The 144179-nt window shown below is 43.0% G+C and overlaps 1 protein-coding gene across 1 annotated transcript; it reads left to right on the top strand.

The window, feature by feature from the left end:
• Nucleotides 1–33973: 33973 nt before the first annotated feature.
• Nucleotides 33974–140487, top strand: MLIP (muscular LMNA interacting protein). The gene is made up of 13 exons (XM_083174968.1): nt 33974–34045; nt 43089–43235; nt 45530–45820; nt 60779–62194; nt 68042–68113; nt 71390–71458; nt 71545–71604; nt 74278–74340; nt 78974–79018; nt 89139–89183; nt 109457–109582; nt 134303–134363; nt 137789–140487. The coding sequence occupies exons 1-12, from the start codon at nt 33974–33976 to the stop codon at nt 134327–134329; spliced, it is 2433 nt and encodes an 810-aa protein (XP_083031094.1). The 3' UTR covers nt 134330–134363; nt 137789–140487.
• The last annotated feature ends 3692 nt before the right edge of the window (nt 140488–144179 follow it).

Raw genomic sequence — 144179 nt, 5'->3', positions numbered from 1 at the left:
TTTAGAGTGGTATTCAATGCCCCTGATGGCGAGATATACTGCGAGCAGTGTTGATAGGTCACCGTAAGAGTATTCAACGCCCTTTCCTCCACTCGCCATTTCTACCTTGCTAGTTCCTTTCAGTGAGGTGGAAACGGCAAGTGTGGCCATCAAAACGTCAGGGCTTGCCCCAAAATGCAGTGGACTCGCTGCATTTGTGATGAACCTCACCGTTTAAGGAGATCCTTACTGTCCTCTGATGGCTACCAGGCAAATATTGAATACGAAAAAAGCCATTCTCGCCCTACAAAACACCCTCGCCATGGCATGGAATACAAATCTTAGTGGACACAAATAATGTAGAACTAGTCTTAATATGCACAAATAGGAAAGATTTGAACTGTTCCCAAACTGCACTATGGCACCCTGGACTTTGTCCATAACCCACCAATTAAGCATACCGTTTCCTGTTCATCTTTCACTTCTTGCCTCTTTGTGCATTTTCTTCCTTCCGCTTAATGTAATGGGCAAAACCAGAGTTGGTGGCTGCCTATCAAGGTGACGAGGGCAAACAGAAGTACAACTTTGTGCAATGAAATCAAATTAAATGTCAAGTTAAACTGGATGCACACTATAAGATTATCTCCTTCAATCTGGCTGGTTGGAACAAAAATCTGGTAATTTCTGGGAAAAATGTACACACAGTAATTTGCATAAATTGATTAACCAATTTGTCAGAATTACCATTTTAATGTGTTCTCCAGCAGAGCCGGCCCTAGGCATAAGCATACTAGGCAATTGCCCAGGGCAGCAGCCTATGCCTAGGGGCGGCAGCTCCCGGGGCCAAATCTAAGTGGCCGTCATTAGTGGGTGCCTGTGCACGCCTATGCCCCCCTAATGACCGGCTCCCCCTAATCCAGCTCCCTCCTACACAAGCAGCAGTGGGGAGCTATCTGTCCTCGTCTCTGTCCGCGGCGGCCACTCCAAAGATGGCCGCCACCTTGAAGAAGACAGACACCAGAGGTAGGCTTGACCTCTAGTGTTTTGAGATGAGCGCAGTGCGCCCAGCGATACCCGGCTGGAGCAGGACCTGCCCTGTCTCCTCAGCAGCACCATGGGGGAAGCTACACCTCCCTCCCCCCGCAGCAGCGCCATGGAGGAACTGCAAGCAAATCTGTTCCTCCAAATCCTCCTGCACAGGGCTTACATGTACCTTCCTCAAGCCAGAGCCTCTCGGGGTGCAAAGCCTGGATTCCTCCTGCAGCAGGCCTGTCCCTGGATCACCCTGACACCCTGCAGCTCTCCCCCACAGACTGGTGCGTGCCCAGGGATCGATGTACCCATCAACTCTTCTGTGTGTGTGACCCCCTTCTTTTCTATGTGTGACCTTCTGTACACTGCTTTCCCTGTGTTTGTGACCCCCCTTTTACCCCCCCACCCCTCATCCCTGGTGTTTGACCCCCCCCCCCCCTGTACCCCCTTCACCTGTGTTTGACGGGATGCAGTTTCCCGGCGTTCAGAATCCCAACGCTGGAATCCCGACCGCCGAAATCCCGACACTTTCTCCCTCCGTGGGTGTCCACGACACCCCTGGAGGGAGAATAAATTAGCGTGCCGAGCGTAGCGAGGCACCGGGCCTGCTGCGTGGCAAGCACAGCGAGCCCGCAAGAGGGGCGATCCATGTCCCCCCCTTGTCAGGATTTCGGCGGTCGGGATTCCAGCGTCGGGATTTTGAACGCCGGGATCACGACCGCCGGGATTTCATACTGAATCCGTGTTTGACACCTTGTCCCCTGTTACTCCCTTCCTTTGTGTCTGTGACCCTATCTACCCCAATTTCCCTGGTATCTGATCCCCTCTTACCCTTATGTGTGTGTGACACCTTGTACCCAAATAAAAATGTGTAATAGGCATTACGGTGTGTAATATTATGTGTAATGGGCATTAAGGTGTGTCGCATTATGTGTAATGGGCATTATGGCATGTGATATTATGTGTAATGGGCATTACAGCATGTGCTATTATGTGTAATAGGCATTACGTTCGTGTAATATTATGTGTAATGGGCATTACTGCATTTGATATTATGGGGGAAATTTACTAAAGGAAATTTGTAAAAAATAGGTGTATTTGTATTCAGAAATACACTTATTTTTGACATTATGTGTAATGGGTATTACGACGTGTGATATTATGTGTAATAGGCAATACATTGTGTGGCATTATGTGTAATGAGCATTACGGTGTGTAATACTGTATTATGTGTAATGGGCATTACGATGTGTGATATTATGTGCAATGGGCATTAAAGTGTGTAATATTTTGTGTAATGGGCATTATGGTGTGTAATATGTGTAATGGGCATTACGGTGTGTAATATTATGTGTAATGGGCATTACGGCATGTGGCATTATGTGTAATGGGCATTACGGCGTGTGATATTATGTTTAACAGGCATTACAGTGTGTAATATTATGTTTAACAGGCATTACGGTGTGTAATATTATGTGTAATGGGCATTAAGGTGTGTGGCATTATGTGTAATGGGCATTATGGCATGTGATATTATGTGTAATGGGCATTACAGCATGTGCTATTATGTGTAATAGGCATTACGTTCATGTAATATTATGTGTAATGGGCATTACTGCATTTGATATTATGTGTAATGGGTATTACGGCGTGTGATATTATGTGTAATAGGCATTACATTGTGTGGCATTATGTGTAATGAGCATTACGGTGTGTAATACTGTATTATGTGTAATGGGCATTATGATGTTTAATATTATGTGTAATGAGCATTATGATGTGTGATATTATGTGCAATGGGCATTAAAGTGTGTAATATTTTGTGTAATGGGCATCATGGTGTGTAATATTATGTGTAATGGGCATTACGGTGTGTAATATTATGTGTAATGGGCATTACGGCATGTGGCATTATGTGTAATGGGCATTACGGCATGTGATATTATGTGTAACAGGCATTACGGTGTGTAATATTATGTGTAATGGGCATTACGGTGTGTGGCATAATATGTAATGAGCATTATGGTTTGTGTCACTATGTATAATGGGCATTACGGTGTGTGTCATTATGTATAATGGGCATTACAGTGTTTGGTATAATGTGTAATGGGCATTATGGTGTGTGGCATAATTTTTAATGAGCATTACGGCGTGTGGCATAATATGTAATGAGCATTATGGTGTGTGTCATTATGAATAATCACAATGTTTGGTGTAATGTGTAATGGGCATTACGGTGTGTGATATTTTGTGTAAAAGGCATTACGGTATGTGATATGTTTTCACGGCCCCACTCACCGTTTCCACCTCATTGTGGAAACGGCGAGTGTGGGGGTCAGTTGAATATTTGGTGGTGGTATAATTTGCTAGGGGGCGCCACCAAAAATCTTGCCTAGGGCATCAAATTGCATAAGGCCAGCTCTGTCTCCCAGAATTTACAAGATTTTCATTCGAACTAGTTAGATAATCTTATAGTGTGTATCCAGCTTAAATGCAATTTTCTGATTTTTCAAAAGGATACTTTTGGAGGACTGTGCAGATAATTGCAAATAGTCAGCTGGGCAGGAAGTTTCCTACCAGGTGACCCAAATTGTCATTTGTTTATTTCCCTTGACCTTGGGTTGTTGCAAAAGTGGTGTGTGTCTAAGTTTGGAGGAGGTGGCTATAGTAAATTAGAAGTATAAAGTAGTAACTGAATAGAGGTTGGGGAATGTCTAGGGAAAGTAATTGGAGAAAGTGAAATAGGCATATGTAGGGTAATGCAAAACTGAAAGGTATAAAGAGGAGAAGTCATGTACCAGAGAGAGGAGTGTGATGGGTAATACATTATGAAGAGATAGGGTTTAAAAAAGGAACAGAGTTGGTGGTGTAGATGACTGGAGAGAGGGCATTGCAGTGTGGTAAGAAAAGGAAGAGCAAATTTACAGCGTAGTTTTGGCAAAAGTAAATGTCCATACACAGAAATGTAAATATTTAGCAAAAGAAAAGAGAAATAAGAGGGTGAATCAGTAGATGAGATAATTAGTGGAGTGGAACTAAGATAAATTATAACCCAGCAAAATGCATGTTGGTGTCTAGAGATGTGACAGTGCCACTTATGAGAGATTATTCCCTGCATATTGTGCTTTGAAGAGCTGAGGAGAAAACAGCATTTTCAAACACAAATTATTGTTTCCCTGTGAAATGACTTAGACATGCCAAAAAACATGAAGGATGCATTTTCTAATTCGTCGATCCAAAGCAAAGATCTCTGCCACAATATCCTAATATTGAGCAATGTGTAGATGCTCAATACCCTGCCCATATCTTCTGTTTCTGTCACTATGTCATCCTCCTTGTGGGTGGACATATGCAGATGACGTGATGTGGCAGAAAATCTGTAACTTTAAAAAAAAAAATCTTTTAGCTGTGTAGCTCAGATATGCCTACAATTTCTCAAAACATTTGTGCGATTGTTGAGCTGGCCAAAAGTATCTGCTAGTGTGTACTTAGCTTAAGCTCTTTCTTCTATTACTGTATTATTGCCTTTTGTGGTGTAATCTCCCTCCTTTATTTACTTTGATTGGAATACTGTATGTTGCCATCATATGAGTTTGACCCAGCATTACACCCTGTCGAATATATATATATAGATATAGATCTATATATCTCTGTATGTCAGCCCGGCACTCTCCTCTTAATGGACAGCTGCCCCCGGTGCCCTCAATGGGTTGAAGTGTAGCTTGTAAAGAAGACAGCGGCACTGAAGCTCTTAGCCCCGTTTTCAAAGTGAAATAGGTGAGACAGTGTACATAGAATACATCTTACCTTAAATAGGGTGTCCTTCTTCCCGCGCTGAACTCCGGTCCCCGCCCGCCGTGCACGCTGTGATGCGGAAGTCAAACTGACTTACCCAGATGTGACGCATGGGGAGCGCTCCGTCGGGCTTGCTTGGACCGCAAGCTCCTGATCACCATGGTGATCTCCCTCATGTAACGGACGGCGTCTCGGCTGGCTGGGGACCTGCAAGTAACAGAGCAGGATTAAGGAACACTGTACATGGTGCATAGCTGTGGTGAATACATAAACATGTTTGTAAAGTGACGATGCTGGTATCATTAATATTGCATAAATATTATTACTATTAAAAATAAACATTAAATCAGGTGCATCGGTATTTAAAAGTCCAGCACATTCATATAACTGGTGATCAAAAACTGGTGAAAAAAAACAAAATGGGTGAAAAAACCTGTGAAATAAAACTTGAAAAAAATTGCTGGAAAAACATTATTATAAAAAACAGTAGGGGGCAGGGCCTGTCTTGGCTGCTTTATAGTGGTGAATCTATTTCTGGGATTTCATACTGTTTGGAAGTCCCAACATAATTCATATCTAACACCTGTGTCACTATAAAGTGACATCTATCCTTTTCAGGATGGTCCCTACTTGTGCAGTAACACGACTTCATGTCGGCTAGTTGATTCCAGTCTATAGCAGTGTTCCCAGTGGTAACCTTTCATTTAGACCATTGGGTTTGGTGGCATTCAATCTGAAGATCCATCTTGTTTCCAATTTCAATAGGATACCTCCTCTGTCCCCTCCTCGAATGGACTCCGGAACATGATCTATGGCCATGTGTCTCAGATCGCTCAGCTTGTGGTGGCAAGTCGCAAAGTGCTTGGCCACAGGTTGTTCCTGGTCCTTGCCCTCCAATGCTGATTTTATAGCAGATCTGTGCACGGCCATCCTTTCCCTCATTGATCTCACCGTTTTTCCCACATATATCTTTCGGCAGGGACATTTTATGACATACACTATGTGGGTCGACCTGCAGGATAATACATGGTTGATGTGGTAGACCTTATTGTTGCCGGGGTGTGTATATGATTTGCCCGTTAGCATGTTCTCGCAGGTAGTGCACTTCAGGCATTTATAACACCCGGGTGCCTTAGACAGGAAATGTGTTTTAGGCCTACTTTCTGCAAAACCTGTGATGTCACTATGGACAATGTAGTCCTTGATGCTCCTTCCCTTCTTGTAGCAGAGCATGGGTCTTTTATTAGTGAGTCCTGGAAGACTCCTGTCGGTCTTAATAATGGGCCATAAGGCGGGTGTTATAAATGCCCGAAGTGCACTACCTGCACACATTGAATGAAGCTGCATTGCGATCAGAGTGAGCATGAAGACAAATGGGAAACAAATATGCAACAAATGTAGTGGCATCAAAGACATAGATGTAGCAGCATCTAAGAAAATATAACCCGGGAAAACAACAAAGTGTCGACAGACGGTGAATGGTCTCGCGTCTGTGCAAGGGGAGCTGCAAGGCCATCTAACAACGTCGAGTGGCAACAGCCTCATAGCATCGAGAGTTTGCGGGAGTTTACAAAAAACAGTGAAGACCTGCGGATTCATTGAGAACCCGGGGCGCCAGTGTACCTGAGCGATTGATCCAACGTGCCTCTCTCTGCAGTACTCGTAGTGACCTATCACCCCTTCTCAGGTTGGCAGGCTCATGGTCAATAATGATATATATGAGCATTGCCAGAGTGTGTTTGTTGTTGGCAAAATGCCTGGCTACAGGTTGGTCACTGTGACCGGTGCTCAATGCAGTGCGGATGGTATGCTTGTGGCCAGCAATGCGTTCTCTTAATGTGCGGGTAATCGGGATATGTCTGCCTGATAGAGGATGGGGAAAGTCACTACCTATGATGAGGGAGCGACAGACTACGCAATTTAAACAACGGAAACAACCTTTCTGATTCTGCAGAAAGGAGCTCTGTTCTGATTGAGCGCTTCTCATCCCTGTAATGTCAGGTCCAACCACCCAATCTCGCACATTCTAGCCATGGCTGTAGCATGACATGATCTTAGTGTTGTGTAAATTGAGGTCAGGATCCGTACCCACGATGGGCCAGAGATCCTTGGTAATGTGATGTTTGTCGCCACTCAAATTGTTATAGTGATTAACCCAAGTTTCTTCACTCCTTGATAAAGAGACCAACAGGTCTTGAAACGTTGGGTTTATCCAGGTCTTCTGGTTATTCTGAGTGCCGCCGCTCCCACCACGCTACCTATTGAACCCCTTGGGGATCCACTGCGGGGGGCACCAGGTGTTCCGATTACCAACTGACCGGAGGAGTGCCGCAGCCATCCAATTGATATATATATATATGGAGAAAAATGCAATAGAGGTACGCTGTATTTAAATCACCAATACCTAATTTTTATAGATGTCTGTTAAAAAACAATGAACCAAATGATGCATAAAAACAAATATACATTTATTCAGGAATTTTCCAACATGTGTGATTTCTCATGTTCTCAAGTATGCCACATATAGACTCAATCCGCGCCCCAACGCGTTTCGTCCTTCAGGACTTCATCAGGGGCAACTGAATCAATCTAGAGGTAATAAATGTGATACCTGGGACTTCCCACTTAGAGGATACTTCAATACATTTGTGACAGGAAACATTTCCAGCCACCGTCTAATGAATAAAACCGAGTGGTGTCGACCCAATGCTTGCCGACCTAGTTGTTGTAGACCAAATGATCCCAACCCATGCAAGCATTAACAGATGAATTTTAATGTCATTTACACTATTGTTTAACGTACTGACTTTTGACTTTTAAATAATCTGAGGTATGTATTATCTCAATGTTATATCAAGGAGAGCTACAAAAAAAAAAAAAGACACTTGACACTTGGCACATGCAGATCCAACAATAACAGACATCCATGCGAGCAAAGCTCCAAACAAATGCTGGCTGACAAGTGTGAGCCCCGCTGTCAACACTGTCACTTTTAACAAGAAACGTGAAAATAAATAAGGTGATCTATCATGTACAGTAAATATATAAAACCTAAGAATTATAGTTCAAACATATGGTTTGAGTGTATACAGTAAGTGTAGAAACATATAATTCAACATATAAATCACGTCTGTGCTGTAGATACAGTATGCAAATAACTGATTACCCTGTGATAGAAAATGTAATTGTTAGCATTGAACTAAAAGAAAGGAGACTTTAGTTTATATGCTTATGTCACTAAATTACCATAGGCAAACACAGTGTGTGTTAGTGTGTGTGTGTGTGTGTGTGTGGGGGGGGGTCCAAATGCTTGGAAATTCCCCTTCCCTACAGACTTGTCAGCAGACACAACATGCAGTAAAAAGGGGGAATGGCAGTGGCAAACGCAGGATTTTCAGAAGGGGGTTTCCAGAGGGGCGGAGCAAAGCGCGGAAATGGACACTTAGGTGACCCAGTATATGCCGGGTCAGTTAAAGTATTATAGATAGACCAAATGTATATAAATAATAATAATAAAAACAAATATATATATATATATATATATATATATATATATATATATATATATATATACATACATACATACATACAGGGGCATCAACAGCAGTGCAGGCCCCTGGGCATAGCAATGTATTGGGGCCCCTACCGATCCTCCAGCGGTAGGGGTGGGGGAAGCTTTGATGTCCCACAGGTGGTAGGGGGTATTATATCAACTGCTCAGCATGTAGGGCCTGGATCAGTAATTTCCACTAATTACCCCTTTACTGCACAGATGGTGGGAGATGAAGGCATTGGGCTGAATGAAGGGGCCCTGATACATAACTTCCAGGGTGGTAGAGGATGTTTAATATGCAGAGGAGGGGTGTATAGTGGAGTGGGCTTATTATTCATAATTTTCTGGTGGGAAGACAGCTTGCTTGACTGCAGATATCTCCAGTTCCCAGAAATAGATTTCTTAGATTGTAATGGAATTAAAAACGAGAGAATCCCATCTACCAAATGGTATTGGGGACTAGGGGATGAGAGTTCAGGAGGCAGAGCAATCTGCCAATGAGCATATAAAACTACATACCAGGTGTGTGGAGCTGGAGCAGTAACCAGCTGCTGGAAGGCTGATATCTCTGGTTCTGGGAACAGTAGAGACAAGCTACTAATGTCCATCAAAGAAGCAGAGTCCCACCGTTTAGAATATACCCTCAGAAAAACTCTAAGTTAGACAGAACCTGAAAGATCTGACTGGGAAGAGCCATTAACAGGCTTGGATGGGGACCACTGCTTTGAAGTCAGATATCTCCGGTTCCCAAGGGCCGATTTTTAAAATTATTGTACCCATGGAAAGAGGGGACCCTCAGCTTTCAGGCTAGGGCCCTTAGACTTCTGGGGGGGTTTCTGGGTACTCGGAAACCCCCCCTGCGTGCGCTACTGAATGGAATGCTCAATCACATTTGAGAATAGAGAATTTGCTAAGTGGCTTGCTATGATCAAGGAGCATGCATATGTCTGAAGTACTGTATTACATAAACAAACTTTATATGGGGCAGACCAGTGGTCGAAGTGGAAATTTTGAAGTGGGGGTATGGAAATTTTGAAGTGGGGGTATGGAAAAGTAAAGAGTGAATATAGTGCGCACCTTCGGACACCCCCCTGTCCATCAACGTCCCCTGCCAGACTGCCCCGTTGTACAGGGGTATTACAAAAGCATAATATGTGCTGCTGAGTGATCAGAGAGCATCCTGAGGGGGAAAAAAAACTTTTTTTTTTTATCTTCAGATTAAAGTGGGGGTATGCCATACCCCCGTATACCGCCCCACTTCGACCACTGGGGCAGACTATAGCTTGTCACATGCTAATTATGCATCCTTCATGGGCTGGTGACAATCACTCTAAAATCAAACATTTGGAACCCTCCCTCTAGAAATCCTGCATTTGTTCCTGTAATGAACACTATATATACTTTGTTAGGGATGTAGTGTGTCGCAGTGGGGTCTAGAACCCCAACTCATTTTTTTGCTATAAAAGCACTTTTATAGCACAAATGCATTGGTGATTCTGGGCCCGATTGTAACTCACTACATCCCTAACAAAGCCGAGACCGCCATGTCACACTACATCGCCCCCCTGCAAAAGGGGTGGATGGAGCCAGACACTATACCGGAAGTGGTGGCCAGCCGTATTCCACACACAGGCTGAGTCCACTGGTAAGTGAGGAAGATCGGGAAAGGTCTTAAAGCATCGGGAATCCACTAAGCAAATACTCCAAAAGGAGTGTAAACATTGTATTATTAACCAATTTTATCTTCCAGGTGACCACTCTATATATCATAAGCACTCCTTTTTTTTATTTACCCAGTACCCTCTTTTGATCGGAGCAGCAATCATTAGTAGCGCAGTGCACACATATACCAAGTTATAAATATGATTGATGGTCTCAAATATTTGTGGCACACTCAGCACATTTGCAGTTTCAGCTACATTTAAACAGAATAAGAAATTTGACATTCAGTATTCTATGATCAACCTACACATACAAGGAATTCTTACGTAGAATGTTTTACACATCTGTCAAATGCACTTAGCAAACAATGAACATTTATTATAATGAATGTTACATTGATTCAATGAACAGACACATTTGACAATTTTTGAGCTGCCTTAAACCTGCTAATAGAGACTTGCACTGCTCAATCTTTTAACAATGTTTTACCAACAATATTTTGTTAACTATTAGGTAGATCTACTAAAATTATATGGGAAATTTATACCATTCCAATACAAATCTTTACAAATATTGATACATTCTTTATTCCCTTGGTCTGCATGATATTGTCCTCTGCTGGTTGTCCTTTTACCTCTCTGACATTCTCCTCTCAAGATTCCCCATCCTTTTTCTAACCGCAGGTGTCCCCCAAGGTCATAGGTGCCGATTTTGTGGGTGCTCAAGGCAAGGCCGGTGTAAGGCTTCTCAGCAACCTAGGCAAAACTTCAACCTACCGCCCCCCCCATACTGCCACCAATATCCATTTCCAACTACTTAAGGCAGGCATGTCCAAACTATGGCCCTCCAGCTGTTGTGAAACTACCAGTCCCATCATGCCTTGCACAGTTTTGCTATTAGGGAATTTTAAGACTATGGCAAGGCATGCTGGGAAGTGTAGTTTTACAACAGCTGGAGGGCCATAGTTTGGACATGCCTGCCTTAAGGCATAATTGCCTAACATTCCAGAATGGCAGGGAGGCTCCCAAAAATCGGGTGGTCCTTCCCATTCCAACCCCAGGCAGGTGGGCAAGTCCCCTGCTTTACTTGGAGCCCTCCCTTTGCCACCCACAACAGAGTACAAAAAGGAGGGGGCAGCAATGGTAGGGTAGTTTGCCTCAAGGGAAAGTATAGAGGTGAGGTCTTAGAAGTTCCCCAGCAGCCACCTTCATTAAGTACAAGGATCCTCATAGACATCCTTGATTTTTTTGATAGGCAGACTTAGTGCTGCCACCTGCCTAATGCTGCCTAATGGTAGAGCCGGCCCTGCGCTGCTGCAATTGAGCCACAATGACACAACGTATGCCTGTGTAAACACACTGTCCCATGGTGTATTGGCTTTTTGGTTATACCTGCCAACTTTGAAATCTTTCCTCTGGGAGAATACCTAACTCCAACTAACTCCAGTCCTCGTGAGCTACCAACAGTGCACATTTTCCAGGTCTCCTCACAGATTCAAAAGTGAAGTAATTAGCTGATTAGCTGCACCTGTGGATTTATAATTTGTCAGTGAGTAATGAATTCACCTGTGCCACAGCTAGGTGAACCAGAAAACATGAACTGTTGGTAGCTCTCGAGGACTGAAGTTGGCTACCACTGACCTAAAGGAAACATGCAACTGATCACTCACTGTCAAGGGCCCTTCTCATTACTCCTTACTGCATCATGTTCCAAATCACAGTAACCCATCATCACGCCCCCTGTTCTACCCATTCCACTAGGGAGTGGGTTATATGTGGGGGGTAAAGCTGCACTTCTCAGAGTCTGTGAGAATATCCAAAAATAGCCATTAGCGATATAAAGAATTATTGAGATGCAATACAAAACACACAAGAACAATTCAAAATGTTTTATAAAGGATATGCAAATAACTTGTGCTAAATACACAATTGATTTTCATTGAATCATGTGTTTGAGGCAGAGGAGAAGACCCAGATTAATAACACATCTGAACTGTGCAATGCAAATGTAATGGTAAAGACAAAAGTTCTTAGCGAGAAGCTGTGTCATGATGGAATATGATATCGAAGCCTCAGCAATGAAAACTAATATTCAGAATAAGAAGAGCCTCACTGGCTAGTAAAAAATATGAACCACTGCGTTTGTCCACAGTGTAAGCTTTATGAAAGTTCAAATATGGGATGGATGCAATTTATTAGCATTGGTTTCCTATTGATTTAAACACTTGATGCTCTGTTCCAATACATATAGCTCTGCCTGCATACAGTACATACTGCTCAGACTCCTAAACTGATTGTGTCATCAGTGACAATAGATCAGACTTTTATATGCTGGAAGCCTTGCTGTGGAAAATTGCATTAATTTTATCAAATGTAAAAGACACCCATACGACACATGTACACTGCAGTGAATTGCAAAGTCAAGTGTGGTAGCCCAGCAACTGAGCAGACAGTGCTCAGTACATTCATCTTCCATCATGCGTCCACTGCATGAACTAATACCTCTGGGGGGCAGCGGATTGCCACTGAGAAGCCGGGCGGGCGAGGGGTGGGGGTGGGGGGGTCGGCGGCGCTCTGCCACCCACCAGAGATTGACAGCGATTGCTGCGGTGTGTGTCCAGCACACCGGGAGTGGGAGTGGGGGGGGGGGATTGCTGCTGGCTGCTGACGACCAGCCAGGTATGGGGACAGGCAGCAAGTTTAACACGGGCGGGCTCCGGCGGGAGGGAGGGGAGGGGGGGTGTGGAGGAATCACTCACCGAATAGCTGTGACTGACAGTGAGTAAGACCTTGCTTGGCAGATCAATGCAGCTTCCTTCCTCCGGCTCTCCTCTGCGGTAGCTTGCCTGTTGCTGGCCTGCAGCTCACTACCACCCTCCAGTGGCTGGCGCCCTAGGCAAATGCCTAAACCTGGGGGAAGAGGGAAAGAGGACTCTTTTTGTGGGGCACTCTTGTATCTGGTTATATAGTAAAATTTAACTTTTAATGTTTATTAGTTAAGAATAGACGTACATCGTCAAAACAAACAAACGTACAGACAGACACATAACATGAAATTTGCAGTGAGCTTGTTAATTATATGCTGTGCAAAGTTAGGTTCTAAGTTAGAACCAGAGATTAGTATTGATGTGCCTAGCAAAGCTAATGGCTTGTATCAGCTAGGACTCGTGTGAAGGGAAATATGAACAGTATAGGGGATAATTCCCTGTTCAGACTGCAGCTGTGCAGTTTCCAAAACAAGTACAGTTTTTTTAAATAAATACAGTTTCAGTGTGATAAATAGTACAATTTCCAATAACTAGATCATGCAGTTTACAGTCAATTGAGTAATGCAGTTTCCAATCTATTATTGTCGTTTTGTGAACCTTCGGTTATTCTATCTCCAATTATATGTGCAACTTTACCTATTCAATGCTTTCTTACCAACCCAAGATGGTTGGATACGCGTTCAGCAGAGTGGAAAAAAGGGATACAAATTACACTTGATGTTATGCTTGAGAGAGACAGACAGCTCGTGGGAGTAATTCCCCCCAGATGAGCTGTATACCGATACAGTTGCTGGTATCCAGTACCACAGTTTGTAAATGATAGTGTAACCAGTAGGTTAGTATATCATTGGTTCAAATCAAATATAGCTTGAGATGACAAAAAAACATCGCATGCATGAGTTGTGGTAGTTGGCAGAATGTTGCAAAGGGTAAATTGTTTGAAAAAGATAGATTGTTGTAAAGGATTGTAATCAATCTCGGTGTGTAGTAACTCAGATGGAGATGTGACCTTCTAGCGAGTCAGATTTAGACCTACTGCTGTCGCTGAGTCTTACAGACGTGTATTGGGCTCAGGATGAGAGAGTCTTCTTCTGTGCTACAAGGTCAGAGGGATAGAGTAGTGACACTTCTACTGTTGGAGAAAATGGGGGTAGATTGCCTTGTTGTTATGTTAACATTGCAATGCAATAGATCCGCAGTTTAGCCAATGAGAGAGTGTCAGAAATATTGGAACTATAAAGTCATATATGACAGCCAAAAGTATGGAAAATAGCCCACATGGAGCAAATGCCCCCTTCTGCTTTTAAAAAAGTCGTGCTCCCGCAGAGGACTTTAGTAATGAGGAAAGCACCCGTTCACACTGTGGTATGGAAATCCCCTATACTGTTCATATTTCCCTTCACACGAGTCCTAGCTGATACAAGCCATTAGCTTTGCTAGGCACATCAATACTAATCTCTGGTTCTAACTTAGAACCTAACTTTGCACAGCATATAATTAACAAGCTCACTGCAAATTTCATGTTATGTGTCTGTCTGTACATTTGTTTGTTTTGACGATGTACGTCTATTCTTAACTAATAAACATTAAAAGTTAAATGTTACTATATAACCAGATACAAGAGTGCCCCACAAAAAGAGTCCTCTTTCCCTCTTCCCCCATTTTTGCATTTAACCGGACTCAGGGGAGCACCACCAACACACAAAGACCTTCAACCCGGACAGGGACATTACGTCTAGAAAAAGTTGGTACCAGGTCACTCAGGCCGAATCCCACCTAAAGGTGAAACGGGTCTCCCTTGACTCATTTCACAATAGGTGGGCTCAACCTTGTGCGGTTCCCAAAACCCCTCCTTCTCAAATGCCTAAACCTGCCTAGTGGTGGCGCCGGCCCTGGCTCAAGGGCCCGAGCACCCACGGAAATTGATGAGCACCCACGGGCCCAGTGGCGGATTCAGGGGGGGGCACCTGGGCACGTGCCCCCCTGTCATTTATTTTGTAGCTGAGGACCAGGGCTTTCCAACGAGCCCAGCCCCGTGTCTCTAGCCCCCCGGGAACCGGAGATATCACCTGGAAAACCTGTAACGTTTTTTCCCCATAGGATAATATGGGACCCGTCAATTCCGACCCCCACCCGGTTCCGACAGCTGCCAGTTCCCGCCCTGGAATCACAGAAGCTTGTGGTTGATTTCATTCAATTCGAAATCGCTGGGCCTTCAATATGATATCAGGCTGGTCCAAATCGGTCAATCGTTTCCAGAGATATTGCGTGTAAACTGATTTTTTTATTTTTGAAATGTAATTTCATGGCTGTTCATGTTCTTTGAGGGCAGATTACTCTGGAACCAAACTTTTCAGTTTCACTGGACCAAAATCATTCAAAGCCCACTCAAAAGTTCTTTAATATAATACTTGTCTCATGTAAATGGGTCAGTTGGTTCCGAAGATATAGCCAGTTAAATGAGAACTGGTTAAAGGGGGGAGGGGTGGTTTTCTCTCCCCCTCACACCAGAAAATGCAGGGACTAGGCTGGTGTAAAAGGGGCCAACCTGGGAATGCATTTTCTGGTGTGAAAGGGGTATTATTTCAAATAGCCGGGACATGCAGTGCTCTGAATACAGCCAGGCTCTGCCACTGTCAGTGGCTATCACTTCTGCCTGGCGCCAGCTGTCCCCCATTTACCACGAGCATGTATTCCCCCTTGGCAATGAGCATGTAATCCCACATGGCAACGAGCATGGAACCTCTGGCAATGAGCATGGAACCCTTGGCAATGAGCATGTAGAGAAGCAGCACTTATGTAGCATAATTTTTAATAGGCATTATGGTGTTTGGCATAACACATAATGGACATAATGGCGTGTAACTTAACGTGTAATGGATATTATGGTGTAAATGTTTAATGCGAGCCTTTGGTGGACAATGTCCCTGTTTATGAAGTGTATTGTGAATTTTGGCTTAATCGGTGTGGCATTATGTGAATTTTGGCTCAATCCATGTGGCATTATGGGAATTTTGGCTCAATCCGTGTGGCATTATGGGAATTTTTTCCCAATCCGTGTGGCACTATGTGAATTTTGGCTCAATCCGTGTGGCATTATGTGAATTTTGGCTCAATCCATGTGGCATATGTGAATTTTGGCTCAATCCGCATGGCATTTTATGCATTTGGCTCAATCCGTGTGGCATTATGTGAATTTTGACACAATCCATTTGGAATTATGTGAAATTTGGCTCAATCCGTGTGTGTTATTATGTAGATTTTGGCTCAATCCATGTGGCATTATGTGAATTTTTACACAATCCATGTGGCATTATGTAAATTTTGTCTCAATCCGTGTGTGTTATAATGTAAATTTTGACTCAATCCATGTGGCATTATGTGAAATTTGGCTCAATCCGTGTGTGTTACTATGTAAATTTTGACTCAATCCATGTGGCATTATTTGAATTTTGGCTCAATCCATGTGGCATTATGTGAATTTTGGCTCAATCCATGTGGCATTATGTCAATTTTGGCTCATTCCATTTGGCATCATGTGTAAGGGGCAAGTATAATGGGGTCTAGTATTTTGTTGCATAATGTGTAGAAGTTGTATATGGTGTTGACATGCCCCCTGTTGAGTGGCCACACACCCTTTTCCGGAGCGCGCCTTTGGCGCGCACACAACCACATCCTTCACTTGTCGCCATGGTGGGCCTGCGTACTTTAAATGCCAGGGCCTATTTTTAATTCCATTCCCACCCTCTCCTGCCGCTCCCTTAGCATGTACACTGGCACCACTTACACCGCACCTCCCCCACCCAAACCCTTTTTTATCATGTGCCCCCCCTGTCATTTTATCCTGGATCCGCCCCTGCACGGGCCTGAGTCCCCCTGCTGGGCCACAATATTAACTTGCTAATTTGTGGCTGCCGCACCCACATTGCCGGACCCGCCACCTGGGAAACATTATGCCAGGAAGAGTGTATTCTGTCTGCAGAGTACCTGCACTGTGGGCGAAATTTATGTACCTGCACTGTGGGACCATTTATGTACCTGCACTATGGGGGCATTTATGTACCTGCACTGTGGGGCCATTTATGTACCTGCACTGTGGAGGCATTTATGTATGTGGAACTCTGTTGCCGTAATTTGAATATTGGAGACAACTGTACTCCATAATATAAATTGGTATGATTTTGTGGTCACACCCCTTCCCCATGAAGCCACTCCTCTATAGTTTTGGCTTGAGCACCCACCAGCAAAAACAGAAATCGGCACGTATGCCCAAGGTTCTGCTCTTGGACCTCTCCTTTTCTCTCCTGTCTCCTTTAGGTGCTTTCATTCACTCTTTTTACTTCCGGTGTCAGTTCTATGCAGCTGATACTCAAATCTCCCTTTCCTCCCCTGACCTCTCCCACTCTCAAACAATGGGCCTTATTCTGGTTCATTAGATTTGAGTGGGGTTTTCTTCAAATTGAGATCCATATTGCAGTGTAAAAATAAATGTTTTCCCTGCACAGAAACAAAATAACTCACCCAAATCTAACTCTCTCTGCACATGTTACATCTGCGCCCGTTGCAGTGCACATGGCTTTGTCCATTTGAGAAGGAATTTGCCTCTTCATGTGAACCAGAATAATGGCCACTGAGTATAAAGCATCTGTTTATTTCCCTTTATTGCTCCTCTCTATGATGTCACTAATCTACACAATAGTGAAAACACAATCCAAACTCATCTAGTAGTTTTTGCCTGTTGCCAGAATGAACAGGCAAAGGCAGACAAATAATATATATATATATATATATATATATATATATATATATATATATACATACAGTATATATATTCCATCTCCATACTGAAGGAGCCGTTTTCATTCATCCCGACAGCGCTTCATTTTATTGCCTTGGCACAGCATTTACCGTGAATGGGACACGCGTGTGTGTGAGATGCTCATAAATCCCGTTTGTGGCAATTGGAAACGCGAGCATGTGAGATGATTATTCGTCCCCATCTCAGCAAATGGCACTCTGGCGCGCTAAGGGGATGAATGAAAATGGCTCCATCCAGAGCCGGCCCTAGGCATAGGCAAACTAGGCAAATGTCTAGGGCGTTTGGAATGCCTAGAGGCACCAGCAGCCTCTGCTGATTAAAATGATATGCAGCATGCCTACATTCTGTGTGTGAGTGAGGCTGTACCTGCATATGAAATAGTGTATTCATGGAAATCACTGTAACCTAGCATTCCGTATGCAGGTACAGCCACAGTCGCACACAGAATATAGGTATGCCTCATATCATTTTAATCATCGGAAGCTCCTTGTGTGTCCTGGTCACATAACAATGCAAAGACAAATTTTCAGCAATAAAAGGCACCCAACGTTAGCAGAACTGGCCATGAGCTGCATGGCCTATTGAGGCAAGATGTATGAGATCTGTATCCAAGCAGAGGCAAAGGTCACAGTGTTAGCGGCTGTGCGTGTGCTGTCTGCGGGTGGGTTGGTTGTGCAATAGTGTTCGGCATATGTGTAAGGGGCATTATGTGTGTCATGTATAAATGCATTTATAATGTGCGACATGTGTAACAGGCATTATGTGTGTCATGTGTATAAGGACATTAATAATGTGCAACATATGTTTAAGGGGCATTATGTGTATGAAGGGCATTAATAAAGGTTGGCATAATGTGTAAGGGGCATTATGTTTATAAGGACATTAATAATGTGTGTCATGTGTAAGGGGCATTACTGTGTGGTATTATCAGGGGTGCCGAGAGAAAGGGGTAGGGGGTACAAATTACCCAGGCCAAAGTCTGATGGAAGGGCCCAGTGGGGGCCACGGGCCCCCTCCCCTTAAGTGGCTTTGTGCTAGGTTGCAGTGTGGCCATGGAGGTGCTTAAAATACAATATTTTCTCATTATTTTTTTGTAAGGGTATAATGTGAGGCGTAATGTATATAAGGTAAAGGTGTACTACTGTGTGATGTAACGTGAATAAGGGACACCATCGCATGATATAATGTGAATAAAGTGGCACTACTGTGTGGCATAATTTGAATTGAGGGTACTATGGTGTGGCCATGCCCCTTCCCAGCAAGAACACACCCCTGTTTGGGCTGCGCACCAAATGTGTGCACTGTTTCTATTTAAAATATTGCGGGTAGGAGCACCAAAATGATGACTGCTATGATGAGGGTTGATGGTGCTGGGAAAGGGGAGCAGTGTCAGTGGCGGAACTAGTGGTGGTGCTAGGGGGCACCAGCCAAAATCTTGCCTAGGGCGTCATTTAGGCTAGGGCCATCTCTGGCTCCATCTGCAGCTCATATACAGTCCCTAGAAGTATATTTCTCAAAAATGATATGTACATTAACAACCCTTAACATTTTATTAAATGTAGAAAAGATGAAACACAGCACTAACTTCTAAATGAATAATATCCAAGATCCTTGGCTTGTGCTACAAGTCTGTGCCTTATCCATCTACAGCTGATTTCCAAAGTACCAGACACACCTCTCCCTGGGGAGCCAGGCATAACATCAGAGGACACATCCAGCCTGTGATACATCTGTTTACAGCGGCATGACAACCAGCCCACTAACAGTCCATGCCCTGTAGACTTGCAGCTGTTCTCACTGCAGGACACATTCTATCTTAAACTAAAGGTGCATTTCCTTTAGTTCTCAGTATCCGGTGGAACTTTGGATTCATAACATTGTGCTGAGTATATTTGTTTGTTTATATATATATATATATATATATATATATATTTGGAGAACAATATATTGCATCTATTACCACAGAACATGGACTATATAGAGAACTTTCTGCTGCATATTGAGATTAAAAGGTATCATTGATTTATTCATTGCTAGGAATACAGTACATGTTCTTTTTATGTAATGCTACTGTGACACCCACGGCTAGGGGCTCATTAGTCCAGGGGGTTGGTAGACAATAAACGAATGCAGGCTTGAGAGCGCAGATGCAATTGAACAGGAGTGATTTTATTCTTCACTTTCTAACAATAAGAAATATTACGACCTCTGGTGAACCAATCTCTCTACCCACCAGGTCAATGGTACAAGATACGGGAATAAACAGGCAATTCTCAACATACCATACATAATATATTAACAGTACTCACTTTAGGGCCAGTAAGTTCTAATTACTAACAATATCAGTGCAGTTACTGTGCGAAAACAAATCAATACTGGTTCTAACAGACTTTGCCCTACGTTAACTTGAGACTAACTTGTACCGGTACCCCATTATTATCCAAGACCCGAGGATTCGGCCTGTGTACAGGAACCAATGTACAGTTCCCGGGGGAGGTGTCCCTATGGGGCAACCCGGCCTACCTACGGATACAGTAAGTAGCCGGAGGGTCACTCTTAAACTCTGGCCTTCCTACAGATAAGTAGCCAGAAGGTCACTCTTGAACTCTGGCCGAGGTAGTGGTGAAATAATCCTTGTTGTGTAATACTGTAGAAGGCAAATGAACTGTCTTTGTAGCTCAACAAGAAATAATTAACTATACTCCAATGGTTTACACTACACAAAGCAATGAGAGCTGTATATCCAAGTCCATGCACTAGATGGGGCTATTCCCAGGCACTGTAATACAGACACTGTCCTGTAGATGGGGCTAACTGGGTCTTGTACTGCAGCCAGGAGGCCTACTGTAACTAGAGTCCTCCTTTGCATAGGCCCTGTTAACATGTGGGATGGGGACCAGTTACTCTCTTTCCCCACATGGCCTATTACATTAACTTGGTGTAGCTGAAATGTCACAGGCATCAGCACATCCCTAGGATACCTATTAATATAAGGCTCCTTTCTCCTCTCTTCTTGTCAGGAGTATTACCCTTAGGGCAAATGTTCTATGTATAATAGCCAGTCTGGAGTACTGTTGAATGTGAGTGTACAGGGCAACACATTACTCACAATGTCCTGGGTCAAAAGGCCCCTGAATGCTGAGCCCTTCTCACTGATATCTGTACAGCAGGGATTCCACTGCAGCTGCTGCTCCCACTCTTCTCTGTACTTCACAGTCTGTGCTGGTATGGTGCCAAACTCTGCTCCTCATGGTCTGTCGGTCTGTCCTGAATCACTGTGCACACTGCTGCTCCCAGCTGTAACACACTTGCTCTATCTCTCTGCATACTGCTGCTCATGGCCAGGGCCGGCTCTACCACTAGGCAGCTTTAGGCATCTGCCTAGGGCGCCGGGATCTGGGGGGGGGGGCGCCACCAAGTCTGCAAATCAAAAAATCAAGGATGTCTATGAGGATCCTTATTGTACTTAATGCAGGTGGCGGTTGTGGAACTTCTAAGACCTCACCTCTATACTTTCCCTTAAATCATACTTCCTACATTGCTGCCCCACCCTCCTTGTACTCTGTTGTGGGTGGCAAAGGGGAGGGTGCAGAGGGCCTCCAGGAAAAGCAGGGGACTTGGCCACCTTCCCGGGGGGGGGGGGGGGGCAGGGGTCACGGGGATTAGATGACCACATGATCTAAAAACACTTTGGAGGGGGTGGGGGGATTTAGGGGGGGCGGTAGGTTGAAGTTTTGCCTAGAGTGCTGAGAAGCCTTGCACCGGCCCTGCTCATGGCTGTAACTCGCTCTCTCACTTTCTCAGCACACTGCTGACTCTCCCTTTAGAGCTCCCCCAGCTCTTAGCTCTCACACCATGCTTCAAGTGCAGTCTCCTTTTTACTTCCACTTCCTGTCCCAGCAGCCTGCTCAAATGTGTTCTTCCCCTGCAGTCATCTCTGGGTCCTAAAGTCCTCCTCATTTCAGAGCTCATTGCAGACTCCTGCTATTCACAGTAAGTAGCCGGAGGGTCACTCTTGAACTCTGGCCTTCCTACAGATAAGTAGCCAGAAGGTCACTCTTGAACTCTGGCCGAGGTAGTGGTGAAATAATCCTTGTTGTGTAATACTGTAGAAGGCAAATGAACTGTCTTTGTAGCTCAACAAGAAATAATTAACTATACTCCAATGGTTTACACTACACAAAGCAATGAGAGCTGTATATCCAAGTCCATGCACTAGATGGGGCTATTCCCAGGCACTGTAATACAGACACTGTCCTGTAGATGGGGCTAACTGGGTCTTGTACTGCAGCCAGGAGGCCTACTGAAACTAGAGTCCTCCTTTGCATAGGCCCTGTTTACATGTGGGATGGGGACCAGTTACTCTCTTTCCCCACATGGCCTATTACATTAACTTGGTGTAGCTGAAATGTCACAGGCATCAGCACATCCCTAGGATACCTATTAATATAAGGCTCCTTTCTCCTCTCTTCTTGTCAGGAGTGTTACCCTTATGGCAAATGTTCTATGTATAATAGCCAGTCTGGAGTAGTGTTCAATGTGAGTGTACAGGGCAACACATACTCACAATGTCCTGGGTCAAAAGGCACCTGAATGCTGAGCCCTTCTCACTGATATCTGTACAGCAGGGATTACACTGCAGCTGCTGCTCCCACCCTTCTCTGTACTTCACAGTCTGTGCTGTTATGGTGCCAAACTCTGCTCCTCATGGTCCGTCTCTGCACACTGCTGCTCATGGCTGTAACACGCCTGCTCTGTATCTCAGCACACTGCTGCTCATGGCTGTAACACTCTCTCTCACTTTCTCAGCACACTGCTGACTCTCCCTTTAGCATACCTCCCAACTTCTGTGCTGATGAAATAGGGACACTCGCTCGGGGCGTATGCAAATGAGGGCGAGGCTTATGCTAATTAGCCACAACCTCATTTTCATACGAGAATAGACGCTGTGCGCATGCGCACAGCGTCTATTCTATTAGATTGGGGGGTCTCCCAACTGCCACCCCCCGCAGCGGAAATGCCTGCCGCGGGTGGGACAGCGGGACAGGACCTGAAAATCGGGACTGTCCCGCTGTAATCGTGACAGTTGGGAGGTATGCTTTAGATTTCCCCCAGCTCCTAGCTCTTATAGCATACTTCAAGTGCAGTCCCATTTTACTTCCACTTCCTGTCCCAGCAGCCTGCTCACCTGTGTTCTTCCCCTGCAGTTATCTCTGGGTCCTAAAGTCCTCCTCATTTCAGAGCTCATTGCAGACTCCTGCTGTTCACAGTACAGCAAAAGGGAGTTAACCCCTGCAGTCTCTTGGGAAGATTTACTATACCTTTTTGTGTGTCAAACAAGAGAGGGGCCTCAGGCTGTGGGCTGCATGCCTCAGCAACTGGCAATGCAGAAACAGGCTGGCACTTGTAGTTCCACAACAGTCCTGGGGTACTACACTACTCTATGATACAAATGGTGTAAAATCATCCCAGTTACCTGCCAGCAAGTTAAAATGTGGTGCCCCCCACCCCTTAACAAAAGGCGTGACAATGGCCTGTGGATAAGAGCCAGACTAATAATATTCAGCCATTTGCAGCATGAATCAGTGTTCAGCCGGAGGTAGGAGCCCCCATTGCCTCTAGGAGTTACGCCCCTGCTATTAAAGAATATTTATATAATGTCTATTTGTACAATAAATGTATGATTTTGTTATTACCTTCCTAATCACCATTCTTGCTTTTATTATGCTGCTGTGTATGGGTGTTTTTTTTGGGGGGGGGGGGGGTTTGGTTCTGATTTTTTATTCAGACTCTGATTAATTGCAGTTGCTTTAATGATAGTAATTTACTGTACTTAGTTTGATTGGTACTCTTTACCTAGCACGGCGCCCACGATCTTGATCGTGGGCATCGTGAGGTAAAAAATCGTGTCGGTCGCGTCGTATGCGGGCTAAACATGCCCGCACGCGACGCGATGCTCACGATTTCCCATTGAAACCCATGTTAAACATGGACATCGTGTCGGTCGCGTCGCGGCCGGCTATAAATGTGCACACGATGGCCGCGACGCGATGCCCACGATTTGCCATAGGAATTAATGTTAAAAGACCCGATGGACACGATTTTAATGTTAAATGGCTCAATGGACCCGATTTTAGCATAGGAAACAATGTTAAATGGGCCTTAGAGCCCAAATAATTACCCTGAACTCTGAAATGGCCCCCCCAATTTTGTACGCCACCCCACGATCAACGTGAACCCGAAGCGTGGCGAGCGCAGCGAGCCCGCGAGGGGCGGCGGTACGCGTCCTCCGACCTTTTCATACCCCCACTATCCACGTCGGCGTGGAGTTGAGAATAGAATAGTGTGGCGAGCGCAGCAAGCCACCGAGCCCGAAGCGTGGCGAGCGCAGCGAGCCCCGCGAGGGGACGCGGATACCTTCACAGGTAAACGCGTCCCCTCGCGGGCTTCACAGGTGTCCGCGTCGCCACGGACACCTGTGAAGCCCGCGAGGGGACGCGTCTAGCTGTGAAGGTATCCGCGTCCCCTCGCGGGGCTCGCCACGCTTCGGGCTCGGTGGCTCGCTACGCTCGCCACACTATTCTATTCTCAACTCCACGCCGACGTGGATAGTGGGGGTATGAAAAGGTCGGAGGACGCGTACCGCCGCCCCTCGCGGGCTCGCTGCGCTCGCCACGCTTCGGGTTCACGTTGATCGTGGGGTGGCGTAAAAAATTGGGGGGGCCATTTCTGAGTTCAGGGTAAGTATTTGGGCTCTAAGGCCCATTTAACATTGTTTCCTATGCTAAAATCGGGTCCATTGAGCCATTTAACATTAAAATCGTGTCCATCGGGTCTTTTAACATTAATTCCTATGGCAAATCGTGGGCATCGCGTCGCGGCCATCGTGTGCACATTTATGGCCGGCCGCGACGCGACCGACGCGATTTCCATGTTTAACATGCGTTTCAATGGGAAATCGTGAGCATCGCGTCGGTCGCGTCGCGGGCACACATAAATGTACCCGCGATGCCCGCGATGGGCGCCGTGCTAGGTAAAGAGTACCGTTTGATTTTATATACCCTCCTGTACAAGCACTTCAGGTGCTTTTTTGTTCATCTGTGTAGATTTAACGACCGTAGTTGTTTAAGAACAATTTTCAGCATCCCTACTGACAAGTGGGCCAGGGGCAGCCAAAATAGTATTTAGAAGACTAAAGAATAAACTTTATGGTACAAGTAATTTGTATTAGCTCATTTGTAATAATGACCATCATGCGTTCCTTCAGAAAAACTCATTTAAAATCTAACTTAGTTTCCAAGATGAACAGATGTAATATTGTTCTGGCCAAACAATCTACATGACTGGATTTGTGGTGTATATTAGGTGTGCATGGATTTGGCTGAGTAACTAGTTCACAATGTACTCTTGGCATTGCCTCTAGTCAGGTGACTAGCTGATGACCCCGCGCAACATCTCTGAAGGAAAAAACAAAGTCTACTTCATCAGATTTATTATATGTGTTATTATAATGTTACATAATCACCTATATCCGTCATTGTAATGCTTTTCAATTCTATTTCATTGTTCTAAAACAAATGTCTAGAATACAGTGCCATCTATTATTATTATGGTTACAGTAACTAGCAAAAGAATTTCAATGAAAAATAAATACTCTTTTCTTTCATTAATGTCTTATATAAAATATAAAAACTGAAATAAATGTTTTTTTTAACATGTGTTATAAAAATTTCAAAATACAATTGTTATATGCTGCCTTTAATTATATAATGTTCAGGGATCTGTGCTGTATATATAGTGACATACAGTAATCTATATGTTCCTTATTAAAGAGTCCCAATGAAACATGACAGTATTCTATTTGGACTATTTTTTTGTGACCACTCCATTTCTGTATTATTAGGTCTACTGGTTTGCTTATCAAAGCTTGGAGAGAGATAACATATTAAAAGTAGGAACTAATCAGCCAATCTATCTAAAATCTATCTACAGTGCTAACTAGAACTTTTTGGTAACATGTGCCAAAAAAGTAATGAATGCCCACCTTTACGCTAAACAGGGACAGTGCTCATGCTAACAATTTAAGGTTGTAGCTTAATGGCGAAAGGAAGTGGTTACATAATAGTACCAATAATAACTTAATGCCCATACACATTGTGCAACATCCCGTAAAGCCCCTTAGACATTATGCCACACCCCATATTGCCCCTTGCACATTATGCCACACACCGTAATAACCATATCACTTTATTCCACACATCATAATGCCCATGTTACATTAAGCCTCACACCATAAGGCCCATAACATACCCCACACACAGTAATGCCCATATCACATTATGCCACACACCACAATGCCCATTACACATTTTGCCCCACAGTAATGCCCATATCAAATTATGCCACACACCATAATGCCCATATCACAATATGCCACACTCTGTAATGCCTATATCACATTATCTCACACACCAGAATGCTCATATCACATTGTTCCACACCATGTAATGCCCATTGCACATTATGCCATGTACCTTAATGCCCATATCACATTATGTCACATAGGGGGAAATTTACTAATATGTAAATTTGTAATATGTACTCGTATTTTTGGCATTTACTATGCCAAAAAATACAAATATTCGTATTCATATTGATGGGACATTCGTATTTGTATTTACAAATACGAATGCATACACCATCGATAGAATACAACAGGAATCACCATTCAAAAGAATGGTAGCTCCTGATTTACTAAGCAGCCGTATTGAAAATATGGCTGCTAATTGGCGGGAAACAGCCACGAATGTACGGCAGGAAAATACACGTATTTGGCTTTAGCCTGCACGGATCAGTCAGATCCGTGCAGGCTTTAGTGATAAAATTTTTTTTAAAAAGTGGGGTCCCCCCCCCACAGCCGTAACCAGCACCAGGCTGAAGGCCGGTAATAAAAAAATCAGGAAACTCGACAAATAGGGGTTCCCAGATTTTTTTAAACCAGCCCCAGGCTCCAGGTCCGGGCTGGTTCCCAAAATACGGGGGACAAAATGACTAGGGGTCCCCCATATTTTAAGAACCAGCCGTACAGACTGCCTCCACTAATTCGTATTAGCGGCCGTATATACGGCCGGCTAATATGAATTAATACGACATCGGAGGGTTACAAAGCAGTCGTATATGACTGCTTTGTAAATTCCCCTCCGGAACACGACTTTGCATACGGCTGAAACAGTCGTAGTGAAAATACTAATATGAAATTTTAGGTTTTCCATTTTAGTAAATTTCCCCCATACTGTACCATAAAACTCCTTACAAATTATACCACACACCCTTTTGCACCTTACAGATTTGCCACACACTTTAATGCCCATTACACATTTTGCTGCATTTCTGCGCATGTGCATACGCCGGGTATGTGTGGCCACATTTAACAGACTGTTTGCCAGGTGCACATTGCTGATGGGCAGGGGATCCAGAGGGTTGGGGTACTCACCCATGGGAACTCCCAGTGTTTCAAGGGTGTTCCCACAAAAATGCTGGGCATTTCCATGGAAATTGCCCAGTGAAGTGGGTGCCGGGGGCGGGCAGCTGACATCACTGAATGTCAGCTGCCCACTCATGCACCCATATCGGAGTGACCGGATAGTCACTTTTGATATGCATCCACTCACCACATCTTTTGATGGTCGGCGACCATCAAAAGATGTGGGAGCTTCCCCCTGGCCTGCGAAGGGATGTTTATGTAAAACAGCCATTTGCATGACGGGTGAGGGAGCACGGTGTGAGAATGGGGGACGGCAGCCCCGGCATTCCCAGGGCGATGGTGGACTCGCAAGGCTGAGTATCCGCAGCCTTGTGAGTCGACCAGAATAAAGTTTGGTTTGTCCCACACTGTAATGCTGCTTACATATTATGCCACACACTGTAATTCCCATTACACGTTATGCCACACACCTTAATTCCCATATCACATTATACCAAACACCCTAATGGCCTATAACAATAACTTATTATACCATGCACCATAATGCCTATATCACATTATGCCTTACACTGTTATGTCCATATAACATTATGCCACACACCCTAATGCCCCTTACATATTATGCAACACACCATAATGCCCATATCACATGCCAGACACCATAATGCCCATATGCCAAAATGCCACACACCATAATGCTCCTTACATAATGCCATCAGTAGTGCCCCTTACACATTGTCCAAAGTAGTGCCCATTACACATACCATCAGTAGTGCCCCTTACATGATTGCCTTAAGTACTGCTGCTTACCCTATAACCCCGATGCTGCTGCTTTTGAAGCCAGGGAGGATAGAAAAGCCTGCAGAGTCACTGAGACCAGTGGATCTTTCAAATATAACTTGCAGTTTGGCAGTCAATCACTAACCGTGGCTGCCGGTCCATGAGGTCTAATAGGCTGGTGGCTGGCAACACATTTGAAATATTCATTGGTCTCAGCGTAGGATCGGCGTGTTAGTGATCAGCGGTGGGAATCAGCAGTGGTTAGACATGGGGGGGGGGGGTAGCAGCAGTGAGCGACCGTGCAGGTAGTGTTAACAGATGGTGTAACCACGTTGCTGATGCGCTGTGGGCAAGGCACCACTTAGACACACCTGGTCACAGACCTGTTAATCGCACACTAATTTGTCTCAATCTGAGCTTTGATAACTACACCCTATTGATTAATAGAAAGCTCCTATGTTTTACTAACTATAAATAGTGACAGAATGGGTTTACATATATCTTTCTACTTGCTGTGTTGAGATAAGCATGATGGTGCTGATTTTTATAATGTTGTATAAGATAACACACATATAACAACATTTTATATATGTGTGTTTTTAAGTTTATTAGTAACTACATTTTACTACTTCATTCCATTTGTTATATTGAGATATAGTATATCCTTTATATTTAGAGGTCTGTTTATGTATCAATCTTTTTAACTTCTGAAATACTCATATGTATTTATTATATATAAAGCCTATATTTTTTCTGAATTATTATTATTATTATTATTATTATTATTATTATTATTATTATTATTATTCTTTACTTATATTTATCTACCAAACAGTGAACTATACTAATAATTTTATAGAATCTGTATAGGTCAACGGGATTAATCTATCATCAAGTGATTCTATACTGTTCAGTGACATCAATATCCTTAAAGTATCTGCACTGTTGCATTTATATGCAGCTCTCAGTAGTAAGATTGAGAAGTCACACTCCAATGTCTCCTGCCAGAGAAGTATAATCACCACATACACATACCTAACTATTGATATTGTCTCCAGTCGTACATTTATTAAACATAATGTTATTCAGATTACTGAGATCAAGAGTACGATTTTAAAAGCCAATGCATATGTTTTGCAATGATGACTTGGGTGTGGTATAGCTCACAGACAATGTTTAGTCAGACAGTTAATAGGTAGACACCAAAAGTTAGACATGCATTAGTCAGACATTGACAAAAGTTAGACATGCATTAGTCAGACATTGACAAAAGTTAGACATACATTAGTCAGACATTGACAAAACTAACAACAAAGGTAAAATATTGACATGAAAAATCCATATATGTCCATGGACACCGTATAAGTGTGGTCTATTAGATCTATAATGTCTAGGCCTTCAGTCTTAAGTGTGTGCTGCTGCTGCACGGGAGGGACGGAGGTTGAAGGTATGGGGGTCAGACCAGGGCCACCGCCAGATCCCTCCAGCAATCCCGGGTCCAGTAATTAGTACCCTCCCCAGAGGCAACATCATTGTTTTTGTTACTTTAATTGAAGGAAGGCGAAGAAAGGGAAAGGGGATTCAGGATGCACTGATACAATTTGTATGAAGAAATGCATTGAGACACCATTTTTGAGGACAATGCAGCACCGAAGCCCTCTGTTTGCTGCTTGTATGTAGCTGTTGGTTATCTTTCCCATTCAATGTGAAAAACTGGAGGAATAACATATTCAGATAAGCCGGATATTTATAAATATAATGTACACACTAATATATTGCAACGTTCAATGATATACCAAAGTGGGTCCAGGGCCGGCGCCACCACTAGGCAAGGTTAGGCATTTGCCTAGGGCGCCGGCCACTGGAGGGCGGTAGTGAGCCGGCCAGCAGCAGAAGCAGAAGCAGGAAGCTACGTCGCTACCGCAGTCCGCAGAGGAGAGGATCAAGAAGCAAGCTGCCTGCAGGACTTCTACAGAAACAAGTGTGCAGCTATTATGTAAGTATTCCCCCACCCCGTCCCCCCCGCCGGAGCCTGCCCGTGTAGTGTAGTACCTTGCTGCGCTGCCGCCTCCCAGGCGCTGACAGACTAGTCAGTCAGTCGCAAGTCATCAGGCCTGGCCAGGCGGACCTACAGCTACAGCAGCCAGCGGGAAACTTCGGCGGTGGGCGGCGGCAGCAGCCCCTGCCCCCGCCGCCAAGTCAGCGGCACAGACAGTGAGTGAGCAATGCTCCTGTCTTGTAAATCTCCGGCGGGTGGAGGAGCCGCTGCCGCCCGCCACCATCCCCCAGCCCAGGTGAGACTGTCTGAGCCGAGCTGTTCATCCTCTCCCTCTTCATATGGTGGCAGTGATTTTTTTTTAACACGGTGGTGCTTGCTTCCCCCCTCTATGGGGAGGTTTCATCCTCCTCTGCATGGTAATTATTTTTACAAAGTGGTGCGGGGTGGGGGGGGGGGTCGGGTGTCAATGGCAGCTATTTCTTTTTTACACGGTGGTGCTTCCTGCCTCTATTGGGGGGGGGGGGGATCCACTGGCAGTCATTTTTTTACAAGGTTGTGCTTCCTTGTCACTGTCTGCAGTGCCAGACCAGGTAATTTTTAGTGATTTTTTTTTAACACAGTGGTGCTTGCTTCCCCCCTCTATGGGGGGTTCCATTCTCCTCTGCATGGTAATTATTTTTACAAAGTGTGTGTGTGTGTGTGTGTGGGGGGGGTGTCGGGTGTCAATGGCAGCTATTTCTTTTTTACACGGTGGTGCTTCCTGCCTCTATTGGGGGGGGGGGGCGGTATCCTGTAGGTTTGCCTAGGGCGCCTAGATGCCTTGCACCGGCCCTGAGTGGGGCACTGTGAGAGCTGCATTGTTCTTTATGTTTTATGAAATATCTGATCAAGAACTTTTATATTGTGCTGTGAAGTATAAACATTTGTTGGGTGAAATTTAATAGGATGAGAGATTCAGAAAGTGAGAGATTTGGTAAGAAATCTCCAGGTTTTTTAAAGGGGCAATCACTAACACTTCAAAATAAAACTCTCCCATAGTTTTCACCTGTTGTTATGTCTACTTTTGGCTTAAAAGATTGGAGCCTACCTTAAATAAAGATACTAGTTTTTATTTATCAGAACCGTTGTTTATATATTTTATGGAATAGATTGAGGACTTTTGTGGATTACTTTCAATAAATATACTGTATGTGCTGCTGAAACAGATTTGTTTGGCTCTAAATATATTTATATATTTTTTATGGTACTTGTGTAGTTTCACGGCGGACGGCTATGCTACGTTTTCAGCATAGCCGGCGCCGTGAAACTACAGGAGGCAGCACTGGGAGCAGGGTGGTGGGTGTTGTGGTTTATACTTACCTTCCTCCTAGTGGCGATCCCCGATCACTCCCCGGCAGCAGCGACGGTCACTCCCTGGTGGCAGAGTTCAGCCCCCTTTCTCCGGCCTTTTCGGCTGATGCTGTACACTACGTACAGCATCCGCCGAGAATGCCACTGATGGCGCATCACATGGTTTTCCTGCTCTCCCAGCGACACTACGCTAATTGTGTACAGCGTCCGCCACGAATTCTGGAGGAGGGGGACTGATCGCTGCCACCGGGGAGTGACCGTGGATCACAGTAGGATTCAGCGGAGATGCGGTGCCTGTGGATTACAGCCTGGACTCAGCGGGGATTGACGGAGATGTTTAAGTATAGACCTGACATTTCACCCCCAATACCCCCACTATCCACGTCATATCCCCACTATCCATGTCATACTCCCAGTATCCACGTCGGTGTGGAGTTGATTTTATAAAGTGTGGCGAGCGCAGCGAGCCCCCAAGCGACCGAGCCCGAAGCATGGCGAGCTCCCTGCTCCTCCTGCCCAGCTCACCTGTTCCCCTTGTGGTTCACCAGTGTCCCCCCGCCCACTACCTCTGTTTGCCACCCCTGCCCGCCTCTCCCCCTGCCCAGCTCTCCAGCGTCCTCCTCCTTCTGCCTATTTGTCAGCTGACCCTGCCCGGCTCTCCCCCTGCAGCTCCCCGGCATCCACCGCCCGCTGACCCTGCCTGGTTCTCCCCTTGCAGCTTCCCGGCATCCCCGCCCGCTGACCCTGCCCGGAGGCTGCACATGACATTTCCTAAGTCTTATGTGCAGCCGGCGCGACTGCCCGACTCCAAGCCAATGCGCATAGGACCATGCATCGGATTGGACGTGATGTCTAAACATGCAATTTTGGCCTATTTCACGACCCGATTTATCCAAATTGGGTGAAATCGGGCCCAAATCACAAAATGTATGGGGGCCTTTTGATATTATAAAAATTCTTTCCTGATGGCTTGATTATACAAATAATGCCTTCTCTCTTAAGCTGGCCATATACTTTTGAGCCCTTTTTACCTTAAGTGCTGCAATAAGGATATGTTGGATTCCACAGCACTTGCGGGATCAAGTATGATACATTGAATGCAAAATGACCGCATATGGGGCCTTATTCTAGTTCACTCTTTCTGACAAAATCCTTCTTAGATGGACAAAACCATGTGCACTGCAGGGGGGCAGATGTCAAATGTGCAGAGAGAATTAGATTTGTGTGAGTTATTTTGTTTCTGTGCAGTGTAAAATTCATTTCTACACTGCAATATAGATCTCACTTTGAAGTAAAACACCACCCAAATCTAATTATATCTGCACAAGTAACATCTGCCCCACCTGCAGTGCACATGGTTTTGTCCATCTAAGAAGGATTTTGTCAGAAAGAGTGAACTAGAATAAGGCCCATGGTGTATTGTATGTGATCCTGCTGCATCAGGAAGCTGTGGGGCGATTCAAGGGGGGTCCTGTGGGACTTCTCCCCTCAGAGAATTTGCCCAAGTGTATGGGGGCCTTTAGATATATGGATCATAATTACTACATTATTAGTAGAATAAATCCCCATTGGTATGTTGGTTTTAATGGTCCTGGGATTTAGGACCTCATGTTGCAACCTCATGTTTTGTAACCTCGTGTTATGCTAGGCCATATCCAGTTAAACTTCAGCTGAAACTTTTTTAAGACCTATGGTGCATTGCAGAGGAAATAGAATTCTAAAGGTAGAAGACAGTGGCATAACTATCGTGGATGTAGGGGATGTGGCTGATATGGGTCCGGATTGCCTGAATAGCCCGCAGCTCTCAGCTCCCCCTCAACTCAATCACACTGCACTGCATCTAGAAAAGAACCCTGCTGCACCCTGCCATGGGCTACAGCAGCCCAGCACATCCCTCTTCTTAGATGCCAGAGATCTGAGCCACCCACCCTCAGCAGCCCCAGCATGTGCTAATTGCAGTATATATATATATATATATTAATTACTTGAAAATATGAAATATTCCATGTACAGTCAAATTATGTACTTAAATTTTGATTACAATTTTGCCATACATTTTTCATTATTTTTTTGGCATCATCCTGAATTTTTGAGTTGTAATTACATAATGTCAGCACCAGGGTTTCTTGTGTTCACGGCTGTGACCGTGGTGGACCAGTGGAGGGCGCTGGAAAGCAGAAAGTAGGAGGCTTGATGTGTGACATGCATGGGTAACCAGGGCACAGCGAACCAGAGGGTTGGTGGAGACCAGAAGTAGGGGAGCGGAGTCTAACTTGCCAGCGGTATTCACCAGGGAGCCCCGCAAGGAACTATGGACTTAGCTGCGTCTGACAAGCAGGTCGCGGCCCCCTGCCCTGGTCCTCTGGACGCAGGCTGGGACTGAGGACACTGGAGGCTTGAGGGTATGTCTTGAGACGGCCTGGAAGCCGGGGATGACAGTGAGCAGCCTTGGAGCCGGGGATGACAGTGAGCAGCCTGGGAGCTGCGGGAGTTGACGGGACTCGTTAGTCGACGGCCTGGGAGCCGGAGGTGTAGATTTCGGTATCCAGAGACAAGTTTGGTAAAGTCTCTGGGAGCACGTCAGTGCAGAGTCGACCAGAGATGTCAGCAGTATGGATGGGATGCGACAAACACTGTGGCACAGCAACTGATGGTCGTCGGAGAGGACACAGGTGGTATTGGTCACTAGAAGACTTCAGTAGCTGAGAGTCGACCTGGATGTTGACAGTGCCTGTTGACAGATCAGGACTGAGATGGAAAAAGTCACTGATGATAAAAGCAATGTGGCCTGGGAGCCACTGGAGACTAGCCTGGAAGCTAGCGAGGTATTGCTAACCAGTGCCAGCGGTGTCCTCTGCTGGGGATAACTTACTCACTCAACCGCAGAAGTAGAATTAGCAGGAGTCTCTGGAAGATGTATGGAACCAGGTAAGTAGCAGCAGCAGCTGGGCACGTGGAGATGTTATCGCTGGTAAGACTGGATATCCAGGAGCCTTGGGAACTTCTCTGACACAGGAGTATACTCAGGGAACAGATAAGAGCAATTGTTCAAGGCAAGGAAGTTAGGCCCAAGGCCTGAACTATATCCCCCTTGCCTGTTCATGATTGGCTGCAAGCCGCAGCATCAATCAGAACCAGGAAGTGTCAGTGTACACTTTGATTCTGCTACAGGTGTACATGTCACAGTTCAGGCCAGCGGGCAGTGTGATTGGCCTAAACAGTCAGCTGACCACAGGTGTCATGGCGGCACCCATACTGCATGGGCCCAGTGTGAAACTGGCAAGGGGCATCGCCAACTGCCCACGGGGGCACAGGGGGCACAAGGGACATCACACCACGATCCACCACCTGAGGCGGCACAAGCATTGGACCTGCAGCGCAGGGCGGCTAGCGTGAAGGTAGGGCAGGTGGTCGCAAACGGGGCTGTGCACCGCGGTTTGTGACACATAATGCAAGCAAACACACACACACACACTGTGTCCATATGTCCATATGATCCATATGATCTGTATCCATATGTATCTTTATTCATATGTAGTGTTTATACCTCTTTCCTGCTCACATACAGTCACAGACTTGAGTACATGATTTTACATGTATACATTCTTGGTCTCTTATACTGGGCACATTTGAAAAATGTTGGTGCCTTTAAGGCTTTACATTACACATCTTGACAGGATAATTGTTGCCCCTGGGGAGTATTGTTATTTGTTACGGTCTGCCAGGCAGGTACGCTCTGACGCCCACACTTACCAATCTGTGCGCTCTGGTGAGGGACTTCTGTAGGTGGTATGGGATACTGGCGACTGACAGGAGTGGCTGTCAGGCTGTCAGGGGTCTCTGGAATCAGATGGGGGTCCATTTGAAAACCGGAAGTGCTGCATCCACCATCTTTGTTTTAAACAGATTACTTGTTTGTTCCCTTCTGCTGCCTCTAGCCAACCAGGGAGCATCAGGGGGTATTTCCTGACCGCTCCTCAGGTAGCAGGTGCTAGTGCATCGTCTTTCTAAGGTGCTAAGTTCTAGTGCTCTAGGTACTTTGTATCACAGCTTACCCAGCAGCTGATTCTCTGCCAGTGATCCAGTTTTCTGCTGCACCCGCTAAGAGTGTCCAGACCTACTAAAGACCTGCAGTCTAGCCTCTTACTGCATGATAGCTCGCTCCTTCCGGATCTCCATTCCAGACCGGACTTCCGGACTTGTGACCTCACGAGCACTCCATCCTTTCGACCTTCGGGAGTTGTGTCAGTCTTGCCTGATTACTGAATTATTGTTGATAAACCCATGAAAGGGACTTTGAAACGCCCGGCTCTGTTATTATTTGAAAGCAGCACCGAGCCCACAGCTCTCGACTCGGATTCACCGAACACACCAGTCCTGACATTATTTATATGTGATATAAATATTTCAATAAAGAATATATTATTCATTATGTTTGTGATCCTCTCCCTTTTAGGTTGTTTGGATACCATTAGGTAATCATGATAAATTGAAGACAGTTAACTTTACTTTTGATATTTGCATCCTAGTTATCAAAGCAAATACAGTGTATATGACATCTAGTCAGTGATGGCACTGATGTTGGTGACACAATGTTGGCCAAAAGACTCCCTGCATGTGCACGGAAAGGGGCATTGCTTTGCAAGTTGGGAGTTTGACTTTATAGAAGTTCCCTGCTGACATCACTGTTAGCATCACTACAGTGGCATAGCCAATGGGAATCCCCCAACTACCTCACTCTCTAAGCATGCTAGCATTCCTGGAAAAGCTGGGCTGTCCCTGGAGACTAGTGACTGCACTGACGCTCATTTAAGTGACAGTGCAGCAGGACAAGGTCACACTGCAGCACCCAGCTCCTCTCACTGCAGAGGAACTTGCATTTTGGTGTTACCCCCTGTAAGGGAGACCCCCAGGGCTGGATTAAAAGCCTAATGGGCCTTTAGCTGGAAATGTTCAAGGGCCTGTTATAAAAAGTGGAGGAAGTGATGCCAATGCCATTTCTGCATGTAGAACCCATTCACTATATGGCTCAATGTCTCCCATACCATATACAAGTACAAAAATTGCATAAAGGTGTAAAATAGGAATGCTAATTTAATACTTACAATTCATATCAAACGTGGCCAGCTGGTGTCTGTGTGGTGATCGTCATACTGTCATGATGATGAGCCTATTTTTATATGGAGGCCTGGAGCTGCAGCACCATCCGCCCCATACATAATCTGGCCCTGGAGACACCTAGGTACGACTTGCAAACTTCTTGTCACTTCTCTGATCATAGCACATTTAAAATAATTAATAATTTCCTTAAAAATGTTGCCTTTGTAATGCATAACATTTGAAAACACACACATTGAAATTATATAATCATGGTTAAAGCAGATAATCACTTGTGCAGGCCAGAAATATCATTGTCCTATGAAGTTAAAGATTTATAAAATTTGTTATTTTAAAGCTAAATATTCGAATTTCCTTTGCTAAATTTGATGTGAAAAGGATTTTAGTGCTAAAATGTAGGGATTCTATGGAACCTCAAGCTTACAGTACTTCAAAAGCAGCTGTTCTCCTCTCCTTTTGATCCGTATCTCATTCTACATACATTGCAGACGAAGGAAGCTTTTAAAATCAGCCATTTAACCAACAATGGTTATCTTCAAACTGCCTTAGATGCAGAAAGATACTCTGCCTTCATCTGTATTATAGTCCAATGACATGCAATTTACACATTCTCGCCTACTGTATCACATCCACATCTAACATTCTGCCTTTTTCATGGTGTATTTTTAAACCGGTTATTGTTCTCTATTCATTTTGCGGTTTCGGAATTCCAGCATTACTCTGTAGAAAATATAAAAGTTTAAACTTTTACAAAAAATTAGGTTTAGCAAAATTGTACCATTGTAAATCTCTCCGCAGGTTTTCTTGTAAAGTAGGATGGAAGTGCCTCTATTTACAGTATGGCTGCCATTTATAGCTCCTCATTCTCTACGTTATTAGCAATACTGGCTATGAGTTTGCTTCCAGGAATACTTTCCTTGGCAAGATGTTAAATACATATTACAGGATACTTAAAGGAAGGCAAAATAAAGCTAAAATAAAAAGAAAATATTGCTTGCAAGAGCAGCGTAGAAAAGCAGATCAACACAAGCATCTGCTCCCATGTAAACACACCATGGATGATATGCCAACCAGTATAAATATGTAAAAACAAATTCCTAGTACAGCATCAAGAAGTAATTGGATAAGTGCATGAAATGTGAATCAGAACCTAAACACAATGCTGTTCCAGGATATGCCAAGCATGCCTACAGACTAAAGCCTGTGCACAATATGATCCAAAACCTGTAGCACCACAGACATGAGAGAATTTATCATAGTTCATTAGTATACACATATACATATATGGCTTTAAACTTTTTTTTTGGTACTTATGTAGTATCTGGGCTGCCGATTTCTAAATCGGGTCGGATCGGGAGATCGCATCGCATCGCATGCGACCATGCGATTCGATGCGATGCGATGCGATGACCCGATTTTTCCATAGGAATCAATGTTAAAATGGACTGAGTCCATTTTAACATGGAATTCAATGGGAAAAATGGGTCCTTTTCATACCCCTACTATCCAAGTGGGCATGGAGTTGGATATAAACCTGTGGCGAGCGTAGCGAGCCACCGAGCCCGAAGCGTGGCGAGCGAAGCGAGCCCCGCGAGGGGACGAATACCGTCCCCTCGCGGGGTTTGCTTCGCTCGCCACGCTTCGGGCTCGGTGGCTCGCTACGCTCGCCACAGGTTTATATCCAACTCCATGCCCACTTGGATAGTAGGGGTATGAAAAGGACCCCTTTTTCCATAGGAATCATTTTAACATTGATTCCTATGGAAAAATCGGGTCATCGCATCCGATATCGGATGCGATGCGATGCGATGCGATGCGATATCGCATCGCATCGCATCTGATTGTATGCCTTAACTTAAGGCATACAATAAAAAAATCGGCAGCCCAGATACTACATAAGTACCTTTTTTTTACATTTTCTATAACTAAGTTAATGAGCAGTTCTAGAGGCAAAAACATTACAGAAGTCAATGTAATAAAAACAAACATCTCATTGTATCAATGAAAGACAGTTAACTGACCTTCGTAAACACATGTAAATAGTACAACATATCTCTGTAAAACCCCTATATAACACAGATCGGTGTTTTGCAATAATAGGTATATTTTCCGTTTTTTATCTTTAAACAATATTAAAAAAAAAATTTAATTAAATAATTTATTAAGTAAAAAAATAACATAAAAATAATGTTATAAGTAAATTACCTAAACCAGTCCCTTTCCGAAGCTGAATAGATCTCGTTAAGAAAAAAGATGTTCTTTGAAAAAATTATAAAAGGTAGTAGAGCATGACTAAATCGCATCATCACATTTTAAAAATCACTTTAGAGATTATTATTAACTAAAATTTCGTATGGACTTCATAATATTTCAGACTGGAACGGCATATACTGAGTCATACCATTTGTGCCAAACCTTCTCATATCTGGTCAACTTGCCCCTGGTCATATACAGTATATATATTTTTCATGTTGTATAGTTGAATTGACCAACAATCTCCAGTCTGAAAAAAAAGGTCCCGTCTGTGCCATCCAAGTGCGCGCAATACATAACTTTGCTAAAGCAGACATATTAGTTACATACAGGTCATCATCCCTTGAAAGTAATTCTTTCAAGTAAGAGTTGTAGGTTTAATATGATCTCTCTCTCTCTCTCTCTCTCTCTCTCTCTCTTTTTCCCTTTATTTACCCTGCCTTTCCCTAAGTTAAAACAAGACAATGGCCCTTATTCTGATTGAGTCAGATGGCTCTGTGTGCGGTTGGACGGACGATTTTTGGTGTTTGCGTATGTGCATAGGCGTATCTGTACATGTGCGAACGCCTCACACGTCCGAACACGGCGTGAGGTCCGTGCAGAAAACGATTGTATGGAACCATCCAAGCACTGGGTGGAGAGGGGCGTGAAGATCTGTTTAGGCACATTACCATATGCATACGCCCCACGTTTCATGGGCGTTCCCATGAAAATGCTGGGCATACGTATGGTAATGTGGCCATGACGCATGTGTGGGGGGTGGACAGCTGACATAGCCGGATGTCAGCTGCCCGCCCATATCCCTGCTTTCATATGGAAAAATGTCCGAGTGGTCTGGAGCACTCGGTGCTGCCTGACCGCTCAGTCCATCATTCGATGGTCAGCGACCATCGGAGGTTGGGGGAGGTTTCCTCAGATGGAGGAGATGTTCACATGAAACATCCACTCGCGGTCCATTTGCTCAGTGTCTCACCGCATTCAGACGGTGTGATCGATCCGTAGGTAGGCAGGGCAAAGAACACATGGTTCCTGTCCGAAATATGCATCCGTCAAATCAACTAGAATAAGGGCCAATGTGCTATCCAAGGTAGCTGATTGGGCGCTGGCGGGGGGGGGGGGGGGGGGGTGGTGGTCCATTATGCGGCTACTTAAGTGATGGAGTAAATCCCTGAAAACATATACTACAATAAGAAAGTGAAAAAAGTAGCGCTAGTATACAAATGAGGAGTTAAAAATGAATATATACATTTAATGGTGCACATGAACATACATCATTGGATCCCCTGTCACAAATACCGAATCTTTATTACCAAACAGCACTATTACTAATACTTACTGTTGTAAAACGAGACTGCTAAAACTGACAATAAATAAATGATTACTGATATAACATTATTTGATACAATTGATCATGATTAAATAAGAGGTTTTTGTCCCTGCAATTCCTGTGTGGAACAATCACACAAGAATCAGACATTCACTCTAAGCCACAGTTGACATTACCGGATCCAGAAAACAGAGTGAATCAATATAGTTTAGAGTCTGGGGACACATGAACCTCTAATATCTGTCCAATTAAGGACAAGAGCACTCTGAAATAAAGGGTGATCAGTCGGGAACCATTACAGATAGAACTACTTTTCCCGCATAGGGTTAACAGGTTAAAAGTGTCTGCAACACCGGTATCAATATTATCCTATATGTAAGAACTGGTGATATTGCATATGAGTGCATTCCAATAGCTATGTGAGATTCCATTTCCCGCATAGGTTTAACAGATCAAAAGTGTCTGCAATCCCTGTACCAATAATACCCTATATGTGGGAGTTGCTGTTACTTCATATCGTCTCAATTCTGTAGTGATATGAGACTTTAACTAAAGCTTTCTCAAACTGCAACATAGTAACACTCAAGTAGCACCTAAACATACTGTGTATCAACCATATCTCACTATGAAGAAGCCTTTCAGTCCTAAGATAATAGAATATTAAAGGGCAAAACAAATACAAACAATTGAAAAACATTGCATATATTAATTTCGCAACACACACAGCCCCCTCCACAGTATTTAATACTTTTTTATTAAGTCAAAATATTTTTTCACGTTTAATTATTTGGAAAAAAAATTGTAATTTTTTTCTATTATTTAAAAAAATTATAACATTAAAAGTTAATTTTTAATTAACAATAACAAACACTTAATTCTAGATACATCTTTTTCTTCTCTTTTTCCTGTTACATTTATTGTCTATGGTGGCAACCCCGATATTCAGAATGTGATACTAGTCGCAAAAACAAATGGGGTTTTTCCTTTGAGTACAAGAAGTACTAACCTGTGCAAGAGTATCCCCATCCCCCTCTTCCCTGTTTATATACAGATTATATCCAGGCCTGGTTCACTGTGACAGTCTGGAGCGACACTTAAGGTGCCCATACACTAGTAAGATTTATCTTCAGATCTGGCTGGTTGGAACAAAAACATGGTTATGGATGAGTGACAGTTTGTCAGTTTTCCAGCATTTCCAAGCAAATGGTCAACTGTCATTTGCTCTCATCCATAACCATGTTTTTGTTCCAACCAGCCAGATCTGAAGATAAATCTGCGTGTGTATGGCCACCCTTAGAGGTGAAAATAAGTATTTATTTACCAGGATCGTGACACGAACCCAGTGAAGTAGATACTGTAGAAGGGGAAATTGACAAAAATTTACAAATAAGGCTGATACCGGACACGACTGTATATGACCGGCATCGTATTCCAGGTAAAATAGAGCAGATTTACTAATTTACTAATCAAAAATTTACTAATCTGCCATATTTACGGGATTCGTATTTTCCGACGGTGTAGCTGGTCATATCCATACGTATTCAAATTTGGGAATCGGTACATCTGTCAGAATGAACTTAGGTCTACAGTCATTAGGTCGACCCCACTAGGTCGACTGGCAGGAAGGTCGACCTGACTTAAGGTCGACATGGGCCAAGGTCGACATGACTTAAGGTCGAATTTGCATAAAGGTCGACATGAGGAAGGTCGACTGGTCATAAGGTCGACATGGGTTTTTCACTGTTTTTTGATCCGAATGTGGACACAGTTGGCAATGAGAATCGGACCCTCGCATCGCTCGCTTCGCTCGCCATGCTTCGGGCACGGTGCCTCGCTGCGCTCGGCACACTATTTTATTCTCCCACCACGCCCTAGTGGATGGTAGGGCATGAAATACCGCCTGTCGGCACATGTCGGCTCAAAAAACAGTGAAAAACCCATGTCGACCTTAAAATGCATAGATTGAACTAATTTTAGCTCCATCTCTGTACATATTGCATTTTGGTGTAGCCTTTTTTTTGCTTTGCATGTTATAAGACCCAGAAGTACTTCTTTAAAGAAGAATAAGACTATATATCACTAATGCCATGCACCATTCAAAATGACAGTACATAGCTACTTTTTATTGCCAGGGCATGTGGTTTAGTCGTAATATCAATGAAGAAAGTTAAGACAATCGTTAAAATGCATTAGTTATTTGAGTAGGAGTTCAAGAAATACAAATATGCTGTAAATGGATATTGTCATTAAGGGTGAGATGTACTAAGCCTTGAAAAGTGATAACATGGAGAGTGAAAAACCACCCACCAATCAGCTGCTACCTATCATTTTTCAAACACAGCATGGAGTATGGCAGTTAAGAGATGATTGGCTGGTGGTTTATCACTTTTCATTTTATCACTTTTGAAGCTTAGTACATCTGGCCCTTTATGTTTAAGCGCTAGTTTTATGTGAAAAGCCATGTCAAAAATAATGATCATGAGTACACAAGTACTGTATGTAAGCACACTTTATCCTTAGCACTTGACTTTTAGTACAGTATATTGTTCAGTAGATTAAATTGTATTGACAAAGTATGTGCACTTGTTCCTAGCATTTTATAATTGAAGGTTTATTGAATCACAATGTCAAAAGTGCAAAGCAGCCTGCTAATAGGCAAATGTCAATATTGTACTTTGATTTTTTTTATTTGACATTTGTAACTAATTAGCCAAAGGAAATGTAGATATTTTTCTAAAAGCTATCATATACTGTTGGCAAACCACTTTGTTGTAAAACCTAAATATGGACAGCACGCTGAGGTCATGGGTTCAATACTAAACATGACCGGCGGAGTTTGTGTATTCTCCCCATGCTTACGTGGGTTTCCTCTGGGTACTCTGGTTTCTTCCCACATTCCAAAAATATCTGGATAGGTTAATTGGCTCCCAACCAAAAAAAACCTAGAATGTCTCTGTGGGCGTGTACATGTGGTAGGGAATATAGATTGTAAGCTCCACTGGGGCAGAGACTGATGTGAATGTTCAAATATTCTCAAACAAAGCACTGCAGAATATGTGTGCGCTATATAAAAAACTGTTAATAAAAAAATAAAAATAAAGATAAGAAATAAACCTAAATATAAGACCAAGTATGTCTATTTATTCAATTTTTTTGGTTCTCATTATTAGACTTCGCTCTATGAAGGGCGAACGAACCTCCTGAGTTTTACGTTTGTACCAGAAACAGGAAGACTTCCTTCTGAGGTGTCGCTTGAAAAGAATTCTAAACTTCTGCCTATAATTTTCGTGGAACACAAAGGAGGAATGACACAAAAGGTACCACTATGGACAAATATTACAGATGTTCTGTTTAACAATGTTTTAGTTTACATTGTTCAATAACATCAATGTTTACGATGAATAAAGTGAAACGTTATATATAGTACAGTCAGGGGCGAATTTAGGGGTCAGGCCACCCCTAGGCACAACATTTTTGCCCCCCCCCCCCCCTACATATGTATATAAATATATATACATACATTTATACAGTAATTGCCCAAACAGATTTATTTTTTTATTTTTTATTAAATCTACATCCCCTTACCTGGACCTAGCTTGTAGTTTGGTCGGGTAAGGAGCAGTTAATTTGTGCCATGGCTGACCCTGTTTTAACTGTGTGGACTGTGAAGCAGCACTTCCTGCACAGGGATGTGTGACCCAATAGCTCCGCCCCCAAAACACCGCTGGCTGGGAGCATTAACTTTGAAAGACCCTGACAGTCTCAATGGAACATGAGAGGAGGTGGGGGCTGAAAAACAAGAGTCACTGCTAGCGCTGTCCCCCGCTATTAGAGGCACGTTGCACCTGCCAGTCAAACAGGCAGCTGCTGAACGTCCGTTGTGCCACTGCATCCACGGAGGGGAGGAGATGTGCGGTACTTTACCTGACCGCACATCACTCCTCCGCTCCTCTCAAACAGTGCCTTTGTCATTGTGTGTGTGTGTGCATGGCAGAGCGGGAGGGTAGCGGCGGGTAACGAGCGACGCTGCTGCTGACATATGATGAATCATGTCAGCGGTAGCGCCGCTTTTAACTTCCTGCTTCCCACCCGCTCTGCCATGCTGCTATTTAAAAGAATGGCAGCCCGCTGTGCCGCCCTTGATTGGTGCCGCCCTGAGGCCCGTGCCTCACGGGCCTAGGCACAAATCCGGCCCTGCGTACAGTAGGATACATTTAAACAACTAGATATAAAGGTTCAGTTTCCCATATACAATTGCTTTGGATCAGATATATTTTGGATAATGGATCTTTCTGTATTTTGGAATATTTGCATATACTAATAATAAAGAGATCTTGGGAATGGGATCTGCGTCTAAACATAGAATGCATTTATCTGTCATATACACATTATAAATATAGCCTTAAGGTAATTTTACACATTAAACAAACTATGCATACATTGAACCATCAGAAAACAAAGATATCACTACTGTATCTGTGTCATGCTTTAAAAAAGCCATATTTTGGAATATTCAAAATTTTGAATTGAAGACGGGAGGTTGCCCATAGCAACCAAGATTAGTTGCTATGGTCAACTCACCATCTTCAATAGAACTCCCATCTTAGTAAATTTAACTCATAGTCTACGTTTTTATGCCGTTATTTATTTTTACAGCCCTTAAAATTATTATTATTTATTGATTTCAAAGGCGCCACAGCTTTCTACACATCAAGACAGTGAGAAACCAAAACATACATAAGACATAACACAAGCTAGGGGCGGGATGTATTAATATACATCGCCGCCCAACCGCCGCAATGCTACCGCATATGTACTAACATGCGGCTAGCATCGGGGTGCGGTGACGGAGACCCCCGCGATACCTGTAATGTGGTGTGTGGGGGGTCTCCATCACATCCCGGCGGCTGTCAGTGTCCCCGGCGTCTCCTCCTCCCCCCTGCAGCCGGATGTCCTCCCGGTTGTGACACCTGTTGGGGGTGGAGGAGATCGATGGAGGACGGGAAGGGGGGTCGCGCGGACAGCGGGCAGCCGGCGGGGATAGAAGCCCATAGGCCTCTATATGGTATCGCCACCCAGAGGTGGCGATACCCTGCCTGGCGGAGACGGGGCGGACGGGTAATGGTACATAGGAAAATGCAGTAAAACCCCCGTTTTACCCTATTTTCCCTTTAGTACATCCCGCCCTAGATGAGGTGGATAATGAGGTCATACACAATTATAATCACAGTTCAAGAGATTCAATAACAGTTTAACACATGCCTGAGAAAGTGGTAAGAACATATTTTATCCTGCAACCTGAGATTACCCTGCTGATATACAGCATAAGCACTTGTGCACTTATGTTTGCTGAAAAACACATTGTACAGTATAGGTGATTCAGTCTGGATATCAATGATATCCTAAGGTGCGCTATACAATATTTTTATCTTTAGTGAAAGTTAGGTGGTGACAATAACAATATTCTAGTTATTTGTTAAAAAGTAAATCAAATACAGTAATTTGTCACTTCCAGATAGTCTGATGTAGTTATTATTAGAAAATGTCAAAATATTTTTATCATTTTTACACTTTGCTAAATAGTTTTATGTACTATAAATCTGTATTCTAGCCTGAAAAGATTATGGGAAATGTATCACAAAAAAACAAGAAGGAATCTCCTGAACATATTGTGAACACATGCCACAAGCTGAGATCTGAGGAGAATATTCCGTGGAAAAACACTGCCTCAAATGAACCAGAGGCAATAAAAAATGATGACCTTTTCATAGCAGAATTTGTTGTAGTGATGGACTCTGACGACAGTGAAGATGAAATAATCATCAAAAAGACTCCACCTTTGCCTTGTGAAGAAAGGGGAATGCAGCAATCATCAGCAGTGCAGCCAAAAGCAACTCTAGGAGTAAGTATTAATGACATGTATGTCCCCGAATCACAACAAGATTTATAAATATATGTGGTCACTACCAACAAATTACACTGTAGTGTTGTTGGTTTGGTTATTTTGCCTAGTTAAAATCTTTGATTGATTTTTCTGCCTGCAAGAAAACTGTATGTGATCGTTACAGCTACAAGATTATGTAATTATACAACCATAAAAAGTATGTTTTATTCACTACCAAATAAAGGGCCTAATTTAACATGGATTGCTCATTAGAGAATTTGCAAATGGAGCAATTATTGAACAACTGCGTTTGCGTACCATACACAATGCTCATGTGTGAGGGCAATTAGCGACTGTATATATCAATGGATCTTAAACACAATGGAGCCGCAGTTTGACTGACAGGCTAACTTTTTCTGGGAGTGTTTGAAATAATGCAGACACTATTAAGGAGGGTCTGTGACATCAGCTCTGACCGCTTCATGCCTGCCTGAATTGCAGATCAGTGGATGCCACGGACATACTCACATTTGCACAGGTAGCAAAGTTACTTCAAATTCTAATGGATAGTGAGCCGTTCAGAATTCATTTGCAATTTTGCACAGGGCGTTTTCTCTTTCAAACTGGGCAGTGGCTTTCTCCTCGTAGTCTGCAGCCAATTCTCTGATTTGAGATTCATGCTGAATTACCAAATATATATGATACATGCTATGTTGATTATTATTATTATTATTATTATTAATAATAATAATAATAATAATATTAATACAATGCTGTACAGAGAATATTTGTCATTCCCATAAGTCTATCCTCAATGGAGATTATAGTGTGATTTCCATAACAAAGAAGAATGTAAGTAAGTAAGTAAGTTTTATTTATATAACGCACTTTCTCCAACAGGACTCAAGGCGCTTTACAGACATTAAAAATAACAATGCACATACTGTAATACAAAGGGTTATCAGTACAAGGCAGTAAAGATATACATCACACATACAGATATGCACAAGACGCATTCTAATAAGGGACACGAACATGGGGAACATATTTACCGAGCTGTGCAGTACCCAGGCAGCCATTCAGCGGCGCCACATGGTGATTGCACAGCCATTTAGGTAGCCAGTAAAGCCCCTTTCACATTGCAGTTTTAACACGGCATATTGCCGATTTTTAACTGCTTTAAAACGGTAACAGCTGCAATATGAAAGCTCCACTATCAATTTACCGGTTACAAAATACTGGTATTTTGAAACGTGTTAAAAGCAGGATCCTACATGTTTCAGAGCCGTTTTCCCTGCAGTCTGAACAGCTCAGAAACGGTATTTGCTATAAATGATAACCACACTTGTTCCCCGCCCACAAGAAGGAAAAAAAACTTTTAAAATGGCATTGTATGGCTTTTTATGGGTGAAATGGGTTGAATCTGAAGGTACAAAAACGGTATTGAAACTGCAATATACCTTTACAACATGCAATATGAAAGGGGATTAACTGACTTTGACCCGTTTTAAGACACGTTTACAAAAATAAGTTGAAAGAAGGTTTTTGCAATGTGAAACCAGCTTTACAGTACAGATATATATATATATATATATATATATACACTAGATGTACTCTAATGAGGGACACAGACATGGGGAACATATAATTACTGAGCTGTGCAGCACCCAGGCAGCCATTCAGCAGCGCCACATGGTGATTGCACCAGCCAGCACCGTACATATAGAACTAGAGATGTGCGGCGGCCACTTTTTCGGGTTTTGGTTTTGGATCTGGATCTCCCTACGTGTTTTGGATCTGGATTGGTTTTGGCAAAACCACCCTTGTGGGTTTTGGTTTTGGTTTAGGATCTGGATTTTTATGAAAAAATGCTAAAAATGGCTAAAATAACAGAATTTGGGCCTGTTTTTGCCCCTAAAGTATTATTAACCTCAATAACATTAGTTTCCACTAATTTCTAGTCAATTTTGATCACTTCACAGCTTACAAAATTGTTTTCATTTACTGTAGTTGGGCCAAAAGGGTATACCGAGGTAGCTGGATGACTAAGCTAAGCGACAGCAGTCGGCATCACATACATGTGGACCTTACACTTCCAACCTGGCAGAGCGGCACTGCAGGGGCAGACAGGGTGGCAGTTTAATAAACTATCCCAAAAAAAGAGAAATGCTCCAAAGAGCAAATACAAAGAGGTATCGGCCTTGTCATGACTGGTGGTAGAAGCTTCAGAACTTCTATCAGGTTGCTGATCTCCCACTATTTCCTCCTCCATCATCCTCCAAAGATGTGTTTTTATTTGATTTATTAATTTTATTTATTTTTCTTACTTTACACTGGACACAGCCTGTCACACTGGACACGGCCCCTTGGACACTGGACACTGCCCCTGGACACAGCCCCTGGACACTGGACACAGCCCGTCACCCTGGACACAGCCCCTGGACAATGGACACAGCCTCTGGATACAGCTCTTGTACACTGGACACAGCCCGTCACCCTGGACACAGCCCCTGGACAATGGACACAGCCTCTGGACACAGCTCTTGTACACTGGACACAGCCCCTGGACAATGGACACAGCCATCACACTGGACAAAGCGTCTGGACACAGCTCCTGCACACTGGACATAGCCTTCACACTGGACACTGGACACAGCCCGTCACCCTGGACACAGCCCCTGGACAATGGACACAGCCCGTTACCCTGGACACAGCCCCTGGACAATGGACACAGCCCGTTACCCTGGACACAGCCCCTGGACACGGCCCCTGGACAATGGACACAGCCTCTGGACACCACCCCGGGACACAGCTCCTGTACACTGGACACAGCCGTCACACTGGACACTGCCCCTGGACACAGCCCCTGGACACTGGACACAGCTACTGTACACAGCTCCTGTATACTGGACACAACCCCTGTACACTGGACACAACCCCTGTACACAGCCCCTGTATACTGGACACAACCCCTGTACACTGGACACAACCCCTGTACACAGCCCCTGTACACTGGACACAGCCCCTGTACACTGGACACAGCCCCTGTCACACTGGACACTGGATGAATGTAGTCACACTGGACAATGGATATATGTCACACTGGACACTGGATATATGTCGTCACACTGGACACAGGATATGTCGTCAGTCGTCACACAGGACAGGACACAGGATATATGTCGTGAGTGACTCGTGACACTGGACAATGGATAAGATATAGGCTGTCACACTGGACACAGCCCCTTGTATTAATGCTGCCCCTGTACACAGTGTACTACTCAGCAGCACTGCAGCCCCTGCGTGTGAGCACTGCAGCACTGAGTTAGTTAGTTAAATCACAAAAAAAACACAGGGTTCAGGGCTAAATAAAATAAATCACAACACAGGGCTTAGGGCTAAATAAATCACAACAGGGCACGGCCCACAGGACAGCCCCTGGACAGTGGACACTGCAGCCCCTGCGTGTGAGCACTGCAGCACCTAGTTAGTTAAATCACACTACAGGGCTCAGGCCTATAAACAGTCACTGACTCTCAAGTCTACAACACAGGGCAGTGAGGGCAGGTCACGGAGCACAGCACAGCACGGAGCACATGGCACGGAGCACAGGGCAGTGAGGGCAGGTCACGGAGCACAGCACAGCACGGAGCACATGGCATGGAGCACAGCACAGGGCAGTGAGGGCACAGGTCAGGTCACGGAGCACATGGCACAGAGCACAGCACGGAGCACACGGAGCTTCCCAACCACCCACTTCCCTCTCCAAGATTGGAGTGAAGATGGCGGGGCGCGCGTGCGTCTTTTATAACATCCTGCTCCCGTGAGAATCCGACAGCGCGACGATGACGTTCGGCCTCGTTATTGGTCCGGAATTCAGGCGGGAACACCCGAGCCGGCTCGGATCTGGCCCGGATCCCCGATATTCGGATCTGTCAGATCTCGGGGATCCGGACCCGCTCATCTCTATATAGAACACATTAGAACAGTACAGGGTACACAGAACTAGACATTACACAATTAAAGCATAATTCTTAGTACACAATACAGCTGAGATTTAAGGAAGTGAATGAGAATAGAGGCAGGTACAGATTGTAGAAGAGAAAGAGAGCTGTAGTTGAAATGCAAGAAGAGTGCTGTGAGAACAGGAGGGAAGAGAAGAGAGGGCCCTGCTCGTCAGAGCATACATTCTAGAATGGGAAAGTCATTGAAGATCTCAAGCAGTGATAGAGTGGGACATTGGGCCTTATTCTAGTTTACTCTTTCTGACAAAATTCTCCTAAAGCCCCTTTCACATTGCAGTTTTAACACGGCATATTGCCGATTTAAAACTGCTTTAAAACGGTACCAGCTGCAATAGGAAAGCTCCACAATCAATTTACCGGTTACAAAATACCGGTATTTTGAAACGTGTTAAAAGCAGGATATTACACGTTTCAGAGCCGTTTTTCCTGCAGTCTGAACAGCTCAGAAACAGTATTTGCTACAAATGATAACCACACATGATCCATAGAAACATAGAAACATAGAATTTGACGGCAGATAAGAACCATTTGGCCCATCTAGTCTGCCCCTTTTTTTACCCTTCAGGTAAACTCAACCCTTTTTAATCCTTATTTCTTTGTAAGGATATTCATATGCCTATCCCAAGCATGTTTAAATTGTTCTACTGTCTTAGCCTCTACCACCTCTGATGGGAGGCTATTCCACTTATCCACTACAGTGAAGTAATTCTTTCTAACATTTCCCCTGAACCTACCTCCCTCCAGTTTCAGTGCATGTCCTCGTGTTTTATTACTTGTTTTCCTTTGAAGAAAATTTCCCACCTGTACTATGTTAAAACCCTTGATATATTTGAAGATTTCTATCATGTCCCCCCTTTCCCTTCTCTGCTCCAAACTATACATGTTCAAATCTTTTAGTCTATCCAGGTAAGTTTTGTGATGTAGGCCATGAATCATTTTAGTTGCCCTTCTTTGTACACTCTCCAATGTATTTATATCCTTCTGAAGATATGGTCTCCAGAACTGGACACAGTATTCCAGATGAGGTCGTACCAATGACCTATAAAGTGGCATTATTACGTCTTTTTTTCTGCTACTGATTCCTCTCCCTATGCAACCAAGCATCTGACTAGCCTTCCTCATTGCTTTGTTACATTGCCTCCCTGCCTTTAAGTCACCTTAAATAGTGACTCCTAGATCTCTTTCCTCCTCAGTAGTTTCCATTATAGTACCCTTGATACTATATTGAGCCTTTGGGTTTTTGAGTCCCAAGTGCATAATTTTGCATTTTTTAGCATTAAACTGTAGTTGCCATTCTCTTGACCAATTCTCAAGTTTGCTTAGATCATCAGTCATTTGATTTACCCCTCCTGGTGTGTCTACTCTGTTGCATATCTTTGTATCATCTGCAAAAAGGCATACTTTCCCTTCAATACCATTTGCAATGTCACTAACAAAGATATTAAAGAGCACTGGTCCAAGTACAGATCCCTGGGGTACTCCACTGGTAACATGTCCCTCCATAAAATGCACTCCATTTACGACAACTGTCTGTTTCCTATCCTGCAACCAGGTTCTTATCCATTTAATTGTTTTATAATCCAATCCCACACTTTCAAGTTTATTTAGCAGCCTGCGATGTGGGACAGTGTCAAATGCCTTACTAAAGTCTAGATATGCCACATCTACAGCCCCCCCTTCATCTAGTATTTTGGTCACGGAGTCAAAAAAGTCAATGAGACTTGTTTGGCATGATCTCCCTGCAGTAAAACCATGCTGTTTTGGATCCTGTAAGTTGTTTAATTTAAGATATTCCACTATTCTTTCTTTTAATAGTGTTTCCATTATTTTCCCTACTACTGATGTAAGGCTCACTGGTCTGTAGTTACTTGCTTCTTCTTTGCTTCCGCTTTTGTGCAGTGGAACTACATTTGCTTTTCTCCAGTCCTCTGGAACTGCACCTGTATCTAGTGACTGGTTGAATAAATCTGTTAATGGCGCTACCAACACATCTTTTAGTTCTTTTAGTATCCTTGGATGCACTCCGTCTGGCCCCATTGATTTATCCACTTTCAGTCTTGAAAGTTCTGTTAGGACTTTCTCCCTAGTAAATGTACCTCCATCTACCTTATTTTTATGAATGTCCTTGCAACTTAACTGTGGTCCCTTCCCTTCTCCTTCTATAGTGAATACAGAGCAAAAGTAATTATTTAGATGATCTGCAATTGCCTTGTCTCCCTCCACCAAATTCTCAGTGTCTGTCCGCAGTCTTATTATTCCTCCATTTGATTTTCTCCTTTCACTTATATACTTAAAAAAAGTTTTGTTTCCTTTATCTACCGACTGAGCCATTTTCTCCTCAGCTTGTGCCTTGGCACGCCTGATCACTTTCTTAGCCTCTTTGCGTCTGGCAAGATACACTTCTTTGTCATTATTATTTTGAGTCTGCTTGTATGTCCTAAAGGCCATCTTTTTTGCTTTTACACTAGTTGATACCTCTTTTGTAAACCACACTGGCTTCCTTTTCCTGGTACTTTTCTTAACCCTTTTGATACAAAGGTCCGTTGCCTTTAGTATTGCACTTTTTAATTTTCTCCACCTCTCCTGCACTCCTTTCAAGTTCACCCAATCCGCTAATGAGTCGCTTAAACATCTCCCCATTTTTGCAAAGTCAGCCTTCCTAAAATCCAACACCTTAGTTTTTGTGTGACTGGAGTTGGATCCTTCCTTGATACTAAACCATACTGCTTGATAATCACTGGATCCTAGGTTCTCACTTACATATATGTCTGATATTCTGTCACCATTTGTGAGTATTAAATCTAATATTGAGTCTTTGAGAGTAGGCTCCCTCATCAATTGCTTGAGAGATGCTCCCTGTAGGGAATTTAGAAAATTGCCACTTGTAGTTAATCTTGCAAAAGACTCCTCCCAATTCACATCAGGTAGATTAAAGTCTCCCATGATTATGACTTCTCCCTTTAAAGCCCTTTTAGTGCCATCAAGCAATAGGCTCCTGTCCAAATCCTGCCCCTGGCCTGGTGGCCTATAGATGACCCCAGTACGAATAATCCATGCCCACAAGCAGGAAAAAATACATTTAAAATGACATTGTATGGCTTTCTATGGGTGAAATGGGTTGAATCTGAAGGTACAAAAAAAGTATTGAAACTGCAATATACCGTTTACAACATGCAATATGAAAGGGGTTTAACTGGCTTTGGACCCGTTTTCAGACACGTTTGCAAAAATGAAAGCAGGTTTTTGCAATGTGAAACCAGCTTTAGATGGACAAAACCATGTGCACTGCAGGTGGGACAGATGTTACTTGTGCAGAGAGAATTAGATTTGGGTGGGGTTTTACATCAAAGTAAGATCTATATTGCAGTGTAAAAATAAAGCAGCCAATATTTACCCTGCACAGAAACAAAATAACTCACCCAAATCTAATTCTCTCTGCACATTTTACATCTGCCACCCCCCCCCCCCCCACCCCTGCAGTGCACATGTTTTTTTCCATCTAAGAAGGATTTTGTCAGAAAGAGTGAACTAGAATAAGGCCCATTGGGCCTAGGCACAAAAATATTTTAGGTAAATATTGGAATATTTGCAGATATAAGAAACTAGGCAAAATGTGTGAACATAATGTAGTACAGTGCAAAAAAGCAGAAAAAGTAAAAGAGGCCTTAACTTGTAAATGTGTAGGATAGCAGCAGAAGCCTATCTAAAGGTCCATACACGCTGGGTGATTTTGAGCTAAAAAAAACGCTCAAAACACCAAGTTTGAGCAGCTTTCAGCTCAAGGCCAAGTGTTTATGGCCCAGCAATTAACGGTGATGCGCACTCCTACATCATTGCCAGTAAAGCTATTTGTATTACCAGCAGATGTGCAGCTTTTTGGACGGCTGTGCATAGCAATGCACTAGGCAAAGCCCTCTAGCCCCCGCTAACAGGGCCAGGCAGGGGGAAAGCAGTTCAGTGTGTAGGCACTGAGCGGCTTTCCCCCAGCGATGACAGCGGTCATCGCTGTCCATACATGCTGGGCATAATCACCCAGTGTGTATGGACCTTAAGCATCTAAATATCCCTGGCAAAAAGACTTTGTCTGCTACATCATATTGTACAGCACTTCTGGGCCACAACATCTTCGAGACTCTATGATGATCCCAGAAACAAAGAGCTCAGACCTGTATTTACCTAAGTCTATCCAATAGACAAAGTTCAAACAAAATTGAAATACATTCTTTCTATAGTCAATCAATCTTCTGACCACAGATGAAAATTACTGCAAACAGTTCTTTGACTGGATCACAAAGCCCTCTAAATACTTTCTACCACTGATATCTGATTGAATTAGTATACAATACTGTCTGCAGCATTTAACCTCATGTATAAACTTCCTATTTCTCTGACAAGCAGGGTCCTCTTACCTCTCCCTCTGTTTATACCCAGTATTGTATTTATTACTGTGTATCCAAAGTTATGTGTGTGTGTGTGTGTGTGTGTGTGTGTGTGTGTTTGTTCCATAGAATTTGGACCCAATTCACTTTCAAGAGTTTAAGATCTAATAGAACATAAATTATTAAAAGCACATTTGTTATGCAATTGGCCAGCCAAATATTAATGCACAGGAAGGCAAAAATCTAACATCCTTAGGCATTCATATTGTACCAGCACAGCTGGTCTCTGTCATGGCAAATAACTAATTAATATAAAAATAGCACTTTAGGATACATTACATTTTGGAATCAGTACATAAAATTTATTGGATAATATGGGCAGGTTAATAGTGTAGCTAGAATTATGAAGCTGCCTTGAAAAAATGAAAGTTTTCAAAGTGCCCTTAAAACTTTAAGGGTTCAATCTGAGAAAAAGTGAGGTTATTTCAGAAAGTAGGTGCAGTAATCAAGAAGTTTTGCAAGCAGGAATGGGAGGTCTCAATAATGAAAAAAAAATGAATGATGTATGCCAAGTCATAAATCTTTTGCACAATGTCCAAGATTAGGGAAACATACCGTAAGAGGTAAAGAAATGAGTAATAGCTTAGCAGAGGGCATGCTCAAACTACAGTATGACAGGGCATGCTGGAATGCATACTTCCCCAGCAGCTAGAGCATGTTGAATACCCCTGTTCCAGAGCAATGGCCATCATTTTGTAACAAAGAGGTAGTCTATTACATTTCTTAGATTCTGTAGCTATGTATGAAAGTAAATGTAGAAAATGAGATGGTGGTTTTTGTGGTGCACTGTTGTGTTTGTGCCGAATGATCCCTTTTATGTTCGGGTCCCTGCGACTTTGATTTTAGGCCATTTTGGGCAGTTTATACTGTACCTCTAGAATTACATAATACACTCACATCTGACATAGGTAAATGCATAATGTTAGACTAGCTATGTGAATGGATTCAGACGCAGTCACATCTGTTCTGCATCTTTTGCCCATGGCACATCTGACTTTATGCAAATGCCACTACAAAATGCTTCCCTGGTGTGCATTCGTGTGTACAGATGTGCAAGGACTGAGATGCCCACTGTCAGTGTCCATAGACACTGAAACTCTATCTGTAGTTTTTTCTCCAAACTCTATCTGTAGCAACTTGTATCATATTTGGGAGATTGATGGTCTCAAATTACGAGCTGCTTCAATTAACTCTATCTTTAGCGCCAGGTTATAAGTATCTGTACCGTGTAAATGATAAATACATTAGTGATGAGCGCTACCGAACACAGGGATCTGAACTGGGATCCGAGTGCCGGTCAGTATTTCCCACCAAGCTTGGATCACAGAACGAGGCAAAACTTCATTATCCTGGCATCCTATTTTTAAGAGATCCGAACTCAATAGACTACCCACCCCCATCTTCACTCCAGCATTGTAAAGGGTTGATTGAGGTTGTGTCTCTGTGTCTCTCTGGAAAGCTGGCGTAGGGTGGCGACCTGGTCGCAGCGGTAATGTCCTTTGGTGTATTGTGCTGTCCAGTCTTGTGGTTCTGTGCTGTCTGCTGCCAGTGCTGGCATCATGTGCTGTCTAGTGCTGGTGTCCTGTGCTGCTGTATAAGTCCATGCAGTGGTGCTGTGCTGTCTAGTGCTGCTGTTAAGTCCAGTGGTACTGCCATTAAGTCCAATACTACCGTTAAGTCCAGTGGTACTGCTGGTAAGTCCAATACTGCCTTTAAGTCTAGTGGTACTGCTGTTAAGTCCAGTACTGTCCTTAAGTCCAATTGCACTGCCATTAAGTCCAATGGTACTGTTGTTAAGTCCAGTACTGCCGTTAAATCCAGTGGTACCGCCGTTAATTCTAGTGGTACAGAAGACAGCTGTATAAATCCAGTGACAATCTAGTGGTAGTGCTATTAAGTCCTTTGGTACTTTCAGTAAATCCTGTGCTGCCATTAAGTCCAGTGGTACAGCCAACAGCCATATACTGTAAATCCTGTGACAGTCCAATGGTACTGCCTTTAAGTCCAGTAGTACTGCCATTAAGTCCAGTGGTGCAGAAGACAGCTGTATAAGTCCAGTGACAATCCAATGGTACTGCTGTTAAGTCCTGCTGTACTATTGTTAAGTCCTGTGGTACTGTCGGTAAGTCCTGTGCTGTCATTAAGTCCAGTGGTACTGCCGCTAAGTCCAGTGGTACTGCCACTAAGTCCAGTGGTACAGCCAACAGCCATATAAGTCCAGTGACAGTCAAATGGTACAGCCAACAGCCGTATAAGTCCAATGACAGTTCAGTGGTACTGCCGCTAAGTCCAGTAGTACAGCCGGCAGCCGTATACGTCGAATGACAGTCCAGTGTACATTTTTTTTTAAATAAAAGGGTTATTTTAATCTGTCTACTGTTTCCAGGGTTTGCCATGTGTGTGGTACACTCTCCTGTGCTGTATATAATAAATAACCTCAAAATAAAAGGGTTATTTTAATCTGTCAATTTTTTTCAGGCTTTGCTGTGTGTGTCTGGTTTAAGATACACTCTCCTGTGCCGCATAGTTTTATAACTACAGAAAGAAAATGGAGAACAAAAATTTGGAGAATAAATTAGTGAAAGAACAAGAACCATTTCCTCCTAGTGCTTAAGCTGCTGCCACTACTCATGACATAGTACATGAAATGCCATCAACGCCATCTGCCAAGGCCAATACCCAATGTCATCGTAGAGGGCATGTAAAATCCAAAATGGCAATGTTCAGTAACTTGTAGAAAAAAAAAAAATGTAAATCGTTTGAGGAGAAATGTAAGAGAAATGTAAGAGTGGCAGGGAACGGCTAAGGCCCTGGCATACTGTATGTTCATGACTATTGGTTTAGCTTCACACGATGATCTGAGCCTTCCTCCTCCCGCTAGAAAATTTAAGCGTGTTAAGCTGTCATCAAAAACACAGCAAACAAATGTGCCTTCTAAAGACATGGTATTACAAATCCCAAAGGAGAGTCCAAGGGTGTTGGTGGTTGCAATGCCTGACCTTCTTATCACAGTACAAGAAGAGGTGGCACAGTCCAGTTCCTGATTGTGAGATTGAAGGTGTCAATGTTGCACACCAGGAGGAGGATATTGATGTAGCTGGCGCTGAGGAGGAAGTTGATTAGGATGCTGTCGATGGTGGTTTGCTTAAATGAGGCAACAACTGTAGTTGTCTGTGGGATGCAAAATGCCGTTGCCATGCCTGGGTAGAAGACCAAAAATTACACTTCTTTGGTCTGGAATAATTTTTATCTGGACAAAAATGTTTGGTACTTGTGTAATATCACGGCGACCATCGCATCACATACCACTAAATAGGGTATGCGATGGTATGCAATGCGATTTTTGTATGAAAAAGGCAAAATGTACAATTAAATATCAGCAAATGGCATGCGATGTGATCGCATGCCATTTTTAATTGTACAAGCACCCTGATGGGTGCATACGATGTTAAATGCCCCCAGAAAGTTAAATGCCCCCCCATTGTCAATGCGACCCCCACTACGAAGGACAACCCGAAGCGTGGCGTGCGCCGTGAGCCCGCGAGGGGCGGCGGTACGTGTCCTCCGACCTTTTCATACCCCCACTATCCACGTCGGCGTGGTGCTGACTTTAGATAGTGTGGCGAGCGCAGCGAGCCATCGACCCCGAAGAACGGCGAGCTCAGTGAGCCCCGTCAGGGGAATTGTAATATGAGCCCGAAGCGTGGCGAGTGCAGCGAGCCCCATGAGGGGCCGTGGAATACATGTAAAGTCATCCGCGTCCGCTCGCCTTGCTGCGCTCGCCACACTATCTATAAATCAACTCCACACCGACGTGGATAGTGGGGGTATGAAAAAGTTGGAGGATGCGTACCGCCATGCTCACCACGTTTCGGGTTGGCGTTGATAGTGGGGGAGGCGTTGACAATGGGGGTGCATTTAACATTGTAATCACCCATCAGGGTGCTTGTACAATTAAAAATCGGATTGCATTGCATGCATCGCATGCCGCTATGTCGCATGCGATGCGATGCATGTGATGTACTAAGATCAACATCATGGGCGCCGTGATAATACACAAGTACCAAATGTTCTCACCATATGTAGTTTATCTAACGCTGCAATAAGCAGGGATAACACCATTGGTCACCTTGGGACATTCTCGCTTATGCATCACCTGAAATTCGTTCATAAGTCATGGTTTAGTTCAGAAACTGTGGCTAGGGCTGTAAGCAGTCCAGGGACACCTAAATCCCTTCATTCTGTTGTATCCAAGCACCTGAAAACCATACCTGCAAGTCACTCCTCGTCAATTTCCTCCACGATCCGGATCACAGGTAGTCCTGCAGGCCATGTCACTGGCATGACTGACTCCTCTTCTATCTGGAATTCCTCCGGAGGATCCTGCAGCACTACACTTACTGCTGCCACTACGGCTGTTGCTGCTGAGAGTCGTTCATCATCTCAGAGAGAAAGTAAGAGCACCAGTACATCTTTCACAATGCAATTGACCATCCAACAGCCGTTTGCGATGAGGACAAAGTATGACAGTGGTTATCATATGGCAAAGCGGATAACTGCGGCCTTGACAGTTATGTTGGTGTTAGACGTGCATCTGGCATCTGCCATCAGGGGAGTGGGATTTAGATGATAGATGGAGATATTGTGTCCCTGGTACCAAATCCCATCTACATTCCACTTCACTAGGCAGGGGATACCCAGTATGTACAGAGTTGTCTGAAAAAGTGTCCTCAGTGCCCTGAAAAATGCGGTTGTACCCACTGTCCACTTAACCATGGACATGTGGACAAGTGGTACAGGGAAAATTAAGGACTATATGACTGTGACAGCCCACTGGGTAAATGCATCACCTTCCGCAGCAGCAGCATCTCCGAAACGCCTTATCCTTCCAAGGTAGGCTACCTTGTGTATCTCCGGTTTCAGTAAAAGGCACAACCTCTTAGAGAAATGGAGGGAAATCATTGTGCAGTGGCTTACCGCACTTAGAATTTCCTGGGGATTTGTGGTATCGGACAATGCCAGAAACATTGTGCGGGCATTACATATGGGAAATATCCAACATGTGCCATGTTTTGCCCACACAATAAATGGTGTTGCAGCATTTCCTTTGCTGTTAAAGAGATGCTTGCGGTGGCCAGCAGAATTGCGGGACTTTTGCCATTCTGCTACTGCATGCTGAAGGATGGAGCAACATCAAAAACAGCTGAACCTGCCCTGCCATCACCTCAAACAAAAAAGTTATGAAGCGCTGGAACTCAACCCTCTATATGCTGAAGAGGAGCAGCAAAAGGCCACTCAAGCCTAAACACCACTTACAACATAAGGAGCAGGGATGCACCTGAATTAAGCGCAGTGGAGACTGATTTCCATGTTGCGCAATGTTCTCCAGCCATTTGAATGTGCCACACCTGAAGTCAGTTCCGACACTGCCATCTTGAGTCAGATCATTCCCCTGATCAGGCTGATGCAGAAGCAGCTGGAGAAAGTGTAGGAGGACCTAAAGCATTGCAATTGAACAAAGCTTGTAGCTCTTGTGGATGAAGACATTCATACACTTTGCCAGGTTATGAGGGTGGTGAGTCTATTAAAATCATACATTTTGGCCACCATGCTCGATCCTCTGTTTAAAGTGTATGTTGTGTCTCTGTTTCTGGTGGACACAAGTCTATAGCGGGGCAAAGACCTGCTGGTCAGGAGATTGTCATCTGAAACAGACTGTGACATGGCAACAGCTCCTTCTTCATTTTCTCCTACACCTGTGGCAGCGAGGAAAAAGATCAAATTTCCTTTTAATGGTAATCTATTCGCCCAAGGGTAATCCTACGCAGAGCGCCTAAAATAGCTGCCGCACCTGGTACCTTGTCAGGGTGGAGTACACAACCCCTGCATTAGGCTTACTGTTTGCTCAAGGGTTTCTTTTGTCTGTGACTTGTCTGTTACTGTAGCATCAACATCCTCTGTATTATGTGCATTGTTTTTTAATGTCTGTAAAGCACCTTGAGTCCTGTTGGAGAAAGTGCGCTATATAAATTAAACTTACTTACTCGACCCACTTGCAGTGATGCAGGGCAGGCAGGAGCGAGTTTGGACATTTGGTCCAGACTGAAGGACCTGCCAATGATTGCTGACATGTCCACTATCACTGCATACGATGCGGTCACCATTGAAAAATGCTGGAGTATTACTTCAGTGAAAGCATCCAAGTAGACATGTCAGAGAGTCTGTACCTGTACTGGCAGGAAAAAAGGGCAGTTCTGAGGCCCTGTACAAACTGGCTCTATTTTACCTCAGTTGTCCTGTCAACAAAATGAGAAAAATGGCAAAACTTGTATGTACAATTCATTTTATTCCCTACAGGCATATAAAACAAATGGTTACAGTAATTATTAGATGAATGAATAGCATTGCTAATTTCCTATTAAAATAATGATATAAATTAGAAATAAGGCAGTACACAAATTTTGGAATCATCTATTTCACATTTATTCTTGTATCTCTCTTCTTTATTGTAGCAATATTGTTCTGTGCCTACAGTTGGTCTGGACTCATACAATCTTCAAAGGACAAATCTATCATATCCAGCTAAAAGCACAACAGACTCTAAAGAAGATACCGCACGTTATGTGCCTCCAAATATACACGAAGACCATATTACATATAGAGACATATCTCATGCACATTTTTCATTGCAAAAATCAAATTCATCTAATATTGTGACTACAGAATCTCAAGGCAACACTTATTTAACAAAATCTTCAGGTTCCTCAAATATTTCAGAAACTCCAAGCTACAGTGCACCAAATATAAGTAAGTGTCCAAGGTCAAATGCATTGTCACCTCTACCTATACAGGTTATCAAGTATCCTCTTTGTCAAAGCCCCAGCCCTCTTCACTCTCCATTTTATGGTTCCTCCTCAACAATATGTAGCATGAATGTATGCACATCTCCAGTTCCAAGACCTGAATCTGCTTCACCTGTGTCATCACGACTTTCTTTTTTAACTGCTTTGCTAAAATCTAAGAAGTCAGATTATGAAAGAGGCCTTTCTCCAGATCTAAATCAGTATCAAATTGAGCCTAAGCCAACCTCCCCAACTGTAGCATTTCAGAAATCATCACTGCCACCTCGAAAATCGTTATCCTGTTTTTCTCTTGACTATGTAAAAGAATCTAAAATACCATCATTTCAAAAGAAAAATGAAATTCTTTCTTCAGTTTCAGATTCTAACATTTTACATGGTGACTCCTCATTCTATCAGAAGCCACTTAGAACATTTTCCCCAGACTCATTAAACTTTAAGTCATCTTCAGGAACACTCCTTTCTCAGAAAGGAGTTGTGTCTCCATATTCTCAATTGTATCGCAGGTCCATTACACCACCATACACCACCAGAGAGAATATTTCATTATTAAATGATAAACCTCCATTAAGCAAAAATATATGTTCACCAATAAAAAAAGATTGTGTATTTGGTAAATCGAGAAAGGTTACACTATTTCCACCTCCTTTACATTTCAATCCATCATATGTCAGGCAAAAAGAAAACGTGATGCCACATTTAAAAAGATGTAAAGCATCAAGAGATATTAGATCCCCCTCTTATGGTTCTAGTGTTTCTAGTGAGAGTTCAAACCAGAACTATAAAAAAACTTGCTCCTCAATGGACGTTCAACAAATTCATGGGTTTCCTCAACCCTGTTCAAACATACTGTACGATGAAAATATGGAATCAGACATGGACATATCGCCACCACTACATCCAAGCTACTCGTGTCATTCCTATAGTACTGAAGAATTATCAAGAAAACATACACCAAGAAATTTACCTACTGACAGTTTGACGCTACCAGAATCAGTCTTGTCAAGATCCTGTGAATTGCGGACTACAAGCTCTTTAGCTCAGAGATGTGATGAAGACAATAAAAAGGTACATCTATATATCTGATATGCATCCAATCAAATGTTACTCATTTCTAACTTTAATATTACCATAAACATGGTGTATATATAATGAAACACATGTATGGTGGAAAACAGCATGCTCCTCCTTCTGACAAATTTACAGTAGCTGCACTGGCAATTATGCTAATTAATTTTGCAATTGTATAAAATGTTGACCATACAAGTTTAATTGTAGCATGGCATGACATTCAAACTATTAATAGGATGTACAAGGAATACTTAAGATTGGATCACTTCATATAAAGTAAGATAAAATATATACTATATGTGGAACATTATAGTATATAATACACTGTAAATATAAATTCATTTCGATCTTCGGACTCTTCATATTGAGTAAGATATAGGGGAAATTTACTAACAAAAAATCGTGAAAAAAAATCGTATTTTCAATTTTTTCATACGAAAATACGAATTTTTTTTGGCGTATACGTATTTTTGGCATTTACTATGCCAAAAATACCAATTTTTGTATTCATATTGATGGGACATTCGTATTTGTATTTACAAATACGAATGAATACACCATCAATAGAATACGCCAGGAAACACAATTCAAAAGAATGGTGGTTCCTGATTTACTAAGCGGCCGTATTAAAAATACGGCCGCTAATTAGTGTAAAACAGCCGCGAATATATGGCAGGAAAATACACTTTATTTTCCTGTCGTATTTGGCAGAAGCCTGCACGGATCAGTCAGATCCATGCAGGCTTCAGTGTTAAAAAATAGAGAAATAAATAAATAAAAACAGCGTGGGGTCCCCCCCCCAGCCGTAACCAGCACCAGGCTGAAAGAGCCGGGGCCGGTAATAAAAAATCAGGAAACCCGACAAATAGGGGTTCCCCGATTTTTAAAAACCAGCCCCAGGCTCCAGGTCCAGACAAAATGACTAGGGGTCCCCCGTATTTTAAGAACCAGCCCCAGGCCAAACCAGCAAGCAGGGTAATGTCACAGCCGGGGGACACTTATTATATAATGTCCCGCGGCCAAAACATCACCCTACTGACCAGTCAGCCTGGCCAGGGGCCCTGGGGGAGTGTGGACCCCCCCAATAAAGGGGTCCCCCCTCCTCCAGGACTTACCTGACCAGGCTGAAGCCTGGTGCTGTCCCCGGTGACCCTGTGTGGCTGATGTAAAAGAATAGAATAAAAACTATTTTCTTTTACTGTGGAACTATGAGTCCCAGCAAGCCTTCCCCGCAAGCTGTGACTTGGAAAACCACAAGTCCCAGCATGCGGGGCATTAAAGGGCCCGCTGGCACTTGTAGTTCCACAGTAATAAAAATAGTCAAATAAACACACACTGACACACAACAGAAATAAAACTTTAATACATCCAAAGCCCACACATACTGGGGTATTGGAAGTATTGGAAGTATTTCCTTTTTTCCACAGCAAGACACTAAGGGGGTATTCAATCGCCGGCGACCATCTCCCCAAGGGGGAGATGGCCGCCGGGCCCTATTCAATGCTGTCTTCCCCGACAGCTTTGAGCAGGGTTTCTCGGCAGAACGAGCCCGACTTCACAAGCTGTCGGGCTCGTTCTGCCGAGAAAGATCGGGAAATGACGAGCTGCTGGCTGCAGCTCGCCTCTTCCCGGCCGCAACTCGTGGCCACGCCCCTTCTCATCCCACTGCAGGCGGGACATTGAATCCCTAGATGGGTGGTGCGCTATCAACAGCTGCTGGCACTGGGTTGTCAAGCCCAAAGGTTTTATAGTAAAAAAAGAAAAAAATGTGCCAGCGCTGGCTGAACAATTAGAAAGACCAGACGGTTTCACAAAAATTTAACAATTTATTTTATACATATAAAAACAATCAAGAAAATGATAAAAAACACATTAAATGAAATGAGCACAGGATGCTTTTGCTAATGAATTGCAGAGCTCCACAAGTGTGGAATTCTTGTGTAATGATATTAAAGTTATATTACCATCTGCTGTTGTCTGGTGTAAGGGCTGTAGGCACCAGAGGGGGAGTGATGATCAAGTCCCATGTAGTGGTTCCCTGGTTAGGGATACGGGCAATTCTCCCTATTGGGCGTCTTCTCCTTTAGGCTGGATACTTAGGAATTGGCTTGAATCCCATAACAAGATTTGTAATCCAAATGAAATTAGGAGAATGTAGACGTCTGTGGGAGAAGGGACATCACTTGTACCAGATGGGAGATGGTCTTTTTTTCAGGTGGATTCAATGTCCCATGCAGGTGGGACATTGAATCCCGCCTGCATGTTCTCGGTCCTACACATTGAAGACCCCCCTTAGAGATACATTTACTATGATAGGAGTTCTATTGAAGATGGGATGTGGCCCATAGCAAACAATCAGATTGTATCTAATATCCACTAGTAGTTTCTAAGAAATACATTGAATCTGACTGGTTGCTATGGGCAACATCCCGTCTTCAATAGAACTCCCATCTTAGGAAATTTACCCCTTGATGTGACAGATAGTTGTTAAAACCTGGCAAGTAGTTTACAGAGGCTCCAGATCCTCTGATGAAACCCTTTTTTGAACAGATACTGGAGCATTCAGTCCCTAAAGACCTCCACAGATTGCTCCCACTGTAACAATGTGTTAAGAGTATAACATTCTTTTTCAAGGTAGTCTGCATCTGGCTGTGAAAAAACTATGTTCACTGCCCTCTTTGGAGTTATACATCAGGAATTAAGGAAAGTAATTGGAAATTTTTTTTTTTTTGGTATACTGTATGTTCTTTTTTATTTCTTATTTTCTTTATTTTTCTTTGATTTGATGCATAACCTTTAAGTTGGTTATATTCATTCACTAGACTACAGTACTAATGTAGCATATGAATCTCCCTCTACTCATGGGTATGGGTCACAGGGTCAATTGTATTTAGGTCAACGTACATTGGGTCAATCACTGAAGGTCGACACGGCTTAAGTTGACACCTGAAATAGGTTGACCTAGCTAAGGTCGACAGGGTCGGAAGGTCAACACAAGCATTAGATCGACAATAGGAAGGTCGACAGTCAAAAGGTCGACATGAGTTTTTCATTTTTTTTGTCCCTAATGTCGACATAGTGGACATGGACAGCATCTAAGTGGCCAACATCACACAGTTTCCTGTTGGATTGGAAACAACAAAGAATACAACAACAATGGTGAGATGGCGCCCTGGGGGCAGGTCTTATTAATATATAGCCTTGATTGGCACTCAACAACAATAATAAAAAGTCCCAAAGTCCTTGAGTGTATTTATTTTCATAAAAACAGTAAACAGTTTTATGTTTACTGTGAAAATATTCCATCTACGCTCAAAAAGTTGCAAAAAAACTGAACATCTGCCATTATGTGAAATTTTATCAACTTTTATCAACTTTTTATGAAAATAAAAACACTCAAAGACTTTGAGATTTTTTATTATTATTGTTGAGTGCCAATCGAGGCTATATATTAATAAGACCTACCCCCGGGTGCCATCTCACCATTGTTGTTGTATTACTTGATATATATGTATATTAAAATGGTTTTGTCTATTTGTCTCAGTGGCTATTTACATTTTATGAGTACTTCTTAACAAATGTTTACATTTCGTAGTACATATTACAATGTACAGTAAGCCTTCATTTTACACTATGTGTAAATCTATTGGTAGACCCGTGTAGTATTATTAGTCGTTTAAGAGTATTGTAAGATTTCTTTAAAAATAATCTGATGGTACTTTATTAGAATCAATACATTTTATTAAAATAATGCACAAATCTTATGGCAAGTACTACTGAACATCTTGCATCGTCAATTGCAATAACTGTGTCTGGGAATTGAGGGAAACTAGCTGCTTTTTAATTTACCATTTCAATGATAAATACAGTCTACAAATATGTTGTGTGCTCTAATTGTATATACATCCCTGCAAGCTACTTTCAGTTCCCAATTAATCCTTTGAGTGCCAAGTGAATTTGTCAAAATAGGTGTGAAAATTGGCAAGCAAACTTTTTTTGTCATCATAATGACCTGTAGGGTGACATTCTATGCTTTGCGCTAAATGCGCATGTTTTATTCGCGCACCACATCGCCGCAAATTGCACTTTTACAAATCGCACTTTTCAGTCAAAATGCGCATATTTAATGTGATGCGCATTGGAGGCTGAAAAGTGCGAAGAGGGGCGATTTGCGGCGAAGTGGTGCGCTGTATTTAGTCCTGAAAATGTGCGATTTTCATGTCTGAAAATCTCACATTTGCAGGACAGCGCAAAGTTTAAAAAAAAAAACGAGCGCGGGGTCCCCCGCCCGAGTATAACCAGCCCCGGGCTCACTGAGCCGGTGCTGGTGACATAAAATCAGGGTCCCCGACAAATAGGGGTCCCCTTGATTTCATGAAACCAGCACCAGGCTCAAGGTCCGGCGCTGGTTCCCAAAATACGGGGGACAAAGTGACATGGGGTCCCCCGTATTTTAAGAACCAGCACCGGACACAACCAGCCAGCAGGGTAATGCCACAGCCGGGGAAAACTTATTATATAAGCTCCCGCGGCCAAAGCATTAACCCCCTGGCTGGTCAGCATGGGCAGGGGTCCTGGGGAAGTGGGGACCCCCCCAATGAAGGGGTCCCCCCCCTCCAGGACTTACCAGCCCATGCTGATAGTCCCAGGACCCCTGCCCATGCTGACCAGCCAGGGGGTTAATGCTTTGGCCGCGGGAGCTTATATAATAAGTTTCCCCCGGCTGTGGCATTGCCCTGCTGGCTGGTTGTGTCCGGTGCTGGTTCTTAAAATACGGGGGACCCCTAGTCACTCTGTCCCCCGTATTTTGGGAACCAGCGCCGGACCTTGAGCCTGGTGCTGGTTTCATGAAATCAAGGTGACCCCTATTTGTCGGGGACCCTGATTTTATGTCACCAGCACCGGCTCAGTGAGCCCGGGGCTGGTTATACTCGGGCGGGGGACCCCGCGCTCGGTTTTTTTTTAGTTTAACCCTTTCTTTTATTTTTTAAGCAGAACCCTGCACAGAACATTGCGATCTGTGCAGGGTTCTGGCTAATTCGCCAAACAGACCCTGGTCTGAAATAAGTGCGAAAATTAGGCACCTAAATAATGCGATGTGCAAATGCGCATTGCATTAAATAAGTGACTTGTATACTTTTCTATACGAAAACATCTGGATGCGATAAAAATGCAAATTAATCTCGCAATTTTACTCAGCATACCTTAACGCTTATAATATGCGATTTCAGTCCCTTAGCGCATCCCATTAAATTAACGATTTAATGGGAAAATGCGATATCGCCATTTTGTGGTCTAATTACCGCAAAAAAACGGAAATCGCAGAGCATAGAATGTCACCCGTAATGTTTTCCTTATATAGGAAATAGGGGGTGAGATTTAATAGGATGAGAGATTCAGAAAATGAGAGATTTGGTAAGAAGTCTCCAGTTTTTTTAAAGCGGCAATCATTTACACTGCAAAACTAGTTTGACCTTGCAGTGTAAATGATTGCCGTTTTAAAAAAAATGGAGGTTTCTTACCAAATCTCTCACTTATAATCTTTTTTCCCCAAAATTTTAATTTTAATTTATATAACAAATGTGAGCACCGCTGGAATTTTAGCAGAAATATCACAGAGATGTTGGCACTCAAAGGGTTAAAAGCTCATACCAACATACAATTTTCAGGTTAAATTACAATATCTAAATCATTTTGGAAAATGATATGGTACTGTATGTGTAAATCAACACAGCACATACAATAATGAAAATCTAAGCTAAGCAATATATAAAGCAAATCAATAAGCTATTGTTTTGATAAAATAAATAGATATTATTTGTGATAATTGTTTGTTCATTTTAGTTGTACAAAATCAAGTCACGCTACAAAGCATTTGCGGCAATTCCTACAAACACCTTGCTGTTGGATCAGAAGGTAAATTATGGTTTTATTATTTATATGAATGTTGCTAATTATTGATTCTTACAATAATAAGCTTTTTATGAGCTGTTCAAATTTAACAATTATGTCGTTTTCATTGCATGAGTAGGTTCTGAAATAAAGCATCGGGCAGGGGGAAAGCCACTCAGTGTGTATGCACTGAGCGGCTACCCCCCCCCCCCCCCCCCAGCGATAACAGTGGCCCATTGTGTATGGACCTTTAGGAACACAGGCAGATATGACTACAGGTAATCCTACAACAGGATAGAATTATTGCAATAAGAGATTATGTAAAAATAGGAAGAGTGATCACTTCCTCCATCTTCAACAATATTAATACATTATAGAACACTAAATTTGATCAAAATACAACAAAAAAGAAATACTGTAAAATAGATCAAAGCTCTAAAGCAAATATGCACCCTTCATGGTATCTGCATCTTAAATGGAACAGTCAGAAATCAATTTTTTTTTATTGCTGGTTGCTTAATGCATGGTGGACTTTTGGAAGCAGTCCACATGGAGGCAGCGTCTGTTGAGGGGGTGGGGTCTGTTGAAGGGGCCTGATTCTTAACTGGACACAGTTGCAGCTGTTCTGCAGTTGTGTTTGTGACTTTATGCTCTTTCCACTACAATGCTGTTGCATGATGTCATGGGCGGATTAGGAATTTAAAGTGGCCCTGGAATAATTTAAAAAAAATGGCCCCCTTAAACACTCACATCAACAGCCTGATACATTCTACCCCTTAAAACATATACTGTAAGCTTTGTGCACTAGACGCACGTGCGACACACCCCCTAACACTGTCCTGTTTGGGACGCTCGTGCGTATGAGATGCTCGTGCATTCAACTAACATGGAGCGCCTCTCTGCTGGCGTCTGCCAGGGTTGGGCATCTGTCAGTTCCCGGCGCTATTTGTGAAGCGCGTCCTCCGATGCTGTTACTGTATCTGCAGCACACTCAACCCTGTGGACTCCAGCAGCTTTACTCGTTACTTTACACTACGCTGACTACACTTGGTACGCTGCCTTACTACGACTATGCTGGATTACGCTGACTATGTAGCTCTGACTACGCTGACTATGTAGCTCTGACTACGTTGCATGCGCCGGCGCCATGATAATACACAAATACCAACTACATTATTGTTGCTGTTCAAGAGTGTACTGTACTGTATCAACAGGAGCTCAGGGAAATCCTGCAATACCAAATATTGCAGTGGTATGAATTTATTCATACGTGTATTATTGCGTTCTATAGCTTCATAGTCCCGAATTTCATAGCTATGTAGTTTCAAATTTGTGCACTAAATAGGAGCCCACAGTTCATGGATATGTAATATGGGACTATGAAGCTACAGCAGTGCTCCTGACCAACACAACCTCTTTGTCCTTCACACAACTACTAGTATAATACAGATTATCAATCCTGGCAACCGACCAGGGGTGGATTGGCAATAAAAGCCACATGGAAGATTACCAGTGGGCCAACATGCCTGTGGGACCACCTATGGCTGGGAAAGTTAAGAGGGAGACAGACTGGTGGTGTAGATGTTTTAAGGTGAAGAATGTATCAGGCTGTTGATGTGAGTGTTTAAGGGAGACATTTTTTTTAAATTATTCCTAATCCATCTATGACATCATGCAATAGCATTGTAGTGAAATGAGCATAAAGTCACAGACACAACTGCAGAACAGCTTACACTTCAAGTAATCCACGTCCCCACAAGTAATCCGCGTCCCTGTCTGGGGCTCGCTGCACTCCATGCCGATGAGGATAGTGGGGGTGTGAACAGGTCGGAAGGACGGGTACCATGTCCGATCGCCACGCTTCGGGCTGATGTGGATAGTGGGGTTGTTTCAGGAACACAATCCCACCTGTCATGTCAGGCAAGTTAAATGGTCAATGGTTCCCACACAATGTAATTAGCGCTGACTGACTACACTAACTACGTAACACTGACTGACTATACTAACGACGTAAGCTCCGGCTAGCAGCGAACATAATGACTATGCTGCCTGCGGGAATACGGCTGATACTGACAGGGACGCTAACTACGCTGGCTGCGGGAACACAACGCTGATACTGGCAGGGGCGCAGACTACGCTGGCTGCGGGAACACTACGCTGATTATGACAGGGACACTACACTAACTACGTAACGGGCGCCATGATAATACACAAGTACCATGCATTTATTTAGATACAAGAGTTAGACACTTCCTTTTCTTATTAAACACTTCATTTGTTTCAACTTTTAAACACAATATATGTATGTCATTGTCCAGTGTATCTTTCCTCTATATATCACTGTACGCTCATACTCTTTTTCAAAAGAATATATAAAAAATAACGTTTTCATATCATTTCCCTCAGTGCATCTGAGCAACACAACCTCTTTTTCTTTTACACAACTACTAGCATATATGTGCGGTTGTATAGGCTGCACCCATGCAACTAAAACTACAATAAATGTGAGATAGCTGATAAAGGGCTCGATTCAGACTGGTTCTCAGGACCAATTATCGATACACTGTGCATGGATGCGTATGGATCACAGTGCACATGCGCAAGGCCATCCTGTGTACAGATATGTACGGCTCTATATCCCTGATCTGTATTATAAATTGATCTGCAATGAGCAGATAGCATAGAAATGTTGGGTCACCTGCTGGGTCCTGTAAAAGTTAATTGTTGTTATTATTTTGCTCAGGTGAAAATGTATTTCTATGACACTTCTGTACATTTACAGTAATTCTATTATACAGTAATTCTATTGGGAAAATGTTGATGAACTCTCACTACAAATTGATATTCTGTACTCAATTCCCATTTATGCTCACAGCACATGGCACAGATGTTTAGCTATATTAGGGCAAAATGTGACAGTGTGTGGTTGAGAATAATAAATATAGTCAGGCTATTAACTTGTAGGTATTGGTATAAATAGTATATGTCCAAGCAAAAATGAAAGGAATTAAAGTAGATGCTGTGCTGCCAAAATCAATAGAGAGAAGTGGAATTGGGGGAGGGGATGTCTGGCTATTACCTACGGATAGTATATACTATACTATGTACACTGATGATTCATTTGAGCTTTTAGTTTAGATTCAATCTTGGTATAGTGATTCCTATGTGTTGTAAATATTTTCTGTCATTTTGTATTCAAATCAGCTTTTAAGTTAATTAGCCAAATGTATCAACAGTGAATAGAATTATATTGATTTATTGTATTTGGTTTAGGTTAACTATGAATTGTTTTTCCGTCAGGCAATTGATGATCCTGAAGTAAACAAAATGCATGCGGCAAATGAAGATAAAATGGAGTCACGTACTGAGGTACAATAACATTTTCATGGATCTCTTCTAAATTGTGCTTGAGGCTACATTTTTACTTTATTTGTACTTATACTTTTATTTTTTAGATGTGTTCTCCTGCATTACTGAGGCAACAGACGGAGGAAATTTGTGCCGAAATTGATGAGGTATAACGTGACCCCCTGCCTTTCGTAATTGTTATAATAACAGAACAACTGTTCTGTTTTTACATTTGTACTAAAATAAGCACTGCAAACTGTTTTTTTTTGTTAGTTTGTTTAAATTTGACCTACAGTACATAGAAAAAATTTAGTTTTGTGATTGTCCTCTACAGGGGTCATAAGTCTTTGAGTCAAATGTTGCAAAGCTGTACCTTTATAACTGCAGAGAAATTAGGGCCTGATTCACGGTCGATCTCTGTTGTGCGAATTCACGATCCATTTCATTATGAATTGACTATGCATGTGTACGTAGTATAGTACGCATGCTAATGACAAAAATAGTGAAGAATTCTAATCTCAATCCCCTCGCAATTTGATGAACAGGAAGTCAGGGTTTGGGGGTGGTGACTTTCAGATTTCATGGAATGTCAGAAAACAATGCAGCTGTTTTCAGGAATTTTAAGGGAGGGTGTATGACGTCAGCATTGGCTTCGATCAGCCTGTATCTGCTGCAGAGTTGTAAAGGGTCAGAGTTACTCACATTTGCACAGACTGGGAAAATCCTTTGATGGTGAGTGAATGGCGTTTTGATGTGTGACAGGATACCGGATTGCAATATTTACACAATTTACTCACAGACTTACACAGGTGGGTTTTTACTGGCTAACCGCTTACAATCATCTACAAATTTACAGATCAGCGATCAGGTCTGAATCAGGCCTGTAATCTCCTCTACAAACAGCTACAGCACTATAAAACACTCACTAGTCAAAACACAGCAAATGAGATGAGCCACAGAATCCACAATCAGCTTCTCCAACTCCCAGTCGTCACATTAGGGCAAAGTTAGATACCTTTTTTAAATAATTCTCAAGAAGCAGCTGCCTGAAAAATAGACCAAATAGGGCGAGAGAACCGGTGAGCGATTGCAGAGCTGCCAGGAGTGACTATACTAGATAGGTAGGAAAAAGGTTTCATGTAAGATCATAATTTATGGGAAGCAATGCTAAGGTCCAACAGGTAAGTATAACATGCCCGCTAATATGATCCATTCCATTAGGTACTGTGACAGTATTGTTGGGATTGTCATAAAATAACAATGCTGACACCAAGGTATAACATAAAAATAAAACAAAACAGGTTTACTAACTCACAGGTACTTTTCTACACAAAGACCAAATAGTTTGTACCACAATTTGGTGTTTATAGTCACCAACACTTGCAGAGTCCTTCTTCAGTGGGAATGCGTTCTTCCAGGAACCATTGATCCCAAAGTCCCTTCAGGCATATACAGGCTTCCAAACCCCTGACACTAGCCTCCTAGATACTAGCACCCAGCAAAATGACCCGGCACTCTAAATATCCGTTAATTGCTGGCTCTTATGTCTGAAAGGGGTATCAGTGTGCTTGGGGAAAAAAACAATGTATTTTTCTCTTACCCAGTATTACCCCTTCCTTTCATGCACCTGAGTGATATCAACTGAGCATCTGTCACCATATATATGTCTGTGCATCTATGGTCCAGAAGTACTAGATAGAATGTCATCTTAAATTGTACCAAGATTTTTGTCAAATGCAGATAAATAATATCCTCCCTTTCCAAACACATTATAATAATTTACAGAAGCATTAAGACAATATATACAATACTTTTATTTTTCTGCACATAACTTGTTGAAAAAGTGCTTAGACTTGGTCATTGGCCTCTAAAGACCTTTTACTTTTTTTTATCTTAATCGATGTAAACACAGTTACACACAGTACCTATGAGCAATGTTCCTGCACTTTTGCTCAAAATTGATGCTCTGTAGTGGGGGTTAAATGGTGGGGATAGTAGAAAACAAGTGATCCTCGCTGTTTAACCCCCCCGCCGGCCGCTCACTCTATTCAATATTCCAGGGGAATCCTCTCTGTCAGAGGACAGCGAGGATTCCCCCAAACAGCGAGGCTCGTGGGCAATGCAGGGAGCCCACTGCGTTTAGCCGCGAGTCTCGCTGTTTTAGCGGCCGCGTGTGCAAGGGGACAGTTGAATACTGACCCTGCTCGCTGTCACAGCTCACCCGCAGCATTGAATACTGGCCAAAGCATCAAATGTTTTTCTATCCAGAGAATGTCATTCCCTGGCTGACTAAGGACAGGCACTTTAAGCAGTGTAGAGCTGCTAAACCCAGTATAGGACTTTTTCCTTTGATCTTGAAATTTTATCGGTGATGTTAACAGGAAACGGTGATCAGAAAAGACACAGGTGAACTGTTTTGTCAGGGGGTATATTAGGGATTGTGGTCTCTTGTATGTTATGATTGGTGGTACTGATCAAGGTGCTGTGTCCCTGAAAACATTTGATTTGAAAAATGTGACTCTTGGTGCTGACTACTGATGCTCTTATACAGTGTCATAAAAGTCTCCTGAGTACCATTTCTGTAGGAGTCCTGCATGTGCTGGATGCTGGCGCAAAGTAAACGTGCGTGCCAACTGACGTTGCACATATTACATAGTCTGTTTCTTTTTATTTGTTTTATTTGCAAAGTGAGAAAAATTTGATGAATATGTGAGCTCCACTAATAAAGCTTAATCACTCGTATCCTGTTACACCATCATTTGCATGATTGCCTATCAGGTGCTGATTGTTGTGCAGGACGAAGAACAGTTAATATAACGTTTTCTGTCTTTTCTTCTGAGCACTGTAACTCTGCATCTACATCAAGATCAATGAAAATGAAAGGTGATAATAAATCTGCCAATGTAAGTATTTTCAAAAAAGGGGAAGGGGAATTGGGAAAGTCTGCACAGGTTGGTGCTACAGCACCCAAATAGGCCCCAATTGAGATAGTATTGTACAATTTGTGTATGATCTCTGTGGGGGTGCAGCCAAAGACAATGGATTTATAGGCAAAGGAGAAAAAAGAGAAAAGATTGTCTTCTTTTTTTGGCGCACAAAAATAGAATAGAATAGTTCAAGTATTTGTTATGATATTTTTAATAAAATTTAACTTTTAATTTATTTGTTTTTTAAAACTGCATATTTAGTGAAATATTGATGCAATAAACAAAAGATTCTTTTAAAAACGGTGTCAGTGTGTCTTACTTTGATCCTTTTATTTGGCTTTGTTCAGAGACTTGTGTTGAAATTATATTTAGATATCCAGACAATTTATCTCATCATGTGTACTCGTTACGAGCGATTGTTATATATATATATATTGATGCAATATTCCTCAATGGGTTAAATTTGCATCAAAAGTATCCTTTTTGTCTGTTAATCCTCATTCAGAGACATGTATTTGAGACTGTTTCTGGATATCTATTCTATTTATCTCACCATGTGTATTTATACAAACAATTGTTGCAAATATTGATACAATACTTCCTCAATGGGTAATGGTTGTATCAGAAAGATCCTTCTCATCTATTTCATACTCTATGGATATATCAATGAATATTTATATCAATCCTAGAGGGATGGGAAGGTATCAACAGACAGATTTTTTGTATTAACTGTCTTGTCTTGTTTTGCACATGTGACAATATATATAATAAAGTTTATATTTATTCAACAGCATATAGCTCTGATTTTGTCTTGAGTGTTTAACTTTCTGTTTGGGATTGTGACCTTTTCAGCATCTATGCTGTACAGCGCCCGTGAGTTTGTATAGTGTAAACACAATATTTATTATTATTCGAATAGTCTTCCGCTAATTTCCCAGTATGCTGTATATTTATATTGGTTATATACTGGGGTTGCGGTTCTTATTCAGTGTTGATGTCAGTGTAACCTTAATGCCAGTCAGTTAATTCATATGAAGGAAAGTATATGTCACAATAGTCTTTAATCATTCAGGTTTGCTCTAATCCTGATATATGCAGTTTTCCTCTATTAATACGGTGCTATATAATTTGCGCTGTTGGGTAACAACTGCACTATTTAATAGTGTGTTGATGACTTTTACATATAAATATACAAACTTCCTTTATAGATTGCAGCGTTGTCTAATTTCCACATGCTGCTGGGTGATAGTTACCCTATTCATTTGATAAATGTTGGTTCAGCTATAAGCAGTTTCCTCTATTAGTTACGACGTTGTATAATTTCATACACCCGTCGTTGGGAAATGATTGCACTTTTGTTGTATGGTGTATTGTCAGTCAGCGAATTGAAATACATACACTCTTATTCTGTTACCAATAACGTTATATAGAGTTTCACTTTGCCCGTATCACTGGGTCCCACCTCTAATATTTATTCCCAATGGGCTCACAGTCTGCTCAGCATATAATGCCGTTTCCTCTTGATTAATGATAGCGTTATGGATTTCCAATTTATATAGCTCTTGTGTGATTACTCATTTAATAATAGCGTTTATTATATTTGTACGCACCTCTGCGTTATTAATTTATAGCAACTTAAATAGCGAGTTCATATATATGCAGTTTTTTCCTCAATTAATGTCAGCGTTTGTATAATTTAATTTATACACGCCGCTGGGTAACAACTGCGTTATGAGTTTGTAATAGGCTAGTGGTGGGTGTGTGATTTTGTGTAATATCCACCGCTTACTAATCTTTGCGTTATTGCAATAAATACAGATAGGTGCTTTTTTTATTCCAATTAATGCCAACGTTATATGAATCAATTTATACACGCTACTGAGTAACAGGTGTGTTGTTAAATTGTAACGGGCTGACCTCAAGTTCAAATAGTTGCGATTTAACCGCCCCAAATGACAGCGTTTGTATAGTTTAATTTATACACGTTTTTGGGTCATAGCTACAACGTCGTAACTAATAGAGGAAACTGCTTATAGCTGAACCAACATTTATCAAATGAATAGGTTAACTATCACCCAGCAGCGTGTGGAAATTAGACAACGCTGCAATCTATAAAGGAAGTTTGTATATTTATATGTAAAAGTCATCAACACACTATTAAATAGTGCAGTTGTTACCCAACGGCGCAAATTATATAGCACCGTATTAATAGAGGAAAACTGCATATATCAGGATTAGAGCAAACCTGAATGATTAAAGACTATTGTGACATATACTTTCCTTCATATGAATTAACTGACTGGCATTAAGGTTACACTGACATCAACACTGAATAAGAACCGCAACCCCAGTATATAACCAATATAAATATACAGCATACTGGGAAATTAGCGGAAGACTATTCGAATAATAATAAATATTGTGTTTACACTATACAAACTCACGGGCGCTGTACAGCATAGATGCTGAAAAGGTCACAATCCCAAACAGAAAGTTAAACACTCAAGACAAAATCAGAGCTATATGCTGTTGAATAAATATAAACTTTATTATATATATTGTCACATGCGCAAAACAAGACAAGACAGTTAATACAAAAAATCTGTCTGTTGATACCTTCCCATCCCTCTAGGATTGATATAAATATTCATTGATATATCCATAGAGTATGAAATAGATGAGAAGGATCTTTCTGATACAACCATTACCCATTGAGGAAGTATTGTATCAATATTTGCAACAATTGTTTGTATAAATACACATGGTGAGATAAATAGAATAGATATCCAGAAACAGTCTCAAATACATGTCTCTGAATGAGGATTAACAGACAAAAAGGATACTTTTGATGCAAATTTAACCCATTGAGGAATATTGCATCAATATATATATATATAACAATCGCTCGTAACGAGTACACATGATGAGATAAATTGTCTGGATATCTAAATATAATTTCAACACAAGTCTCTGAACAAAGCCAAATAAAAGGATCAAAGTAAGACACACTGACACCGTTTTTAAAAGAATCTTTTGTTTATTGCATCAATATTTCACTAAATATGCAGTTTTAAAAAACAAATAAATTAAAAGTTAAATTTTATTAAAAATATCATAACAAATACTTGAACTATTCTATTCTCTTTTCTGTGCGCCAAAAAAAGAAGACAATCTTTTCTCTTTTTTCTCCTTTGAATGTAAGTATTTTGTAAGGTATGTCAAATGAGCAGTTCCAGATTAGAAACATATTTAAGTTTACATTTATATAATCGCTAATTATGTTATGAGTACAGTTTTTAACAATGAAATTGCTTAGTTTCACCATTGGTACAATTATACCAATTTCAGGTATGTTTTCAAATATAACATATTTAAGGGGGTATTCAATCCCAGACGCTATTTCCGCCGGTGGAGATAGTAGCACTCGCCTTTTCAATGCTCCCATTACCGACAGCATTGAAGGCAGTTTCTGACGAACTAGATCCATCTTTAAAAGATGTTGGATCTGTTTTGCCAGAAACGGCTGCCGTTTAAATTCACAGCTGTTTTTCAATATTTACTCTGCTGTCGTGTTTCCGACACTCGACAGCCATAACATTGAATTCTAGCTGTTGGGTTACAGTCAGAAAAACGTCCCAGGATTCTGACAGAATGTGCCCATGAGTTAAGTAAAACTTAAGTGCTGATAGGGAAACTGAAGTTACCATCTGAGCAGTATTTGCTAATCAGTATACACCTGTGTATAGATCAGATGAGGGTGGAGCTCATATTCATAGGCGTGGAGTGAGAATAGAATAGTGTGGCGAGCGCAGCGAGCCACCGTGCCCGAAGCGTGGCGAGCGGACGCGGATACCTTCACAGGTAAACGCGTCCCCTCGCGGGCTTCCCAGGTGTCCGCGTCGCCATGGACACCTGGGAAGCCCGCGAGGGGACGCGTATAACTGTGAAGGTATCCGCGTCCCCTCGCGGGGCTCGCTGCGCTCGCCACGCTTCGGGCTCGGTGGCTCGCTGCGCTCGCCACGCTATTCTATTCTCACTCCACGCCCTAGTGGATAGTAGGGCATGAAAAGGTCGGAGGACGCGTACCGCCGCCCCTCGCGGGCTCGCTGCGCTCGCCACGCTTCGGGTTCACGTTGATGGCGGGGTGGCGTCAACTACTTTTGGGGGGACATTTCAATGTTCAGGGGTGTTTTTGGCCCATTTACTATTGTTCCTATGATAATTTGGCTAAATTGAGCCATTTCACATTGTTTCCTATGGGAAATCGAATCGAATCGGATCGCATCGCATCGTTCAATATCGTGTATGTGTACGATGCGATGCGATCCGATTTCATTACGGTGCCGTACGTAGAAAACCTGGGCGCCCAGATAGGAAACAAGTACCTAAAAATGTTTTATTAGGAGGTAAATGAAAGTAAGGCATGACATACTGCTAGTTCAACAAATATTATAGTTCATTATGAACAAATGTCACAAGTATTAATAGAACTTTGTCAATAATAGTCAAATATCTGTTTTTACCATACATTTGTTATATGTAGATAAAATTTACACACTTTTGTCTACATCATTAACTCATTTTTTTTTCTTTTTCTTTGCATGCCTAGACACCAAGGCCTCTCTCGAAATCAGCTGGGCGAGAAACTAAATATGTAAGTTCTTTCAAATACAGTATAAAATGGGCACACATTATTGCTAAAAATATGTGTTTTCTTTAATATACTGTATTGCATGTAGAACCTAATTTAGCATGGATCACAAGTTAGAGAAAAAGCAGTTGTGGGAGATCAAAAAGTCGCCGCCCAGACAGAAAGAAAATCCGCCCCTTGCAAATAGCGAAGCATTCGCAGATCCATTCACAAAAGAGAACCATCAAACAGTTTTTACAAACTGTGCCAGACTATGGCTTTCGACTAATCTGCTAAGGAACCAGGCTGGATGTGGTCATCCCTGATGTCATTGACAAACACACACAGAAAACGCCATATTTCTGCCCCTAAACACTGGCTTCCTGTCAATCATCCTGCGGCTTCTATGTGACTTCTATATGTACAGATATTTAGTTGCTGATTGCGGCCACCATGCATGCACAATGTGAATGCTGCACAAGTCATTTTATTACCGTTACTTACAGTATTACAGTTCTTACTTATTACAGGATTACTTTTATCCTTATAAAAACATATTTATGTTCCCTTTGTTCCATTTTTTAAGCAAGGCATGAAGCATTTAGCTGATGTTGACATGCATTGTGTGCTACAGGCCTGAATTGGCCTTTTTACAGATCTCCAAGTGCAGTGTAGTACAAATATACTGTATTTGGGCTTTTTTCAATTGAAAATGGAGTTTGATTTTTTTTTTATGTATATGGAACGGGTTGGGATCATTTGGTCTACAGCAAGTTCATACCCTCCAACATGACCCATTGCATTCGGTACACAATGCTCTGCTCCTGGACTTCCCTGGTAATGTATGATTGCCAGCACCTGTGTGGAACTAGGTAATTGACGAGAAGGGTGTTTCAACACAGTTGATGACAATCATACATTACCAGGGACATCAAGGAACAGAGCATTGTGTACCAAATGGGATATGTTGGAGGGTATGCAAGTTGGTCGACAATCATTAGGTCAACATGGGATTAGGTTGACATGGTTCTAGGTTTACATGGGTTAAGGTCGACATGGCTTTAGGTGGACAGATCATTAGGTCGACACAAGCATTAGGTCGACATTGTCTAGGTTGACAGTCAAAAGGTCTACATGGGGTTTTTTACAGTTTTTTTGACTCGAATATTGACACAGTCAACGTAGACAATGGTTAAAGTGCACCGCGCGCCCCTCGCATGGCTCGCTGCACTCGCCATGCTTCGGGCACGGTGCATTGCTAGGCTTGGCACATTATTTTTTTCTCCGACCACGCCCTAGTGGATGGTAGGGCAAAAAATACCACCTGTTGGCACGTCGGCTCAAAAAACAGTCAAAAACCCCATGTAGACCTATTAACTGTTGACCTAGACCATGTCGACTAATTGCTTGAGTCGGCTTGATGACTGGTCGACCCAAAGCCATGCCGACCTTAACCCATGTTGACCTAGAACCATGTCGACCTAATGGTGTTGACCTAATGCTTGTCGACCATCATGCTGTAGATCAAATGAGCGTATCCCTTTGTACATATGAGCTGTAGCTCAACGCTTTCTCAGCCTGCTGTTATTTATAATACGTACAGGTTGGGTGCAATCGCACAAGACTTATGGATTCTGACAAGAAGGTTTTTATCTGAGCGGCCCCCTTATATCTTAAGGCCCATACACACTTGAAGATTTTCATTTCAAAAGACTTTGCCAAAATCTGTGATAGATATAGCTATCACCAAAGTAGTGCGTACACACTGAGCTATTTTCCCCAAAGAGCGAGAAATTTTCAGGAGGCGAAAGACTTTGCTGAAAATCTTTCATTATAAGGCTATTTACATAATGGGCTGGGTTTGAATTCCAAGGGTGGGAGCAGGGGCCATTTTATTCCTGTTCTTGGTGCCTGATGCAGAACTTATTGCTGGGCTGCATATATTCAGAGCCCAGCACAAGTAAACTCCACCCCGCGCCGCCCTGACCAGGCAAAATCCCACCCATGTGCACGGAAAACATTTCATTTCAATGAACAATTCAATGATGCGCCAGCTCACAACTCGCTAGTGAATCGGAACTCGCGGCCTGGCAGCCAATCAGGCATCAGTGGCTCTTGATTGGCTGCTGGGCCCCAAGCTCCGATTGGCTCATGAGTCGCAAACCGGGGCATCATTTGAAATAGTCACGCCACAGACGGATGGACCTGCTCTGAGATAGCTGGTTTTCCCACCGTTCTGCCCGGCTGTCTCCTTTAGCGATGTAGGTAGGGCCAGACAACAGGGCAAAGTGAGCTGACGGAACGCAGTTCCGTCCCCAGTCCGGCTCACTTTAACCCCAGGTGGCAGTGGTGTAACTAGGGCTCAGCAGCCCTAGCAGTGTCGGGGGGGGGGGGGAGGGAGCAGGCGCCAAAGGGACGCAGGGACACGGCGCTCACAGAGGCTCGCCCTTACACACTGGCCGCCGTTCGTCCTTAAACACTGGCCTGCCCTCGCCCTTACACACTGGCCGCTGCTTCCCTGTCCTCACTTCCGGGCCCTGATGGATCAAAGCAGCAGAGGTACTGTTCTGTGTACCTGCGCTGTCAGCGCATTTTGGGGGGGCTGTTTGGTGGAGATGGCAAGGGGGGGGGCTGTTTGGCGGCAGTGGTGAGGGGTGGCAGAATTTTTATGCGGGGGGGGGGAGAGCTATAATTGTACTACTGCCTGGTGGGCAGTGGTGCCAATAATATATACATTGCTGGCCCGTGGCAGCAATGCATTTATTACTGGTATATGAGTAACATTGGTGGGCAGTGATGACAATAATATATACATTGTTGGCCTGTTGCCAGCAATGTATATATTACTGGCTAATTAATCATCATTGGTGCCCAGTGGTGCCAGTAATATACATTGCTGACCTTTGCCAGCAATGTATATATTACTGGCTTATTAATAATCATTGGTGCATAGTGGTTCAGGTAATATATACATTGCTGACTTGTGCCAGCAATGTATATATTACTGGCTAATTAATAATCATTGGTGCACAGTGGTGCCAGAAATATATACATTGCTGACCTGTGCCAGCAATGTATATATTACTGACTTAACATTGGTGGCCAGCGGTGTGCTCCGTTTTGAGCAGGGCGGGGGGCGGGGCCAGCAGCGCTTTGTATTCTGGCCGGGATGGGAGAGCCAGGTGATCAGCGGGGGAGCAGGGGCTGCAGGGCTTTGCAGCAGCAGCAGCCAGCCGGTCCGGAGATGATGCGCGGGGCGGCGCGGTGTGGATTAGGACCATCTACAGGGTGAGTATATGACACTGGCGAGGGGGCGGGGGGAGGCAGCGGGGCGGGCCGCCGGGCTGAAAGTGGTTAATCTTTCAGCCCGGGGCAGCGTACACACATGGCGATGATGGATGAAAAACCATCCATCATCACCACATCTGCTGGTAAAACCAGCAGATGAACCACTTAACTAGCGATGATGCGGGAGTGCGCAATATCACTAGTCGGCAATCTGTGGGGCATACACACTGGATGATTTTCATCTGAAAATCGTTCAAAACTGCTGTTTTGACCGATTTTCAGCTGAAAATCGTTAAGTCTGTATAACCCTTTAGTGTGCAGACCTTTATAAGGAAGATATACTATAGGGGTGTGCTACCACTGACAAATGTATTTTATTCAAGGAGAACAAGGAAAGAAAATAATTTGTCCTGGTGTGGTGCACCAGCAAGAAATTTCGTACATAAAACTTAGCTTTTATTTATTTATATTAGAAGCAAGCGAAAAATTATTAAAAAACACAGACAGACAAAAGACAATAAAGTGTGTTAAAAACTTAACACGTGCGGGCGTGTTGTGTGTGCTTAAACCGTACGTATGTATTGTCCAACTGTCAGACAGGCTCCGTTTTGATTCAATCTGGGAATTTATAAGATTCTCTTGAACAGACACAGTTATTGGAAGTATATTGGCTAAACAGCTCTATGGTACTGTGTTCTTCAGTTCAGGTAACAATTGGAAACAATTTATACAGATTGTATTGAGTGTATCAATTAACCCAGATTGGTTACACTGCAATAGGCTCTGTTCTACTGACCAATACTGTATAATTAAACCTCAGGCTTGAGGACAATTTCAGTAGAACAGGTTGGCCAGTTGATTGGCTGCTGGACCGCAATCACCCATTGTCTAGCGATTCAGCGTGAGATGTGAAATTTACATAGCAGCACATCTCTAGTCTCTCCCGGACACAGCTGGCATGGGAGCGGGGGAATGGGCAAGCGGGGGTACGGGGGAGCGAGCGAAAGAGCTGGCGGTGCCGGTGCCAGCACAGCTCCGGCACCATGCTATCTACCGGTGCCTGGAGCAAGTGCTCCACCGGCTCCGCCCTCGCTACTCCTCTGTCTGTGCTTAAGGTACAGGGTTCAAAAAGGCAGATGCAGAAAAACAGTTTTTGTGCAAACCCTGGCGAAAATACACATATGGAGTATACACACTTACACAATTAAATGTGTGGGTCACTTTTGGATGACCCTAGATGTAAAAGAAAAAGCAGACCATAGTGCAATTATTGTATACACAATTACCAGAAAATTTAATGGTATATAGATGCACTCACATGTGCAATGATTTCAAATCGCATGTAAGGGGTCTTTTTCTTGAATCCACAGTGATCCTGGAGAAACTTTAAAAATAATATCTAGTGCAACATTGTTTGGAAAAGTATAAAATACATTTATTAGACAAACTCACATGATGAAAGGGTATAAATCGCATGTATCCCACAATGGGGTATAAAGGATCCTCCAAAAGGCTGATGAGAGACAGCAGTTGGTCCACAACAGACAATCCCAAGGGGTCCAGTCGGCAGCAGTGATCAGCTTAAGTGCACTTTCAGGCTCAACAGCCCTTCCTCAGAAGCTAAGGCAGTAGATGCACCAGCAGAGAGGTATTATATGTACGGCAGTAGAATGGAATGGAACCTACTGACCAGACATAACCAGGCGACGACCAGATGAGGAGCAGTGGGCGATTCGGCAGCCTTCGGCAGGCAGTGGCGGAATGGCACACAGTCATGTATGTGTTATCTGTGCTTAAAGTACAGTGCCTCCATTAACAACACTGCAGAATGGCTTCCCAGAGACACCTGTAACACCCTATCTAAGGCAGTAGTTGTGCCAGCAGAGAGGTATTATACAGTATATACGGCAGTAGACTGGAATGGAACCTACTGACCAGACATAACCAGGTGACGACCAACCGAGGAGCAGTGGGCGATTCCTGCAGCACTGAGTTGTTCTGCGAGTGTGTATCTGTTTGTCACTTTAATACCCAATAAGACCCCTATCTGGCTTGATCGTGTTTACCACCAGCCGATTCGTGCAGCAATACAATAGCTGCAAAGGAGTGGAACCTTCTGACCAGATATAACCAGGCGACAACCAGCCGAGGAGGAGTGGGTGATTCATGCAGCAATGCAATAGCTGCAAAGGAGTGGAACCTTCTGACCACAGGAGATGACCAGCCAAGGAGCAGTGGGCGATTGGTGCAGCACTGATTTGTTCTGCGAGTGTGTATCTGTTTTTGTCAGTTTAATATCCAATAAGACCACTATCTGGCTTGATTGTGTTTACCACCAGCCGAGGAGCAGTGGGCGATTCGGCAGCCTTCAGCAGGCAGTGGCAGAATGGCACACAGTACAGATAACACATATGTGCTTAAGGTACAGTGCCTCCATTAACAACACTGCAGAATGGCTTCCCGGAGACACCATTAACATCCTATCTAAGGCAGTAGATGCACCAGCAAAGAGGTATTATATGTATGGCATTAGAATGGAATGGAACTTACTGACAAGACATAACCAGGCGACGACCAGCCGAGGAGCAATGGGCGATTGCTCCTCGGCTGCGGCAATCAATGACTCTCAGCAGTGGGATTGGTCAGCTCTGTGATTATTACCACTTGAGTGCAAACAGTTGTATGTGATTAAAGATGAGTCCACTTATCTCACATATCAATGACTCTCAGCAGTGGGATAAATGAATGGTGATGCAAGATGGAATTGTCCTTGGGCCCTCCCACCCACTATTATGTTGCAGAAATAGGACATGCACTCTTTAACAAACCAAACATTTCAGCTATAGGGCCTACAAAACTGTGGCTGAAATGATTGGTTTGTTTGGACCCCCACACAAAAAAAACAATATCTTCCTGTATAACTGGCTCTACAGAGATAAGATGTCATGGTCACTCGTCATCCTCCTCCTCTGATTCCTCGCCCCCTTCAGTGTGTACTTCCTCATCCTCACAGATTATCAATTTGTTCCCGCTCGACTCCACAATCACAGGTCCCGTTATAATCTCTGGAGGCAATTCCTGGTCATTGAATAATTGATACTTCATTTTTATAAACATCATCTTCTCCACATTTTGCGGAAGCAGCCTCCTTCGCCGCTCACTGACCAGATTCCCCACTGCACTAAAAATTCTTTCTGAGTACACACTGGAGGGAGAACAAGGTAGAATATGATAAAATAGAGCCATTTTGTACAGGGGCTTCCAAACTGCCTTTTTTTCCTGCCAGTACAGGTAAGGAATGTCTGACATGTCTACTTGGATGCTGTCGCCAAAGTAATCCTCCACCATTTTTTTAATGGTGATAGCATCCAATGCAGCGACAGTAGACATGTCAGCAATCGTTGGCAGGTCCTTTAGTCTGGACCAGATGTCCAAACTCCATCCTGCCTGCCCTGCATCCCCGCCAGTGGGTTGTGTGAGAAATCGCAGCTGTTTCCTCGCAGCCCCAGGTGTGGGAGAAAATGAAGGAGGAGCTGTGGCCATGTCACAGTCCCCTTCAGATGACAGAACTGACTTCACGTGTGGCAAGTTCAAATAGCTGGAGAATCTTGCACAACATGAAAATCAGCCTCCACTGCGCTTGAGTCAGGTGCAGCCCTGCTCCTCTGCCTATGTTGTAGGTGGCCGTTTAGGCTTAAATGGCCTTTTGCTGCTCCTCCATCCAGCATATAGAGGGTGGAGTTCCAGCGCACCACCACCTCTTGTTTAAGCTGATGGCAGGACAGGTTGAGGGGTTTTTGGTGCCGCTCCACCCTTCAGCAGGCAGTGGCAGAATGCCGAAAGTGTCCACAAATTTTGCGGGCAACCACAAGCATCTCCTGCATGCTCCTGTCACTTCTGTTGAAATGCTGCACCACCAAATTTATTGTATGGGCAAAACATGGCACATGCTGGAAATTGCCCATGTGTAATGCCCGCACAACGTTACTTGCGTTGTCCAACACAACAAATCCCCAGGAGAGTCTAAGGGGGGTAAGCCCCTGGGAGATGATTTCCCTCAGTTTCTCTAAGAGGTTGTTGGCATTGTGCCTCTTCCTGAACCGGTGATACACAGCGTAGCCTGCCTAGAAAGGAGCTGGCATGCAGGAGATATTGCTGCTGCTGCTGCAGAAGGCGATGCATCTACCCAGTGGGCTGTCACAGTCATATAGTCCTTAGTTTGCCCTGATCCACATGTCCATAGCTAAGTGGACAGTGGGTACAGCCACATTTTTCAGGGCACTTTTTCTGATGTCCCTGTACATCCCGGGTATCGCCTACCTAGTGAAGTGAAATCTAGACGGGATTTGGTACTGGGGACACAATACCTCCATCAACCGTCTAAATCCCACTCCACTGATGGCGGACACCGGACACATGTCTAACACATAGCTGTCAAGGCCGCAGTTATCCTCTTTGCCACAGGATGACTACTGTCGTATTTCGTCCTCATGGCAAACAACTGTTGGACGGTCAATTGCTTAGTGAAAGACGTAGCAGTCTTATGACTTCCCCTCTGGGATGATGACCGACTCCCAGCAGCAACAACAGCAGCAGCGGCAGAAGTAGGCGTAGCGCTGCAGTATCCTCCAGAGGAATCTCGGAGAGAAGAGGAATCAGTCATGCTGGTGACATGGCCTGCAGGACTCCCCCGATCCGGATCAAGGAGCAATTTGACGAGGAGGGAGTGGGTGGTGTGCTTTTCAGGCGCATGGCTCCAACAGGATGACCAATGGATTTAGGTTTCCCTGGACTGCTAGCCACAGTTCCTGAACTAAACACTGATTTATGAAGGGACTTCAGGTGATGTATAAGGGAGGATGTCCCTAGGTGGGCAAAATCCTTACCCCTGCTTATTGGAGCTTTACATAAGCTACATATGGCAATACATTTGTTTTCCAGATTCGGATTAAAAAAATTCCAGACCGCAGAGGTGGATTTATTGGCACTGGAGTGCAAGTATATACGGCAGTAGATGCACCAGTAGAGAGGTATTATATATACGGCAGTATATGCACCAGCAGAGAGATATTAGATTTATACAGTAGTATAATTATGCACCAGCAGAGAGATATTATTCTTATACGGCAGTATAATTAATTATGTACCAGCAGAGAGATATTATTTTTATACGGCAGTATAATTAATATGCACCAGCAGAGAAATATAATTTTATTATATGGCAGTCGATGCACCAGTACACTGTTATTAATATTTATTTATATGTCAGACAGAGCACAGTAGATGCACCAGCAGACAGGCCCGGCGACAGGGGGGGTCAAAGGGTACAGCTGACCCAGGCCCCGATGATCAGAGAGGCCCCAAGTTAAGCCCCCGCTTGGCCGCCGGGACACTCATCCTCTGAATTCAGCACTTATTGTTTCTCCTCCCTTAAGAAAAATTTGCGTGGGCGTAGTGCCGCTGACACAGAAATGATCCTGCAGAGACATACATGGGGGCTGCCTGGGGACATTCGCCGGGACACGCAGCTCTTGACTGCCAAGCGAGCAGCCTGTGGACGGTCTGCCGGGACACACAGCTTCTGTCCGCCGCCGCTTACACACATTGACATGAGCCAGTGCTGTCAGTGTATCTAAGCAGTGGCTGGAAGCTGCGTGTCACTGGTCACAGGTAAACATCACAGGTCATTATGAAGAATAAAAATGTTTGCTTGTCAATTTTCACACTTATTTTGACAAATTCACTTGGCATTCAAAGGGTTCAAGCCCACCTGAATTGAGTTAAAAATTGTGTGTGGCATAATATGTACCGGGCATTAAGGTCAGTGGTGTAGCTAGGTGTCACAGTGCCCGGAGCAAGGGCATGTTTCACCCCCCATTTTTAGTAGGCAGGGCTCTTGCACACCAAAAAGGGGGTGCGCCCACAGCCGGGCTGTGCAGGCAGGGGATTTAGAGATGCGATCTTATCACATTTTTTACAATGTGATCACATTTCTGCAGGGACCGTGCCTCCCAGCGCACATACGAATACACCATTCCCGCCTCCCAGCGCACATACGAATACACAATTCCCACCTCCAAGCACACATACTAATACGCCATTCACTCCTCCCAGTGCACATACTAATGCCCCATTCCCCCCTACCAGCGCACATACTAATGTCCCATTCCCACCTCCCAGTGCACATACTAATACGCCATTCCCGCCTCCCAGTGCACATACTAATACCCCTTCCCAGCACACATTCTAATACGCTATTACCAGGCTGACTAAGTGAGACCCCGGCCTGGGTTTCATTTGCGGGGGGGGGGCTAGACCCCTTGCACCCCTTCTGCCTTCGGCGCCCGGAGCGTGTGCTCCACTGGCTCCGCCCTCCCTATGCCTCTGATTAAGGTATGTGGCATAATGTGTACCAGGCATTACGGTGTGTGGCATTATGTGTAATGGGATTTATGGTGTGTGGCAGGTGTAAGAGGCATTATGCCTGTGGCATGATGTGTAACCGGCATAACAGTGTGTGACATGTGAAATGGGCATACCCCTTCCCGAAATGACATGCCCCATTTCACAAGGCCACACCTCCTTTCAACAGACTTGTGCACCCACCAGCAAAAACATAAATCGACACCTCTGACTGTACATTTAGTAAATTCTCAATTCACCATATTCCAATAAAACTGAAATGGCTTTTTTTTTTTTTTTTTACAGTATTTATAACTCAGATTACATATTAACAATTTATCAGCAAAGAGAAGTCTACAATAATATCTTATTTCATTTTTGCTACATTTTAGTTTAATCTCCCTTTAAGGATTCCTGGCTTGGCAATTCTAAGCATGTTTTATTTTACCCACAGGCCTCTCTGCAGTCTCTAATGAATACAAAAGCAAATGCTTTTCAAGTGAGTACTTCGTATTTGTACTTTACATTGATTTTGACAGCAACTTAAACTGAAAAGACCTGGTTACTGATCTATCCTAATTAGAGTCCATAAAGTATACAGAATCTGTTTATGTAGCATGTAATTATTCATACTGTAATATGATGTAGATAGAGATTCAGCATAAATGTACATCACATTTTCATCCCACCTTGCAATATCAGCAAGATAAATGTATAGACTGCATTCTACAAATTGTATCTTTAAACAAGTGCCCAAATATATTAACTAGATACTCTCTATATTTATTTGGGGTGCCGTACGGCGCCCCGACAGTCGGGATTCCGACAGTCGGGATTCCGACAGTCATTACTCCGACATCGGAATCCTGACTGCTCCCTCGTGGGAGTCCACGACCCCCATAGAGGGAGAAAAAAATAGGTGGCAAGTGCAGCGAGCCCGCAAGGGGCTTCATTGCACTCCCCCCGCTGTGCAGTCGGGATTCCGACGTCTGACTAATGACTGTCGGAATCCTGGCTGTCGGGCAAATATACCACACCCATTTATTTGCACAGAGTCCAATGAAAGCAATCAGCACTTATCTTCCATTTTCTGTTTGCCTAGAGAGGCCTATTCAGGATCGCTCGTCACCATCCGAAATCGGCCCCAGCCCTGATAGTCAGGGATTGCGCATGTGCATTTCTTGCTGGGCCCTTTAATGTGTGGAGGTAGGGTCTGTGGCGAGCCCAGCGTTTTATGCCTGCTTTGGGAGGCCGGCGGACATCCCCTGATTTCAGCCACCCACCTTGTCTTCGGCAAACAACGATTGAATAGACAGACTTTTATTACCGAAGGGGAGAAAAATCAGTGACCATCGGATGATTTTTCTCCCTTTCGGCTGCATGTGAGGGTATCCCCTCGCATGGTACCGGCGGCGGCAGCGGGAGGGGGGGGGGGGAGATTATGGGCTTGCCAGGCAGTGAATGTTTGCTGCCTAGTGAGCTAACCTGAATCAGGCCCAGAATGTGTGCAAAAATGCCATTATAGCAGTCACATTGAGGAGTCTGGGAAATGTGCACATTATTTTTATTTATTTGAGCATATACATACACAGATATAGAGCCATAATCAGTAAAGAAAAATAGCAATATTTTTGGGCCTAATTCTGACCTGTTTGCTGATCTTCAAATTTGCAGATGACTGTGAGTAGATAGCCACCACCCAGACAGAGTGAAACAACACCCTGTGTAAATGTGCGAGTGACGTCACACATCCTCCAATAAAATACCTGCTCTTTTTTTTTGACAATCCCAGTAAATGGACGAACTGTCCATTTACTGGGATTGTCAAAAAAAAAATTGTAAGGGGATTGCAATTAAATATTTTCACTATTTTTGTTGCATGTATGCTACAATATGTACGCATGTGATAATTGATAGGATTGGGAATTCGAACAATAGCGATCCGGTCTGAATAACCCTCTTTGAGTCTAGATCAAACCATGTTGCAATGCAAGGGTAGCACATACGTTCATATTTTTTCTCTGCATGATAAACACTGGCTGCTTTTGCATGTAGTCCACAGATGTTAGACAGCTTTATATATACAATGCAATATAGATTTCAGTTTGAACACACCCCACACAAATCTAAATCTTCCTGCACAATTTATGGGGCATACACATGGGGCGATGTTTCCCTATTTTTAAGCAATCTGTCTAGATGACTTAGGGGGTAATTCAGACCTGCTCGCTAGGCTACGTATATTCGCTGCCTTTGACGGGGTGTGCATTTACCCCGTCAAATGCACACACCCCTCCCACCCCCCTGCCGCTTCAATCCCCACCCTACGATATGAGCAAATGTGTACGCCTGCACACCCGCCCGCACAGAGGAGAAATCATTCGATGGTTACTCACCATCTAATGATTGTTCCTCTGTTCCTAATAAAAAGTAAGCCCATACTTATTTTTCTGATGGACGCTTCCTGACGAATTTGGGGCAGGCACTGATGACATGTAAAGTCTTCCGCCCGCCTAAGGCAGGTAGGGCCACGCCTGCGTTTGCTAGAGTCCACCCGCGTTTCCATGGGCGTGCCCACTGTGTTTGTGAGCATGCCTGAAAAATGCTGGGCAGACCCCAGCAAACAACCCCTGTCTGTCACTCAGGCTGTGATCACCTTGACGATGGCGCTCGCAGCCGTGTCCTGCACATGCACATTGGCGACCATGCGCATGTGCAGACCCAAAACATCAGAGACAGGGCGAATTTCTGACCTGTATGAAAGGTCTGAATCGGCCCCTTAGAAATTAAGCACAAATCGCTCTGTGTGTACAGCATGCGCATATAGATTGTAAGCTTGCGGGCAGGGCCCTCATACCTTTGTAAATACCCAGTTTGCTTTATCACTGTCTCCTATTGTAAATCGCAACAGAATATGCTGTGCTGTATAACAAACTGTTAATAAATAAATAAAATGTGTCCTGCGCGTCGCCATCGCCAGCTCAGATATTTAGTACATACGCTAAATATCTAGTCAGATCACCTAGCAAGTAAAGAGAATACACTGTGGTTAGCACACATCTCCCTGTGTGTATGGGAATGAATAATTGCCAACACTAAATCGCTCAGCACAAATAGCTAAGCACAAATCTCAACATGTGTATGCAGGGCTGGCGCCACCACTAGGCAGCTCTAGGCATTTGCCTAGGGCGCCAGCCACTGGAGGGAGCCAGTTTGGAGCACGGAGCAGAGAGGTGAGTGGCACCGGCGGCGGCCGACACCCCTCCCCCCGGAAATGACAAGGCGGCCTGCACCCCCTGCCAACGACTCCCCCCCCCTCCCCAGAACGTTGCAGTGCTCGTTGGAGCACCGGAGCGCCCCCCGCCAGCCACCGCAATCACTGGTACCCCCCCATACAGCAGCCGGGGGGCGGGTGAGCACCGGAGTGCCCCCCCAGCGGCGCTGTGTGTATGCCCTTATACATCTACCCAACCTGCAGTGCAACATGGTTTTTCTTTGCTAACAATTCTGAATCAGGCCCATAGTTTGTGACAATTCATCTTTCAGTTCTTGTTCCAAAGCCCAAAACAAGGAAATGATCAAACCAGTGGCAATTTTCACCTATGAGCTGCAGGACTACAGCACCCCCAGGTAAAATCTGTCAATCTGTAGTGAAGCCAGATGCATTCCATGCAACTGCATTGGCTTACTTGTGAAGGGCAGTGTCTTCCTACTGGAAGTCTGAGCTGCTAGACACATAAGTTAGTGCCATTGGGAGGTTGAACCCGGGCCTGACCACTGGAACACCAGGGACTTGGTGTGGGTTACTGAATGATGTACTATATTTCTGGATAAACTAGACTGGATTCCAGATCTGGCTGAACTGAATTAGTACTGGATATGACCGGGTTGAGCTGAATACTGGATATGACTGAACCGGACTGGATGCAGCCCATAGAACCTGGAGTTTGGGCATGCGCAGTACCATGCGCCAATCTTGGGGCCTGTCACATGCATTGTACAGATGCGGGCACCCTGGTTTAACTTCTATGGGCTGCAGCCAAAGCAGCCTATAGAAGCTGGGGGCATGTGCTTGTGTAGAACCGAGGTCGATACTATGCATGTGCCGGTCCCACTGCCTGTCATCCGCACTGTACAGGCATCGGGACAGCAGCAGAAAGCAGCGTGTGAGCAGTGAGGGTGGGGGAGGGGGCTGTAAAGGCATCGTGGCCAGTGGCAACCCCCATCCTACAATCAGGCATGACCAGCTGCTGGTTCAAACCCAAACCTATATTCTCTTCTATATAAAAGCAGGTTGGAAAACCACAGCTTTGCTTAACCAGTACCAACCACAGCTCATTGATTCTGCATTTTCTTCTATTTAAAACTTGATAACTCAAGGACTACCGTCGTGCAATACAACACATGAATCCTTCTTTCTTTTACTGTCACAGATGCTGAAGTCATATAAATCACTTGGCAGAGATCTTTCCACTGATTTGTAAGAGTTCCCGATAACAGAAAAATTGCTATCACTGTATCTCTTAGCTGGAGAGAATGACAGGCTCCCTCAATTGCAGCTGATTGTGGCCCTTATTCTGGTTGGTGCGGTCAGAGCCGCACACGGGGCTCCGACCGCACAAACCAAGGGCCGCCCACCAGACGGATCGCCACGGCCGTCCATACACGGACGGCTGGCGATCCGCTCAAAAATGGTGGAGGCTACGCCTCCACCATGGTGGGAGCTGCCCCCTGCCTTCGATGGTCGACGACCATCGAAGGCAGGCCCGCACGCCGCGGCAGCTCCCGCAAGCTCAGACCACACGGACAATCGTCCGTGTGGGAGCTTGTAAGGGGGCTGAAAGCTGACATCCGACGACGTCAGCTTTCCGCCCCCATGTCATGGTAATGAGGGCGTCATGCCCTCATTACCATGCATACGCCCCGCGTTTGCATGGGAACGCCCATGAAACGCGGGGCGTACACATAGGGAAATGAGGGGCTGAAGCCCCTCACGCCCCTATCCGCCCCCTTTGCGGCGGACGAAATCCGTCTGCGGCGAAGGGGGCTGCACATGCGCAGAATGACCTCTGCGCATGTGCAGACAAAAAACATCGGCGGTACGGCCGCACGCGGGCCGTACCGCACGATTCTGAATAAGGGCCTGTACGCCTGTCACAGCTTGCTGACTTTGTTTTTGTTGATTACTCAAGGAAATAATGCAGTCAAATCAAATCAATTTCTTGGCTTTAGTCAATATGCGGTCAAAACAATACATTTAGACAATTTCAAAACAGTTTAGTGTAAAATTTCTTTTTCTCTGGTTTCAGGGCATGCAATAAAAATGTGATAATTTTGTGCTACAATATTTCTTTACCTTTGAAATCTTAGAAAGATTATTTGTATTAATACCATTGCAACACTGAATTTTCCAATATAGGGAGGTATTCAATCGGTGCTGGTATTTCCGCCAGCGGAAATAGCGTCACTCGCCTATTCAATGCTGTCATTCATTTACAAAAAAAAGTAGAATCTGAATTGTAAGAAACGGATGCTACTTGTCGAATTTGTGGCTGATTATGACAATTTAGTGGCCGTTTTGAGTTATAGTCAGAAACTGTCCAATATGGCCATGAATCCTACTGTCGGGAAGATCCCAACAGTCGGATTTGGGATTGAATACTCCCCTACGGGTTTAATGGTGTTTGCAGCTGTTTCTAACTGTTGTTACTGTTACTGAGTGTTCACATTTTTGCAAATCATATAAAAGTAAATGATATTTATTAGTCTAGTGAAATCATATCCTTTGAGTTCTTTGCTAAAATAGAAACAGGTACTTATGTAATATCTGGACTCCCGTTTTTCTTATGAGACCACGCTTCGGGCACGGTGGCTCGCTGCGCTCGCCACACTATATAAAATCAACTCCATGCGTAGTTGGATAGTCGGGGTATGAAAAAATGGTGTGCATTTAACATGGGAGTCCAGATAATACATAAGTACCTAGAAACACTATAAATTAAGGTAAGTGCCCTTTAAAACTATAATTTAAACACCGTTATAACATCCTAACTGGAAGCTAAATATAATTTACTGAAATAATAATAATAATAAAAAAAAAAAAAAAAACAGTTTTTGGGAGATGCAAAATAATTGGAGAATGCAAAAAAATCCTGGCAGGCTTCCGGTTAGTATACAAATTATCACCCTTCTCTCTCTCCCTTCCCTCCCTGACTTTGCCTCTCTCTTTTTTCGGTCTCTTTTGGATGATTTGGCCTTGTGCATGCGCATGGTGCGTGTATCCACGGCGCTGCTGGGCTTGGTGGGGTTGGGATGGGGCGGCTCATTAGCATATGGGAACACCCAGCGTTTCATGGGCATTCCAATGAGAACACTGGCAATTCTCATGCTAATGGAACGATGACAAAGGTGCAGGGGGGGGCAGTTGACGACCAGTGGTTCCACTTCGCAGCCAAAGTGAACGTACACATTTTGTGAATGGTGAGTCAGTGTACCACGATTCGCAAGGTGGGATCTGGTTCACTCCCAAGGATTAAAATAAGCATCTGAGTGAATGAACCAGAATAACCCCCTAAAAACAGATGCAGGGGGAGAATCAGTTGGGAGGTCCCCTGTCACTTGCTTCTCTGCTTAGCAGTGGTGAATAGATGCCATACACATGCAAACAATGCCTTTTCCCAAGAAATAAAGGGACTAAGAGCATGCCAGCAGCTCACAGAGCACTGGGCATGGACCCATAGTAATGACAAAAGAGTGTTGTGGATTGCATTAGCCACATAACTGTGAGTCCACACCCCCTTTTACATAGATCATGCCCCGTTTTAGGGAGTACACTGGAGTACTGTGTAAAAGGATACTGGATCTTAATTTGTCTATTATGCCTATGCCTTGGTCTGCTCTGATCATAGTCATGGCAGGACCGCAGGTGAGGGGGAGGCTTAAGGGTCACGTGTATTGGGTGCTGCGATGAAAGGTGTAAAATAACCTGTGTCCACCAGCACTCCACATGCTATTGACAGCAGACATATCGCTCTAAGTGCCGGTGCCTGTCGGGTACCAGCTCCGGGGGCTTGTGTCATAAAGCCACCATGACGCATGATGTCATAAAGCCACCAGTGAGCATGATGTATGCAAGCACCATAGCGGAGAGGGAGGCAGGAGTGAACCCACAGTGTGGCCAAGCGCTTTATAATTATATTATACTTTAAAATTAATAGAAGTGAGTCAAAGTGACACAACTGTATAATTGATGCACACCACTCTATGGCCCTTATTCTGATTGCCTCGCCCAGATCCGAATTAGTACGCAGAGTGTTTCTTAGCTCACTGCGCATGTGTACCATTCGCAAGGCGCATGTGCAGGTTTGAGCAACCGCACGCTTGCGACCTTACAAGTAGAAATATGTTAGCGAACAAACTCATGCAGAGTAGGCATAATGTGGGCGTATGGATGGGCGTGGCCACAAAACTGGGCAAAACTGGGAGGTAACCAGGGGGTATACCGGAGTGGTGGCTACATGGTGGCGAGCGCTCGGACTGATCGAGCTCAAAATCATTCGCTCTGTAAATTGATAAAATACATGCACCTGCACGCAATGCAGACCCATGCAGCATACAATTTTCTCTCATTAATCAATTAACTAACTACATGGCATCCACACGGGAAGCGTGTTGCAGTTTAACCATTTACACTTTGGTAAATTTGGTACGCATTCCTATCTCTTATATACAGGGGCGTAGGGAGGGCGGAGCCGGTGGAGCACGTGCTCCAGGCGCAGATAGATCAATTGGTGCCGGAGCCGTGCACTGGAAGCTGTGTTGCCGGCTCGCCCATCCTGCTTGCCCGCCCACTCCCTGATCTTCCCAGCAGATCTCGATAGTTTAACTTGGTGCGCCTCATTACATTTGTTAGCAGGGAACCAGGGCACTCACTCCATCTACCCGGCGGCACAATTTACCTTGTCTTTTTTGAGACTGAGACAGCTCTGTCTCCTTCTCTACTGTGACAGCTTCACCGACGATCAGGGCTGCCAGCACAGAGAGCACTGTTAGCAGAGCTCTCTGTGCTATGAAATACACACAGGCCTCGGAGTCTGGCTGAGGGGACAGTGCACACTGTTAGCAGTGGAAGTGTCAGGCACTTCCCTGCACCGCGCTGCAGTCTCTCACCTGCTGGGCTAGCAGCTGGCTAACTTCTCTGCACAGAGGCGAGCTCTTGTTCATTCTGCAGTGCCCTGGGCTCCAAGCTCCGCCTCCATGTTCTCTCTGCCAGACCGGACTTCAGGGGGCAGACAGAATGATTACTGCACGGACCAGGAAACCCTTGCAGCAGCAGCAGCTGACATCAGGTTCCCTGCACTAATGTATATACAGTGATATTAAAGTGTACTCTTTATTGTTCTTGCTTACTGCATTACCTTTATAGAAAATGCAGGTTTTTTTTAAGTATAAACTGGTTCAAATATTTTTTATATACTATGATTAGTTGATAAAAACTATCCACCTCTATCTATCTATCTATCTATCTATCTCTAGAAACCCCCCTTTGCAAATGCTGCGTTTGCCCCTGCCATCTACTTGGAGTCACAGCAGAATCACCCACTTGTCCCCTGATCTGCCGTCGTGGCAATCAGCTCTGTAGAAGGGAGAGATATCCACTCTACCCAGGTGCCTGTCACCAACCCGAGGTCACAGCAGCATTATTGTACAGCCCACTGAGAAGCATCTGCTTATTCAAACATAAATACAATAGCATCAAGTGACAGGACACCATTCATATGTATATGTTTGCAAGTGTTACTTCAACATTATTATTATTATTATTTTTATTTATTTTATTTAGGTACAGTTTCTTATATAGCGCAGCATATTCCGTTGTACTTTACAATTGGAAACAACAGTGCTTAAACAAACTGGGTAGATACAAACCGACATGGAGGTAGGAGGGCCCTGCTCGCAAGCTTACAATCTAATATTGCCAGTCTGATACTTGAATCACCCTGCAAGGGCCCCGCCCACTACAAATCGGGGGAAGGGGGGGGGGCGGCGAATCATGCCCTTGCTCCGGGCACCGTGGCACGTAGCTACATGACTGCTTATATATTTTATTGTTTTTCCCCACAATTGCACCAGCATTCTTAACTGCTATTATGTGGCATTTCCAAATCTGCAACCTTAACACACAAGTGTGCCTGTCATGTTGGCACAATAGTACATACAATTACAACAACTCGACATGTGTCAATTCTCATACTTGCATGCAAACAAAACCATGATGTTGTGATCACATTACACACATCTATCTTCTCATAAGGGTTAATTAGTAATTGGGGAAGGCAATTAATAAATGGAATGCAATAAACACCATAAAATGAGGGTAATTGGTTAATGGGTTGGATATTACTTCCGAGCCAATTCGGGCTGTGACGTGTGAAACACCCGCAGAGCCTGTTCGCTCGGCTACATACTGGATGTCCGAGCAGACATACTGAGCCCCGTGTGAACATGTCAGTGTACGTGCGGGAGTATGCCAATCCCCTTTGCCTTTTGAGGTAAACAAATGGGTTTGCCGGTCTTATAGGCGTGCCTTTCGCTGCCCGTGTCCATGTGCGGTTCGTTCACTTGGCTGCATGCGGATGTGTATCTAAATGAATCAATCAGAATGAGGGCCTATACAGTATATAGTGCTGTGTACAGATGGAGCTGTTCCCAGCTTTGCAGGGGATGGCGGAAGAAACGCCAGCCGCCAACCCTGTCAGCCGCCATCTGATCTACGAATGGAGACGCGCGCATGAGATGCGCGCGCGTCCCCTTCCGACGGCGCTTCCCCCGGGTCCCCGCCGGCTTGCCGGCGGTCACCCGGGGTCCCCACCGCCTCCCTGCTCTCCCACCTAACCCTGTCCGTCACCCTGAAGCGGAGACGGACAGGGTTCCCGTCGCCCCGCCGCCCGTAAACTGAGACGAGCGTGCGTGTGAGACACACGCGCGTGGTGGATCACCAGCGGAGACAATCTGGCGATTCGCCAGCAAGAGGGAGACTGGCTCCATCTGTATATTTTATATATATACACTTATATATAAATATATTTATATATATGTATATATATATATATATATATATATATTTTGATAGAAGATATCGCACCAGCTTCACAATGTGAATAGATGACCGTGTTCAGGTCAATGATACAAATAGTAATAGATCCCACAACAAATGGGAAAACCAGCACCAGTCCAGTAAATTAAACAAAAATGTATTTATTGTCACGGACGACACATACAGTATCAGGATAAGCATGAAATTATGTCAGCATAAACACCCAACAGGCTGTACTTAGCAGCCTAGAGAATGTGAAGTACAGCCTGTTGGGTGTTTATGCTGACATGATTTCATGCTAATCCTGATATGTGTCCGCCGTGACAATAAATACATTTTTGTTTAATTAATTTACTGGACTGGTGCTGGTTTTCCCATTTGTTGTGGGATCTATATATATATATATATATATATATATATATATATATATATATATATATATATATATATATATATATATATATATATACCTACACTAAACATCGGCACTCACCTTTCCTAGTTTTGGGGTGCCCTATGGCTTGTGACCACATTGTTTAAACAGACATTGTAGGGGCTCTGCACACACTAAATTAACTGATAATAAATAGTGGAGATTTGGTTCATGAATTGATCAATGCATTTAAGCCTGCAGCCCCTTTCACGGGACCCCACCTTTCTGCAGGTCCTAACACTATCGCTGAAAATGGCTACAATACACATAGCTATAACATCAATGTTTGATTCCAGGCATGCTATCTGGTCTAAGGCTCACAGCAGACTGTGCTTTTATATGTGAGCAGTTACCAACACACCTGTCTCTAATCATCTAGGGAAATGGTTAACAAAAGCTATGGAGTCTTAGCTAAAACATGGCGCATGAGAGAATGTGACCACAATAAGACTAATTTAAAAAATTAATCTAATAAACAATATATGCACTAAACATCGGCACTCACCTTTCCTAGTTTTGGGATGCCCTATGGCTTGTGACCACATTGTTTAAACAGACATTGTAGGGGCTCTGCACACACTAAATTAACTGATAATAAATAGTGGAGATTTGGTTCATGAATTGATCAATGCATTTAAGCCTGCAGCCCCCTTCACGGGACCCCACTGTTCTGCAGGTCCTGACACTATCGCTGAAAATGGCTACAATACATATAGCTATCACATCAATGTTTTATTCCAGTCATGCTATCTGGTCTAAGGCTCACAGCAGACTATGCTTTTACGGGCATGCAGGTCTCCTGGCCGAGACTCTGTTGAAAAACATAAAGAAATACAGTGTAATTTCTTTATGTTTTTTAACAGAGTCTCGGCCAGGAGAACGGTGAGCCCGGCGTGTCCACTCTCCACCCCTAGCCAGCATCATCACCCTGGCAACGGTAGCCTGGCAACAAGCCAGAGAGACGCGACTGCAATGTACTACACGCGTCAGGGCTACATTCTCCACCCACACACTTCCGGATTCACAGGAAGTACGGGCAGACGCCGGGCAGCCGGATCCCTGCTGAGACACCGTGAGTATGCACATTTGTATTTGGGTATTTAAACCGTCTAGTTTGTATTTCTTTGTTGCACTGTATCCTTGAGAACGGGGGGAACACGCCCCGAAACTTTGGAATAAATTATTTTTTGCACCCAAGCCGTGGAGTGCCGCTGCCTGTTTGACATTGCACTGTATCTATGTATCCAGAAGGCACCCGCGCCAGTTGCAGTATTTAGGGGAGAGTGCCGGTCTGAACAGGAATACAGCACATATATATATATATATATTTATATTTATCTTACATTGCATCTGTCAGAGTAGAACCCAAGAAACAATCAAATGTTTTGTTCAGATAGCAATGCAGATAAGGAGCTTTTTGGCAAAGTAAATACGCCCAATGGAGTTGCCTTTGACCTGTCGCGCTGCATGGCATATATAGGACACATATGTAAATGAGTATTACGACACACAAAAATTATGCATGTATAGTAGATAGCGAAAAAGATTTGTATTAATAGACTATGAGTTTGAGTCACTGATTAAAGTGTCAGGTTCCCTGAGCAAGAGTGTGGGAAATACAGGTTTCAAGTAAAGGCCTCCATACACTAGTAGAATTTGATTTGATTTCACCCAATCCCGATGAATCAGGTCGAAAATGAAGTACCGCTGGCACACGCCTATGTGCAGGTACAAGCAGGCGAGGTGGGCAGCGGTGGGTGCCGGGAAACAGTGGCAGGACCCGGGCAGCAGCGAGTGCTGGGCTGCCTCAAGCACCTGTGGGTAGTGACCGTTCAGCATTTAAAACAAAGTCCTCACTTCTACTGAAGTGTTTCACTCCTACGGGGAGCTTTATCAAAGCTAATTGCCAATGCACACACTCAATACAAACGCTGCACATGCGCAGTTCTATAATCAAATGGATTGCATTTGTGCAATTTGTGAGTCTCCCCGAGTTAAAATCATCCATTAGATTAATGTGTTATTTGGTGATGCTCTACTTGGTTTTAAAAAGCGAGTTAACAAAAACGGTTTCTTTACAAAGGAGGGAAAACCCTTTTTGGGGACATTCATTTAAAAAAAAAATAGAACTTTTATTTAATAATAAATGACTTAAAATTATCATCTGATTTGAAGTGGGGAACATGGAGACATGTCAGTAGAAGAGAGACCTCTAGCATGTTACTGCGAATCCAGCAAGCTGCATTGCAGCCTGCATCATGAGGATGGCCAGCTGAGTAACCTTAATCTTATGCAGCTGACCAACGGAAAGGGGGTCTGAGAGGCCAGGAAGAGTGCATGGTGACATGCACACCTCTCACTTTCCCATTCCAGAATATGGGGTGACATGCCCCTATTTCAGGTAATGGAGGCTTGGGGCTTGCCTGATTGACATAGGGAAACTGTGGGTAACATTGCAATGCCCGTACTTCACATGCACAGAAAGGGCCTTATGCAATCAGCAGAGATTACAATAACTGGGTCGCTGAGAGTGGCGGGTCTCCTGCATCCATCTGTGTATCAGGCCCTTTTATTTGAAAAGGAACAGAGAAGCAAATATTCTCGAGTGCATAATAATTGTAATCACTTTTCTTATTTTATATGCACGTTTTCCGATACTTATATTTATTCCGATACCTATTTTATTTAGCAAATGCTAACATATTTATAAGCTATGTTTTGGGGGTGTGGTACAATGTCACCAACAAGTCGACATACAAAGGCAGACAGTTGCAAAAGTTTGACACAAGCAACAGGCCAACATGAAAAGGTCAATTTGAGGTTTTTCACTTTTTGTGTCAATATCGACACCTTAGCATGTGAACCCCTAATTAATGTACTGCATCACACTCGCTTGCCAGTCTTTGGACCAGATGTCTCATTTCACCACCACTGTGCTCTACACATTTAGCTATTCCCAATCAGAATCCAAATTGATTGTAAAACATGAAAATGTCAAAATATGAATAAAGAAATTCCCCAAAACTCATGTACATTTTTCATGTATTACAATAGCCATTGCAAACATTTGCTTGTGTTGACATTTTGAACGTGTTGATACATCTCCTTTGTGCTGTGCCCTAGCATTAGACAATGTCCGCCTACTTTTGTGACATCCAAGTTCAATAGAAGTTGGCTGGTTTAATGAAAAAGTTGGCTACATGTGACGAACAATGTTTTATCTGACGGACTAGTTGGTCAAATGGATTGATGGAGGAAAGTTGTTCTGTTGCATGGATAGCTTTAGATTTAGTTTTTGTTACTTTGCCTGGTGTTTTTACTTACAACCAAAACAGAAATCAGAAAAGCATTGTCACTAGTTTCTTATATAGCGCATACATATTCCACAGCGCTTTACAGAGAATATTTGAACACTCACATCAGTCCCTGCCCCAGTGTATCTTACAATCTATATTCCCTACCACATATACACGCATGCAGACATTCTAGGGTTAATTTGTAGGGAGCCAATTAGCCTACCAGTATATTTTAGTATACAGTTAGAGACATAGGGCCTTATTTTGGTTCATTCTTTCTGACAAAATCCTTCTTAGATGGGCAAAACCATGTGCACTGCAGGGGGGCAGGTGTTACTTGTGCAGAGAGAATTAGATTTGGGTTGGGTTTTACTTCAAAGTGAGATCTATATTGCAGTGTAAAAATAAAGCAGTCAGTATTTGCCCTGCACAGAAACAAAATTACTCACCCAAATCTAACTCTCTCTGCACATGTTACATCTGCACCCCCTGCAGTGCACATGGTTTTGTCCATCTAAGAAGGATTTTGTCAGAAAGAATTAACCAAAATAAGGCCCATAGTGGGAATGGAACCCATGACCTCAGTGCTGTGAGGCAGTAATGTTAACCATTACACCATCCGTACTGCCAAGTTTATTCACTACATTAAAATGTAACTTTTATTATTACAGATGTCGGTACTTGTGTAGTTTCACAGTGGCAGTTACGCTGTCAGCGTAGCGTCCCTTTTGGAATCAGCGTAGTGTTCCCGCGGCCAGCGTAGTTAGTCAGAAGTAGTGTAGTGTTTCCGCGGCCGCTTAAGCGTCCCTGTCAGATCCAGCCAGGGATCAGAAGTAGCATAGTGTTCCCGCGGCCAGCGTAGTACATGTCGTCATTACTGTCTCAGATGTATGATATGGCAGGTGTGAATGTGTTCCTGAAACAACCCCACTATCCACTCCAGCCCAAAGCGTGGCGAGAGCACGCATTACGTGCCCTCCCAACCTTTTCATACCCCCACTATCCACTTTGGCGTGGATTCGATTATATAAAGTGTGGCGAGCACAGGGAGCCACCGAGCCTGAAGCGTTGCGAGCAGCCGCGGATGACCTTACATGAAATCCGCGTCCGCTCACCACACTATATAAAATCAACTCCATGCCGATGTGGATAGTCGGGTATGAAAAGGTCGAGAGGATGCGTAACGCATCCGCTCACCACGCTTCGCTGCAGGTATGTAACATGGAACACTGGCAAATGCCTCCCGTGCTTTGGGCTGCCGTGGATAGTGGGGGCTTCAAATGGAGGCATTTGCCAGTATGTAACATGGAGCACTGGCAATGCCTCCTTCATTGTAAATGAGACGCACGTGCGTCCACACCCTCTCTTTGGACAGGAGATGCACGCGCTACAGGACCCTAACACTGTCGGCAGGGTTGCTGTACCCTATCACAATAGCTACTCACATGCAGCAGCGTCTCATTGCTGGAGCGTCTGAGACACTCCTGCGTCTCAAACAGATGCAGCGCCGCTCCGCCGGCGCCAGCATGATCACCTCTCTCCGATAAAGAGAGGTGATCACGCTGGTGCCGGCGGTGTGAGAGAAGCGATGACTAGGCTTGCCAGGGACACCGGGGACAGAGATGCAGTTCCCGACAACAGTACGGTAGTTACTTGTGTAGTTTCACTGCGGCAGCCTACTCTTATAATGTAGCTTAGGCTGCCGCCATGAAACTACACAAGTAAGGCAGCCGATGGGCTACGCTGATAACGTAGCATAGGCTGCCACCGTGAAACTACAAAAGTAAGGCAGCCATTGGGCTATGCTATTACCGTAGCTTCAAACGTAACGTAAGCTGCCGCCGTGAAACTACACAAGTACTCAGATGTCAAATCCATTGTATTTAAAACAGTCAGCAAAGTATGTAAAAGAGGAAGGAACTAAGTGAAAAAAGGATGAAAATATGTCTTAAAATTGAAAACTGTACCACGCACACCAGGGACTGACTTTGTAGTATTATTGTATAACAGTGGTCGGTCTTGTTATATTAATTTAATCATGAATTGCGGCTCTATCTGTACAACAGATTCTTCAATTATCATGTTTCCACATTCTATTTTTTTGTACTCAGACCCACTAATCTCCAGAGAGAGCGTTAAATGCTAATTCAGAATGTATAATTGAATGTTTAGTATTCCTCACTGGGGAAACATTTGCAAAACATATCTGCTTTCTGTATTTATGTAACATATTCATTTTGTGGCTATTGTTGTTCATTTGCAGTCACCAATATCTCATTGTTTGCAATAGCAATATGCTGTTTAACCCATTCAGGACAAGGGCATTATTTATAAATGAAAAGTCCTTCATTCAGGAGATTTATAGAGCATGTATATATATTGCCAATGTCCTAATAACTTAATCCATACACAAATATATAGGATCCATCCACGATAGTAATAGATGAGTCATAGATATAGTTATAATGATGTGTATTCTATATGCATAATATACTTACAGTATATACATATATCTAAGTATCACCTTAATTAAATGATATCATTATAGTATGCGCAGTATGAGGTATTATCCAGGGTTAGATGATGTCCTATGTCAGAAACCACGGTGCTCGTTCGCATTTGCGAGCGTGTTCGTTCCTTACCCGCTTGCTGGTGTGTCTTGTAGCACAGGCCCCCGTCCTGTGCCGTCCCCGGGTACTCTCCTTGGCAGGATCTGAGCGGCATTACCTTTAACTGTTGCCAGCGTCCCACGCTGGTCCCACGCCACATGGGTGCCGCCATGACACCTGCAATCACATGACTCTGTTGTTAAAAGGTGTGCACAGGCACTTCCAGGACTTACTGGAATTACTGCTGCAGCTGGCAGCCAATCACAGGCCAGTAGGGGTGATATAGCTGAGGCCTCTGGCCCATTACCCCTGCCTTGAACAACTTGTCTGATCCCTGTGTGTATCCAGTCCTCAGCGTTCCAAGGCTCCAGGTTCCTGTCCAGAGTCCCTGTGGTTACCCTGTGCAATTCATGTGCAATCTGCTGCTGTCCTCTGCTGATGTTAAAGCCCCCTGGCTCTCCACCTGCCAGGTTACCTTACCTGTCAAATTGGAGACAATTCCTTCATTATTTTCTTATTACATGAGGAGGGAGTATAGTGATTAAATTAATTATTATAAAACTTAGATAATCATGGGTACTTGTGTATTATCACGGCACCCCCGATTTCCATCGTAGGGCATTGTACAACCACAAAATCGCGTCGCACCCCATTGTTAACGCCACCCCACTATCAATACCAACCCGAAGCGTAGCGAGCGAAGCGAGCCTGCAAGGGGCGGCGGTACGCGTCCTCCGACCTTTTCATACCCCCACTATCCACATTGGCGTGGAGCTGATTTTATATACTGTGGTGAGCAAAGCGAGCCACCGAGCCCGAAGCGTGGTGAGCGCTCGCGTAATACTTGTGAAGTAATGCGCATTTCCTCATGGGGCTTGCTGCACTCGCCACGCTTCGGGCTCGGTGGCTCGCTGCGCTCGCCACGCTATATAACATCAACTCTACGCCAATGTGGATAGTGGGGGTTTGAAAAGGTCGGAGGACGCATACCGCCGCCCCCCGCGGGCTCGCTGGGCTCGCCACACTTCGGGTTGGCGTTGATAGTGGGGTGTTGTTAACAATGGGGGGGGGGGGGGATTTAACATTGTCATTACCCATCAGGGTGGGGATACAATTAAAAATCGGGTCTGGATGGTCATTTAACATGGAAATCGCGTCGCATCACATCTCATGCCATTATAATGGCATGCGATGCAACGCGATATTAAAATTGTACACTCATTCCGGGGAAAGGCTCAAATCGGCTCCATCGCATGCCATCGTATACCATAATTAGTGGTATGCGATGCGACGCAATGGGTGCCGTGATAATACACAAGTACCTAATCATGTAATTAGTTTTATTTGTCACAATATTGTAAACAAACACATAACATTAAATTAGAAATGATAATCATTTTTAGCATATGATCAGTTATTAGGCTTACTGAGGAATTGATATTTAAATTATTGCTTAAGCATTGTGAAAAGTAATATATAAATATTAATGGATTAAACGCATTGATAAGTATGACTGTAGATTACAGATTCTCAAACTCGGTCCTCAGAACCCCACACAGTGCGTGTTTTGCGGGTCTCCTCCCAGAATAACAAGTGAAATAGTTACAGTATCTCCAAATGTGGATCTCTTAAAATGTGTCAATAAGTATTCAATGCACCGATGCACGTGCCTGGTGACCTGGAAAATGTGAACTGTGTGGGGTCCTGATTACCGAGTTTGAGAACCCCAACTGTAGACCATACACTAAGTAATTCTCTTGTAAGCATTACTTTGAATAACAATTTTAAAATTCATATGGATATATAATAAATGAAATCCATTCAATGAGTGCAATAAATAAACATGTAATTTATGTGAAATAAGTAACATAACTATATGAGTGTACCTCCATGATTAATACTATCAATCACTAAACAATTGAAAAGAGAAAAGATCTTATAAATAGTATGCATAACATACTGAATAAATAGGGACATACATTGGAATTCTTTCTGCCATCTATTAATGATGTCTAGCAGAACAAATGAAAAAAAGAAAGAGACCTAAATGATTGAATAACGGAGCAAAATACTACATAGCACCATATTAGTGGTGGGAATACAAGTCAGATACAGTATAATAAAAGCCAAGTCCAGAAGGATAACATGCTTGCCTTGATAAAACAGTCAAATGTCAAATGTACGTCAAATACTCAACAACCATACACTACAGCAAACTGACAAAACAATATACAGGTTGAGTATCTCTTATCCAAAATGCTCGGGACCAGAAGAATTTTGGATAACGGATTATTCCGTATTTTAGAATGTTTTATATTTCAATGATGTATCCTGAGGTATCTTGCATTTATGTTGTACAAACACATCAAACACTTGAAATACACAAACATATATTTTATTTGTGCATGAAACAAGGTTTCAAAACATGACACAAAGTTTGTGAACTATCTCTGGTACTGAATTTAAATGCCAAGCAATCATTTTCTGGCACATATTTAGTGCCAGTTACATATCATATCCCCAGTGCTGTTACAGATGTCCCCAGTAGTGCCAGTTACATATCATATCCCCAGTGCTGTTACAGATGTACCCAGTAGTGCCAGTTACATATCATATCCCCAGTGCTGTTACAGATGTCCCCAGTAGAGCCAGTTACATATCATATCCCCAGTGCTGTTACAGATGTACCCAGTAGTGCCAGTTACATATCATATCCCCAGTGCTGTTACAGATGTACCCAGTAGTGCCAGTTACATATCATATCCCCAGTGCTGTTACAGATGTCCCCAGTAGAGCCAGTTACATATCATATCCCCAGTGCTGTTACAGATGTACCCAGTAGTGCCAGTTACATATCATATCCCCAGTGCTGTTACAGATGTACCCAGTAGTGCCAGTTACATATCATGTCCCCAATAATACTGTTACAGATGTACCCAGTAGTGCTTTTAGCAAGAATTTTTTTTCACTTTCCGGAATGTATGATTTTCGGAATAATTTGGATGATATTTGATTGAGTGTAACTTTTATCATTTTGTGGACGCTAGTTGCAGATTTATCAAAGGTAGTTTAAAATGTGCCTATCCAGGGTTTATATAACTAATTAGATTAGACAATTGTGTATACCTGAAGCAGACAATCAACAATGTTTTAAATTAACAATTGGGATTATATTTATCAACAACAAAACAACAACAAAGTTGCAGTGCTGGTATTTGAGGGGAGATATAAAAAATGAATTACCATGGTATTTGCAATAACAAATATTTATTAATAATAAAAATAGACGATAATAAAATAATATAAAAAATAGACAATAAAAAATGGCAAATGGTAGTAAAGATTGAATACCGTCAATACCACAATGTTGTGTAGCAGTCTCTCACTCGAATGGCTGGATGTCAGTAAAGTGCAATGTGTACCGTTCCTATTGATCACATTGTTATATTTGTTCAGAATGCTGAGTAATTGTCTCTGAGCCTCTCTAGATGTAGGCTCTCGCTTGTGTTGATGGCTCACAAGAAGCAGTGGGAGTCCTTGGATTTGTATGTAATGTGTGCTTCCTGTTGCCATTTGTGTACGGTGCTGAATGTGGAGGTAGAGGTAGACAGTAGAGCAATGTAAACATGCCTGGGATAGACAAAAGATATCCTTACAAACAAATAAGGATCAAATATGACTGAGGTAACCAAAAAGTTAAAAAAAAAAAAAACTAGGATGACCAACTGGTTCTTCTGCTGTCAAATGGTTACATGTGGGGGCAGTCCCAGCTGTAGTTCTCTCTCATTGGCAGTGTCCAGTTGTGATGGGTGTCTTTATTATGGACTCTTCATATGCTCAGATGTACACAAGGGAAGGACAAATTTGGGAAATTAGCATAACATCGTAGATGCAACTGTTGCTTGAATAATATCATTAATTTCTGCTTTCTCAACATCTATATATTTTAAATTCATATATTGTTTTAGCTGGATCCATGCTTAAATTACTTATTATTTAATCACCTGTTCATTTCTAATTGTTGTTTATTGTACTGTATATGTGTTTTGGGAATATATTATTATCATAAAATAAATATATTAGACCTTTTATGAGTGCTCCCATTTTATTTATTTGACTTTGTGTACATATAGTAGAAGTCCAGACTCCACATTGTGGGGGTCTATATTTAATATATTTAAATATTATGCAAAACTTTTCTTGGTATCTTCATTAGAGCCCATTTGATATATATTTATTTCTTAGGGTGCTGCACAAGACTGTTTTCTATATCCCGCTCTGTTTCATTTTCCAGTTACACAGTGTGTGTTTACTCTGTTTCTCCTTTTTTATATGAAGACAAAGCCTGGGGTGATACGTCCAACAACATTAAAAATGAATACATCTAAAAACAAGGAAGAAAGATTTTATTTGAATCCGTTCCAGCAATTCTCCATGCCACCATACACAAAAGAGACATATTTTGTAAGTCATCCAGATGTTATATTTATATATACAGTTATATCATATATTCATAGCTCAAAGACATACAAAAAGTAGTTTAAAGGCCCATACACACTTAAAGATTTTCATTTCAAAAGACTTTGCCAAAATCTCTGAAAGATATATCTTTCACCAAAGTAGTTCGTACACACTGAGCTATATTCACCAAAGAGCGAGAGATTTTCAGGCGGCGAAAGACTTTGATGAAAATCTTTCATTAAAAAAAGGATATTTTCATAATGGGCGGAGTTTGAATTCCAAGGTTGGGAGCAGGGGCCCTTTAATTTCAGTGCATTTCTGTTTTTGGAGCCTGATTCAGAACTGATTGCTGGGCTGGGTATATTCGGAGCCCAGCGATCAGGTAAACGCCACCCCGGCTGTTACTGCTATAATATACATTGGTGGGCCGTGGTATATATAGCCGGCAAGATAGCCGGCACTCAGCTCTGTAGGATAATGGGCCCCGTTCCCTCAGTGGTGTCCGGTGATGACCGGGCAGATAAATAGGAGATAAATGTACAGCGGCACTGGGGTCTTCAAATAACTCAGACAAGACGTTGACACATATGTTAACGTTGTCTGAGTTATTTGAAGACCCCAGTGCCGCTGTACATTTATTATATATATATATATATATTTTTTTTATTATTTATTTATTAGGGAAGCCTTGCATTGGTGGCAGTGGTTATATATATATATATATATATATATATATATATATATATATATATATATATATATACAGTGGTCGAAGTGGAAATTTTGAAGTGGGGGTATGGAAATTTTGAAGTGGGGGTATGGAAAAGTAAAGAGTGAATATAGTGCGCACCTTCGGACACCCCCCTGTCCATCAACGTCCCCTGCCAGACTGCCCCGTTGTACAGGGGTATTACAAAAGCACAATGGAGGTTATTCTGATCGGAGCGGCCAAACGTGCGTACGTTCGCCTTTAACGTACGCTAGCCGTACGCGGCCGTTAGGGTTAGGTCCACCCACAAATCAGCCGCTTACGTACGGGCAGAAATACCGTAGAAGGGGAGTGGCGTACAAATGAGCGTACGGCAACGTACGCGGACGGCCCAGCCCTTGCACTCCGACAACAGGCGTACAATTGAGCGTACACCACCGTTTACGGACGTCTCTCGGCCGTCTTCCCACCGACTTCTTGCGGCTATCTGAGCGTACGCCAGCTTGCACAGACGGGTCCCTATTGTTTTCAATAGAAAAGTCAGCTTATGTCACCGCTCGTGAGAGTGAGCGTACGTCCGTGTACGCTGACATACCCTTCATATATATGGACCTGCAAATCTTGCCTTTCAACTATAATTATGAAAATTAATTAATTGATTGAATTAATTAATGTGCAAAATAGTGGGCATGGGCTTAAAACATTGCTGAAACATCCTTTGTAGGTGTTAGATGTGGTTTATGTTATTGTATCCTAAATACAAAACCTATGTTAGTATTAGAGTGAACACGTTGACACATGTCGACTTGTGTAGATTGAGTGTGCTACTGTGTAAAGTCTATGAAAGCACGTAGTGAATGTGTCTAACTGTTTAGCAAATACCTACCTTAGCGTATATAAGCAGGTCTTAAAAAGATTCTTACCTTAAATTAAACAAACCTTTAAATGTGGAGAAGTATAGAAGATAAGCTTCCAATGTGTTTGCGTGCTGTGTGTGGCTTGCAGGCAGTGAAATAATGGTTTGGACTTAATAGACTGCAGCATTGCTTATTTCATTCAGGTGTATGTGTTTGAGTAGTAATCAGCGTTAATTAGCAAACTCAGGCGCACGCTGGCATGCGGTATCTGTAGGGGTGGTCTGAGCTGGCGGTTGGCGGGCGCTTGTCTGGTGTCCGAAATGAATGGTGCTTTAGGCGATCGTGCGGTAGTAGCACCGCTCATTTTTTGTGCACACCCCCGTGTACGCCCATATTTACGCCCATTTTCCCTCATTATTTCGGCCGCTCCCCTCAACACGCCCCTATGCCGCCCCCAATACCCGTACACTCGCGTACAGGTTTTTTCGCACGTTGAGACCCGTCCGTAAGCGTTGTTCAGTGTTCGCGCCTGCGCATTAGCGAATCTGCACATGCGCAGATCATGAAAAACCCCGGGACGTACGCGTACGGCCCGGCCGCACCAACCAGAATAAGGCCCAATATGTGCTGCTGAGTGATCAGAGAGTATCCTGAGGGGGAAAAAAAACTTTTTTTTTTTATCTTCAGATTAAAGTGGGGGTATGCCATACCCCCGTATACCGCCCCACTTCGACCACTGTATATATATAGATATATATATATATATATATATCTATATATATATCTATATATGTATATATATATATATATATATATATAGATATATATATAGATATATATATATAAATAAATAAATAAATAGGAAAGCCTTTCATTGGTGGCAGTGGTTATATATATATATATATATATATATATATATATAGATATATATAGATATATATAGATATATCTATATATATCTATAGATATATCTATATATATATATATATATATATATATATATATATATATATAAATAGGGAAGCCTTTCATTGGTGGCAGTGGTTATATATATATATATATATATATATATATATATAAATAAATAGGGAAGCCTTTCATTGTTGGCAGTGGAGCTGCGTCAGTATGGGGACACTGTGGAGCGGGCGGCTGGAAGCACTTTGCCGTGTTCCGACACTCAGAGGGACAGATGACAGCGGGGACCGGGAGCTGCTGCGGGCGGGTGAGCGTCTTTTTCCCCCTGCTCCGTCTCCGTGCTGCGAGCAGGGGGAGGGGAAGGGGGGAGAGCAGGGGGAGGCGGCGGGGCGGCGGGGCGGTACACGGGCTGAAAGTGGATAATCTTTCAGCCCGTGCTGCGTACACACTCAGCGATGATGGATAAAAAACCATCCATCATCGCTGGCATGCTGGTAAAACCAGCCGACGTGGGTCCTCGCTAGCGATGATGCGGGAGCGCGCATCATCGCTAGTAAGCAATCTGTGGGGCATACACACTAGGCGATTTTCAGCTGAAAATCGCTCAAAACGGCTGTTTTGAACGATTTTCATGTGAAAATCGTCAAGTGTGTATGGGCCTTAAGAGGTTTGAATAATGTATATGTACACTTTGCTCTTGTGCAGGTACATCTAAGCACATTGCAAACAGCATTTTCTCATTCAGGGCCAGATGCACTAAGCTTCAAAAGTGATACAATGGAGAGTGATAAACCACCAACCAATTACATCCTACTGGAACTTTTTCAAACACAGTCTCTGACATGTCAGACAGGAGCTGATTGGCTGGCTGGCCATCACTCTCTATTTTGTCACTTTTGAAGCTTAGTGCATCTGGCCCAAGGTCATCTCATGATAGTTTTTGCATCTTAAACAGTGGCGGTTCCTTCTATAGGGCTGCAGGACTGCAGCCCCTCCAGTTAAAATCACAACAACAGAGACATAGACAGCACCAGAGCTCTTGTGCTTTCCCCTGCAGAGGTGCGTGCTACCCACGGAGCTCTGGTGCTGGCTGTCTGTGTCTCTGACATGCTGGTAACCTCCTCTCACCATGCTCCATGATGCAGCAGGGCAGACACAGCAACAGCCCATCACTGTGAGAAGGAGTTAAGCATGTAGTAGCTTCCTATTGGAAGCTACTACTGATCATCATACACAGAGCTGGAAACTCCTCCCCCTCTTAGGCTGCCAGTACATGGAGCGATGACAGCAATAGCTACCAACAGGAAGCCATTCTGTGCAAATAGCCAGAGGTACAGTGCTTCTATGGGCTGCTGTCTGTGCAGCCCAGAAGCAATTCCTCTGCAGTGAGCATGCCCAGACATCAGTGTGATGCAGTTGAAGGATGGCATGCATTGCACCAGAAAGGCGCATGGAAGTTTTTTTAATTTTAATAATATTTTTATTGAACAAACACTGCACATGGACCATGTTGTACTAAACCTTGGAGAGATAAAAGGGGAAGAGAGGTAAAGTACCAACTAATTAGCCTAACTGCCATTTTCAGACACAAGCTGTAACATGGCAGTTAGGAGGTGATTGGCTGTGGTACTTTACCTCCATATAGTATATATTTTTCTCCAAGGCTTAGTACATAGACTCCAAAGTTTTTTTTTTTTCTTCAAGAAAGTTATGAGTGGCCCTGACAGCATTTGACTGACTGTATGCAAGCTCTGTATGAGATTCCCCAGCAGCTGTTGCAATATACATACATGTGGAAAATGACCCTGCTGTGACATGATAATGTTTGTCGCAGGGCATGACATTTAAAGATCTTTACACACAGTATTAATACATAGCATACTTAGCATAGTTACATAGTAATACAGTTTATGAGGTTGAAAAATACAATCCATCAAGTTTAACCTACAGTATAACTGATCTCCTACAGTGTAAATGACCTAGATGAGGTCACTGTCTATTCTAAACCAGACTCTCAATGACCCAAAGAGGCTGTAAAATCTGAGTCAACTATAGTGCATTAAAATTAATGAGTATATTTACCATTGGATCTATTTTCTGTAAAAAAATAAACCCTACCGTGTATACTCGAGTATAAGTCGACCCGAATATAAGCCGAGGCACCTAATCTTACCACAAAAAAACTGGGAAAACTTATTGACTCGAGTATAAGCCTAGGCTGGGAAATGTAGCAGCTTCTGGTAAATAATAGCAGACACCACAGGCTGCTCCCTCTGCATAATAGCAGGACACCACAGGTGGTCCCCCAGCACAGGACACCACAGGCTTCTCCCCCTCCACAGGACATCACAGGCTGCTCTCCCTGCACAATACACTACAGGCTGCTCCCCCTGCACAAGACACCACAGGCTGCTCCCCCTGCACAGTAGGCTTCTGCCCTTGCACAGGACACCACTGGCTGCTCCCCCTGCACAGCACACCACTGGCTGCTCCCCCTGCACAGGACACCACAGGCTGCTCTCCCTGCACAATACACCACAGGCTGCTCCCCCTGCACAAGACACCACAGGCTGCTCCCCCTGCACATGAGGCTTCTCCCCTTGCACAGGACACCACTGGATGCTCCCCCTGCACAGGACACCACAGGATGTTCTCCCTGCACAATACACACCAGGCAGCTCCCCCTGCACAAGACACCTCAGACTGCTCCCCCTGCACAGGAGGCTTCTCCCCTTGCACAGGACACCACTGGCTGCTCCCCCTGCACAGGACACCACAGGATGTTCTCCCTGCACAATACACCACAGGCAGCTCCCCCTACACAAGACACCACAGACTGCTCCCCCTGCACAGGAGGCTTCTCCCCTTGCACAGGACACCACTGGCTGCTCCCCCTGCACAGGACACCACAGAATGTTCTGCCTGCACAGGACACCACAGGCTGATCCCCTGGGACACCACAGGCTGAGCCCCCTGCTACGGACACCACAGACGGAGGGGCGGGGGAGCAGCCGCCACTTACCGAATCCAGCGTCTGACTCCGGGGGTGAGGTGGTACGCGGCCGCCGCCACTGACCTGCTCCTGCGTCCAGCCGTCCGCCGATGAGTGACTCCATGGCGCTGCCCGACTCCACTTTGAACATAGACGCGGCTACAGCAACATGGCCACCGGCCTCCTGCACTGAGGATGTCTAGTGCACGAGGCCGGCGGCCATATTACACCTATATGCAAAGCAACTGACTCGAGTATACGCTGAGGGAGGCAAAAAACGCTGAAAAACTTGGCTTATACTAGAGTATATACAGTAACCTAGAGGCTGTCCTGTGTGCAGTCCATCTGATAATCAGGTCACTATGTGGTTTGCTGTATTGATGCCTTTATGTATTGGTATATATGAACCATATACCCTCTTAGATACCTCTTCTCTAATGTAAGGTTTCTGTCCTGAAGATGGTCTCCGGCCCTAAACACTGTAGACATTTTACAGTAAAATTTGGTTCACAAGTACCTGGAGTGACGCTATTTATTGTCCATAATATTCATGCACTGGATCTTCCTGCTGACAGTGGGCACCCAGGCCAAGGTTTAAAGTGGAGCAGGAGCCAGTGGGGAGTGACGGACTTTATTGCAATATATATATATATTGTATACACACACAGCTTAAAAACACCCATATCCAGTACTTTCTTGTAATTAGTTTTATAAAGAGGGGAGGGGCAGCACCTCTTAATGAGCTTCCTGTCAATGCATACAACATATACAATAAAAGATTGAGGGCTCTTGTCAATGATCATGTTTTGAAGAGGCTAGATTTTGACTCATGGGATTTTACAAATAATCTTGAGAATAACATTGTGAAAATAGCTTACAATATTTGGTACTTGTCTATTATCTGGGTGCCCGATTTTTTCATTGCATGCCACTACTTAAGGCATGCAATGCGATGCAATGCGATTTTTCATTGTAAAGACCCGATTTTTAATTGTATAGTCAGCCATGGGTGATTTCATACCCCCACTATCCAACTACGCATGGAGGTGATTTTATATAGTGTGGCGAGCGCAGCGCGCCACCGAGCCCGAAGCGTGGCGAGCCCCGCGAGGGGATGCGGATTACTTTACATGTATTCTTCATCCCCACGCGGGGCTCACTGCGCTCGCCACGCTTCGGGCTCGGTGGCTCGCTACGTTCGCCACACTATATAAAATTAACTCCATGCGTAGTTGAATAGTGGGGGTATGAAATCACCCATGGGTGATACAATAAGAAATCTGGTCTTTATAATGAAAAATCACATTGCATTGCATTGCATCGCATTGCATCACATTGCATGCCTTAAGTAGTGCGATGCGATGCAATACAATGAAAAAATCGGCCAGATATTACACAAGTACCCAATATTTATTTAAAAAGTAACAGAGCACACTTCAGCAAACCATTTGCAATCACTGTTGACATTTCATGCTTGTAAATGATTTAGTCTCTTCAAATTTTTGTGAAGAAGAGTGGAATTTTAAGTGTTAATAAGACAATGCGTTTCTTAAAGAGACTTTATATGGGTTAAATCTTTGGAAGAAGACATCATAAAATGACCAAGGGTATGCATATACAGTACCTCACTGTTTGAATAATTGTAAATTAGCGAATAATGAAAAGTGCTAGTCAGTCATATGAATGCAAGACTGTACAAATTCAGCCTCAATAGAAACCAGTTGTGAGAACCATCAGCTTCTTATCCAAATTTTTTAATGTATAATTCCAATATAATCAGGAGTGAATTTCAAGAAGATTTCATAGCAGAGAAATCTTCCATGGCTCTTGACTAGAAACAAGTGGATTAGTCACGACTTTCCATAGCCAAAACCTACATCTGGCATGTCACATGCATGGGAACAAAATTGCTCTTTAGAAAAAAAATTAAGCTTCCCTTCAATCACCTAGTGATTTCCCCTTTTTAATGTTTATTTTATTGCTTTAAGTCACTTGTAAACCTGTCTCTTCCATTATATAGTCTTGCACATCCATTCTCTTTAAGGGCCTTCACTTTTTCTCCCTTTATAATCTGAATATATCATATGGACCTTGAGGAATGCACCATTTTTGGTCATTCTATCTACAGTATATGATATTGTTATTGTGTACAATAAACATCTGCAATTAAAAAAAATAGGAACATAGGGTTACACCCAGGGGTTAAAGTGAGGCGGAATGAGGTGGTACTGAGTTCCACCACCTCTAATGGTGAGGTGGAACATTTTAACCTCCACATTGGCCCTGTACAGTAATTCTCACAGAAAAGCATTCTACAGTAGTTTGTAGGGGATGCCAAAAACCCTACCACTGGCCCTGTCTCTGCCTAATGGGGGGAGGAAGGCAAGATATGAGTTCCCCCACCTCTGCATGACCACTTTAAGCCCTGGTTACACCCTAATTGATACATTCACTAGGACTTCTGACAGATTTCAATTGTTGGAAAACCAAAGTAACACTGCTGACTGTACCAATACCATCACAACACTTCTTTTAGTTGCCAGACAACAAGAGTCATGTAGTACCACGGTTTTCAAATTAAAACAGTAGCAATAGCAATTTTGCATGAATCCAAATACTATATTATATTTCTGGAAATATTTAATAGCATTTGAAATGCTGCAATTTGCTTGATACAGAAATGCATATAAATTAATGAACAGAGTTATTAAATAATTATATGTGGGGCTGTAAATCTTTACTTTAACAGCATGAACAGAGCTAATAAGATCAAAGCAAATTAAAGAGTCTTCTGCTCCCCGTGAGCGTAAACTATCCAGCACTTCGCAGCCAACATGGCTCGGAGAGCTCAGCAGTCCCCAGTTGCAAGTGGTTTAGCATCAGTGAATCTGTATCCTAAAATTAATTTCTCAAACAGCTTGTATAGAAAAAAAGGTTGAAAATTTTAATAATATGATTTCACAATTATCACTAATTGTACCAAACAAACAAAAGTAGCCAAATGTAATAGCCTTAAAGTTTGGTGGCCGTGCAGGATGCAGGACGATCTTGGAGTTTTTTTTAAAGGGGCAATCTTTTACATGCAAATCCATACTTTTAAATTGATGCCCATTTAATAAAACTTCAGAGTTCAGTCGGCATTCTGCACGGCTTCTGGACTCGGATGCTTTTACATTTGACCACGGAAGGTTGCCACTAGAAAAGAATGATGGATGAAGAGAGGATTTTTATTGTTGGGCCTGTATCCTAAAATATTGCAATCACAATTTCACAATGGTATTATAATGCAAAACAATAAAACAAACAAAGATTTTATTATACATATTACTTTATTATTTTCTTTTATTGCACATGAGTTATTATAGTGGTAAGCATTAACAGTAAATAGCTAACCTCTTCTCTGTAAAGAGAAAAGGTCATAGTGTAAAACTGGCCATACATTTACAGATCGGTTGTCCCATTGGGCTGGTTGGAACAAAATCCTGTTAATGGATGAGAGCAAATGACAGTTGACCATTTGCTTTGAATTGCTGGAAAACTGCCAAAAACTGTCAATCAGATACTACCAGGTTTTTGTTCCAACCAGCCCAATCTGACAATCGATCTGTAGATGTATGGCCACCTTAAGGTTTACAAAAGCCAAATTGACTTCCCTTCTTAGATGTTGGTAATAGTGCTGTTGGGTTAGGTTGGAGGGGAGGAGTTTAATGATATAGGGAGTTCAGGAAGTAGCTACAAAATAAGAGCTGTCTCTCTACTGCAGCTGTGGGAGACCAGAGAGGGACAAAACCAGTATGAAATAAGAGTGGCGCCCGATATCCTACAGCACCGGTGTATTTCATGCAAATTAAGTGATTAGAAACAATTATGTTGCCATATTTATTAGCACACATTCCCAATAATGAGATTTGCTTAGCACAAGATAACGGTGGAGGGACTTTCTGAACTCCCTGTATATTAGTCCCCCCAGCCTGGCATATGTTACTGCCTGGAATGCCTCTTGACTTGCTTTGTAACAGAAATGGTAATTTTTTTAAATTTCCTAAATGCATATATAATAAAAACCATTATTCTATTTAGTATAATTAAACATATATCACCGTAAAGCTTCTTCAGAGAGATTTAAAATATATTTTATTGAAATCAATAATGAATGTAATGGTTTTAGTACAAAAATGTGAGCACATCTGTTAGCTTAATTTTAAGTACAGTATAATAATATCACTTCTACATAATAAATCAATGTTGGGTTAATCGAATTGACTTGGTTAGTTTGAGAAGAGCACATATCTATTACGTTTCCAAATAGTGACAGTAGGTATTCTATTAAAGTATTTAAGTTCTAAAAATGTTTTAGTTGCATGCACTGTTTCAAAGTTGTTCTATGTACTTTAAAAGAAGCAAAAGTTTGTGATTAAGGTGATACACAAAAAAAAACTAGTAACAATAGTAAGTGGAATGTTTACATTATGATACCAACTAGAACAATTTGTCATCCTCTAGTTAGGGTTCCACATACTAGGGTGCAGGACTTGTCTGCATTTTTTACTTTAGCAATTTCCAGTTTATATCAGCAAGTGACAAGTTCTTCTACACAGCTTTTGTTACAATAAAGACCATTTTTTAATGTTGGTGCTGTGGTTTGTATCATTGTAGAAAGTCAACACACTTGATGATGTCATTACTTGTGTATTTGCTAAAATAAAAAACATAAATATTTGCTACATTTACTGTAGATAGGCCGTCTCTTTTACATGGGTTGGGATATTAGGGGAACATTTTATTATTACAATTTTGCACAGTGACATTGGGCCTTATTTTGGTTCACTATCAGAGGCAAATGCACTGCAGGTGGGGCAGATATAACCTGAGCAGGGAGAGAATTAGATTTTGGTGAGTTCTTTTGTTTCTGTGCAGGGTAAATACTGGCTGCTTTATTATTACACTGCAATATAGATCTCACTTTGAAGTAAAACCCCACCCAAATCTAACTCTCTCTGCACATGTTATATCTGCCCCACCTGCAGTGCACATGGTTTTGTCCATTTGAGAAGGAATTTACTGTTTTGGGGTTACCCACTGCGCTGTCAATCAGGACAGTATAGATAAAATAGAATTGGTCTAGATTCTGTAGCACACCAAGCAAAATGAGGAGGACACGCTGTATTTAAAACAATACGTTTTTATATAGACAAAAAGTAAAATTAAATATCAGGTGGGTATAAAAACACAAATTGGAATATAATACATATAAAGACAATAGCTCATATAATAGAAAAAAAGCCTTGGTAGCAAGGTCAATATTATGACAATGGATTGCTAAAGACAAAAATAATAATAAATATCAGGTGGGTACATAAACACAAATTGGAGGATAATACACAGAAGACAATATTTGTAAAATCTTATAAAACATCCTTGGTAGAGCCAGAGAAACTGTGGAGTGGATTGCAGACTTGGATGAACCGAGCTGATAGCAGGCACGGCGTCCACGCTGAGATGCAAACAGCGTAACCGGAAGTGGGCGGCTTCAGTCACTTCGGGAAAAGGGCGGAAGTAGGTGTCCAAGTCTGCGCACAGTTCTGGCAGAAGGGGCGGGCAACGCGTTTCGTCTCCTAGGCACTGGAGACTTTTTCAAGCAGTCGCGGGCAGAAGGGGCGGGCAACGCAGTCGCGGGCAGAAGGGGCGGGCAACGCGTTTCGTCTCCTAGGCACTGGAGACTTTTTCAAGCAGTCGCTTGAAAAAGTCTCCAGTGCCTAGGAGACGAAACGCGTTGCCCGCCCCTTCTGCCAGAACTGTGCGCAGACTTGGACACCTACTTCCGCCCTTTTCCCGAAGTGACTGAAGCCGCCCACTTCCGGTTACGCTGTTTGCATCTCAGCGTGGACGCCGTGCCTGCTATCAGCCGGGAGACCATCTACTCCCCGGCACACAGCTCGTGAAATTACCTTCACCTTCCACTCAATACCTCGTGGATGCTGACGTCCATTTCAGCGTGACCGCTAACCTCCAGATATACCGACCAAACCAACGAGGTCGCCGCTTCCTTCCACAGAAGTGCTGCCAGTCCAACGCTACAAATCTGTGAGTGTTATTATACCGTCATCGCATTATGAGCTATCATTTGGCTTACTAACTGTGTCTCTGTGCCTACTAACAAGTTGGTTCATCAATTTGCTATTAAGCCACTACCTGTGTGGACAATTTCTGCGTGTCAGCTTACTCGCTAACCCAGGTCTGGCTTTTGTTCTAACACTGCATCATCCTTTTAAATCGTGTGCACACTAACAGACTTCAATCTGAGGGAATCCCCTACAAATTATTCTCGCTGGGACGCCAGCATACCCATATATGGGACGTTCATCCAAGTCTGCAATCCACTCCACAGTTTCTCTGGCTCTACCAAGGAGGTTTTATAAGATTTTACAAATATTGTCTTCTGTGTATTATCCTCCAATTTGTGTTTATGTACCCACCTGATATTTATTATTATTTTTGTCTTTAGCAATCCATTGTCATAATATTGACCTTGCTACCAAGGCTTTTTTTCTATTATATGAGCTATTGTCTTTATATGTATTATATTCCAATTTGTGTTTTTATACCCACCTGATATTTAATTTAACTTTTTGTCTATATAAAAACTTATTGTTTTAAATACAGCGTGTCCTCCTCATTTTGCTTGGTGTGCTACAGAATCTAGACCAATTCTATTTAATCTATACTGTCCTGATTGACAGCGCAGTGGGTAACCCCAAAACAGTATTGTCTGAAGGAAAACTGAAGGGACCTCTTTCCCCTGCAGCAGCCACTCAGTACATTTTCCAATTGTATATATATTTTTTCTTTACGAGTTAATTCTAAACAGCGCCGGGGCACTTAGGAGACTTGGAAATTTCCTTTTTCTCCTGAGTAAACACAAAACCCATTTGAGAAGGAATTTGCCTCTGAGAATGAACCAGAATAAGGCCCATTACATAGCAGGCATGGAGGCAGGAAATCAATGTGTAGACATAGGAGCTGATGCAAGCAAGTATGTCACAACTGCATTCAAACTGCAGTATTAGCACCCCCTCTGCAGGGCTAGATCAAACCCAATGTGAGAATTTTTTAATCAAATGAGTTACTTAATGAATACAAACAAACACACACATAGGGGCAGATTCAGTTAGACACAGGACTATACACGCTGCTGCAACAATTGGTAATAATGCCTTGAGCAATTTAATTAGTTGAAAATTTCCAAGCTTAGTAAGCCAATGGCTAATGAACATTAACCTATAGCTTTCGTAGGAGGTAAAGAATTGCAACATGTGGTAAGCCCCAGAGGGTGCACGTAATGCAGATTTATACTGATTTTTTCAATTCCTGAGGCAAAAACTGTAAAGTGCTCCATCTGGGGATTACAGTTGGTTATGGTATAAAACATCTACAGTGTCTAGGTTTACAATCATATGGTCGACCCCTAATGGTGGACAGTCACAAGGTCGACCTTAAAAAGGTCGACAGGGCCCAAAGGTCGACAGTCAAAAGGTTGAGAGGGTCCAATGGTCGACAGACTGGCACACAGAATATGTGCACACCTTATTTGAGTTGAAGATATATGCAAGTGAGATGAGCATTTTTTAAAGGTTGCATCTACTTAAAACTTACTTTTGAGAAGTGGAACATAGGGGAGAAACAGAAGTTTCTTCATGATGCCAGTAGCTGTCAGCAATTGCCTGCCTCACCTCCCACTTCACCATTGTGTAGAGCAGGTCCATGATAGGGAGGTGCCCTTGTACAGCCACTTTATTCAACCAGACCTCAAGCTAGCCCTGCACCTCTGAATCAAGCCCTTGGTTGTACTGATTCATCCAAATTGAATGAAATTGCTACTGAGATGATTACAATCACCCTCTTGTTCTAAGCCAGCGGTTCTCAAACTGTGGGTCCTGACCCCAAAGTGGGTCCCCACCTGCTTAGCATGGGGTCGCGACTCCATGTTGGTGACCATCAGGCTGATGACTTTTCTAATCTCAGTCAGTGATTCAAGGAGTCTGGAAAATCTGTTTTATTGTCTGTTATTTTAGACTCCTCCCATCACTGTGTGCCTCCACAATGCTGCCATGTATGTGCTGTCTGCCGCCTACACATGTGATGTGATGACCTTCTGCATTCACTTGTTGGGGTCCCGTAATTATTTTTATTGTCTGATGGGGTCCCAGAGCAAAATAGTTTAGGACCCCTGTTCTAAGCTATAGCATCCTAACAGTGATAACATTTGCCCCAATAGTACTTGCATGCTGTATAATATGTTCTGCTGATCTTTCCTCTTTCAAAAATAGCTTTACAATATTTTGAGCTCTTTGTTGAGCATTTGGAACAATGCATAATGAAACAATGGGTGATAGATTAAAAGATGCTACAAAATGCATTTATCAAATCAAAAGAAAGAATCATAAAACTCCTAAATATTTAAAGAGTTGTAACTATGGTAGCGTCTAATAAAGTGAGAGTGAGAGTACAAATGCTGTATTAAGTATGATCAAATCTATTGAATCTATTAAAGACTGCAGCCATATGTGAAATAAAACAAAAAGAGTAAACATTCTATTATATTTAAAAATTATTATCTGTTCAGCCTTGAAAAATGAAAAAATAAAAAAGTCATCCATTGGGGAAATAATATACATTTGTATACATTCTGAATTATTGCAAAATGTATCTGCTCAATCTCGATAAGTGCAGTCATTAGTGAAGAGTGAAACAATTCAGTAAATTCTAAATCTACTGAATATCTGTTTTATACAGTAGTTATGAAAATAAATCTTAAATTCCGAATGCAGTGGTGTAGCTAAGGCCCTTATTCTGATCGGTGCGGATATATCTGTGTGCGTTCGGCCCACCGATGTTTTGTGTCTGCGCATGTGCAGAGGCGTCTCTGCGCATGTGCGAGCGGGGCGTACGCCCAAATCCTGCATGATATGTGAACACTCCGAACAGGGGGTGGAGAGGGGCGTGAAGGGCTATTTGGGCTCATTACCATATGCATACGCCCCGCGTTTCATGGGAGTTCCCATGAAAACGCTGGGCGTACGCATGGTAATGCGGCCGTGACGCACGTGTAGGGGGCGGACATATGACATCGCCGGATGTCAGCTGCCCGCCCAGATCCCTGCTTTTGCACGGAAAAATGTCCGTGTGGTCTGAGGTTGCGGGTGCTGGTGGAGCACACGGTCCTGCATTCGATGGTCTGCGACCATCGAATGATGGGGGAGGTTCCCTTAGATGGAGGAGGCGTATTCCGTGAAAAATACACGTGCGGTCCGTTCGGCCAGCTTCTTACCGCATACGGACGGAGTTGGCGATCCATATGGAAGGCGGGGTTTCGCACGCACGGTCCTGGCCGCATAATCGGCTCCGGCCGCACCGATCAGAATAAGGGCCTAAGTGACATAATGCCCTGTGCAAGGGTATGTTTTAGCCCCCCCCCCGTCCCATCATTTTTCCTTCTTATAGTAGTGCCCCTATACACATTATGCAACACAGTGCCTTTTGCCATACACCATAGTGCCCATTACACATTATGCCACTGTAATGCTTATTTTACTTTATGCCACATATAATGCCCCCTGCTTACACACACGTTATGCCCCCACTAATGCCGCTTATATTTAATGCACCCACTAGTGCCACTTACACACATAATGGCCACTGTTGTGCTGCTCACACACACAACCAGGAGCTGATTCAGACCTACTTGTAGAGAATTCGGAAACTCTGTCAATGGTGGGGTCTGTGTAAGCACATAGGCATATGTGTAGACCGCTGCTGTGAGCGCCGATATTTTCAATCGCCGGGGCACTCACACATTGATTAACAGGCAGAGGGGATGTTCTTGGGTGGACACCTAGAGTTTCCTAGACTTCCCCACAAAAATGATTGGTACGACCATAGAAACACTGGATGAGCTACCTTTTGGCTGCATGCAGAGGAAAACTGATACTATGGTGAGTAACCATCAAATTATTTTTCCTCTGTACGGGTGCTTGCGAGCGGATGTGTAAGTGTACACATCTGCTCACAGCGTAGGATTCGCATGGGATTTGGATGCCGGGGGAGGGTGTGCATTCGGCAGGGCGGCATTAACCTGCTTGCAAGGCTCTAACGCAGCCTAGCGAGCAGGTCTGAATTTCCCACTAGTCCACTCTATACGTTGCCCAGTGAAGCATCATGCATTTTACTATATTAATACATTAGTGTATTTATTAAATGCCCGAAAGGAATCCCAGTTAATGAGTTTTACTTCATGCTTTTACTGCAATATAGCTTTTAACTTAATTGCTTGGTCGAGCTGTTGCTTCTTTTTAATTAAAATTCTGTTGATGCCTCTAAATACAAATGTTAAATGTTACTGAGGAATATATAATCTCCCATCTCATCTTGTCCAATAGTATATTCTGCACATTCTATCTCCTGAAAGCCCTGCCTGGCAGTTTAATTACTGTTAAATAGTTACGCACCAAGATATATCTCTAGAAAGCCGCTGAAACATAGTAAATTAAAATGAACTTCAAATGGGAAAAACTTTCAATAGATTACAAAGATTATATAAGAAAAAATATCTACTAAAAATCTTTTAAACTTTTTTAACATTTTACCAATCTATGGGGTTTATTTATTAAAATGGAGATTCTATTGTTGATGGGATGTTTTCCAGAGCAACCAGTGACCATCTACAGTACTTCTAGACGATAATAGAAAGAATCTGATTGGTTCCTCATAGCAACTTCCCATCTTTAATAGAACTTCCATCATAGTAAATAGGTGGGTTATTCTAGTTCACTCTTTCTGACAAAATCCTTCTTAGATAGACAAAACCATGTGCACTGCAGGTGGGGAAGATGTAACTTGTGCAGAGAGAATTAGATTTGGGTGGGGTTTTACTTCAAAGTGAGATCTATATTGCAGTGTAAAAATAAAGCAGCCAGTATTTACCCTGCACGGAAACAAAATAACTCACCCAAATCTAATTCTCTCTGCACAAGTTACATCTGCCCCACCTGCAGTGCACATGGTTTTGTCCATCTAAGAAGGATTTTGTCAGAAAGAGTGAACTAGAATAAGGCCCTAAACCCCTATGATTCTGGAATGCAGCTTATCCTGTAAAAAATAAAATAACCATTCCTTGCCCTTGAAGATGTTCTGCAAAAGTGATCTGTCAACATACAGTAGAAATGGTCAACACATGAAAATGGTGACACGAGTTTTACATTTTCTTTGGTGTAAATTTGGACATTTCATCACGTGGACTCCAAATGAGTTTACAAAGTACACTCACATGGCTTGCTTCCCTTGCCATGCTCAAATGGATCAATCAAGTCCTTAGATAGAACTAGTATCGACAAGTTCAGTGTATTAGTTACATCTAAACAATAGAAAGGTTTCTGATGTTAGATGGTTATGAATGAGGCTTCCAGATGACAGGGCCCATGTGGTGAAACACGTTCTGATGGGCTTCAGCAGCTCCCCGCTGCAGGGGGAATGGTTAGTCCACTTCCCGACAAATCTTCAGTGTACCTGCTCATCTTACAGGTATCATCGCTCTTTTTCTACGTGTTGCTGTGAGACCCGCTGGCGGCGCATTTCAGCCCTGCACTGCACCAGCATCAGGGCTGATCTAACACCTCAGTCAGTCGGCGTCTCCAACACAAGCTCCTGCATTTTTTCTTCAGAATGCCGTTGTGTCACTTACATCTCCCGTCCGCTCATTCAAGATGGGAGGCAACAGTTAACACCAGAGCTCACCGTGCTCAACTCACTGACATATTCTTTCTATTTGTCTTTTTCCAATCATGTTGCATTGTTTAATTTTTTACATTAATTATATCATCCCACCCACCTATGATTTCTTTGCAATGCAATGACATCTAAATCAGAAGGTGTGCAGCATTCATATTATTATTGTGACTGTCAATCATTATAATGACTAATGTTGTTCTGTGATACTGTACATTGCCTTAGATATCCATTAACAATATTGTTTCATTTATGTTCCATTGCATGTAACCTCATTTTAATACATTTATCTCTTTTCTGGTAGCGCATTTCAGCCCTGCAGTGCCTTGGCATCAGGGCTGACCTAACACCACACAGAAGTGTCCTCTCACTTTCTTTCTATCATTGTGTCAATCTCTTCTCTCACCATCCGACGTTAGGCAGCAGAAAGAGTTTATTCTAACACCCTGTACTATCCTTTCCTTTTGGATACCTATCTACCTTTAGCCTAATTATTTAAATACTGATTATCTAACCACCTAAAGCTAAACACAATTAGCTCATTCATGACCAGCGGGAGGGTTTGCAATGTGTCAAATTAAGTATCTTTTAAACTAACATTAGAAACATTTATTTTGTTTAGATTTAACTAATACACTGAACTTGTCGATACTAGTTCTATTTAAGGACTTGATTGATCCCATTTGAGGATCTCAATAGGTCACATTATAGTGCCTTGCTCTATTATCTAAGAGCCTTATAGCAACACACTTACAATGTAAGCCATACAAATAATACCACTATCACTACTGTATAAATATCATTTACAATTATCCAGTAGTAATACTTTATTATAATCTACGTAAAAATTATTGTGTATGTCATTGAGCTATTCAGCCACCATATTTTTTATAAGATTTGGAATTAAAAGTTAAGTTTTATTGTATTCATTACTATTCATTGTGAAAAAGTGTGCCTACAAAAAAAATCTATTTTGTGAACGGATTGTCTGCCTCTTGCTGTCAACCAGTTTCTTTTGTGACTATCTGAGTATTCAGTTTCTGGGGGCACCTCCAACACTACTAAACTATCTCATATAACAGAGATTTATATTCCCACCAATGTTGGTTCAGTATAATTATCAAGCCTTATGTGTATACAGTATGTACTGTGTGGGATACCACTCCTCTCTGCTTCCCTTGCCATGCTTCAGTTCAGGGGTCATAGCATGGAGTTTCACCGATGATTTAGGCCACTACTCTGATCTCTGAAGAGAAAAGTGGAGGCCTATTATAAGCACATACAAGAGTGATGCAAATAGATTTGGAGGTTGCATTTTCAGAAGACTCTTGAGAGAGTAGTATGAAGGTCAGAGGGTTAAGAGGGCCTACCTCAGACCGCATGAAAATATTATTATGGAACCCAAAAATGTATTGTTCCTTCTCTGAGGGTATATTTACTAATGGTCAATGTTGGTCGATTATTTTAAATCAATCTCGATTGATGTTTTGCTTGCTGTGCTAGAACACACATTTACTAGCATTTAAAAATGAATATAAAAATTCAACTGTAAGTGTGTGTTTTAGCCCTGGTAGCTCAACATTGATAAAGATCAGCATTGACCATTAGTAAATATACCCCCTAGAATCCTAACTAGCACCGCATTAATTACATTCAAAATCTTTAAATTATGTTTTTGAAGTTTTGACTTTAATACATTTGACTTACTCTAGTTTGTTATTCCATTCAATGGATGATTGTTCATAATTTAGCATTATTCCGATATTGAAATTTTGATATGTAATATAAAATATATCGTTTTGTAAGTGTATAATGTGGATAATGATAAATCATTTTGAGGGGCATTCAAATTGCATGTTTTAATGTAGGTTACAAGGGGCCAGATTCTCTAAGCTTCAAAAGTGATAAAATGGAGAGTGATAAACAGCCAGCCAATCAGCTCCTGTCTGACATTTTTCAAACACAGTCTATGATATGGCAGGTAGGAGCTGATTGGCTGGCTGTTTATCACTCTACATTTTATCACTTTTGAAGCTTAGAGAATCTGGCCCAGTGTCTGATTAATATTTAACAATATTATATAGTAGTAGACCACAAATATAGGGAGGTTATATGAGGAAAACATTTAAAGGTCAAAGTCAAACCCTCAGTAGGGTTGCAAGAGGTTGGGCCAATCAATGATTAGAGAACCTGTTTATAATTCAAGGAATGTAGATAATATCAATATATTTTACAAATGCTTTGCATTTTAGACTGTATTTGTCTTTTTATTCTACCCTACAAATACAGTATTCATTTAAAAAAAACTAAAAACAAATATTAATTGTTAAGAGTTTACAAACATTGTTGTATGATTAATTCCCTTGAGTAATAAAATAGTATTACAAGTTGAGTATCCCTTATCCAAATTATTCTGAAAGCTATAGTTTCCAAACTGTACTTTTTTATTGTGCTAAAAGCACTACTGGGGACATCTGTAACAACACTACTGGGGACATGATATGTAACTAGCACTAATTATTTGCATAAAAAGGATTGTTTAGCATTTAAATTCATTGCCAGAGATAGTACACAAACTTTGTTTCATGTTTTGAAACCTTGTTTTATGCACAAATAAAATATATTTGTGTGTAATTCATGTGTTTGATGTGTTTGTACAACTTAAATGAAAAATACATAATTGAAATTGAAAAATATTCTGAAATACGGAATAATCGATTGTTTGATATACAGTATAGCCTAGGTAGAGTATTTCAATATTTGTTGTAACTACAGTAGATATAACATGGATTTTGGACAGTACAGTATTAATGGTAGTCACAAGTACTATTTTATTTAATTGCTTCGATATTTTCAGGGACCCTAGCTCTTTTATTCATTCACATATTGCCTTTATTTTTTTATTTTTATAAATATTTTTGAATGTTTGAAATAGTGTAATTGCGGATAGCAGTATGTAGTTAATGAAAATACAGAGGGTGCCAGAGATTGGGCGCTACTAATTGCTGCAAGTGGCCGTTCACCAATACAGCGCTACAATCGCTGTGAAAAAAAAACAATTTGGATATACAAAATATGGCAAATAGAGTCTCGCGCAACAAGTGTCCAACAGTCTCATATGTGCCACCAAATGGTGCATCCAAATGGTATCCCAAATGGTATCCAAGATAAGCCTGCAATCCGGTATCTGCTTTGTTCACCGCACTGAGCGCAGGCAGTCGGGGAGGTTGTGGTGGACAAAATTATCTGCCAAGGCCCTTACAGAGATCGGGGCCCAGGACAGCTGTACCCACAGCACCCACCTATTGGCGGCCCTGCTTGTGTGTCCTGTGACTGTCAGCTTATAGGTTCTTCTTAGTTCCACTCTATAATACCACTTTTACACCAGAATGCTGGGTAGGACCGGGGAAATTTAACATGGGAAATTGCCAGGGCATGCCCTGCCTCAGACCCCATTTACATTGCACTTCAATCCAGGTTATTCCCGGGTAATGCCCTTTTACACTGAAAACGGATCAGTCCTGCCTTTCCTTGCTGGTGTCATTAAAAAATGGCTTTTTGGTCTGTTGATGATGAGGTCATAACAAATGGAACATGGCACTCTTCAAGTTTTTTGCTTTATTATGCATTGGAGTCTTTATAGATGTAATGCATTCTCATAAAGAAAGATGAAGATGCATATGAATACAAATGTGTAACACACTGGGACACACTGTGTGACAGCCAGCGTGTCTTCCTGCAGATGAGGCTGTAAACTCACTGTGGAGAGTGCTTCCAGCACAGACTGTTGCACAGACTGTTGCTGTAGTGTAGGGTACAGGCTGCAAACAGCATCGTAACGCTGCTTCTGCTGCTGCGCTGCTCCATGTGCGGGTCTTCGGCAGATGACATAATCTGTTAGCCCGGATAATGACCATTTACACCACCCTGAGCCCCGGATAAGCCCCGTGTCCAACCCTGAACAATTGCCGGGTCAGATTCCCGGGGAACAGTACCCGCATTGTTATTTTTTCAGCCCATTTACACCACGCCCCGCCCGGACTAGAGAGGCAATATCCCTGGTCCAACCTCTGGTGTAAAAGGGGTATAAGTCTCATGTAAGTGAGGTCAGAAAGTGCTGGGGGGAGAGGCTGAGCCTGAGATACACAAAGTGATGGGGATAGACACGCTGGGCTGAGACACATACAGTGATAAGAGAGACAGACTGAGAGACACACAGTGCTGGGGGGGGGTGGGGGGGCAGGCTTTTGGTGGCATTGATAAACTTTTTTAAATGCATTTCATTGTGTGTATTGTTACATTGTGCCATTATGAGTAAAAAGGGGAACTCTGCTGCCATAATTTGAATATTGGAGACAACTGTGCTGCGTTAGATAAGTTGGTATTATTTTGTGGCCACGCCCCTTCATCATGAAGCCACTCCCCTATGTTTTTGGCTTGAGCACCTACCAGCAAAAACAGAAAATCAGCACCTATGCTCAGGAGTCGCCACATTACGCATAAGCAAGATTTCATAATACAGTGAGATCTGTATGCGAGCAAGCTGCACAAGTGTTATGTGTAATTATACCAGTGATGCAAAGCTCAGGTGTTTATTGCTTAGTAACTGGCAATCACACTTCACCATAGCCACTGGAACCATTGGAGAAATATCTAATTTCTCCATGGACTGCCTTGTAATACATTTCAGAAGAGCAGTAATAACCTTTTTCTGGAAAACCCCTAAAAAGAGTAGTTCTTGCGGCTTGATACATTTGCTCCTTAAACTACGTTGACTGTCATTAAACAACATTGAAAAGCCATATATATTGCAGTCAATAAACATGAGAGGAGAGATTTGTAAAGCTGTAATGTCCATGTCATTGTACTGAGGACAAATGGGAACTAAGCTGATGGATAGTCAGCCACTATTAGTCATGTAACCTATTCCTTTGGAAGAGTATTGTTGTCGTGTACCAGTCATTGCAAAAAAAAGCCTTTTTTCCCATTTTACGGACATCTTTAGTGTATTTATCTAGGTTTACTCTTTTCGGTACTCTTTACCTAGAAGGGCGGGCATTGAATGCACTAAAAAATCGGGTGCGATGCGACAGACGCGATGCCCGCGATTTCCCATAGGGAACAATGTTAAATGTCCCAATTGACCACCCGATTTTCCTGTTCAATGTCTCAATTGACCCGATTTTTCCATAGAGGCCAAATAGGCACCCGGAAGTGTGAAATGGCCCCCACAATTGTTAACGCCACCCCACGATCAACGTCAACCCGAAGCGTGAAGAGCACAGCGAGCCCGCGAGGGGCGGCGGTACGCGTCCTACGACCTTTTCATACCCCCACTATCCACGTCGGCGTGGAGTTGAGAATAGAAAGTGTGGTGAGCGCAGCGAGCCACCGAGCCCGAAGCGTGGCGAGCGGACGCGTATACCTTCACAGGTATACGCGTCCCCTCGAGGGCTTCACAGCTGTCCGCGTCCCCTCGCCACGCTTCGGGCTCGGTGGCTCGTTGCGCTCGCCACACTTTCTATTCTCAACACCACGGCGACGTGGATAGTGGGGTATGAAAAGGTTGTAGGACGCGTACCACCGCCCCTCGCGGGCTCGCTGCGCTCGCCACGCTTCGGGTACACGTTGATTGTGGGGTGGAGTTAACAATTGTGGGGGCCATTTCACACTTCAGGGTGCCTATTTGGCCTCTGTGGCCCATTTAACATTGTTTCCTTTGGAAAAATCGGGTCAATTGAGACATTGAACAGGAAAATCGGGTCAATTGGGACATTTAACATTGTTCTCTATGGGAAATCGCGGGCATCGCGTCGGTCGCATCGCACCCGATTTTTTAGTGCATTCAATGCCCGCGATGGCCGCGATTTTTTACTAACGATGCCCACGATCAAAATCGTGGGTGCCCTTCTAGGTAAAGAGTACCCTCTTTTCTTCCGTTTACTATTGTCCTGGTCATTCTTTTATCCTGTATATAAAGAAATTCCCTTATGTTATTCTTACAAAATGTTTATCTCTTGCCTCAGTTATACCAAGCATCAATAATGTTATGTACAAAAGAAGCAGTTTTACACAATCCCCAATACAACCAAACAGTTAAATGATTTTATGTCATGGAGATAGATTGATAAATAATTAAGTATATGTGTATACTGTATATGAAAACATGAAATGGTTTAAGACTCCATAATTAAGTGTTTGAATACAAAAAATGTAATTCCCTAAATTACTCCCTATCTATTACAATCAAATAAAACAATTGTTTTGCGATTACTAAAATGAAGATACATCCCATAATACCTCCTCACAGAAGAAGCAATTTAACCTACCCCCCCCCCCCCCCCCCCCCCCTAAAAAAAATAAAAAAAACCTTTGTTTGGGAGCAAGGGGTGCATAGGTAACATTGAAGCTGAAGGAAAGGGAGGTTGCATTTGGGAACTTGAGAAGTCAGATTTGAAAGGTGAGAATATTTGTCACAGTGTATGGGAGATCAGGTTCACTAAAAGATAAGGGTATGGGTTTTACCTTCTGTGATACTGTCCAAATAGTCTATTTCTTTTCATCAAATTAGTTGGTATTAAAGAAAGATTAAAGTCAAACTATTTTTGTTATCATCTAAATATATTTAAGGGGTGACTCTCCCTAGATTGTAATATACTGTACAATAACTTTTTAAAAAGCAATGACGTTTTTGAAGAATCTGAGATGGCATTAGTGTTCTGCACCTTGACATGATATTGGCTAGCTGGGGCATATTGGATATATGCCATCACACAAGAACAAATGATCATTGCTTCCACAAGTAAAACAGCATTTAAGAATATGGCTAGTCATATTGACAAATAACATGAAAAGAGACATATATACTCTGGCATCTCTCCATCTGCGAGAAGTACTAAGCCCTGAAAAGTGATGAAATGGCAAGTGATCAACCACCAACCAATCAGCTCCTATGTGTTATTTTTCAAACACAGCCTGTGACATAGCAGGTAGGAGCTGATTGGCTGGTGGTTTATCACTCTCCATTTTATCACTTTTCAAGCTTAGTACATCTGGCCCCATGTGAGAGTAATGTGGAGGTTACATACCAGGTTATGGAGCAGAAGCCAGGTGTGTAATCAGCAGCATATGTGATCTCCTGATATAAGTGTTTCCAGGGCAGAGTGCAAATGCTCTTGATGGATTGATTAGCTGCCCAAGCGATAGGCCGGGGTGCGGGCTAGAGTAGGAACCACTGGAGCATTTGCAAGAGTCTGTCTATGGTGTGAGTATTTGTATGCTGTTGTCTGTAACCACGCTTGCCTATGGAATTAATCTGGTATGCCGTGACCTGCTTGAAATAAAAAAAGAAAATAAATTTGAATTCCCGTGTCTGTGTTCCTTGTCACAATACATATATGTATAAGAGATGTTTTGCACAAAAAGTTATTTAATATTAAAACCTTCTCCTTTGTCTATTTGATTCCCAGGAAAAGCAGACAAGATACAATATGTGATATATTGCATAAAGGGAAAATGCATTACCTGGAGGTATGTCTGATTGTATTTATTGTACCAAGTTGAGAGTATGTATTGCTGTATTTTCAATTAATGTTCTTCTAGTCACCATGGTAGTAATGTTTCTGGTTATTTTTTGTTTTGTTTTGCTTTGTTATCTAGGTTTATAATGTAATATTAGTGTTCAGGGCTGCCACCAAAAATTGTGGGTCACTGGGACTGACAAAATAGACAGGGTCCCTCCGCAAATGACCGGAGTGTCTAATGAGACCTCCATTGTCTGCTTCAAGCGAAAAGTGAACTTTGTTTATGACAAATGATACTTCAAAGACTGAAGTCCCAGATGCAATTTCTGTTTGGGACTGGAGTCCGTGCAGTCCCCCCTCCAGCTCTGTTACTGTCAATGACATGCTTTCTTACACTTACAGGGTATAAGGGACATTCAATTTGGAAATGGAAAAATAATTTGTGCTGCGGATTCTAAAATGATATAATAACACTTCAAGTTTATCAAACCAGGAACACAATGCATGGTAGCTTTGTGTGGTGAAGGTTACAATATATACTTTTGTGGTTGGAAAAACTTTTCACAAATGTCATCCAAAAGAAGTTTGGTAAATGTATTCAGATTTAGAAAAGAGCAAGGCAAGAGGAATTAATCGGATGGCCTCAGTTATGAATAATTCATCAGATCACAAGGTGACAGGGACAGTCTAGAGTAAGCTGTGACAAGAAAGTACTCTGCAAAATCTATATTAAACACTTGCAAACTGAAACAAAAACAAGGAAGCAGTGATAGCAGGGGAAACACAGCTAGGAGCCACAAAGAGACATATAGGGGTATATTCAATGTTTTTTTGCGAGCTATGACGGCATGCAGTGCGGATAGCTTGCTGTCACAGCTCGCGGGCCAGTATTCAACTGACCCCCCCTGCACACACCTTTTCTCTCTTGCTAGGGTTTTGTAGCGACATGGAAATGGCGTGTGCGCCCGCTAAAACAGCAAGGCTTATGGCTGAATGCAGTGGGCTCCCTGCATTAGATGCGAGCCTCGTTGTTTGGGGGAATCATCGCTGACCTCTGACTTTAGGGATTCCCCCAAATGTAGAATAGGTTGAGGGACTGGTGTGGGGGTCGGATGCATTGAATATGGCCCACAGTGTTTTCTATAGAAACATACTAAACTAATGTTATTGATTGCACACACCAGAGAAATGCAAGATTTGAATATAAATGGCAATTTTCTATACTAATGGCATAGTTATACGGCCTTTCTACGAAATGCAACCTGTGAGAAGTGCATGATATTGTGAGGAAACCATACTGGACCTCAAAACTGAGATAGCAGAAGGCTGTTAGTGACCATGAGAAAAGTCCTGGAGGTTTATAAAATGTGTCAGATGGCGGATGACGGCCATTTTTATTAATGGGGAAAATGATAACAGCAAGGGGTATTTGCCAAACTCAAGTCTTTTCAGCACTTTGAGGTACAGAACATCATTTATAAAGGGACCTTTCATTGTTTTAATACTGTTTTAAAAAAAGTTGAAATAAACACTACGGTATTACTGTAGTTCTCATTTTCAAGATGAAAAACCTCTTTGCAATTAATACAACCCCTTGGCATACCTGTACCACATTTAGCATTTCAGATAAATCCACCTAAAAACATGTATTGATTAAATTCTTTTATTTAAACCCCTCGATGAATGATTATTCATTAGGAGTGGTATAGTACCAGAGGTTTTACACTGAGTCCTAACCGGGTGCCGGACGGGTTCCCGATAGTCGGGATCCCGACAGTCATTTTCCCGACGTCGGGATCCCAACTGTCAAAATGCCGACAGCCGGGTGCCCGACGGACACCCGCTATTTTCCCTCGTGGGGGTCCACGACCCCCATAGAGGGAGAATAGAATAGGTGGCTCGCGTAGCGAGCCACCGTGCCCCCAGCGTGGCGAGCGCAGCGAGCCCGCAAGGGGCTTTTTTGCGCTCGCCATGCTGTCTGACTCCGGGCAGTCGGGATCCCGACGTCGGGATAATGACTGTCGGGATCCCGACTGTCGGAGTCCCATACCACACCCGTCCTAACCTCCCCTTAAAACCATGGTGTCAAACTCATGGCCCTCTAGTTGTAATGGAACTACGCATCCCAACATGCCCTGCCACAATTTTAGCAATCCATTATATAAAATCTGGGGCAGGGCATGCTGGGATGTGTAGTTCCACAACAGCTGGAGGGCCATGAGCTTGACACCACTGCCTTAAAAAATATTTACATTGGTAGGAAATAAGTAATTTACTTGTCACTGATGCGCTGCTGCTATTATTGTGTAAGCATGTTGGTGACATGGTTATGTCATCATCTTCCACTTGTCCCCACTGTAGAGTCCTGCACATGGGAAAAGTTAAGGGGGAGCACCATCGCTACTGATGTACATAGCATTCATTCACAGTGCAAGGAACACCCAGAATCTGGGTCGGGCATTTCTCCTCAGCAATACAAATTTGGGGGGGTTCTTCCAGTAAGGCTCCACTCCCTTTTGCAAAAAAAAAAGGTGCTACCAAGGTAGCGTGAGCAGGCGCTACCAGAGGTGCTTTGTAGTAGGATTGTCAGTCCCACAAGAAAAAACTAAAGTAGACAGAAAAGTGGCGCCTGTTGGATGAAAAAAGACCAATGGATTTATTAACAATAATTATAGGTCATATCACATTTAAACAAGAAACACATATACAAATACATATTGGTAGAATTGAAAAGGTAGGTAAATTAAGAGTATAGGATGAGTAAAACACTGTGTACATAGGACCTAGACCATAAATTTGCCGGGGGAATGATATGTCCCGTCTTTGGCTGGTAGTCTGTTTGGAGATATATGGTGGGGAAAACAGTTTATAGTATTTGATTTGCTCACTGGACTTCTATTTACCCAGCGCCGCTAGAGGATGGCAATCCCTTAGGATAGCATTGCAGCAGTCCTCCTCAAGATTTTGCAGCGATATATCTGGTTGATGTTTGTAATCCAAAGTGAGTCAGAACAGTAGGTGTTCTCTCCACACCATCTGGCTAGTAGAGAGCCAAAGTCAGCCACAGTGAGGTTGATAACAGGAACAGCATTTTAAAGAGATCCCCAAATCCTTGCAAGAGGCAAATATAGCATATAGGTGCTGGTGTAAAAGTGGTATTAATGGCACAGAAACACCACTATTCCAATATGCATTGTTTGCAAATCTTTGTCCTAGCCTGATTTTACTGTATATATGTATTGATTTGTAGATACAAAATAACATGTTATGTGTTATCTTTAATTTGTATCCTTATCCCCCAAAAAAATAGAATCATGCAAAATCATAATATTCCATGCTAAATCAAAATATCACGGTATGTTTAATGTGCAGGTCATACACGTTCATTTTTCATTGACATGCTAATTGAAAGCGTAACTAAATGTCTTGCAGGATGAAGATACCAGGGAAATTGAAAGGTCTTCTGGATTGTACATTGCTGTCCTGCATGCCCATCCTAATCCATGGGAATATCAAGTTTAAAGTTCCCTTGGTTGTAACATGAGATGTCAAAGCATTCTAGCTATGTATTTATTTAAAAATATATTCTTGTGCATATGTATGTATAGATGTTGTAATTAATTATATTTAGATGTGTAATTTAATAGCACAAATGTTTAAGCAGTTAATAATGATTACAACTGCAAAGAAATGTAATTCAGAATTAAAGGGGACATACTGTACTGTAAAATAATAAATAATGACCTTAATAGATCAAGGATTGCCAGGCCAAATATTCCGAATACTCTATTACTAATGTGAAGCATCTTATTTTCATCATTGCTTTATTATTGATTCTAATACACCTTGCGTGTCTAATTGCTTCTATGAAAGTACTGGACAAAAACATAAAAAAAATCATCAATACAAAGCAGCTTAATAACATAGGTCAAATTTAGGTTACATGACCGATAAGGCCACAGTATTGTTACCCTCAATGTCATAGAGTATTAAAGCACTGGTTGACCATACATGCCTTGTAGATGGGGTTATTGTCACCATGTAAGACATCCATCCCATCCAGAAAATAAACACTCCAATACCTGAAAATAAGAACAACATTCTGCACCATTACAGAGTGACTGAAGCTGCCCATATATTCTACAGAAGATTCGCAGCCGAAGCCAGAATTGTTACACATGAATTATTAGTTAGATTAATGACTTGACGGAAATCATTTTCTTTAAATATGCTTGTTGTTACTCTTATACCTGATGTCTCCTATTTTAGTGTCCTACCTGTATGAAGCCCGAATTATCAAAATGATAAAAGTCATATGCACAAAGAGTAGTTTGTGGTTTTGGCAATGAGCTTATGCTGACTTGGCATGCACTAATATTGTGAGTAGTTGGCAATAGCAACATTACTGTAAAAAGACTGTAGGGCAGTGTATTAAGTATTTTCATATTGTTTAGGGGATTTTGTTATGGTGCAGTGCTAGGTTTAGGATGCCAGCTGTCAGTCAGCCTGTCAGACCTCCCACTGCCAGCTATGGATAATTAGCCCAGCTCCAACTGCTGCATTTGTGTGCTGGGCTTGATCCTAATTGGCCTGTCACCTTCTCCCTGGGTGCATTAGTCCACAGTTTCTCCCTGGGTGCATTAGTCCACAGTGGGGGAGGTCTGCAAAGTGAAGGGGCATAGGTAGCGGGGGAAGGGCCTGGTGCCAATGCTGGGTGATACATATTAATAGACTGTGTGCAGTGGGGAGGGCCAGAACCACCACTGGAAGCCAGATCCCTGCGCAGCACTGATGGAGTGGAGAAGGGATGACTGCAGAGTATGTGGGCAGGGTGAAGGAGAAGGGCTGCTCTATGAGCATTGTGATGAAGCAAGTATGCAGGGCATAAAGTGAACAGCAACAGGTCAGTGCTCTTATCACAGTGTCTGCCTTTTCAAGCTCTGTGCCTCCACCATTACTGACCCCCCAATCCCAGTGTCTCATCCTTCCAGCCATGTGTTCCCTCTTCACACCTCTATGTCCCTGCCTTCCTGCCCAGTGACCACCTTACACAAAGTATCTCCCCATCAAGCCCAGTGTCCCCCACTATCTGACTGACTCCTCTATCTTCTGCTGACCTACTGTAGTAGCTCCCCTTTTCCCTCCCCAACAACCCAAATCTCTCACTTTCTGAATCTCTCATCCTATTAAATTTCACCTTCTGGGTTTTACAACCAGAGCTTCTGATCATGTTTATTCTCAATATTGAAAAATAAAAATGAATACACTTCTTGGTAGAATAAAGTAAATAAAAAAAGTAAATCCCTGATTCTTAATGGTAAAAAAAATAAACATGCATTGCATTTACAATTCTTTATTTATTTACTGTTTCTTATATAGCACAGCGGATTCTGTTGCGCTTAACCAACTGGGTAGAAATGGACAGACATTGTGGTAGGAGGGCCCTGCTGCAAGATTACAATCCATAGGGACATAGAAGGGAAACACAAGGACAGGCACCAGTAATAGCATAGCAGTCCCACCATGTTACAAGTCCAGAAGAAAAGCTATACGTGCCTCAGAGGGTTATGCGTGTGGAACTTAAATATGATAGGCTTGCCTGAAGAGGTGAGTTAGTTTTCAGGGAACACTTGAAAGTTTGGAGGCTAGTAGAGAGTCTTATTGTATCAGACAGTATTATACTGCAACATTGCCTTGTATAACATGTTACTATAATTCTATAACATTATAATATGAATTAAAAATAGATACATGGATTTATGTGTTTGATACTGGATTAAAAGGGACAGTAGTATTAAATATAAAACATGTCTGGTTTTGAATTTAATATTATTGGCCCTTTAAAATCAAGCAGTTGAAACTGCAGAAGATTCAGCAGATTTGAAAAGCACCACTTAGTTTAAACACCATTTGTTATACCTGAAAATGTACAGCCTAACACTTTCCAATATAATTTGTTGCAAACCCATATCCAGGCATTCATTTGAAGCAATTTTATTTAATTTGCTACATATCCATGTTATGATTGACCCTATAATAATATCTGTTAGTAATAAAATGTTGTGACAATAACCTGCTACCCGATGCATATGCCAGTTATTTTATCCTGACATCGTACAGTAACTCAATCATTCTTGGCCATTTAATGCTTTGTAATGTTCTATTACAGCTTGTCATGTACTCCATCACATTTAATAAATCAAAAATGCAATCTAATTGCTTGTGTTGAACCAATACAGAAATGTAAGAGGCAGATTGGTCATACATATACTGATAATAAATGAGTGGTAATTGATTCAATTAATGTATTAATCCTTAAAAGAGCTAAACTGTCCAGCCAATCAGTTCCTAACTGTCATTTTCCAAACACAGTCTATAACATCGCAGTTATATACTGAGGGGCTGGACAGTTATCACCCTCGTGTTTATCTTTTATTAAGGATTAAGACATCTGTCACACAATCTGCAACATGACAGTTAGGAGCCAGTCAGCTTATTCTTTATTTCTCTCCACGCTATCTCTCCCCAAGGCTTAGCATATATTTCCTCTTTACAATATAACAGTTTCTTCCTTCATTTCTTTGCTACCATGACAATCATGGCAGGCTTGCAGTACACATGAACAAACAAAAAAAAACTTTACAGAGATTTAGGTGTAGATTTACTTACACTATGCGATTTGGGACCAATTTCACCCGAATCCAGTGGATCAGGCTGAAAAATCGTGTGAAATTGGCCCAAATCGCACATGTATGACATCCGATCTGTGGTCCCATGTACATCTGTGGTCCCATACAAAAAACTGGTTTGTCACTAATTGGATTAGAGAGCTCTCTTTGCCAATCAGCAGCCTCCCTTTTTTTTTTTTTTTTTTTTTTTTTTTAATTCTCCTGTCCCCTGCCTGCAGCTCCCCTGGAGTAGTATTACATGCAAAAAAAAAAAAAAACAACACATGGATTTATCGCATGTAAAACTGTTTTAGTTGGGTGGGTAGGATGGGATGGTTTAGTTTTGACTTCTCCTATAGTCCATAGTCAGGGGCGGATTGGGGACCAAAAGTGGCCCTGGAAAATTTCTGGAAGTGGCCTCATGTGGTCAGCACCAAATGTGATGTCAGCGCGGGGAGCATCTGGCTTCCAGTGATCGTCGGTGCTGGTGACGGTGCTGCTGGGGTACTTTCCTGTCAATGCCCGGAGCTTCTGCTCCGCACGCAGCCTGCTGAGAGCTCGCCATCTCACCGCTACCCATTCTAAGGAGCAAACACTTACCTGCCACACTTCTTGCACTGCAGCCCCTGGCACACCCCGCTTCTGAGCCGCATCTCCGGCCCGTCCTGCGGGTGGTGCCGCCTCTTGTCAGATAAAGCTGGTGACCTGTCCTCCAGCACTGGCCAGGGAGAGGCTGAGCCCGCTACCACACCACTCTCTGCACTGGTAAGGACCCCCTTATAAACCCATATACCAGCCACATACACACCCCTTATATACCCATATATCTGCCTATATACCCCTGATACCTGCCACATATATACATACCCCGTATATACCCATATACCTGCCTATATACCCCTTATACCTGCCACATATTTACACACCACTTATATACCCATATACCTGCCTATATACCCCTTATACCCATATACCTGCCACATATATACCCCACTTATACCCATGTAGCTGCCCATAAACCATACTCATATACCTGCCAAATATATACCCCGCTTATCCCCATATATCTGCCTATATACCCCACTTATACCCATATACCTGCCTATATAGTCCTTATACCCCTATAGTTGCCACATATATAGCCCCCTTATACCCATACACCCGCCTATATACCATGCAGTGCTATACCTACCCTTATTCCCATACACCTGCCACATATCCACCTGTGGAAACATCACACCCACCCCTCCCGCAGTATTTCCCCACCGCCACTCACACTCAAACTATATTCCACACAATAAATGCTGTCACAGGTTAAGAGGATGGAGCCCCTTAAGACGGTGTGAAGAGCGCCCGTAGGGCGCAATGAATCACCTAGTGTATATATATATATATATATATATATATATATACTCCAAACTCTGGCACTCGCTATAATCGGGAAACGTCCCTGTTGCCTTCCGTTCAGTGTAGGTTAAAACGCCCACAGATAAGTAGATGACGAGCTACGGCGGCACTCAGGTATGAATAAAGACACATGACACATGCCACTTAAATGCCAACGTTTCAATGTGCAGAAATCACATTTTCCTCAGGGCAGTACAAAATACATAAAAATACAAACTCACCATTTATAGCAGTGCACCCTCACCATAGCCGTCCGTCACGCAAGGGCCCCGGCAGCCGCCCGCCGACGTAAGCGCTTGGAGATGACGTCATCTCTGTGTGCTCCCATCACCATAGTAACAAAAATACACTGTCAACATTAAGCATAGTACGGGGTTACAATATGAACAAAAAATAACATGAAAAAGGATCGTAAATACAAGAATACAACACGGGCATATAAGAGCATGATTTATAGAAAACAATTTAAACCCATAGTTTCATTTAAGCCACGCGGGCTAAGGGTATCTAACAAAAAAATCCACCTAGCTTCACGCTGCAAAAGCAGCTTGGACCTATTACCGCCTCTAGTCAGCGGAGGAATGTGGTCAATTATCATGTGTTTCAATGCTGTGGGAGAATGTCCCATAACAGCATAATGACGGGCGACCGGCTGTTCACTGTTGCCTTTGAGAACTGCCGATCTGATGGCTTGTCGATGTTGTGCCATCCTAATCTTGAATTCACAGTCTGTTTTCCCTACATAATATTTCCCGCAGGGACAAACCAAAACGTATACAACGAACTTTGAGCTACAAGTGAGCCTAAAATTAATCTTAAAGGTTTTAGACAAAGAGGGATGTTTAATGACAGTACCTGTCCACATGTACCCACAAGTGGTACAGCCTGTACATTTAACACAACCCACTTTAGGCTTACCCAAAAAAGTGTCAGACAACTGATTACCCATAGCAGAAATGTCATTATGAACGAGCATGTCGCGAAGATTTTTTCCTCGAGAGTAGCAAGTCATAATTTTTTTATTGCTAAGGGAGGGCAACTCTCTATCAGTAGTAATGATAGGCCAGTTAGTTTTGACTGCCCTGCGAGCAATATCGCTGGCAGTATTATATCGATTGGGCCAAATGACAGTGTCTGGTAGGGTTTTTTTATTATGTTTAAGAAGGGTTCGCTCACGGGGTATACTCAACACTCTCTTTTTAGTTTCTAATAGACTTTTAAGGTCGTATCCACGCTCCACAAATTTAGAAATCATCAGATCCATCTGGATTTCAAGATCCCGTGGATCACTACAGATCCTTCTCACTCTAAGTAGCTGGGAGTAAGGTAGACCTCTAGTAACTGATCGCGGGTGAAAGCTCTTAGGGGACAGTACCATATTACGATCAGTGGGTTTGACAAATAAGGATGTTTGAAGCTTACATCCCACTTTGCTGATACGTACATCCAAGAAATCAATCTGGGTATCTGAGATGTTGCAGGTCAGCTTAACCGGACTGTCACTTAAGTTATGCAAGTCAATAATGGACAACAGATTATCCTTGGTACCCCGCCAAATCAGGATCATGTCATCGATATACCTTGCATAATAGATCACCTGTTTGGCAATAGCCTCATTAGTGAAAAAAATGTCCTTTTCGACAGAGATCATAAACGCGTTGGCATACGATGGGGCCACTGAGGACCCCATCGCACACCCCGCTGTCTGGAGAAAGAACTGTTTGTTGTAGAAGAAATAGTTTTTGGTC

This window comes from Crinia signifera, chromosome 3 (genome assembly GCF_055691185.1).
Source record: "Crinia signifera chromosome 3, ASM5569118v1, whole genome shotgun sequence".
NCBI lineage: Eukaryota > Metazoa > Chordata > Amphibia > Anura > Myobatrachidae > Crinia > Crinia signifera.
The sequence above is the reverse complement of the archived record's forward strand: the minus strand, read 5'-3'. Positions and strand labels throughout refer to the sequence as shown.

Excerpts from the sequence above, each read along its gene's own strand:
- MLIP (XM_083174968.1), top strand. The coding sequence starts at position 33,974 with ATGGAAAAAGTCACTGATGATAAAAGCAATGTGGCCTGGGAGCCACTG. Across the intron at positions 43,236-45,529 it reads AAGGAGGAATGACACAAAAG|CCTGAAAAGATTATGGGAAA; the intron begins GTACCACTATGG and ends TCTGTATTCTAG. Across the intron at positions 62,195-68,041 it reads GTGATGAAGACAATAAAAAG|TTGTACAAAATCAAGTCACG; the intron begins GTACATCTATAT and ends TGTTCATTTTAG.